Here is a 109,808-nt window from a genome sequence, read left to right as displayed (position 1 = left end):
TATAACTTAATTCAATGCATAAATATAACTAACAAGGTAAATAAACTACAATTATTTACATAAAGTCAGACAAATACCAACATATCTGGTGAGACACGAACACATGACCTTGAACTTGTTCATGGGACTTCAATCTTAATCTTAAAATTTTTATTGATATCAATATTTCCTATTCAAAATGTTAACAAGAGGGTTGAGATTGTAAATAAAACATTTTTAGGATAACTCTAAATATAATTTCTAGAGTATGATGAAGTGATCAAGTATAGTAACCTTTTTTTTTTGTTATTATTATTTTTATTACATGTGTTCTCATTTTATATTGAAGAAAAAATTAATCATATTTAGAGTAGGGATGAAATAATTAAACACCTAACAACAAGTGTAATTCTGAGATTTCGAATCCTAACAAGAATCCACAATAGAATAAACTAGTATAAAATTATTTTCTTGTGGATTGATTATAAAAAAAATAAATAAATAACAAAAAACACAAACCCTGTAATCGATGAACAATAAAGAGCTAGGGTTCGGGTGGAGATAAAACCGCATAATGCACAACTTCAGAAGAGAGCGACATTGAATGAAAAGTGGTAGCGCGTTTCAAAAAATTCTTACCTATATTAGGTTTGGTCAAGAGCAAGTGTACTATACTTGTCATGTAATTGGTCACTTTTTTTAAAATATACGTCAATCACAAATGAGTATATTACACTTACTATATAATTAGTTTAGATTGAACTATCCTCGATTTGAGTTAGAATTTTGGATGAGTTATTGTGAAACATCCACCAAATGTGATGAATGATGCAACATTTTCAGTAACAATTGATGCCTTTGCTCAACTATAAATATATATATGTATGTATATGTATAGCTAAGTGCAAAAAGAAGAAGAAGATTGCATGTGAAAACTATAATTAGGTTTTGTCAGCTCATTTGATTCACCAAAATAAGCAGCAGCAGCATAAATATGAAACCCCCATCACAATGCCGCTCCACTTTCCCATCAATCATTCCTCTCTTTCCCCTCCACCATCCCCCTCACTGCTTTTATATTTTTACTAGTGATTAAAGCACAATCCGTACCAACCCATATTTAAATTCTTGTAATATTGATTTAATTGAATAAAAAATAAATGGATAATTGTTTGTAACTAATACAATGAATTAACTTTAATTATGTATAAATAGAAATTTATTAATAAATCTAATTTGAAAAAATTATATTTGGATGAAACCAGTACAATTAAGGGTTTTTCAGGCACAATTTGGATACTCTCGAATTTTCTTAGGAAGTTTAGTTTACATTGGTCTAACTATATGCCATGTCATTAGTGCACGAATAGGAATAGAAATTGTCGCATCTATAAAAAAATCGACTATTTAGTGTTAATTAAATAGAATAGGAGTGTTCTATTTTTCTTTTTTTTTTTTTTAACAAACTTCTCTCAATTTTTTGATGGGGGTAAGAACAGTAAAATTATGTTTTCATTCATTTTTACATTTTTAAAATTTATTTGATGAGGGTAAATTAGTAACAACACATGTTTCTCTTATTATTTTCAAATCCAATTCTGAAATTTATATATATAATTGGAAATAAATATAGGAGAATATTTCTATATATATAGAGAAGAAGAAGAATTATTTTATTCTTTATAGCAAGCATTATTATTAATATGGTAAAGAAAGGTGGGTGAGGTTGGTTTGTGATTGTCTGTTTTGTGGGGCCACAAACGCCTCAATGATATTGATAGGCATCCTCCTCCTCCTCCTGATTGGGTGGTGTTGCTGCACCACCTCCACATCATCTGCTTTCTCTCTCTTCCCTTCTCTCTTGTTTCTCTCACTTCTACCTGCACAACCATCACACATACATACTCATATTAAATACATATTATGTCTTTATTTGGATTATCATGTAATTATGTACTCAACTATTTAATCCCAAATAGTTGAATTGAAAGTTTGGCAATTTTGTTAAATTGCTAGATTTTTGGGAGTGAATAATTGCACTCTTAGCATCAACAATTATTTAATTGACCAAAATACTCGACATTTTTGATAAAATTCAAAATATTTTAATCAATTCGTCCAGATAAAAACTTTGCATAGAATGAGATCATCTGGGACGACCAAATGATCTGGTAATAGTCTTATGATCTCTATGTAATTCGAAATCCCACTATTAGTAAAGTTGATATTCGATAGTGCGAATGCAAATCTTCTATCATTCTTTTATGTCACACCATCAACATATTTTTTCTTAAATTATAAATTAAATTATAATTTAAAAACAGATTACGTACAATATACGAATAATTGTGTCACAAAATTATATCTGCACCCACCCAATAGAACTGCATAAAAAGCTACTCAGCCAGTACAATATATTTACTTCTAAGCGTATCATCAGAATAATAAATCATTTTATAAAATCATAAAAATAATCACAATCATCAATGTACGAACCCAACAATTGATATCAGAGTTATGAACGGACAACATCAGAAAAGATTTGATTGGCGTATAAATAAGTGTCTGTACCAATCAACCTATTTGAGGGGAAACTGAAGACACCAGGCCCTGCTCTACTCATCATTAATTCACCTACCACCTTCTTTGCCAACTCCATAGTTCTAAGTTACATTTATGGAATAATAATGACATAAACAATTTTTTTTTTAAGTCTACGTATATTACAAATGAACCCCTTAATTTTATGATAATTACATTAACATCCTAAAATTTAGGTTTAGTATGAAAATTCTCTTAGTTTTTTGTAAGTTACATTGGTATTTCTTGAAATTATCTTTTACCGAACATTCAATCCGCAAAGGAGAATTGGTAATACACTTGTTCATAAAAACGTTTTTCAGCTTCTGGCTTAAAAAAAATACTTTTAAAATATTTGGGATACCAACTTTTACTTCTGAAACGGCTAAGAAAAACGCTTTTAAGCCAAAAGCTATAAGCACCTTGGGGTTGTATTTAGCTGTTTTGAATTTTTTGTAAATAAATTCAATTTTATTTTTTACTATTTTATCATTATTATAATAATCTTATTTTAATTTTACCGTTTTTAATTTATTTTTAGAATTATATATTTAAAGTTGATATAAGAGTTTTTAAATAATTTAAATTTGAACAATAATTAAATTTCATTTTCACATATATAATATTTTAATTTTTTTATATTTTATGTGCCATATCATCTAATTATATTATTTCGTTCACATATTATTATTTAATTAATTAATAAAATAATTACTTTTTGCAATCATGTAAGTTTAGTTTTTGTGTATGAATCAGTGTTTATATTACTTAGTGAGAGCATTATTAAATTAAAATTATTTTTTAATATTTTTTAAAAATATAAATATGGAATACTAATCAAAATAAAATTTATAATTTTTGTGAAAAAAAGAAATAATAAGCAGAAATATAGATCTTTTTGACACATAGGGACAAAACAGCCTTTCATCAATTAAGTTTATTTTAAAAGTGATTTTTCTCCAAACACTATCCAATTTAGCTTTTATTTGCTTTTCATTTTTTTATAAACAGTACCAATTTTTAATTATGCTACAATTTTCAAGTTTTTTCTGCAAAAATTACTTTTATAAAAATGAAAGTTTTTGCAAACACTCCCTTAAACTTCTGGGGAAGAAGTGCAAGGTCTATGAGGGGAATCCTTAAATACAAAAATTTGTAGGGTGTTTTTCATAAAATTGAGAAACTTTTGCATAATATTCCCTAATCTCATTGGATTAATATATATATTTATTTATTGCTTGATCCTTCTTACCTTCCATGATTTCTATTATGGTAAATCATAAGGATTTATTTGAAATTTATTATGATTATAAATATTTTTTATTATTTAAAAATTATAAATATTCATTGATAAATGATTGTAAGAGGTATTTGTTAGAGAGAAAGAGAGTAATTTAGCCTTGTTATTGACTTGCATGAAATAGTTGAGATAAACTCAATTACCTCTGCTGCTGCTGATTTTGGTTTCCCAGTAGAAGCAGGTGAATCTTCAGCTTCCGCCTCACTCTGCTGTACTGCTCTTTGTTCGGTAGAAGGACTGCGAGATGGACTAAGATCAGTGGGCGTGCTCTGAGTTCCGACATCTCTAGTCGTGCTCCGATTTTCCTCTGCAATCAAACAGATCATGAATTGCATTGAGGATTGAGACAAAGATTTATAGGCCTGATTCATTTGGAATGTTAGATATACAAATTTGAGACCTTGGATTGTGATTTTCACTTCGGTTTCATGTTCGATGATTGGAGACTTTGCCTGAAACTGCTGGAGCTGAGAATGGTAGATGAGTGGAGCAGACATAGTGATTCTGCTTTTCAGGCCGCGAAACGATCGCGCGCTGAGAGTTTTTGCTGATAAACACTCGAGTGGGACTTCCCCTGACAGGGGATTGCATATGTATTTCTCTGCATCGTTCCACTTTGAGTTGAGAGTTAAGCCGTCTGGCGATAAGTACTCCCATGTGTACAAAGTTTTTGCCTGTAATGCTGCAGATAAATTGTTCGAAGAAATTACAACAAGAACCCTTTATTCTACAAGCTTCTTTCTGTTTGAATTCTTACCTTTCAGGGCTGTGGTGAATGAATATTTTGAAGGGTCAATCTCCTCTGCATGAATTTTTGGAAGGAAAAATGTTATGATCAGGACTTGTGAGAATTTAATCAGAAGCATGTAGCGGGAATGTGTGTTTACCTCTAATTGTGTAGCCAGGAGAGGAAGCAGAGCTGGAGATGGTTATGTTTGATCTCAAAGACCTTTCATCCTCTCTGAAACTCTTCAAATTTGAGGCTGAAAATCTTCTTGAATTCGTGTTTCCTCGGCTGATTCGGGCTCTCAGAGCCCATTCTTTCAGGTCGAATTCCGGCTCATCGTGTCGACGAGAACCAAAAGAAGATTGCTTCTCTATGGCATTTGCCATGAACAAGTACGTATATACTTTCTTCAAGTTATTTTGCTTCACTTTTCCTCGCAACTCGGTACATCGTTTTATAGTTGTAAAAAATTTGAATTTGCCAAAAGTTACCTGAAAGCCTGCTTTTTGAAAATACCTTTTAACTCAGGGCCAAGAAATTCAAACTCAGTATGCTGTGTAATTCTTTCTTCATTAACTTTTTCTGCCGGCATACATTTAGGTGCTGGGCCATACTCCCATTGGCATATCTGGTGTGGGTATCAGAGGGGAAAATCTAAGCTTAAATCCCATTTTTAGTTAAAAAAATAGTGCAATCATTGAGAAGAATGGAGTGGTTTGGGGTATGATGGTGCAAAAATCATAGTCCTTTCTGAGAATACAGTGATGTTTAGTTTAAGGGCAGTGGTCCTATAGATGACCAGTTTTGTAATAACATTGACTCTTCCACTGGTGTGGGACATCATATGTTTGTTTCATTTCTTGATATGGGGGAGGGAAACATATATACTGCTGGATATGCAGTGTCCTGGTGTTTTGGGGCCTATGGTCCAGAGAAAAATTATTAAGTTTTTGATTGGTGGTATAGGACTATGGTTGGGTTCCAAGTACAACCCATCAAAATGAATACGAGCCGTTTATATTGGCCAACTTGACAATTGGCTAGTGGAGATTCACCCCTCAACAAGGATCTAATGTAGGAATGGGTGATTTTTTGATCTTTTATTACTACTGCCCCAATCCACACATCTCAACATAGATACTATAAATCTTGAGACTTTAGTTACACCCATGTCTCAATTATTAAATCTTTAGGTCTCGTGCACATCATAAGTTGGTCCTAGACGAGAAAGAAGTTGATACTTAATGTTGTCAAAATCACCGTAGGATGAAAGAAGTGATTTCATTCTTCCAAATTTTATCTGGGCGATAAGATAGATTCACCTGCCACAAAAACAACACCTGTCAGAAGGAGCCAGCTGGAGAGTTTCCAGGAAATCCTCCAACGATGAAGTTAAATCTTGGACATGAGGGAATTGCAAAATGAAGGGTTGGAGTAATCATAGTTGAGCTCTTAAAACTATGAATAATGGATGTTAATCTATGGTTGCATATGATTATGGAGGACCTCTCTGCTCAACCTTAATCATTATTCGTAGTTTAATATGGAATCACAATCATATACTTGAGTATTTGATAGTCAATATGCTCATCAATATTAATGCAAAACCAAAAGATTAAATCTATAAAATTAGACCTGTCAAACTCAGCAGGAGAAATATGCAACCACTTAGATCCTCATCAAATGCACTAATTATTCATTTTCTTCGGTAAAATGTATTACAAAGACATAACTTTGCACTAAGACGGGAATGAGTCAAGACAAACACTTTAAAAAGCATTATCTTGTGTAAGTAAAAAATAAAGAAGATATGGGAGAGGGTTTGTATTACAAGTTGGTGATAAGTAGCCATCAGTGTCAAGTTATTTTCAAGCTGGGGTTTTTGATAGGGAAAGAGAGTGGGGGGAGAGGGAGGAATATTTCCGTGCTGCATGTGCATATTGATGGTGGGGGTGGGAAAGTCATCATCACCATCGTCGCAATCACCACCCCACCTTAAAACCATCTCCACCATCAGCTTTTCTTTTCAATTTTGTGCTAAGTAGGTCTCATGTGGCAGAGGATAGGCCCAGTTGTTTTTGTGTCTCTTCTCTTTGCTTCATTTAAATATCCCCCCTGTTTATCTGTATTCATCTCCACTTTTAGTTCTTTTGTCTTATTTTTTAGATTCTAATAATCACATTGTTTCTGTGGGCAGGAATCAAAGGGGTAGATTTCGAACACAAGCAACTCAAATTTTGAACTTTGACTGTAGAAATCCTTAAAGTTGAATCTTAACTTGAGTTTGATGAAATTCCTGCTATCATTTCATACTTCATTTAATTGAAGTTTCATCTCCATTACTCTTTCTAATATATTTGCATGATGATATCAAATTTCACTTTCAACCTTTATCAGTTGCAATCTTTTATTACCAATTTTTCGGTATTTCACTTTATGTATATAAGCACAAACCATACGAGTAATGTAACATGTATGTGAAAAGCAATATAAAGAGCATCATCAATTTACAATAAATGATCTGAACTATGGCTTAATCATCATTTAGTGGAAGAAAAAACATGGAAGTTGATGCCACTGGCAAGAAAAGAAATCAAGAAACCATTGAACATTGAACAACCATGTCTATCCTAGAATCTGCATCTGTCCCCACAGCAGACCACTTAGCACCAAAACAGCGTACCTCTTGTTCCAAAGAACCAGCCCACTTTGTCAAGCTGCAATCACCCAAGCTTTTCTAGCTCGGGGATGCACCATATATGATTCAGTGCACCAACTCCAACCAATATGTGTATAAGACTTGTGAGACATTATTATTCATAATCCCCATAATCATTAATCAATAATATTCTATGGTACAACTCTCACTAGACAAAACCACGTAGAAAAAACACATGCGTGGATGTAAATGTATTAGCACCTCACTGTTTCGTCTAATCCGCTCAAAATATGCGAAAGTCCCCACTTGAATTCCTATTGCAGCTCACTGTAGCCAGAGCTAAACATAGATCCTCCATGAGATGTCACAATTAACAAATCTGCATTAGACACACCAACCTTCAGCCTAATGGAACTTGGTTGCATGAGAAGTAAAACACAAAGACTTCCACAGAAGCCACCTAGTTCCGCACTCCCATTTGTGAGCCAGCCCATGCAACAATACAGCTTGTTGGACAGTTGACTTGATCTTTCCGAGGACCCAGATTTCAGATTTCACCGACAACCATCCGGTCCTAGCCTTCATAATTCTGCAGCGGAAAATCCTGGGAAAAGTAAAAGCCATGTATTATTGAAGGAAGTCAATGGTTTATTGGAGTCTGAGGCGACATTGTTGCTGATATTCTAGTTGGTCTATCATGACTTACTTTTGTGTCCATACGCACATATATGTCATATCAGTTTGTTTGATCTCGACTTAATTAACTAAGGTTTGGGGAAACGTTTAAATGACTAAAGATCAAATTATTGTTAACACATAAACATCACACCAATATAGAGTTGGTTTCTATCTAAGCTACAAAGATACACATATTCCATCAGAGATGTAGATTAAAGACCATCATTTCCAGGCTAGATAGGGAGCATATGAATAATATCAAGTGTTTCTATGCTAATAAACTCCTTCTTATCTTGATCTACTTTAATGAAGGAAAACAGAGCAGTAAGTAGCAAAACAAACATGCACAATTACTTTGATAACATTTCTATTCGAGCGCTACTAAAGGGTTCATAATAAAAGGTAGCGTCCATCTACTGAAAACTAGCAGAGAAAACCAAACTGAAGTCTTGAATAAATGATGATAATAAGAAACAATAACAAGTTGGGGAAAACAGTAAGAAAAGGAAAAAATCAGTTAAAATTTTATAGACATTCAGAATAAAATATACAAACCCCCATTGTGTCAAACCTTGCTGATCAACCAAATATCAAATGAAAAATCCATAGACACGTCTAATATTTAACAGAACCCGCACACACATACATAAAAAGATGTTTAGTGTTTGTAATATTTAAACGATAATCACAATACTGAAATGCATGCGTAACCCATAAAATTCAGATACGCAATAACAGAAAAACTTATGGGGGAAAAATGGATACTTGCCTCGTACCCTTGTCCAAGTGTCAAGTGTCCAACAAGAGTAATCATGCATTTAGAAGAATCGAAAGCCCAGTGTTCTTTGACTGATAGGATGATTAGATACCTGCAATGGAAGACTAGAATACTCCAATAACCAAAAAGATATTAACATACTATGAAGTGGAAAACTAAAAGTCCAGAAACATGAAGTACACGCTAAACTAGAAGGATTAGCATTTTTCTGAATGTAAAGAACAAATTGGACAGAAAGAAAACTTACTTCTCCAATAAAAGTTTCGTGCATGAACCAATTTAAGTGGCAGAAGGTTTATCCAGTTCCAGAACAAAATATGGCCTATGGAAAAACAAACTTCTCTCTGTTACTGATTATGTGTTTATAAGCAAGAATAACACGACAACCAGAACTTTTGAGCAATAATATCCACTTATAAGTGGTAAAACAATCTATACTTTAGTACGACAGCTAGAGTTACTTCTTCCTAAAAGGAACAGAAAATGCTTCAGCACGCAACAAGCTTACCATTTTCAGAAGAGAAACATCATGCAAGATTAAGAAATTGCATAGGCAAACATATTCCCTGCAAGTAAAAAGCATAATACTTGTCAAAGAAAAAAAATATGGGACCAAAAACTACATCGTTTAGCTAGCTCCATTGCCAAGTTGAAGCTCAAGTACCACAAAATCAAGTTGGCAGTTGACTAATTCAACGTGAAGTATATTATAACAGAATATTACTAATAGTTATGGTAATGAACTAGCATTTATTCCATAAATAAAGCAGGACTATCATCTTTTCCAGGAGAACGAGAGGTGAAGCAAAATAAAAACCAACACCAGAATGTGATCTGTGGATATTGAAATACAAGGAACTACAAAATTCAATAGAGCAATTTATCACTTTGTATATACCAAGAAAACTTTTTACATATGAATGTTCATAAGTACCCAAGAAAAATAGCACCATAAAGTTCATAAACATCCATCACCTTCCATGATATCGACAAAGTTCTTTTTATACAACTATTATTAAAAGCTCCAATAGAATCTACAAATGGAAGAATCATCTGTTCTCCCCCTTCTTTAAAGCTTGCAAATGTACAACTTAGGATATGAAGAGAGACATACACTCATTATGCAATATGATTCTCCTGTCTCACGTAGAGTGAAGCAAAGAGGAATATGATTGGCGTACCTTGTCCAAGAATCAGTATAGCATTAGCAGACAAAGGCGTAATATCTTGGATCTTCTCACTGGTAAAAATTGCCCGTGTAACTACCAGGGGAAAAAAGGGTGGGAAAACTTAGTTTGAGTGCATAAAACACATAACTTTGGTTTCAACTTTTGACAGTTATAAAATAACTTCAGATCATTTAAGTAGACAAGTCAAAAGAAGCTGAGAAACATAAGCAAAGCTGTTTCTATGGTGGGCAATTTCGGTTGATCTTCATATGCATTGGCTATAAAGCAGCACAACTGAACAGTTTATAAAAGACCGTTGGGCAAACAGCAACATGGAAAACCAAGACTTTAGTATCCTACAAGCCATATTGCAATTAATTAATCCAACAAAAGGAGAAGAAACCAACAGCGAAAGTTGCAGCGTCAAAGCCAGCAAGCATGCGTGATGCATGTGGATTAGTATAACTATCAATACAATTTTCTCGTATAGTTATTCTTATAATCAGCAAGAAACACCAATCTCATACGTGATGGAGAATAAAGTAACATGATTAAGAATGGTCGGAACCTGAAGTTTGTATGAGCTTTTCCTTGGTATCTTTCTTTTCAGTTTTATCAAAGGAAGTATCCATGTTAGATACCGTCATAAGGTGCACAGTGTGACTTCCATCTGACATCCAAATAGTTTGTGTCGCTGCAAGGAAGAATGATCTTGGATGTTTCAGAAAGTAAATTGCCTAGGTGACTCATCAAAAATACACATGATATGGATTTGCGCATGATCATGGACTCATGAACTAAAATAATGTCAAGAGAAATCATAAAGTACACCTGTAGAAACATCATGAAAAACTGCCAGCTTCAGAACTTTCATGGTTTGACTTAACCTCTTCATGAGGCAAGGCTTATCGAATCCTTGGACAGAATAAGAAAAGCATAAAAGATGCACATCTCCAACAGAATCTAAGACCACAAAGTAGTTAGCAGATAATGCCTGGATAGAAATTGCCTTGATTGATCTCCCTGTCATATTCATTGATATGGAACTTCCCTCATCCTTATCCTCAAACTTCATAAAAAATGCACCTTGATCTCTCGAATCTTGTCTAAATATCACAGACCTCAACTTCACTGCAAGTTAAATGCACAATCAGCAGCTGTAGCAAATGGCAAAGTAAACATTCTCAGAGGCCTCAAAGATACATTAAACACTGCTAAAGAATGATGAAAAGAAGTCAATATTTCAAGGTCTGCAAAGCATATACTCACAGATTACATTTCGAGGTAAATGTTGATCATAATCTGCCATTCAGATTAAGTATTTACTTCCTATATTGTCCAAAAACATATATATAATTACACATGCAGATATCTATAATCTATATATATATATATATATGTGCTTTATAGTTGTCTAAGGTTTGATCAAACTAAATTATATCTTTGTGCTATCTTTATTTTAATTCATTTGTGTGCTGTAAATTTGCAGGGGGATAGATTAGCAATAACATTAATATGTTAACAAACCATCCATTTTAGTGCCTCACTTCGCTAAGCTCTGTCCTAACTGTTCTACCTATTCCCTAGGAGACCTTCAAACGTTCATAGAGCAACTAGAGCATAGAGCATTTACCAACTGAAACCCCTAACGTAATAACAACTGTAAACCATAAAACATCTTTGTCTCAGTTTCACAAGAATTAAACAATTTTATCCAGACAGCAAATTGCTCCTAGGAGTGGGGAGGCTGTATGCTGGGGTTTTACAACAAGCTGGAAGATCTCATGGAGAAAGTCCCTCATATCCCCAAGATGGAATCATGATGTCAAGGCAGAGAAGGCAGGTATGATATTAGAATGTCAAGAAAATACACTGTATCAGGTAAGCATCAACAGAATGCTAGATCTTGGCATTATGTCATTTCTCTGATGGCCTGAAAAGAGAAATCCATGTCTTCATGGTTCATCCAATCATATATGGTTAATTGGCTGGCAGAGACACATCGTGGAGCATAATAATCACACATCACGAGCTACTATTAAGAACATATGAATACGGGATATTCATATGAATGCAGGTTATCATGTCACGAATATTAATGAAAGCTATACACATAAAGGACTTCCATGAAAAGATTGAGAACAAATTCTAAGTGAAGAATTGATACAAAAGGAAACAAATTTAAACACATGACATAAGAGAACTCACAAACTCACCAGAATCAGAAAACTTTTCTGTCTTTTCACCCTTAGCTGGCAACAGATTCAGATCCCCATCTGTGCCTACGGTTCTACCTCCATTACCCTTCGCAGCATCAACTCCATTAGTAAGGCCATTTTTGGAATTGTATCTTTTACCACTATTCTTCTTCTCCTTTCTATGATTTCCTTTAACCAGCGGCTGCAGCGGGAAAACCCTAACCCCATTCTCCTCCCCAAGAATCAAAAATCCAAACAAAACCCTAATGCTAAACACCGGCAAACAACAATCAATCACCGCACACTTCATGAGCTTCAAAGCTTCTCCACCCCCCTCATCCCCAATCAATCTGAGAGCAAACACCCAAATCTTAGAATTCGAAACCGAGTACAACGAAAACACATTAATCCCCCCCGATAACTTCACCGAGACCCCATGATTGACTTTAAATACCATCCCAAACTTGGCTGGGTCAAACTCCAAGTCCCTGTGATTTGAAGCAACCCTGATCTTGACAAAACGGTCATCCCGCAAAATGAAGAAGCGTAGAAGGGTGGCGGAAGAGGGGCGGAGGAGAGGGGAGGAGGTAACAAAGACGGTGGTGGGAGGATTGTGGGTTGTCCGGAGGTGGAGGAAAGTGGAGGAAGAGGTGGGAGAGGGGACGAGGGATTTGGGTGGAGGGAAAGAGGGAAGAGGAAGAGAGAGAGGGGAAAAGGGAGTGTAGAGAGAGAAAGAAGAGTCGGAATGACGGAGGGCTAGAGAAGATGAGAGGGGGTCATAGAGAAAGGAGGAAATGTGTGGGGATGGGGTGTGGAGCGGCTTCGGAAGGCTGAGCTGACGGGCTTCGAATTCCGGTGGCGTTGATGACAATGACATAATAATAGGAATCGGAATCAAGAATTGGAAATAAGTATCGGAATCGGGATGGTGGTGGGGTGGCTGAAAAATCTTGAGCAGGAAACGGATATTTCGGCAGTTCTAGAGAGAGAGAGGGGGGTTTGTTTGAAATTTGAAGAAGAGAAGACAATGGTAGTCAGGAAAGTCTCCACAGCGGTAGTTGGAAGGAACTTGGAATGGAAGAAGTTGTTATTGTACTTTGTTGTGCTCTCTCTCTCTACAACATCTCCAATCAGAATTCGGACAAACTAGGTAGGAACTAGGAAGAAAGAAGCGTGCTTGTACATGAGATGAGACTCGGTCATGCGTTTCCACACTCTCCAGTTGCGGTTTTGCGCTGCTTGTCCTTTTCCCTATCATCTTATGCCACCTCTATGCTATTCTACAGAATCCAACTCTATGCAATTTCACTGCTATAGTACAAGAAAATTTTAAAAGATTAACAAAATTATATATATGGAGAAATAAGTTTAGTGAATTAATCTAAAAAATGTCTAAATTTCACTTCATGAGCATTTATTTCAAGGGAGAATTCTAGTCTGAAATTGATTCGGCCAAATCTGAATTAATTAATGGCAAGTGTAATACGTTTGTCTTGTGATTGATGTACAATTAAGGAAAAATGGTCAATTACATAGCAAGTGTATCACACTTGCTTTGTGATCGGTTTGGTTCGACCTAATTCAGATTCCGGCTAGAATTTTCCTTATTTCTAGAACTAGAAAATAAACATAATGTTTGGATTCATTTTTCGAGTGTTTTGTTGTGTTTTATGGAAATAAAAAGATAAAAATAAAGATGAATTTGGATTTAGAGATAATATGTATGTTTGGATTTATTTTTATAGATGAATTAAAATCATTTAAAACAAGTGTTGCATACTTAATATTGTATTTTGGAGGACAAAGAGTTATTGTTCATTGTCGAATCATGTCTCTTATATATGTGTGTGTGTGTGTGTGTTTGATGAAAAAATTCATACCATCGCCCTATAATATTCGAAATAAGCAAATTACCCCCTATAAAAAAAATAATAAATTACCTCTTTGTGTTTTTCAAAATTAAGCAAATTACCCCCCTCACGCGATTCGTGAAGTGCACGCATTTTTTGTTAATTTTTTATTTTTTTAAAATTATAAATTATAAAATTATATTTATAACATTATTTAAGAACCATAAAATTTAATTTGAATCTAAAGTTCAAATTTAATTAGTAGATTAATGGCCCAGATTTTATTTTAATTCAAATCACGGTCTGAATTTAAAATTATATTTTTAAAATATATTTACAAAACTTTTAAAAAAACATATATGTAATAAATAATATATAATTATAGTTATATATATGCACACACAGAGAGAAACAAAGAGAATGATGGCAACGACGACCATAAGCGTTGAAGGGGTGGTGGAGGTTCGAGCATTTTCCATCGGGGAGCGGTGATAGGGATGGGAGTGGCGGTGATTGGGAGGGGGGAGGTTTCAGGTAACGGGAATGAGGGGGAAGGGTTTTCGGGGTTGGCGTGGGTAAAGAGGGATGGGGGCGACGAAGGAGGGGGAGGGGGAGGGTTTCAGGCAACAGGGACGAGGGGATGGGGGAGGGTTTCAAGTGGCGTGGGCAACGACGAGGATGGGAGCGGCAGTCTTGGGGAAGGGGAGGGTTTCAGACGACCACGAGGGGTAAGTTTTTTTAATAAAGATATATATTATTATAAATAATATAAAATATATAATATAATATTATTATATATTTTTATATAAAAATAATATTTTATTATTAAAAAGTCAATTAAACTCGCAAGAAAGGAGCGTGTAATACACCACCTCTTTTGAGGGGGTAATTTACTCAATTTTGAACAACACATGAAACTAATTTGGTAAAGTATGTTACTCAATCGTTATAACAAAAAAAAAAAAAGTTACTTGATTTATATATTTTATCTAAATATTGTATATTTGAAGTATTTCATGTCTTATTTGGATCTTAAGTAGATTTTCGTAATTTGAATACACATAACATCCTGAGGATGAGAAGTTTGCCCATCTAATATCTTAAAAAGAATTCATAATAGGGGTAATTATACTCTCCTTAGTGTAATTATACGTAAATCTCCTATGGTTTAAGAAATTATGTTTGGCACCCTTGAGGTTTGCTTCTATCTAATAAATAAGTTTCTCAATTAATCAAATTCACCGAATTTGCCGATATTAACAAAAATTTAGAAAAATATATATTTACCTCAATTCAACTTATTACTGATTTATTACAAGTCAAATAAATATTTTTATGACAAAATTACCCTCATACATCTTCAAGTTTTAATGCATGTGATGAGGTATATTTTCACTGTTATAGGAATAGTTTAGTCGAGAAAAAATTATTTGACCTATAATAAATTAGTAATAAGTCAATCAATGATAAATATCAATTTTTATTAATATCAGCAAATTTGGTAAATATTGACTAACGAATGACTTATTTGTTAGACGAAAATAAATTTCAAAAGTACTAGATATAATTTTCTAAACTAGATGAGATATACATATAATTATATCAAAATTCAGAGGATGGAAGTATAATTATTCCTTAATAATATCTTATTACGCACCTAGATCAAATAATTAAACAGGCACATGTGCACGTGCAAAGAAAACATTATTTATTATTTATTTATTTTGATGTAAGAACATTTTGAGAAACGAGAAAACAAGACAACATTGCCCAACTCAAATCTTACAGCATCATTCTCCACAAATATATTCATATATGTTTGAATTTGTATTTTGAGTGTTTTATTTTGGCATTTTGAAAATAGAGATAAATAAGTTTATGTTGGAGAAGAATTGTATGTTTGGATTTGTATTTTGAGGTAATTTAAAATATTTTAAAATATGTGGTATAGATTTAATGTTGGGATTTGAAAGATAAAAATCATTATTTATTGTCAAATCATATCTTATTTATATATATTTTTATATATAAATATGTATACATATATATAATATAGTATTTTTTGGAGATAAAAAGTACTGTTCATTGTTAAATAATATCTCTTTTATATTATATATATAATTGTATATATATAAATTATATATATAGAAGGTTGAAAAAATAAAAAAACATACAGATAAGGTATAAAAGACATAAAAATAAATATAAGGTGTGCTTTATATTATCTTAAGATTTGCTAAAATACGAAACCAAACATAATGATTATATTTCATACTACTTTATGCGCACTACCTGCAAATAACAAATTAGTGGGGCCCGTATATAGTATTCCTTTTTTTTTTTTTTTTTTTAATTTTATCTTTTTTAGCTACTAACCATCATGACACAAATTACTCGACGCATATAATATTGATAGATGGACAAAATCAATATATAATTAAAATGAAGCTAGTGATGAATATAAGTGAAAATGAAAAATAAACGTAATAGTATATCGACGGTCAAAAAATAATGTAAATGTTTGAAATAAATAAATCATTATATTGATACAAATATTTAAAAATATAATTAATTCATATTTTAAAATTTCATATTACGGTGCCATAAATCGTTACGCTGCACACAAATTTTTTTTAAATAAAAAATATCTTTATGTTGATAAGATAGTTAAGTTATTTAAATTTTTTAATTTTGTATTAACTGATAAAATTAATTTTTTTAATATAATAAATTAATATACTTTTTTTTATTTATAATATATTTTAAAATATAAATAATTATTTATTAGACATGTGTAAAACAACGTGCTAATATTATGAAGTGATAGGGGCAAATAGTGGAGTACAACACGAGAGTCATGTAGTCCGGGCCCGATAACTTTTTTTAGACTCGTACGTCAGATCCTACAATTTTCACCTAATTAAGGGGCGTTTGTAATAATTATGTTTTTGGTGAAAATAAATTGTAAGAAAAAGTTATAAAAATTGTGAGCGTTTTATAATGAATAAAAAAAATTTGAAGTTTGAGTGATAAAAAAATAACTTAATACCCGTAATTTTATTAATAAATTGGTAGAGAATTGTTAGTAAATTTTAATTTAAATTTAATTTGAATAGCTTAGACGCGGAAATTAAAAGAAAAAAATATATTTTTTAATTTATTTTCAACAGAAAAAATGGCAAGTAGTTATTTTAATTTATCACATGCCCCATATACATAAAAGTTAATAGGGATAATTTCAGTTTTTATAGTCAAAGTATACTTCTTTTTTAACTTTAGTATTTCAATTTTTTAAGTCATCAAATTTGATACCCAAAATTTATGATTTTAACCTGTTTGAGTACCTTCCGTTAAATTGACCGTTAAAACATACGATCAATCCAATTTTTGAGGAAAAAACAAGAACAAAACACAAATTTACCTTAGTAGTATATCTTAATAAAATGAGAAAAATTATTTATTAGATTAATGCAAGTACGCTGTGCCACGACAGCTACTTTTATTTAACACATACATCTCACATGTCTAATAATTAAAATTATGTATTTTATTGGAAAAGACATAACGTGTATATATATATATATATTAAAATCCTGAATATATAATAAGATTTAAAATAAAAAAATTGGGGTTACACATTTGCATTTTAGGAAGAAAGTAAACCCAATTTGAACATTGGCTCCACAAGAAATAGTGCTCTATAAGTGTAAGGAGTAGTCCCTTTTGCCCAAAAAGGTAGAATGATTATTCATACACTCATCAAATCATTACCACTATTCGCAATTATTACACAACAAAACACTGCGTATCACTATCAACCACCAACCCACCCTGTCCCCTCTAATTGGTAAAATTGGGGAGCGTGGCGCCGGCTTCACAAGCCTTCGCCGCAGCTGTCGGCTCCACCGCCGGCGACGGCGGTACGGCTTCTCCCAGCAGCTCCTTTGGGAGGTCCGGTATTCCCTTCAAGTAGAAAGTGTAGAACAGCTTGAAAGGGAAGATGATCTGTTGGAGCTTCACCTGCCCGTACACCCCCTCGAATATGCCGGAACCACCTGTCACGGCCAGATACGTGTCCTCGTATGTCAGGTACGGTCCCTGCACAGCGATGTGGCCGTAGTCGCCGAAGTAGAAGCTGTAGATGGCCTCGTAGCGGTCTCCTTTCTTCTCCGGTTCGTTCTTTATGAGCACGCAGATTCCGGCGGTTATACCCGCCCGTTTCTTCAGGTCTCCTGTGTAAACCTGTAAAACGTATTTTTGAACTCCATAAATCGGCGATTTTTAGTGTACCACTGTGTTGAATTTTTTTTTTTTTTTTTTTTTTTTGGGGGGGGGGGGGGGGGAATGGTGATTTTGGTGTGGAAGAGTGTACCTTGTTGCTGAAGGGCACGAGATCGCCGAGGGAATTGACGGTCTTTTGGCTCAATCGAAGGTAAGCAGGGCTGCCGCGGTCTCTTTCGTTGATCTCATACACATTGAGTTGTTGAACTTTAGCTGAAACCCAAGAAATGAAACTTGTCAAATAAATACCAGAAAATGAAAAATACAGATGAATGAACAGGGCACACGATAGCTAGTGTAGTAATTATTACAGGATCTCGAATCTGATGGGTCGCTCTGGCTCCTGCAAGAGAAGGATCTTGTGGTGGCGGCGGAGGTGGTGGAAACTTTAAGGGGTTGTGGGAAGAGAGATGGGCGAAAAGAAAGGTGCTTGAGAGATACGGATACGGTGGCGTTGGTGGCAGTGGGCGGAGGTAGCTTAGTTGAAGAAGAAGAAGAGAAGGCGTGCTTGAGAATGGGAGAGGTGGATGAAGTAGCCATTTAATGTTGTTGAAACTCTTGCAATGGAATATGAATATGTGAGATATGGGGAGAAGAGGAGGAGGAGGATGTATTTATGAAGTAGGGAAGCGTGTGATGTGGAGATGAATGTGAAAAGTGTGGGTTTATTTTAATGGACGGTGAGGGAGAGGGAGAGGGAGGGAGAGAGGGAGGAGAGAGGGTCCGTCGACGCTGCTTCAGAGTGGAGAATTCAACTTTTGCAGAAAAGAGAGAAGAAATGGGAGAGTGTGTTTTACCGTTGACTACTATAATAATCTCTGCACCTCCTTCTTATTGCGCTTACCCAAACACACCAAACTTAATTAGTCCTTGTGTCACACACCCTCTTTCTCCCAATATATAAATAAATATTTTTTTTATTATTATAAATAAAAATATATATATCAACTTAAGATATTCTCGATAAATAAAAAATCGATGTATCGTTGTTAAAATGACATGGAGTCTATTTTTTTAAAGTAATAATTACAATTGATTTTTAAAATAAGTTAATTAAGAGTATAATTATTATATTTAAAGTGATTATGTCATTAGTCGTCTTTTATGAGTGTAGATGAGTTTTTCTTTCTTAAATATAGTGAAGATTAATTAGTCATGCCTGTTTAGTATCTATTAACTGATACTTCTGTGAGTGAGATTAACTTTTTAGTCATAATAAAAAATTTTAATTAATATTTTGATTACAATTAAAATTATGAAAATACTAATTAATTGTGATAAAAAATAAAAAAATTAAAATTAATTTGGTTGGGTTGTTATAAATGATATCTATTTACCATAATTTTTACAAAATAGAAATAATTAAGTATGTAGGTGCTTACAGTAGTAATGTGGGAAAGATGTGCACCGGCCAGCAGTCATCCACAAATATACATGCCTAATGCCCATATAAATGAGTGTTTTCCCTTCTCATCACAACACAACGCAAATATTTTATTGTAGTTTTATATTTAAGTTATCTTACTTTTTTTGTTTTTGTTTTTTTTATTATTATTTAACTTATAAGAAATACTTGTAAAAAAATTAAATGAAAAATCTAATAAAATATAATGGAATAGACTTGTTGTTAGATGAACCTTAAAATAAAGAAAATATTTGTAGTTTCTCAAATAATAAAGAGATGTTTGTAATTAGTCTAAATTATAGGGGAGGTGGTTGTAATTTACTCTTCTAGTTAAGAAAATATGAAATATTATAAACTTTACAGTGATCCAACAAACAAGTCGTTGTAGTATAGTGGTAAGTATTCCCGCCTGTCACGCGGGTGACCCGGGTTCGATCCCCGGCAACGGCGGACTTTCGTTTGTTTTTGCATTTTTGTTCTTTCAACTTTTCTAGATGGGCTTTAGCTGGGTTGATTTGATCTCCAATGTCTACGTAATTTTTTTTTTTGGGGGGGGGGGGGGGGTGGTCTCCATTTTTGCATTTTATTTTATTTATTTAGGTTAATTATGAAACTATTATAAACAATATTTAATTGTTTACTTTTAGTCTGTTCTGTTCTGAGTGTCGAGTCTAGCAATATCATAAGATAAGTAGGATAGTTTTCGTTTATTGGTGTTTTTATTTTTAGTTTTTAGTGGGAAATGTGCGTTTTTTTTATTTTGTATGGACTTTTGTGTAAAAATTTAAAGTATATTTGAATTGATTGATGGATTGAATTTTATGTTGTAATGGTGTCGGAGATTAATACAGTTTTTCATAGAATGAAAAATGATAGTTATATTTAGTACTGGTGGTATTATTTACTTAAAATAAACAAACAAGTCGTTGTAGTATAGTGGTGAGTATTCCCGCCTGTCACGCGGGTGACCCGGGTTCGATCCCCGGCAACGGCGTTGTTTTGATCTTTTCCTTTTTCCTTTTCAGTTTTATTGATTGGCTTGTGCTGGACATAACAAGGAAAAGGCACATCTACTAAATATTCAGATGATATAATTCATATGAACAGAGTGTACATGTGTTTTTTTTTTTTTTTTTTTTTTGGTATAAATTGAATTTTTATTAAACTAATAGATATAATTAGAATAAAAAACTGAGGGTCTGTGGTCAACAAAATATTTGCATTAGAAAATGGGTCTGTCCCATTAAGCACTAAGAAATACCATGCGACCACTCTTGATATTTTAAATATATTTTTCAAGGAACAGTCGATGAGTTGGGTTTTAAAAAATTTCTTCTTAAAGCTCCTGAATTCAACACTGGGTGTGTAAGTTAGTGCAAGTTTATCACAATTGTCATGTCCTACTCTATTTAATCCATGAATAATTGTGACTTATTATCTGGTGAAGTAATTTTTCGTATTATGACGGGATATTTATATTACTAATTTTTAATTTTTTTTTACAATAATACTTGCACAGAAAAAGAAGAGCAAAATTTGTTAATAACTAATGATATTTTATTATTTTGAAATAATAAATTGGAAAAGAAGAGTGCATGGAATCGTGAATCAACAAGTCGTTGTAGTATAGTGGTGAGTATTCCCGCCTGTCACGCGGGCGACCCGGGTTCGATCCCCGGCAACGGCGAAATTTTTTTCTGGTTTTCAATTTTTGTTCTTTCAACTATTTTACAGATGCATAAAAAAAATCGATTTTGCAGGTATGCTTGGGCTGAAGTGGATTTGCACACCAAAGTAAAAGGCCCATCTCCTAAAAATTATGATTGCATGATCATCATTAATCATCCGCAAAGGCCTATCACCTTTTCTTCTGTCCGAATGGCCTTCCCCTCCATTCCCAAGGGCCGGCCTGACTGCTTTGTGGCTCAATCATCTTGCCCACATGCCCTACTCTTCTTCAATTTATGTATCAATTACATTACAACAATACTTGTCAAACATCATTTAGTGCCCCTAAACATACATCCTAACCTAACACGTATGTTTGTCCATCTCATTTGCACCACAAATGATTGACATATTGGTCAAAATCGAACGTATGTCTGTGGAGAGAGCAACAATCTGTTTTCCCTTTTTGTAACAAAAAGAGATTGCAATTCTTGAGTGTTAATTAGTGACAAAACTAAGAAAATAGGAGGAGATAGAGTTGCTCACTTTTGCCTGTGAACAATGTAATTTGCCAAGGCAATCAATGGAGCAGCCTTTTCCTGATCAAACCCAACCAGTTGTTCTTGAGCCTCCTCGTTCAACTTCTCAGCATACTCCATTGATTTCTCAACGCCGATCAGCTTCGGATATGTCGCTTTGCCGGCCACCAAATCCTTCCCACAACTCTTCCCCAATTCTGCACTACTCTTGGTAACATCAAGAACATCATCCACCACCTGAAACATCAGCCCCGCACATCTCGAGTATCTTCTCAGCCTGTCAATCTCCTCCTCACACGCCCCGCCCAGAACCGCACCCGCTACGGCCGACGCCTCCACCGACGCGGCGGTCTTGTGAAGGTGAATGTACTCCAGCTGCTCCACTCCTATATCCAACTGCCCGTTCCCTCCACATTTCAGATCCGCAACCTGCCCGGCCACCACCCCCTCCGGCCCAATCAACCTCGCTAATTCACTTACGACGCGGACAATTTTGCCCGGGGCCAACCCTTTTGTATCCATCGCTATGTGCTCGAATGCGCGCGCAAGAAGGGCGTACCCAGCTATAACAGAAACGTGTTCCCCGAAAACCACGTGGTTCGAGGGCCGGCCCCTGCGGAGATCGTCGTTGTCCATACAGGGCAGGTCGTCGTGCATCAGCGACATGGCGTGGATCATTTCCAGGGCGCAGGCTGACGGCAAAGCCGTTGACTCATCTCCGCCGACCAGCTGACAGGCGGCGAGACAAACGATGGGGCAGATGCGTTTTCCTTGGGACAGGAGAGAATACCGCATCGCTTCGTGGAGTCTGACGGGGTCTCTGAGGGGAACTGCGGCGTCTAAGGCCCGATTGACGACGCCAATTTTCTCAAGCATATAGCCCTTGAAATCAAATTTACTTCCTGGGCTTTCTTCTTCTACTCTGATTTCTTGGCGTCGGCACTCATCAACAGTTGGATCATCAGAGGCGAAATCTGAGAAGGGAGAATTTGAAAGGAAGCGGCTTCCTGAACTGGGCAAGAAGAACGATATCAACGTCGGATTTAAATGATGAAGAAAGGTGGAAGGATTGGATCTGGGTTTGATTTTGTACAGAAAGTTAGTATTGGGAATCATTGGGAGTGAGGTGAGCGACGATTCTTGCAGTTAGCAGAAAAAAACTCAAAAAGGGTTTTGAATTACTATTACTCGCAGTAATCCAGATGTAGAACCTGCAAGAAATTTGTCCCTTTTAATTGCAATTTATTGTTCTTGTGGGCTGGGAACCTGAGATCTACCTTACTATAATCATTCAATCCAATCAACATATTGTGTTTATTCAAGAGTTGTTGCAATGGTGTAAGACTTTATTGCATTCACATGTACTATTCCAACATAAACTCTCTTCTCTATTCCAATTCCATTGTCTGCAAAACTTCTTCCGAACATCTCGTAGGAAAAGCCTGTTAAGCTATTTAGCAGTTAGCTTTTTGTTCTTCCTCTCTATAATTTGGGATAACTCAAGTATTACCAGAATAAAATCATGGTCAACGACTATTATTAAATATGATTAAATAAAATTGATGCAAAAAATTAATCTTTTCACCATAAAAAAATTATTTGTTACGTCTAAGAGCCATGGTGCAAAACTGGCTTTTAACCATAATAAATGTTTTAGCCACTTTCACAAAAATCACGAGCAATGATTATGTGATCGCGATCGATAACTATTTATTGCGACTATTTATTATTAATCATGACTAATTAACCATAGTTTAAAGACTATAATTCTTCTAGTGTACCAAGCATTTGGGTGTCCCATTAAAGTCCACATTAGTGATGGGCCTATGATTTAATCCTTATCTCCTACTATTACCAATCCAAAATGGAGATTGACCAATGTTGTTCAATTTTTTTTTGTAAAATATCTAAAATTTTAATTTTAAGCTAAACAATTAAGAAAATTAATTTATATTTTTAAAACATAAACATAATACAAAGAAAGTATTAAAATTTTATTTTAAATACTTATAATGGTAATTTAAATTTAAATACTATCTGCAGCAAATTATATTATTTGTTTGAATATATTTAAACTAAATAATAATTTAAATTAGTTAATAAGGTATAATTATTATAAATAATTAATATTTTTATTCATATAGATATTTAAATTAAAAAATTGAATTTTAGTATATTAATTTTTGTAATTGTGATATTAATTTAACTTTTTAATTTAAATCATAAATCTTTATAATGTTTTTATACTTTTTGTGTTTTGATTTTAGATAAAAATGTTTAAGATTATTTACTTTTTGGGAGACTAAAAATACAAAAAAATGCACAAAAAAAATCTCAAAATAATAAATAAATAAATACGAATGATTTTATATATCAAAAATGGTATTTTAGATATTTTTAGTTCAAAAAGGAGTTAACGTCAGTTAAAAATCAGTCCATTTTACAATAAGGACGGCGTAAAATTTACATTTCATTAGTTTTAACGGAAGACAGATTTCACGTAGAGCTTGTAAATCATGATATCTTTTTTTACTTATTTATAAAACACAAATACGATAGAGGCTAAAATACAATTTAACCTATTTTATAAGATATTAAAAGGGTCAGCAAACTAATTCAAAAACCTCTAAGCTAGACTCCGCCCTTCTTTTCTTTCATAAAAGTTGTTTTATTCTACTTTGATGTTGTATATTAATGTCCTAATAATGTGTACAACATGCATTATATTTTAATTTCATTATATAAAACAGACATATACTAATCCTAGGTTGGTTCCAAGCCACACGTGACAAAGTGTCCCACGCCACCCTTTTTGGGTCAATGACTTGTTAATTTGTCCATTTCCACCATTCTTGTTCAATGCCACAAAACTTCAACGTCGGTTATATTTGAATCAATAATATTTCAAATATCATATACTTTTTACATGTACTTTGTGTATAATTACTAATCTTAACAGTTGTCAAGAACTTGGATATGGTATGATGATCTGAAAAACCCAAGACCCAAAACTATTCTTAAACAAGTAAACTTTAACATTTGACGATCTGAAAACACGTTATTACGTAGGGGTTGGATCTATGACTATGAGTATACTCTGTTGTTGTTGTTGCTGTTGCTTCAGAATTACACACAGATATGTATCAGTTATCCCTATACGCAATGTAATTAGCAAGAGCTATCAACGGCGCCGCCTTGACGGGATCGAATCCCGCAAGCTGCTCCTGCGCTTCCCTGTTCAGTTCCTTAGCGAACTCCCTTGATTTCTCAAGCCCAATAAGCTTCGGGTATGTGGTTTTATCAGCCACCAAGTCTTTTCCGGCGGTCTTCCCGAGTTCTTTCGACGATTTTGTCACATCAAGAATGTCATCAACCACCTGAAACAACAGCCCGATGCACCTCGCGAACTTCCTTAACTTGGCAACAACTCCGTCGTCGGCGCCGCCCAGAATGGCCCCCATGACCACTGGTCCCTCCAGCAAAGCGGCGGTTTTGTGAACGTGAATGAACTCTAAATGCTCTAATCCAACTTCGGTCAATCCTTCTGAGGTAATATCAGCAACCTGCCCGGCCACCACTCCTTCAACCCCAACACACTTAGCCAATTCTCCGACGGCTCTCACAACCCTGTCCGGGGAAGCCCCTTTCGTGGCGGTGGCCACATGCTCAAACGCGAAAGCCAAGAGCGCATCGCCGGCCAAAACGGTCACATCCTCGCCGAAGACCTTGTGGTTTGTGGGCTTCCCCCTCCGCAAATCGTCGTCGTCCATGCAGGGCAAGTCGTCGTGCATAAGGGACATGGTGTGGATCATCTCGACGGCGCAGGCGGCCGGCATGGCGGTGGATTCTTGGCCGCCGACAAGCTCGCAGGATGCGATACACAACATGGGTCTGACTCTCTTGCCGCCGGCGAGAAGGGAGTATCTCATGGACTCGTGAATCTTGAGGGGCGTCCTCAGAAGGACTGCGTTCTCCAGGGCTTTGTTCACGGAGGCAGCCTTTTGAAGCATGTAGTTCTTGAAATTAAAGGTCTGATCAGCACTGCTGCTTTTGCTGTCTCCCTTGTGTTCTTTGGCGAGGACGGCTGAGATTGAAACCGAGGAAAAATCAAAGGTTTTTTGTCTGGGAATTGAGGAAAAGAAAGAAAGGTGCAGATGGTTCTTGAGTGGGTGAGGAAGAAGAAAGGGTGTGGATCTGCTGCTGTGAACATTGTTGATGGAGTTTGTGTAGGACCATGTTGTAATGGGGCTGATAAGGCTCATTCTTGCAAGAAAAACAAAAACTATGAATCACCAAGAACAAGGGATCAGGAGTTTGAGATCAATGGGGAAGTGAGCAAGAGAGATTGAGAGTGATTTAGAGTGGTTGGGTTCGCGATTCATGTGCAGAAGATTGGGGGAATTCAATTCTTTAATGTGTTTGAGATGTGCAGCAACAACCACTGGCAGATTTCCTTTCAATCCCATTGACATTTGGGCATTGGAATCTACAAATTTAATTACACTAAATTACATTCCCAATTTCATGCTATTATGCCTAGTCACCTAAATATTTTCATTCTATTATTTTTGTTAAATTTTGGTAAAAATATTTTATATAAATATCTCGTGAAATATATTACGCTGATACTTTCTCAGAAAAAATATTTATAATTTTATAAAAAACGAGAAATATTTATGCAATTAAATTTAAAAAGTCAGTATTTTTTTTCTCGGTAAGTTGGAGCTCTTCCCAACACGTTACGTACCCTTTAATTAATTCTAAGAGAATTCCTTTCTTTTATTTAGAAATATTTGGAGCATTTATGAATTTTCTATAAGAGTTTTGAATATTGACTATAAATAATTAATATCATTGTGATCAATACTTTGAAAGTCTTTGTTATGCAACTCCAATGCTATGTGTCAGCAGTTTATTATAATTTAAAGGTTGCAGTCCATCAATGCAGTCTTCAAATCTTATCCCCATTCTAATTAAAAAATAAATAAATATTTTCTTTGAATATTTCTCGGTCAGATTATGTGCATATTCATAAAATATTATTGTATACAAGTAAAATTTCATACTCAATAAAATGGTGATCAATGTAAAATAATATATTCAATTATTAATTATATTTTTATATTTATATGTCGAAATATACTAAATTAAGTTTAAGTGTAAATAGTAATTTTTAAATAATAATTTTATTGGGTTATAATTTATAATTTTTGAAGTTTTTAAAAATTAAGAAATTTTGAAACTTAAAAATAATTTAGTTTTTTTTTTTTTAAATATAAGGGGATAAAATAGAATTTGGGCATTTATTGATCAGTACATGACCCTTTGTTGTTAATATTTAGTGGCTGATGAAGTACAGTGTCAAAAGTTGAGATTTTGAAACTCGAAGTGTCGACTCCATAAAATGAGAAATCGAAAGTGAGAACGACCTATTTAGTGGGACCAAACTCTCATCACTCAGAGAAGTTTGAGGTTGGTACAATGAAATCTAATTTTTTATTCTCTGTGCATTTAAAAATTGTTTATGGAGAGTAAAATGCTCATTTACAATATTACAATAATTTAAATTATATTAAATCCTTTTAAATTATCTAAATATAGTCTCACCATCAACAGAGATCCGTACGCGTGTCATCTCGTAAATTTGGTTTATCAATTTATGTCCCACAACAAGATGCATCATCCTATTTAATATATTTTAAAACATAAATAATTAAAACAAGATGCAGAGACACGTTGCCTACAAAGACCGTCGCATGAACACTTCCTTTGCTAATATGATTCTAATGTTTTATTTTATGGATCCATTCCATATTATTATGTTTAAAACTTAATAATTTCATTTTAATTTCGAGTCTCCTGAAATATGTGTATATATACTTTCATTCTAATTTTTAATTTTTTAAAAAATATTTAATGTATTTAATCAATATTAAATATTTAAATATATTAAATAATATTAATAAATCATATTTATTATTTAAAAAAACAAAAAACTCTTACATTGTCCTTTCCACAAACTCCCGATTTTAAAGGGCACCGTAGCAAATTCCGGTCAGTGGCAGTCTCTTTCTACGACTAATATATTATATACACATTCAACAACTAACCTAACCAGCAAAATTGACTACAAACTAACAGTATGTATAAATAATTTTTTATATTTTAAAATATATAAATCAACACATCACGTCAAAAAAAAATAAAAAAAAAAATAAGTTAGTTGCCTTATCAGTTGAAAGGTATCTTTTGAATCATAAAAAATTAATACAACAGTAGATATGGGGCTTTACAAATTGCGGTCATCTCCCATTTTCTTTCTTTTTTTAGTAAGAACGAATTAATTAAAATAAATCAATTATAATTATTTTTATCGAATGCCAATATCTAACAAAAATTATCATAAATAATTATTTATTACATGTCTGCATTAACATTTATAAAACCACAAGCGGTCGTAAGGAAGTCGGGATTGGTAATTTTGTTTTTCATAATAAAAAAGGGCAGGAGTCGTTGAAAATTATATTATTAAAATATTTAAGCCGAAAAGTGAGGCTATGTAGTGACCATGTGTGTACTAACCGCTGGTGAATGTGAGAAAGAATGCAAGTAATGGAGTTCGAAGTCAGACAGATTCATGGAGAAGATGCACATATGTAAACTAATCAGACAGTGAATTTAATCAACTCTACTTCAGCTTAAAAAGGTTGTCCGTGGAAACAGGTCAAGAATTGTTACTATTGCATCCCTCTGGAGATGGCAAAAATTCTCCGACGTAAACGAAAAGGTGTGCTACTGAAAAGCAAGAACGATTCATAGCATCTCGGTTTCCTTGAGACTAGCTACTCTAGCGGTCTCCCTGTCCTGCTTAAATGTCCAGTACAAAGGAGTGTAGAACAGGCAACACAAACCAAACGGTACTACCATCATCGACAGAAGCCCTCTCGACAACGCGTACGCCTCCCTTGTCGACCCTAAAATTGGATCCACAGTCTTTGGGTTGTAACCGTAGACCTTTTCTGCAAGAATTCCCACAATGGGAGCAGCGAATGAGGAAAACGACACTTCAAAGGCGCGGTCAAATGCATAGATCATGGTGCGGTGTTTGGCAGGGACGACCTCAGCAAACATCGGGCCGTTTGTGGCTGTAGCGCACCAGCTGATGGTAAGACCCATCAGGAATAGCGTGGTAGCATATGTGTAGTAGCTGCTCACTTCCTGGGGAATAGCCTTGATAAGGAACAACGAGAATGGAATGCCCATAAAGGAACTGAACTGTGCGCACATAATCCGTCCTGAGTGGGGGTATTTGTGGGACATCCGATCTGCTATTACGCCGCCAAGAAACGATCCCAGAGCACATCCAGCAGCAAAGAGACCGACTAATGTTGCAGAACTGTTATGGTCGAAACCTGCGGATAAATAGTGAGAATCAAGACAACAAAGTTCAAAATTGAGTTTCATAAGTGTGACTGGCGGAGGTAAGCACTAGGACAGGTGTGCTCTTCAGAAGTCCTTGTCTTGCAAATATACAGCACCCGTATTCACGGGTCTAGAAATGTCAATTTGAGACATACCGTCTCTTTGCTCGATGTTGTAAGTCATAAAAAAGTTCAGATTATGGAACTTTGAGGAAAAACATACCTATTAGTTCGAACCACAAGGTGATGAAAACAATGGCTGTCCAGGGCACTGAACCAACAAGACCCTGTAAAACAATGAACTGAAATGTTGGCACTTTCATCACGGTTTTCATGGCTATCCATGACTCCGCCCATATTGTTGCAGATCTTGAGCTTTTACTGTCTATCAAATTCTCCCTAAAACAATAAGTCACTGAATTAACGAGTGCACGATTATTAGAGCTTGCACATAATCAACAATGCTAATGTTCATAACATAACTGGTACAGCCATACCTATCAGACATCTTGCTGGTATCATGAGAACTGCCAATTCTTCTAGGGTCGATAACAAACTGATAAACGAGGAACCCAATCAAACAACTCAAACCCCCCATCATCAGGAAGGCACATCGCCATCCAGGCATGCCCCAGAAAGTGTAACCAGCCATAACGGTAGCAATAGCTCCACCTCCTATACCACCCACCGTGCCAACAAGATTCAGGAAGCCAAATCCAGCACCTCTTACGCTGTCGCTATAGCTATCAGCAATGAAAGACTGAAGTGCAGGTATCACAATTGCCAATCCGAAGCCATTTATTGCTCTCCAGAATGCGGCTTGAAAGAAATACTTGCTCGCTCCAACGGCTGCCGTTGATAAGGCCCAGCAGAGAATGCCAATTGCAAGAACCATGGGGCGGTCATAATTGATAGCTAATACACCAGCCACCGGTGATGCCAGTCCTTGCACAAAGTTCCGTGTGAACGTGAGGTATCCGAGATCTGACGGCCCGGCAGCAAAAGCTTCACTGACTTCTTTGTAAACAGCCGGAAGGAGATTCTCATCAGCCCGCTCCATTATCGAAGCCATGTTGATGATAATTAAAGAGAGAGAAAACCCAAAAAACGTTCTCGTTCTGTAGTATATCAGCAGAAAATATCAGAAGAAAATTCTACAATGGAACTCTTGAAAAGCCACCAAATAGAATGAGGGAACTATCTTATGTAATGATCACAAATGTAAAAGGCACTGGCATAATTAATCTTTAGAAATCAAGATCTGAATATACTCCTCAGAACAAAAATCAGAAATGAATCAAGCAGTTGATGCATAACCAGCACTCTACACACTCAAATTAATGAACTTGGGACGTTCTTTGTTGCATAAGGTAAGATCGACTGGCACATTACACAAGAGGAAGAGTAATTTAGATAAAATACAGCATGACGTGCAACCACAACAGCTGCTCAAAACCAAATTGGTTGTAAGTCTGTGGCTGATATTTAATTCTCACTGTAGATTATAACTCCCTGTTAATAGCAATGCCATCCTGTTAACCAGCACTCTACACACTCATTGTGGTCAAGACCTGCAGATAACTTCCACGTGGCATAAGGTAAGACCTACTTTGCTTCTTTCATTCTGATATTAGAGCAGTACTTCAGACTTCTGATCTTCACTTCGACTTTGTCATATGCTTATTCAAATGTAAGCCCATGGATGCCACAGTGACATCAGACAGTCGCAATTCATTAGAAACAGAACAGTTTACCATACAATCTATTGTTTGTGAAACTAGAATCCACACTCAATGCAATAACTTTGATGATTTTGACCAAATGACTAATTTCCATTGGAGCCATGGAAATAGTTTGATCGGCAGAAGAGATGGAACATCCAACCAAGATTACCAAAAAAGGTTCATATTTGGTTCTAATCATGCTACTCGTATTCATATAACATGATCACCGATGTGTTGAAAGCATAGTTCTTGGCCATTTAAGTTAACAGTTATTGTTTCGAAAAAGCCAGAAGAGAAATAAATCAGCTTCAAGCTATACCTACTAAGGCCATAACTGCAGCAAATGCGCATAAATCCATCTTGACAACAAAGCATCTGTAAGTGATAATTTCGCAAAAGAATACCACAAAGCAAAGGTTACATACACCAGAAAAGCAAATAATTGGAGGATGTAAACGTATATCGCACGGAGAAAACTAACCCCTAAAAAATAGTTAATCAGTTCCGAAACCTCTATCTAGTACTATCTTAAAGACAGTAAATGAATCCCAAAACCTTAATCGTATCATGTTCTTGTCTTTTTTCCTCTGAAGTAGAGCACTCAACACAAGAACCTTTACTTGGAATCTTACACACAACTGATTCCCAAAATCTAGACAATTGGAAAGAGAAGTACTGGAACTTGCCACGAACGAAATCTTTGTAAGATTCTAACCATGCCCACCAACTTTTAACTACATATCATCAAAAATTTAAGACACCAGTAAACGGAAACATGTTCAACGCGTATCCAATCAAAACCAACAGCCATAACCAGCAAAAAACAGAACAAACAGAAACTCAACAACCCATCAACCAACAGAAAAAAGAATAAAAAAAGGACAATACAGGATAAAAAGCGAGGCCCGGCAATAAAGATAACATGGGTAGCATCGAAACCTCACCTCATGGTTACGAGATTTCTTGGTAGCAGATTGTTGGATCGAAAATACGCCGGCCCACGAAATCTTGGTGCTCTGAGGCTAAGTCCCATAAATGAATCAAGCAGTTGGAGTTCTGGGATTGCTCCCCGGAGGCGGATCTAAGAGGGCTGCTCCACCCATCAGGCAACGTGATGGTTTGTCCTGAGCATTGACCAAACCGAAATAGAATCTTCAAGCCAAAAATAATAACGTAGAAATACACGTGTAATAAAAATATATGTGACGGGTTTGCATTACTGATTAATCCGAGGAAAGGGACAAGACAGATTTAAATCCGGTGAATGTTTAACTATGTTATGATAATGTAGAGAGAGTGGCAGAGGAGGGAAGAGTATATTGTGGAATTATGGGGAGTTGGAAATCCGCAAAGGAAATTGTTGTTCTTGGTGGGATATGATTGGAGTGAAAAGATTGGATCTTTCTTGACGAAGTTGAAGTGGTAAAAGGGATTCTATTTTATTTCCTGGATTTTCCCCGTCTACTTGTCTACCCACCCCAAATTTTAGGTTGGTGGTTCTACGGAGGAGAGTGCGTTTGAATTTTTATCCTTCTATCTGTACTATACAAAAAATAAAGGTATTTTTTTTTCACAAATAACCGTTATAACATTGCAACACTAATTTTGTTATTATATCAACAATACATTTAAATTGATTTTCTTTTTCTTTATTGCTTTCTTTCTTTTTTTTTTTTTCCTTTTTAAAATATAATGTATCGATTTATATATTTTTTTTTCTTATTGATAATATATTTCAAAACGTAAAATATATTTACAATATGGACGTATAGGCAGCGTATCATAATGACTAGTGAAATTAAACAGACGTCCTAATATGATGGTGTTTGTCTCAATTTATTTAAAATATTATATAAATTATTGCATCTTATACTATGTTTTAAAACACGGAAATTTAATTTTATTCCAATCCGATAAGAGCTGTTGCTATTAGTCTCCTTTTATGGTACTTTCTCCATTCCTAAAGAAAAGTCTTAATTTTATTTTTTTGGCTCGTCATAATTATTATATGGTCTTGTTTATAAAAATCACGAATATAGCTTAAATAATAAGTCATAGACATATATTACAATAAATAAATACATGTAGAAAGTGTTTGCACTTCAATTAATCAATTTTGTAAATAAAAAGGTACCGCTTCAAAGTTATATGAAAAAAAGAAAGAAAAATTATATAACTGTGGGTTTTATATTACAGTAAAACCTCTATAAATTAATACTTTATAAATTAATAAACTCTCTAAAATAATAAAATCCTCCGGTCCCGACTTGGGCCTTTGTAAAAAATCATCAAATTCGATAAGATAATAAAATAATAATTTTTCAGAAAATTCCTTTATAAATATTAGGTCCCATTAAAACTCTAAATTAATAATTCATAAATATTACAATTATAAGTATTATGATAATTTACTAAAATATGAAATCTGTAATGCTTTACGTATTTGATCATTCATGGATGATTTTGCGATGCCTTTTAGATGAGAAGACATGGTTGGGTGTTATGAACTATTTTATTATCATATTGAGATTTATGTAGTATATGTTTCATTCATCATGCATGAATATATTTAATTGGTTATAATAGTTATTTAAGTGCAATGAATTAATATAAACATGTATATTTAAGTAATTCCAATGAATTGATACATGTGTCTATGAATATAATAGTTCATTGTTGCATGAATATAATCAATGAAACATATATGAATTTATTTATTTTCAATACATATGTACTAAATTTGCTGAATTTAAAAAGTCTCTCTTTTAATTAATAAAATATTAATTTATCGATAATTTAATATCTCTCTAAATTAATAAAATTTCATGGTCCCAAGGTTATTAATTTATAGAGGTTTTACTGTAGTTCATTTAATATGTCATGTAGTTCCAATTTTAAGGATCTGAATAAGCTGATTCGTATTCAAATTAACGAACATCATCCATTGTCGTCCAGCGGTTAGGATGTCTGGCTTTCACCCAGGAGACCCGGGTTCGATTCCCGGCAATGGAAATATACCTTTTTTTTTTTAAATGTTTGAAGAAAGTAATTATTTTAAATTTAAATAAGTTTTATTTTAAAGTTGTTAATATTGAATTTTTGTGTTCTCGCTCCTTTCTTATATAATATATTAACATAAGACATAGAATATGATTATTTGGAATTTAAATGTTTTATGTATTAAAAAAAATAAATCTTAATTTAATTTTTTCTCGGCTCTTAAAAGATGAATAGATCCTCCCTACGCGAATGGTATAACACATGCCCTATTTCTTTTTATTTTTATTTTTATTGTTTACTTATGTTATTATTTTGCAACCATTAAATCTTATTTAATACAAATTAATGGTTCATATTATATTCATAATAATCTCAAATTCAAATTAATGTTTCATATTTGGGTAATAAAAGTTAAGCAAAATTGCAAATAAGACAGGTATGGCCTAAGGCAATATTTTATTCACTATATATATATATTCTTTTTTCACAAGACTTTTTGACATTTTTTATAAACATAGGAGGGTTGTTGGTCACAATTTACCATAATAATAAATTTGGGATCAATTCCATGTGAAAATTCGACTGTTACATGAGAATTTTTTTTAGCCATATCACATCATATTGAACTAAATTAATTACACAATAAATGTGATATATTTATTATTTAATTTGATTATTTTTTTAAGATTATATATTAATTATACTATAAATATATTATATTTATCATATAATTAATTTAAATATGATACAATTCGATCCGACTAGAATTTCTCCGATTATTTGATTCAATTTTCAACTTCATTGACTAAGCAGGCTACCAATATATTTCCCACAATCCCATATATATATATGTTCCAAGTTGAGAGTTGGTTATTTAGGAGGGTAGCAGGTGCAGGAAACTGATGGGAGGAATGGACATTGTGGTTGGCGGGGTTTATGGTGGCAGGCAGCGGAATCAACTTGTGAATGGTAGGGGGAGACGATGGAGGCGCTTGCGACAGCCCTGTTCCGCCGACTCTCTGTATGGTGGTTTACTTGAATTTCTTCATTTATTCAATCTGCAGCTGTTTGTGTTTCGTTTCGTTTTCGGCTCTTTTATCGCCACTTGTTGCATCAACACTGCACTCTGCTGCTCTCCAGTCCAAACTCAAAGTTGCGGTGTGTCGTTCTTGTACGTTTTAATAAATTAGAAATGAACATTGGGTTATCAACATTCATCCGTTGTCGTCCAGCGGTTAGGATATCTGGCTTTCACCCAGGAGACCCGGGTTCGATTCCCGGCAACGGAATTATTTTCTTTTCTTTTCTATTTTAATTTTTGGAAGAAATCCACTATATTTTGAGTTATGGAGTTGGGCTGAAAATGGAGCGAGAATGATAGCAAAAGTTGGGCCGAAACCTCATTGGCCCAACTAACCCTACCCAAATTCTTCCTTTCTGTAGACACACAATATAATACCAACGTCCCACACTCACACGTGTGCACATAATTAATTTTTCTAGTTTTACAAAAAAATATTAAACATATTTTGTATTGATTAGATATAATAAAAACATTAAAAAATTAAAACTTGTACCAAGAAACACGATCAAGAAATTTTAATAAATCCATACTAAAATAATTTTCTTTCGAAAAGATAATTAAGGGTATCTTATCCTGAAAGACCTGAACATAGCTTATGATCCTCAGTGCATATTGGCTACATATCTTGTGATGAGATGTGGCTGTTATTCACCCCTAGTTTATTACCTGAATGGATCATATTGTGGATCATCTGGTGATGATTTTGGAACCCAGATGCCATGAATATTTACAGCTACTTGACTGATGATTGCCTGAAGCTCATTCGGGAAAGTATCAATGATGTTTGCTGTAGCTACTACTTCTCTGTTAAATTTCGTTGAACGTTTAGACTCACAAACTGTCATATCCCTTAACCACTGCCTCATCTGTTGAAAATTGTAATAAAGTTGAACTGAACTTTCATGAGAAACACTCTTAACTCATGCTCCTTCGGTGCCATGGAAAATGGGGGGGGGGGGGGGGAGGGGTGCTCAAAAGCTATTGTCGTATATTATTTATATAATACAATCTAATCACATTTAGTAAATGCTTTCTATAGCTCTTAAGTTTAATAATAAGTGATTAATATTAATAAATTCATTAGGAACAAAGGTGGCGATATTTTTATTTAAATCAAACTTACTCTAATTTAATGAGTTAATCGTATAACAAGTATAATATTTTAAATTTAGCTATATTTGATACAAACTATAATTTATTTGGGGAGATTAGGAAAACGTAAGAACTTATCTATGTAATTCATTAAGTGTTAGTTCTGGATTTCAGATGAGAGATGAATGCAGGTACCTAACTTAGGGTTTCTCCAGTTTTAATGAGAGAAAAGGGGAAATAGAAGGGGAAGGGAAAGTGAAAATGCCACGGGAGAAAAAGAATAATAACTTTATTTTAAATTATTTGTTATGATTGGAAGGAAAATAAATTTTAAATATTTTTCATTTTTTGGTAAAAAGAAAATAGATTGAGCACAAAAAACTATTTTTTATAATTTTAAGGGTAAATTACAACGACTTCCCCTGAGGTTCGGCATAATCATGAATACACACTCGTTATTTGAAAATTTACCAATATCCCTCTAATTTTAACGACTGTCTAACAATTAGCCCCATTCGTTAAGTTTTCATCCATTTTTTACGGTGAACTGATCAAAATGCTTGTGGATTAAAAATTAAAATTTTAGTTATTTTTTAATGAATTAAGTGGATATTTTTTTTTAATTTTTAAATTTTTTTCATCCATCCCGTTCAATTTTTTTTAAGTTTTTATTTTTTAAAAAAGTTACAGTAACGGTAAAGTTGACAATTTCTTACCCCCATTCAATGATTACATAATTTTATCAAATATCAGAGAAGTATTTATAATTTTTCAAACAATGAAAGGACATTCTTAATTATGTCAAACCTTAGGGGGAGGTTGTTGTAATTTATCCTAATTTTAATGATTAACCCTTTCTTTTTATTTTGTATTAGAAAATAAAGAAGTTAATATTATACTAAAATAATTTTTAGTATATAAAACATTTAAATCTTATTAATAATATTCATCAAACAATAACAAGAATATATTTTATTAATAAAAATATTCATCAAAATGAGTATTATTCATTTATTCTAAATCACTCAATTTAAATAAACTAAAAATTACTATTAATGCCATCAAATACAAAAATTAAATCCAAACATCAGCACCTTTTTTTGGTGATTTAGTTATTTTTTTTTCAAATAATATGTGTCGGATTATCAACAGAAATGAAAAAAGAATTGGCAAAAAAATATTTATATGTGTAATAGTAAATAAAAATAAAAAAAATATTTTTTTGTCCTTTTTACCTTATACATTCACTTTTCGACCCAATTTTAAATAAAAACAAAATTGAACATTTCATATATAACCGATTTAATTCTCCTCCATTTATTATCTTAATCAAACACCAAACATATTCTTATATACCAATTTTTATTTCACTTCTCTTATAATTTCACCCTTACAAAACAAACTCTTAGCTAAGTTGTTATAGGGCCTATAACAGGCTGACATTTTGAAGCTAGGAATAATTATATTTACACTCTGATTAATGGTTTATTTACATAGAGTATCCATATCTTTTATATAATAATAAAAATTACTCATGATTATAAAAAAAAAATATATGAGTAGTTTGTGCTATGATGTTGACGTTTCTAGAAGTGATGTGTAATTTTTCGATAAATACTAGTAATTTTTGAAACTAAAATTAATATTTTAGTGGATATAAATAAACATAAATAATTTGTATAAATAAACTATAGATCAAGGTATAATTATCATGTACATCTTAAAACACAAATATAATATTGTCATGATTTTGACATAATATTGACATGACGACATTTTTTAAAAATATATATAAGGTTTATGAAATTTAAAAAAAAAAAAAAATCTTAAATGTTCCACTTTCCTTGTCATTTCCTATACCGAAGAATATTAAACTCCGAAGAAGGGGAGCAGTCAAAGCTGCTAAGCCCGCGAGCTGGCCAATCGATAAATTTTGAGTCTATAGAGCAGGCGGCTGAAGCAGCTGGGGACTTGATTTTGGAATTCCTTTGTCCACTCCTGGCATCCGGCGACGTTTCTCCAGGTAATTTAGATCAATTTACATCAATTCTTTTGTTCTGTCGGATCAATGTGGTTTCTGAATTGATTAGTTTATGCAGACCGAGCAGATCAGAAGGTGGAGAGAAAGATGAATTGGGTTCAGCGCAAAATCTACCTCTACAACGTTACGTTTGGGCTCTACATGCTTGATTGGTGGGAAAGATTCCTCTTCAGTATCCTTCTATTTTTTTTTTATTATGTTTTCCATTTTGATTCTGTTACTGGTTTAAGTAATTGATTAGATGGTCACACGATTATGCTATCTGGGTTGTTGGATCTGTTAAAAGAATTGTTTGTATGTCCAGACCTAGTTTGGCAAGAGGAAATTGGGTCCTTAGAACTGGGATTTGCGGAAAGTTGACTCAGTTTGAATGGAATAATTTGTGATTCCAATTCTCAGGTCCGAGTGGTCTTTGTGGGTTTGGGAAACTTAACGTGAATAGATACTTTGGTGGTTGTGTTGATGTGGTTTGTTTGTTACAATGGGTTCCGGTATGCGTCGGAGTTCAGCAGAAGGTACGGAGTTTCTTTTCTCTTCTCTCTCTCTCTCTATATATATATATATTATATGTATATATTTTGTTGAGAGATCGAATTTAGTGGGATATTTTGCAGTTATGCAATGTTGTCTATAACATGATATTCTGTAATTTGCATTACCTGATGAAAGCATAAGGATTTTCAAGAATCAGTCAGCTTGATAGTGAGAATTGAGAGTTGATCGAACCATGGAATTTGTCCTTTTTCCTGGATTTGTTTGTGATCGGCTTATCTTTCCTTAGAAACTGTTGCTTTCTCATCCAAATGCAACCTCGGCTTACGACTCAGGTCGCTTCATTCACATTGAGCTATCTTCGCAAAATTCATGACAAGAAAATAGGTTTTGCAATAAGAGACCTGTATAAGAGGGACGGGCATTAGATTCTTTAGCTTTTGTCTTATTAGTTGTTGCTTTGTTTTGAAAAACAGTTAAAAGATACCTAGAAGAATACAAGACTGTGCATCATCAATTGCTTTGGTTACGTGTGGTAGAAGATGGTGGCTTTCATATAATTACGAAATATAAGTAACAGTTGAAAATATAACTGGTCATACCTCAGTTTCAACTAAACAAATGTTCCTTTTCATTCCTGATTTATTTTGAGTCATATTTTCTGATAAACGACCCAAGAACCGTTAGAAATGGGCCTAAAATCACATATCTGGAGAAGCCACAATGGATAAATTGCTTTTGCTTCTACATTTTTTCATCTGCATAAACCAAAATGCCTTTCCATCTGCTAGGACGCTGATCTGGACTTTCATTGTAGTCTTTGTTTGAATTGAAATTGGCAACTTTTTCTTGTTTAACACAGTTTTCTATTATCCTATAGCTGGAAGTTCTCCAACATCATAGATCATTTGGCTTTTTGTTCATTTTTCGCCATGAAGTCCATGAGTTGCTTATGGAGCTGCAAGTTCTGAAATTGTGATTTCTTCTTAGGTTTGGATATTAAAAAGCATTAAAAACATAGGTCATGAGCTGCATCAACACAAGGAATGCAGTTTGTTAGTTCTAAAAATTTCGACCAATAAAATTAACCATTCCTGTTAATGTCATGTCTTCAGTTCTAGTCAAATCCTTTCCAAAATTTGGTGATTTACTGAGTAAAGGATAACTTCCCTAATCTTCTGGACCGGGAGATTATCTAATCAATCATCAATATGAACTTCCAGTGTTGTTATGGTGCTGCTCATAATATTAGTGGAGGTAAATGAGCATATACGTGAGATGTATTCTCAGATTTGTACCCGGTACATTGTTGGCTGCTCAATTGAGTTTTCCTATGAGCTCCCCATTGTATGCATATTTATGTTCTGGTCCCCCATAAAATTTTGATTCATAGACTTAAGTTGATAGGATAGGAATATTATCCCAGGTTTTGGAAGACAACAAGGGTTTTCACCATTTTCGCTTTGATAGTTAATGTAGAAGTATTTTGGGCACTATGAAGATGCAATGAAAATGTCACATGCCTTTAACATAATATACATTTGAGGCTTAATTTGTGCAAGAAACAAAAACAAGGAAGTACAGTGTGGATATCCCTGTTTCTATATGATGCCTTTTACATAAAAAGTCGATGCTATTTGAGTCGCAAAGAGTGTAATTAGTGCTTCATCATGGACTCTGGAAATTCAGAGAATTTGGTTTCTCTGTGATCTATCACTAAGCAAGTTGATATTTTCCTTGGGGCTTGGTTGGCTAATGGCCATCATTTGAAACCAGTAGTACCTTTATCTTTTTTGTTTTTTGGTAGAAGCAGTACCTTTATCATGCAATTACGGTTTCATCATTTTTCTAACAACAGTTTGCAGCATTTTCATGTCAATCAGATTCCAGTTACCTTTGGATCTTGATTTAGCTATGAGCACCAATCTGTATACATAGTGTACATAGTACGATGATCACCCCTGATGTAACTGCAAGTTATTATGTCATCTTGCTTGAATGAGAGAGATGTTCAATGGATTTTGTACAGTCTTCCCCCACAGATATTATTCTTGCTAAATATCAGCAAAACCTCTCGAGAAGGCAAAACACTAGTATTTACTGTGAGGTGTTAGTAGATGTTAGTGCTGGTATAAATTGGCATTTTAACTCAGTTGATATGGATTTCATGGTTTTGTCATTTTTCTTAACGATGACACTTTTGAAAAAGATAATAGATGAATGTGTAGATACTTACTTCTATATAATTTTGTTGGAATATTGCATGGTGTTGCAAATGGTAACTTTAGTCACTTTATGAAATCTCCAAAGTGATGATTGTCACAGGCTTCAATTTGTATTTCATATTAACTATAATTTGTTGGTAGCTCGTATAATTAGAAATACTTCTTGTTTTCAGAACTTTAATATGCTCAAGAATAGTTTGATATGAAAAGAAGCTACTCTGGGATACTACTCCTATATGCCACTACTTTTTCATTCTTTCCCCCTTTTTCCATTTTATCCTATGTTTTCTCCATCAAGCATGTTTCTTTATTCCTTTTGCCTGACAGTTTTGCCCACAACTATCCATGCTCTTAGTAGTTATTGTAGATTTCACGCCTGTCTTATGATTAAATCCCTTTCACATCAATTTAAGCAAGCACTAATCACATCCTTTTTATCGTTGAGAACGTGCACATGCTAATCGTATGAAATGATTCAGGGCACTGTTCTTGATGAATTCCTCTGTTGCACTTGAAAGTTCAGGTTTCAGCATTATATCTTAACTAGAATATGTACTTTTCTGATTCTTTCCTTTGATGCCTTACAGGCTGTTAGAGTGAGACGTCATAGTGCTGGACCCTCGAAACCTGGCCATAGCCTGAACACTACGTGTGAGCTTGGTTATATCATTTCTTCTCCTTTTTTCTCCGGGGCAATGCCTTTTCTAGTTAATATGTAAGTTCATAGAAGCTTTGTGACATTCTACAGCAATCTCTTCAGTACAAATGCTACGTGCCTTTCTCTATTCTTTGTTCGACTGCAGAGCTCTTATGTTCTTGAACTAGTTCAATATGCATAGTGTGATTTGGATATGATGAATGCATTGCTTTGGCTTCAATAGATGAAAATTTTGAATCATTCAGATGATATTATAATTTTCTTGTGGAAATTATTATGAATTTTGTTAATTCTTCATATATTTCAATTGGTTTGTTAATTGGGGAACATATGTTCAATTTTCCTCCATGATTCAACTTGCTAGACTTTCCACCAAAGCTGTTTCAAATTATTGTCTGGTTGGAATTTTTTCATGTTGAGTGGAATTGCATTTGTAAGTCTATATTTCGAAAGCTTTGTGGAATTTATGGCATTCTAAGTATACTAATATTCAACTACCGAAGGTGGAATTTCAAATGGTCCGACTTAGGACTTTTCATTACGAGGTTATGGGTTTAATTCTATATGTACTATAGCTCGTGAATGAGTAAGGAGACTTTAGTTTGATTGCGTTGACAAGAGTTGTTATCGTCATTCAATTTAAATATCTCATCAATTCACATCTGATGCCATGTTATGATGTTGACTGTCCGGATTGAATTTTTTTAGTTTTAAGCTAAACAATAAATTATAAATTAATATATACATAATATTTTAATTTAAAATAAAAAACTGAATCCCATGTTCATTGTCTCTTCCGAAATTGGCCGAACCTTAGCCTACCACTAAAAATTTAAGGATAATTACACTCCCCTCCTCTAAAATTTGGTCTAATTACATGTAGACTCCTATGGTTTGGGAAATTACATTTAGCATTCCTGAAATTTACTTTCGTCAAATGAACAAGTCTCTTTATTAATTAAAATTTACTAAATTTACTGACATTAAAGTAGGGGAGTGTATTTGCCCCAAAAATTTAAACTCGAATGGAAGTGGAATTCCCGATTGAAAATACCGTGGACTCAAATTATAGAGAGTTTGAAAAGCAGAAAACAAGAGTAGAAATGGTAGAAATTGGTTTGGAAGTGAATGAAGATGAGGTTGGGGGCTGCTAAGTGGTATAAATTATTGTAATGTACGTTGATGGGTTTTAGATTTCCTCTAAAAGAAGGGATATGGCAATGGGGTATTGTGATTTTAGGTTGTAAGAGAGTGAGAGCGGGTCACGTGCAATCTGAAGTAGGTACGTGCCCAAAAGCGAGACACACCAACATTATTTTATTATTATTGCATTGGGACTATAATATATATATATTAATGCTCTGTATATAATATACATTAATATTAATGCATTGCATACTCCCTTAATGATGATGATGATTGTGGCTGATACGCATCTTCTATGTGCAGTCAAGATGTTGAACAAGAAGCCCTTTCAGGACTCTTTTCCACTCATTTCTATGTGTTCCAGATTGATATCAAATCATATGGAATGTGTTTGCGCCAGCTTTTCAAAATATTTTTTAATTTTTTTAAAAAATATTTTTCAAATAGGAGATATAAATAAATAACTAAAGTGATAAATAAAGCATTAAAAAGAGCTAAATTCCAAAATTATTTAGCTATATATTAGTGCAGGCTTTTGCCGACACTATGAACAAGAATTGTCTAATACTTAAGGCTACTGTGGCTACTCAGGTTAGAGGACTTTCCTTACTGTCTCATCTAAGCACTTCTATCATTCATGCTTCACGGGCTTTCATATGACAACTCCTACTAGTCAGTTCGTGAATTTAACAATCCACTTATCAAGCACCCACTAAAGTGCATAGATGTCTTACATCTGTCGTCGATGAAATACCACACTCATCATATGAATGCATCTTTGAGTACAAGTCTTTACAGAGCACTTCAATGTTCAATCTTGAGACTTCTCTACTTGGAATGTTTCAAATCAAACCTTCAAAAGTTTGTTTCATAGTCGCCACCAAATGCGCAACCCAATGATAACACGATAAAGATGGCTAGAGAATAAATTATATTCATAATATTTAACATTACATCGAACAAGATTGTTTATAGTAGATCACATGCAGTCAACTAATTTGCTTTTCTAATTACCTATGTGAATATATTTTACTCTATTATTGTAATCTTAATTCAAATTTATTGTTTTTGATTTTCACATATGAAGTTGATCATGGAGTTTTGTCTGAGAATTTTTTTTCTTCAAATACTATCCAAATTAATTGTTATAAATTTTTATTTTTTTTACAAATACTATCCACTCTTGAGTCTGCTACGAATTTCATTTTTCTATATAAAAGTCACTTTTTTAAAAGTAAATCTTTTTACTATCACTCCCTGAATATCAGAATCCCAATAAGGACAATTAAACAGGTGAAGTAATTTGGTTTTTACAATCCCTTGATTTTATCAGATCTTGTCCATCAATTTAAATTTTGATTAGTCATTTAATTTTAAAAATTTTGAAAAGTCATGATGGGTGTTATCTTATACGTGGGCTCACTAGCTTGTAAAAGTCCTCTTAGAAATTTTAGTTTAAATCGGATTCTACCACATTCAAATAAATTATATAAATAAGTGGATTATACTTATCATATAATTAATCAGACGACAGGTGCAATCAAATTCGACCCAAATTAAATTTTTTTGAACCCTAATTATGATCTTTGTTCATTCTTAATGTACTTTTCGGGCTAATGTAAAATCTTGATGTCCACATGCTCATGAATGGAGGAGGAAAATCTATACAGACAATTATTATTACCATAAACGATAAATCAAAATTAATCTATAATATGGTCTAATCAAAATTATTGTTGATTATATGAATAATTTCCGTTTTTTCCACTATATATAATATTAATTAATTTAATTTTTTTAAAAAATAAGCACAAAAAAGAGTGTTAAGTTGAAAAAGTACATGAAGGAGTGAGAAATTTTAGAAAACGTTGTCACTAAATATAATTAGGGATAATTACACTTTCTTCCTCTGGAATTTGGTGTAATTACATGTTGATTCTTTGTAGTTTGAAAAATTATATCTAGCTCTTCTTATGTTTACTTCCATCTAACAAATAAGTCCCCCCATTAGTCAAAATTAACTGAATTTGCTGATATTAATAAAATAATAGTTGTCTATATAGATGTGTATAGTGATAACTTATACACAATTTTTGTCACGAACAATTATATAGTGACAAGATAAAAATCGTTGATATTTAATATATATTTTAGTGATAACTTTAAAATTGTCACTATTATCATAATTTTTTTTGTAGTGGGTGGGGTCTATTTCTTATCCTCGATCTGGACTATGGATTAATCTGGGACATACATTATTAGGCTTATTGAAATAGTCCCCAACTAAAATTCTTAAACTTTAAGTTAGTTCCTTTAAACTATATTGGTGTTTTAGAGCTAGCCCTCGTAAATTCATAGTTACAAATTCATACATGTCTTATGAAAGCCCCAATATTTATACGAGTCTATGTGTAAAAGGGTGTTGGAATCCGCTTATAGCCAGCCCTTAGATGAATTCAAGATCAATGATTGTTGCGTCGAGTAGTCGAAGTCGGACCAACTGTTACTCGAACAAAAGGATGCAGACTCTTATCTTGTTTCGTAATTTTCAGCATTGTAAAGGGCAATTTTGGTCTTTATTATTTAAAATGAAGCCCATGACCTCTAATAACAACTTCATTTTATTTATAACTATACCCAGTGCTCCAGACACACCCTACCAGCTGAAATTAAGTGAGAAGCTACTGATCACTTTTTATTAAGTTGTTGCAGTGAGCTGAGGAGTTAAGGTTTAGGAAGGTGAAGAGGAGGAGCATGAGAAATTAAAGAGGTGGTCCAGTGAAGAAAACCCCAGAGATATTGTTGTGTACAACAACAATCAACTTTTTGAATGACCAAAGCTTAAAGCTTTAAGCTTTTGTTTATTTGTATGGGAAGTCAATTTGTACGTAGGATTTGGACATTCTGAGACAACAAAGAAACAACAAAAGAAGCAGACAAACAAACCGCAACACAACACTTTTTGCCTCTTTACCAAAAATTTATTTCTTTTTTAATTGTAATAATTACATTCTCCTCCTTTAAAATTTGGTATAATTATCCATAAATTTTCTGTAATTTGAAAAATTACATCTAGTACACATGAGGTTTGCTTCTATCTAACAAATACGTCTCTCCGTAAAGTCAAGATTTATTGAATTTGCTAATATCAAAAAGAAAATTTATATTTACCCCAATTGACTTATTACTGACTTATTGTATGTCAAATAAATCTTTTTAAGATCAAATTACCCTCATACATCTTCACGCGTTAATCTACACGAGGAGGTATATCTCCATCCTTATAAGGATAGTTTAGTTCGAAAAAAAATATTTGACCTGCAATAAGTCAATAGAAGGTAAATATTAATTTTTATTTAAATTTTTTTTGTTAATATAGTAAATTCAGTGAATATTAATCGACGGAGGGATTTATTTGTTAGACGAAAGCAAAACTTAGGGGTGCTAGATATAATTTTTCAAACCATAGGGAGTCTACGTATAATTACACCATATCTCAGGGGAGGGGAATGTAATTATCCCTTCTTAATTCAACGATTTATCATAAAATAACCACAAATTTTTTTGTTTTTTTCTTCAACTACTGTATCATTTAATTCATTCAAGTTTAAAAAGATAAATTACAATAGACTCCCATGTGATTTGACATAATTACAAATATTCCTTCTCTATTTGAAAAATTACAACTATCTCCTAAAATGAACGGTTGTCTAACAAATACGCAATCGTGATAGCCCAGTGTATAGGGTACTTGTTAGACGATCGTTAATCCCAAAGGGGGCTATTTGTAATTTTCAAACGAATGGAGCAGGGGAGCCTATTGTAATTTACCCAACTCAAAACTGATTCTAATCAATTAGAAAATTCAAACGAGACGAAGAAAAAGAAAATTATTCTAGGAGTAGACATAATAAACTTACATTTGTGGGACGCAAACCCACAACTTTTTTATTGTGAAGCATCAATTTTACCAATTAAGCAATATTTTTATTGACAATATGGCTCATGCCAATTCGTAACCAAAATGTTTGTGAATTTAAGTCTTATAAATGTAGATATACGTCTATTTCTATAATAATTTCTTGTTTATTTAATTTTTCTAAAAAATATTATTTAATTATGTATTCAATCAAGTGCATGTGAAGATGTGCATTAATGACAAGAATACCCTTGTGTGTTCAATTAAAACCTTATCTTAAAAAAATTTCATATTTCGTCCCCACTTTTGAAATTATAGATCTAAGAGTCTATCTCCAACATGGAAATATACAAAAAACGTGTTTCACACTAAAACCCCATTTCTGGAATTTTGTCAAATTTTGCAGGTCTGGAAACCCTCCACAAAAATCAAAATTAGGCGTGGATTCCTTTATTCAGCAATTTTTCCGTTTTTTCACAGTGTTAGATACAATTCACATCCTCTTTTATTTTTATTTTATTCAATATTAACTGAGAAAAAAAAAACACGAGTTTCTCGTATCCAAATGAGAGTGTGCATTATCATCTCACATCAAATAGAGATAAGAAATTTGACTAATATATGCTAGTCTAAAAGGTCTCTTGTTCTGAGCCAGCGTAACATAATTTTAAGAACAAACTCGTGAGGTTCAGATTAAAACAGACAATGCTTCATAAGGTACTCTGTTGAGATGGAAAAATTATGGATAATCATGGCGTAATTTTAATTTTTTCTAAATTATTTTCGAATCGAATTGTCATTAACGATTTTACAAAATAATTTGTTAATCAAAAGGGTGGTTGTCGGTGCGATTTTAACACTTATAACAAAAAATAAGATGTTTAAATTAAGAAACGTAAGAATATATATAGTTAAAACTCTTTAATTGACAAAAAAGTGATAAATTATCATAATAGTTAGAGTCAAATATATAAAATTAGATAGGTAAAAATCTTAAAATGAAAATATAGTTTATTTTTCTTTTTTTGCTTTGAAAAATAGAAAATCATTAGCGTTTTCTTAAAACAAAAGCCCAAATCTAAACTTTATAAAAATTGCCTTTGCAATGTGCAAATTGAGACTTATGTATTTTGGACTTATATAAATTGAATATTGAAATCTTTTAAGTAAATAATTAATTAAATCAATTATTTCATAATATATATTTAGCAGTTGGATCTTTTGCAATTATTTTTAGTACTAAACTAATCAATATGCGTGATGAGATTTTACTTTAAATTTAAAATTACATCAAGAAATTATAATAAATGATTCGACTCAGAATTTGGTTCGAAGTTTGAACAGCTTGAGCAATTTAAAGATTTTTTTAAAAATGCAGATTACATCATCGAGCAATAATTCTAACTTTTAGTCATACTCCACTAATATTACTGAACTGCGTTATTAGACTTTTAATAAAGTCCAATTAAAATTTCCTCACATTTTAAATATTTATCATCTCAGAAGACCTCGACTCGACCAAACTCTTAACGTATTCCAACGGACTAGTTGGATAATACAACAATAATTATTTATTCCATGAGTAGAAGATCTTTTGCCCTTGTATTTTATTTTTATAATTATATTTGAAGGCATAATTATGTGATTATTGCTTAATACAAGAAAAAGAAAGTCACTTTCCAAAATCATGCTAGACCACCTAATCACATGTTGAGGCTGAGGGCAGTGGATTGGAGGAGAAGAAGAGAGAAAAAGCAAGTAAAACATATATGTTTCCCACAAGTAGTGATCAAACTCCATAAAAAGGGATTAAGATGAGGATTAGGAGTGGGACAAAGACATAATTAAGGAATTAATTATGGTTGTTTGACTTTATGGATGCCTTAATAAACACATGCTTGACAGCTCTCTTCCCTTTCAACTTGTTTCCCAAACACTCCTCATTTCTTGATTTTTTTTTTTAATTTAAACATATTGCATCTTCTATTTTATTTATTTTTTTTATAAATAAAAGTGGCCGAATAGCTTTTGTATCCGTAGTTCTGAATATAGGAAATGAAATAGAAGATTCGATAGAATTTGAAATAGAAAACTCAATCTCAATGGTGGAAGGACGATCGGTGTCGCGACTTTTTATTCAAACGTCCTGCATCTTCTATTCTTGTCTTTTTTTATATACGCGGAGCATATATACCAAATGAAATAAAAGATTCGACAGAATTTAACATAAAAAATCCAATCCCGACCGTAGAAGGATGATCAGTGTAGTGACCTTTTCTGGGTGCGGTCATTTGACTTTAACAACATATTCAGTTTGAACTGTAATTATTTTTAAAGAGTAAATTTATTACGCTTAAAATTTCTCATGATAAGAAAAATGTTAAAATTCAAAATAAGTGTTGGAAATTTATTTAATATTTTTTTTCTAAAACTATGTGGTCTATGAGTCTATCTACAACAACATGTGTTGTCACCCTCAAACTCCAACTTGGTCAAGAATTTAACCATGGTTAGCATAACATGCAGATATAAGGTGGGCAATGTCTTGTTGTCAAGAACTTACGGCCTTGTTTGGATTCATTTGTTGTATTCCTTTAGTGGAAATAGTTTGAAGGGTTTTCTTTTAGGAGTATTTGAAAATGAATATATTTGATTTATTTACGTTAAATGCAAAATAAATTTTTATTTTGTATAGTTATACATAGATCTTTAAAATATATGCACTAAAATTTTAAAAAACAATTGCAAAATACTTTTTTTTTTTTTTAAAGAAAAAGTTCAAATGACAAATTATATATGTATACATGTTCATTTTTGAAAATTGAGTGTGACGTGTGCCAAATTCATTGGTGGGAATCTTTTAATATACTTCGATACTTCATTAGTGACACAATAATATGTGATTGAAATCTGTTTTTTATGAAAATTAATTAATATAATTAAATTAACTGTAATTCAGGATTTGGACTTCATAGCATATGTATGATAACGTGACACGTAACACTAAAATGAGACAGAAGATTCTTCACTTAGCACAATAATAATTGTGCAACATCAATTTTAATTACATTAATGTGGGAAAAAAAACCCTGAATTGTATGTGTTCATGTGAGCAAAAAAAATTAAGAATGTAATTTATTATCACACTCATTAATTAGGTTGTGAAATTGGGGTGGACTTATCTACTGTCCTAAATTTAGCAGTTCTTGCCTTAAAATTGTTGCACAAGACATCTAATTTTCACGAAGTAATAATTTCATTACTTTATTTTATTTTTTTTCTTTTCAGTTGTCAAAAGTTTGAAGTTAAGTGTGAAGACTCAAAAGGCAAACACTGAAGACTTTCGCGCACACACACACACACAGTTGTCGATCTCTGTTTCTCTCTCCCTCATAAACGCACACACACACACACACATACATACATACACACACTCTCTCTCTCTCTAGTTTTTTAAGCCGCCGACTCCGTGGACGGCAAGAGTCATTCTTCTAGCCGGCGGGACGACCCGGAGTTGTTTTCCGGAGAACCCATTTAAATTATCTTCGTAGATTTCTACATCTAATGCAACACCTGAGCATCCATCTCCGTGTAGCTAGATTTCAGCCCCCATGTAATGGTAACCTTAGAAATTTTAGTCAAACCCCAGAAGTTGTTGCTCTCTCCATTTCCACCGGCGACCCTGTTCAGTACACTTAGGAATTTCACTTATTTTGTCCTCTTGTCTCACCGGCGATCGAAATTTCTTTGGTTTTTGGCTGGTTGTTTTAGCTTTATTGTTGTTCTAGATTTGGGTACTGGTAAGAAACTGGTTGTTGGGTGCTAAGTATGAAAGACTGACAAATAGATACCCGAGCTTGATAAGCTAAAAGAAAATTCTAGAGAGCTGAATTTTCTTCAATATAAATGCCCACCTAAGATTTTTTTCTTTGTAGCAAACCCAAAAAACAAAGATCTCGCCGTTCCATATCTGCTGATTTTGGATAATCTTCCACCATGAATGATTCCACAGTTTCCGGTGATTCCTCTTCGGGTAATCAAGTAGCCCCTCCAAAAGCTGCCAAGAAGAAGAGAAATCTGCCCGGAATGCCAGGTAAAAAGGAAAATATTGATAGTTGCGCGTAGTGTTTGATCAAATAGCTCAAAGAGATGAAGTGTTTTATGATGGGATTTATTTATTTGGTATATATATTGTGTCAGATCCTGATGCTGAGGTGATTGCTTTATCACCGAAGACTTTGTTGGCAACGAACAGATTTGTGTGTGAAATCTGCAATAAGGGTTTTCAGAGGGACCAGAATTTGCAGCTTCATCGGAGAGGTCATAATTTACCCTGGAAGCTTAGACAGAAGTCAAGTAAAGATGTCAAGAAAAGGGTTTATGTTTGCCCAGAACCGAGCTGCGTTCACCACGACCCATCGCGGGCCTTGGGCGATTTGACGGGGATCAAGAAGCATTTCTGCAGAAAACACGGGGAGAAGAAGTGGAAATGCGATAAATGTTCCAAGAAGTATGCAGTTCAATCAGACTGGAAGGCGCATTCGAAGATTTGTGGAACCAGAGAGTACAAATGTGATTGTGGAACTCTGTTTTCGAGGTTCCAGCACTTTTGACCATTTTCTGTTTCTTGATTGGATTTTTTGTTGCTTAGTGGGGTTAATTTCTGATGTAATTGATGTGCAGGAGGGATAGTTTCATTACACACAGGGCTTTTTGTGATGCATTAGCAGAGGAAAGTGCAAAAACCCAGACTCTTGTTGCACCTACAAGTCCTGATGAGGATAAAAATGTTGAAGCTGCTGCATCACCACCACAATCGCCACCACCGCAGGCCTCTCCTGCACCGCCGTCGCGGGCCTCTCCTGCACCACCACCAGCACCGCCTTCACAGGCTCCAGCACCTCCAGTTCCTCCTTCAACTGCTGTGTTGTCCTCTGTTTTGCCTGTTCGGAGTCCAGGTACTTTGGATAAAACTTGGATTTTGGCAGTTAGAGATTTAGTTTTTGTACTATGTGTGGGGGCTCGGCAACAAACAAAAAAGGAAATTGTTTGTTGTTTCTCTGTCTCTAACCTTGGAGTCTAGTTGTTTTTTGTCTGTTACCAGCATTTGTTTTTATCTGCAAATAGTTTCAAGGCTAGCTGATCTGGGAGATTGAATGTGCAAGAACTATATATTTAATAAAGAACTAGAAGTTTCATGAAGAAGAACATCAGATACACTTTGAATTAAAAATTAAGATTCATTCAGCCCTCGGACGATCTTTATGGTAAAGGAAGAAGCTTTACGATCCAAAAGCTAAAAGGAAGAGCACAGTTGGATCAAGAAAGGGGACTCTAATTGATCTTCTTTTCATTTCCCACAAAGCATCTTTAATATTAAAACTTTGCGTTGCTTGTTTATTTAGTTGTCTTAATAAGTGAATCTTTAATTCTTGGTTCTTTCACGGATTGTATATTCACAGAGTTGCTAGAAAGCAGCAGCCCGAATCCCACGACGACACAGATTCCAGAGGAAACACCATCAGTAACGAACTTGACCGCAAGCTGCGGTGGCAGCGGCAGCAGCAGCAGCTCTAGCAGTAATGGAAGCTCAAGCAGTAATGTCTTTGCTAGCCTGTTCGCTTCATCGACATCTTCGGGAAGTCTTCATTCTCAAACGACTGGATTTACAAACTTGTTTGGAGCCATAGCTCGTCCCACCTGTACACCAGACGTACCACCATCTTCGTCTTCAGAACCCGTATCCCTTTGTCTTGCAATGAGTCAAGGGTCATCGATTTTTGGAACGGCAGGGCAAGAACGCAGGCAGTATGCTCCTGCCCCACAGCCTGCAATGTCTGCCACAGCATTGCTACAGAAGGCAGCTCAGATGGGCGCTGCTGCATCAAATGGTTCACTGCTGCGGGGACTTGGTATCGTGTCTTCTTCCTCATCCTCCACTGGTCCTCAGGAATGGAGTCAGCAGCGACTCGAGCCTGACGGTTTATCATTAGCCGCCGGTCTCGGTCTGGGACTGGCCTGTGATGGCGGGTCGGGCTTGAAGGAATTGATGTTGGGAACTCCATCCGTCTTCGGTCCTAAGCACCCTACCCTTGACCTGCTTGGGTTGGGGATGGCTGCTAGCGGTGGCTCGACTGACGGCCTATCAGCTCTGATGACTTCCATCAACGGCGGCCTTGACGTTTCCGCTGCACCACCCCCATTTGGTGGTGGTGAAGAATTTGGTAGCAAAGACATACGTAGAAGCTGGTGACTTGGGATAGCCATATTGCATTACATGTCCATATGGTTCTTTCGTTACAGAACTCGTCTTTTAGCAACATTTGTTAGCCCACACGTTGTTGCTCACAAACACACTAGTTGGTGGAGGCAGAGGAGCAGTTGAACCTCTTCAATGTTGTTGCCTGCCGCCTCTTGATGGAAATGGCCAGAGTCACAGGGCCAGTTTTTGGCCTTTTTCTAATATATTAAGTAATTAAAACTTTTAATATGTTCCTACCCCTTTATAAATTAATACACGCTTAGAACTCATTAATGTTGGAAACAGTCAACTTGATTATTTATGTGGAGAGTGGAACCAAATTTACTGTATATAAATTGCTTTGATTATGTAATAATATAAGATGATTTATGCGACCTTAGGTCTGAATTAAGGAATGGATTAGGAGTAAGAGATTTTTATCCGGTCCCATGTTGTAAGTTAAACCTCATAAAGTTGGGTAAGAATAATACGGAGTTAAAAATGTTTCGTTTTATGCATTAAATATGGTAGAGAAATATACTAGACGAGTTGACGTCTAAAGATTATGTATTTATTGCTAAAGACATCAACCATTGCTCTAATCTTGATCAAACGGATACAGAGATCAAATACATTATTGGATATAGAGTTAGGGACGTTCTACCATTTTGTTAGTGTTTAGGGGCATTTTAGTCATTTGACCGGTTTAATTATCACCCTTCCTTCATTATTTGATTCTATTATATATAAACACACCACGTCTATACAATCTTAAATCATTTTTATAAAAGAAAATTATGAATAACTCGTATAGCTGCAAACCTCTTGCATTTTTAAAAATATTGAAATTTAAATTATTTTAATTTAAAGGAATGGCAACGGACCCGACACGACTATTCCAGTTTTAATACATTAGTTTTGTAGTAATAATTACTAATGTGAGACACAAATCAGACAAGAAAAAGGGGAAAAAAAACATATAGTAAAGAAGTAGGAGTGTTAGGGAGGGCGGCAATCATTAAATATACATATAAGGTGCAGTTAGAGGAAATACGTCATTTGGACCCATAATTAAGTTAATGCCAGTAATTAGTACTTATCATTTTTATTAAAAAAAAAAAAAACAAAGTGAAGGCCTTTTGGCAAGAGAATTGAATGCACGAGGCTTTTGACCTTTTAATGAGAATCTTATGCAAATCTTTATTTTTTTTTATTTTATTTTTTAGTCGTAATTCTCGAGACACAAGTTTTCTTTTAGTTAATAAATGGAGTATACTCGATGCATGTGTAATTTAAATTTTTATTATGTATATTTAATCAAATAGGTAAAGAATAACTTATTATTTCTATTAAATATTTTTTAAATGAGGATCAATTAAACTACTGATAAAAAAATAAATTATTTTTAGTATAGATCGACAAAAAAAAAAAAGTGATTTCAATTCAATCAGATCATTGTTGGTCGATTTTTATTCCTTTCTTTTTTATGCTTTATTCTTTTATTTTTTTTTTCCAGAAATTTTATTGATTGGATCTGTAAATAGAATATTAGAATATATAACAACTATTGTCAACTTGATTTGTAAATAAAAAGTGCAAGAAACTGTTCGTCGTTTTAATTTCTTCAAATAAATTATTAATTAAATAGAGAGAAACATGTGCCTGAAGAATATGCCTTGTAAAGGAGGAATAACAGAAATTACATTATAATTTTTTTTTTTTTTTTTTTTACATTTAAAGTCCAGAGTTTGAAATACTTCTTCAAAGTGCTGTAGTCCATGATCTGTAAAGTGAATTTAGGGAAATTTCCTGTTAAAATAGAGCATAATAATTAATAATTATGTTATTGGTAAATAAATTATTTATGATTTATATGTATGTATTGTAAATCATAAATATTTTATATTATTTTTCTAATTTATAAGACTATTAACTTATGTATTGCATAATAAATAAATAGGGTAAATTACGACGGATTCTCCTAAGTTTTGTCAGAATTACAATTATTTCTTCGTTGTTCTAGAAATTACAAATATTCCTGAAATTAATAGCCGTCTAATAAATACCCTCTCGTGATAACCTATTCTAGAGGTATTTGTTGTATATTTATTTATTTTAGGGAGATATTTATAATTTTTCAAACAAAAGAGCATAATTGTAATTACAATAAATTTCAATAGAGCCTATTATAATTAACTATAAATAATATATATATAAAACACGTTGAGCCCAAAGGTTGAAACCCCAAACCCAACATTGCATAATTTGAAAGCGTGCTTATAAGGTACTTACATATTTCTGATCAATCACAACTTCAAAAAATCGAACCCACAAACCACAATCAACTTGATCAAAAATAATTCGTTCTTATCAATTGAGCCAACAAATATTGAGATGTGATATGATAGTAAGGAGTGAGGGGCTCGCTGAATACCACTCATAACTGTACTAACCCCAGCCAAAAGTGGCAAAAGAAGAACATATTTGTCCCCAAGGGTTATCCAATCATCCGAAAACCATAAGTAAGGCCCCCCCTTGTTCCAATCTATCAATAAACGGAGACATAACAAAATTGGACACCCATTATGAGGGCTTTACAGTTATGTAAGAAAACTAGTAGACACCCACTGTCCACCACTGCACACTATGGGGCACATAATTCTCATTTATTTTTTCTTTAAATATTAAATGCACCCATGTTAGGTACAAGAATGAATAAGGTGTTGGGGGGCTGGGGCAGAGTATCATTGGCAGGAGTCACACACTTGGATTCACTGTCTTGCTTCTTTCACTCTCACTATATATAGTTGAAAACCAGGCCCTTCATTCATAATCAATGCTACAAATCTTACGCATATTGATCCGGGTCGAGGTCTTCTTTGCTTGGAGTCGATGATCAATCGTGTCAGATTTACTTTGATCGGCAGAAAACGTAAAGTTTGTTAGGAATGTACGTTAGATTTGATGGAGTGAATCTTAACTAAAATTTTTATTGGGATAGAAGTTTGAAAAGTTGGATTTGGTGTCAATGATTAATGAATGGTCGGCAATTAGTATTTATAGGACGATATAGATCTTTTATTACACTTTTGTGTTATAAACTTGGTGTTTTACCAATGAGTGATTGACAAATCGGTGTGACATCATTGTATAATATGAAAGTGTGATAGAAGATCTTTTATTCTTATAGAGGTCTGTACACGAAAATGCATGTTCACTTGTTAGACGCTCAATGTTCACTAGTGATATTTCTGCTCAACCTAGATTGCATCATGCTAATCTAGCATGGGAAGTGGATAGATTAGTGTCACGCTTAAAGATTTTCATGGAGAATTTTTCGTTCACAACTCGTACATTTTTAATTTTCATGTGATTACGCCTTGACACATGTTAATTTCTGTATGGTTAGATTTCAGTTTTGACGATAATAAATTAATTAGAGGAACTTCGACGAGCTTACATAGTGCATACATAATTTTCTTTAAGTAGCTAAGTGTCGAATTTCCAGAGTTGCCACATGCACATTTTTGGTGAATTTATAAGCCATTTTAAATGATTTTGTGAAATATTAAAGAATATTTGAGAATTTATTTAGAAAATGAGATTGTAATATTCTGAAATAAACTCTTTCAATTTTAATTATATTAATTACTCAATTATCATTACCCACCTTTTATAAATTTTATTTTCTTATTCTATTCAAATGCTTTACGAATTTATTTTTAAAATAAATTTAATATTATATAAAATACAAAGGCTTATGAAATCTTTAAATAAGTTTGTCCAACAATCTCTAAGCGCATCCTTAGCTCACACATAGGGCTGAAAAATAATCAAATTATTCAATATTTGACCTAACATTGATTGGTAGAAGTTCGTTTGAACTTAATTCTTATCTTAACAAATCAAATTTGAATTTAATTTTTCGTTGGATAAATTTTCAAATGCGATTCAGATATCCAAAATAATAATATAATACATTTAAAAAACATCAAATTATTCAAGCTCAACTTCCGCTCGATTTAATTTAAGCTCCTTTAAGCGCTCAAACTCAAAATTTTAAATTCAATAATAATTAAGAAAAATTAGACAATAACATATTCGACTCAATTCAAACTTGTTTACAGTCCTACCAACACAAGTCCAAGGAAAATAATATAAAAAATGGATGTGCTTGGTTGGCCCAATTGAGGAGGACAAGCTTAATGAAGTCGGAGGAAGATGTCCATCAATGGACAATCCATATAAGGATGAAGCCCACAAAGAGATGGGCTTTTGTCTCTCCCTAACAGGAACAATATTTGTCTTTTGGGTTTGTGCTGAGCGCCTGAGCGGCATATTCGACGCTAAGGAACGTGAGGAATCTCCGAATACCAAACAAAAATACTCTTCTATAAGCTTTCCCACCTCCTCACATTTTAATCAAGAATTGTTTTTTTTTTGGTTGGTTTATATAGTATTGATTCTGGAGAAAGTTTATATTGGAAGTCGTACTGATAAGGAGGGCATAAGGCTCAGCGCTCCTCTCAATCAGCCGTTTCAGGTACCCTCTTCTTGTTCTAAAGTCTCTTTTGCAGATTTTATGAGCATATTGGTTTCGTTTATTGATCTTTTCGAGTGTTTTCACACTTGATGTTCTCCCTTTCTTTCGGTTCCTATTGTTATGCACTCGTCTTGTTTGTAGAAATGCTGGAAATAAAATTATCTGTGTTTAAGTAGTATGACTAACTAGATGCCTGCCAAATTGGCTGTTGTTTCAGGTTTGATTGCTCTGCTGGACGCTACATACTGAACTGAGAAGAAAATTGTGATCTTTGCAGTTTTTTTATATGAGCTTTCACAATGAGAACTTTACACTGAGTTTGTGTAGTTTGTGGGGATAAAATGCCATCTGGGCTGCTTTCGAACCTCAATGTTGCTTTTGGTTTTGGCTTCCCAAGGGCTGGAAGACTAAAACAATCTCAACCCCTTCATTTGATAGAAGCCCTTTTCTCTGGAAGAAGTCCCAGTGGTGTTATACCTGGTTCAGCAGGTGAAGTGTTGAGATATTCAAGCAAGAGGGGTGGTAGAAAAATTATGGCAGCTTCTGGTTCCATGGTTGCCTCTGGAGATCTTGTGGTGGATGCTTTAGTGTCTAGTTGTGGGAATGTATCAGGTTTTGTGAAGCCTGGTGGTGTTTTTTTCAGTGATAGGAGTTATAAAATATGTAGAAGAGCTAGGGTGAGTATGAGAAGTGGAGCGATGGAAAGCCATCATGGTCCTCATGGATGTCTTGTATTTGATTTTGAGCCGAGGTATAACAACTCCGGTCCTTTTCTCAGCAAAGGGCTGAGCAAAGATCCAGCTTTTTCATCTTCATGTTACTCTGATGGGGACCGGGTTTTGCCTGAAGTGTCAACTGATGGATCTTTGAGTGCTGAACAGCTTTCAAGTCTTGCAATTTCAGTGGAGCAGTATGTAACTTTAGATTCCTTGTTTTAAATTCTTCTACCAGAAGTTTGATTTGAGTCAAATTTATTCATATTTTTATATGTTTCTAGTTGTAATTTCTTAAAGCAAATTGGTTGCTTTGGCATGCGCATGGGTTAGGAGTTTATTTGATTACCTTTATACATAAGTTCTCCTTTAAAGTTAAAACTGTTCTACCCGCAGTTCTCCTTGACTCTTGATACTCTTATGTTGTATTTGGAAGACAGGATTATAAAATCTTAGCATGATGCTCATATTCTAAATTACTTAAATCGCCTATGCAGCCTGGGTTGAGGTTGTAATCCCAGCCGTAAAGTTCAATTACATGGATATGCTGAGAAATCTTTCATCTTTTTGTTGAGTTGGTTTAGCAACTACTACCCCGTGCTTAATGCTAGGACAGGTTCATGCAAAGGTTACATAAGAATGCAGAATTGCAATAGGTTTTGTGTGGCAAATATAAACTAAGCCAACTGTCTATGTTTCTATTTGGAAACTTATTTAATATTTCTCTGTGAACAATATCATGCTAAATATATTGATAAAACTCCACTTTTTTTTTTAGGAGGAGTCCGAACCATAGCATTCTAAAGCTACTTTCTGGAGCATGTTACTTGCCCCATCCAGCTAAAGAAGAAACAGGAGGAGAGGATGCTCATTTTATCTGTGCTGACGAGCAAGTAATTGGCGTTGCCGATGGAGTTGGTGGTTGGGCAGATGTTGGTGTTAATGCAGGCGAATATGCCCGTGAACTCATGTCTAATTCAGTCAAGGCGATTAGAGAAGTACCAGATGGTGATGTTGAGCCCTTACGGGTGTTGGAAAAAGCACATGCAGCAACTAAAGCCATGGGTTCCTCAACTGCCTGCATAATCGCCCTAAAAAACCAGGTGTTGTTTCTTTTCATATATACACATTCTTGAAAATCTTGGCCATATCTTAATCAGTAATACATTTACCTTGCACAATTGTTTCTTTGGTATGCTAATACTATTGTCCGCCTAAATATTTTTCATTGATTATAATCAGAATGCCAATCACCCCATTTGTTATGATATGGGTTATTTATGAACATAAAAACTATGGGAGAAACATGATTGGTTGATAAAAAAGTACCTTTTGTTTTATTTCCTTTGTTGTGTAAGATCATGGTGCAACTTTCTTAAATTGTCAGCATGTAATGCATGTGGCTTCAGAGCTTTTACTTCATTCCAGAATGCGATTCAAGGCTGATTTCTGCTACAGAGCATTATAGAAGATGCATGTGCTGCTTTATAGTGTTCTTCCCCTATCTTGCTTTCCTGGAATCATTAAATGTTGCTTTATTCTCCTCCCTGGTTGATGAAAATTAACACCAACTTTAAAGGGTTGAAGGAAGACGACCTTTCATGCTGAACTAAACAAACAAACAGGAGGGAAGTAGAAAGAATCTCCTTTCTAGATTTTGTATTGGAGACGGTTATCAAAATCTGTTTTTTTGATAAAAGAAATTGGCAATTTTTAGTTGGACAAAATTTGAATTAACTTTGCCTTCCAACTTTGGATAGTTTGATTTTGCATGTCCAACTACTAATTTGACCAGTGGATTGTTTGGTGATAATACACCTGCACCTGCTTTGCCACTCTAATTCCTGTACTTGAGCCGTCTTTGTTGCTATATAGATGTTTAGAGAGTGATTTGATTTTTCATGTATAAAACTTCCCCAGTGAGGAAGAAAATTCTTTTAGAGCATCATTATGATCTTTTCTTTTGGCAAATTTACGTCTGAAACATCTGAATTTTTTAATAAAACCTTAGTAAGTTAATATCTTATGAACTTCTGGAAGTCCTGTTCTGAGAATATTAGATCTTCTTTAAATCTTTATATGGTCATATGGCTGCTTCGGTGGCGAGTCATCTTGGTGAATATTGAATTTAAACTGATTGTCCATAAAACAGCAGATTTGGACTTTGCTGTAGTTTGGGCAGTTTATTAGCATTTTTCCTTTCCGACCTTTGGGACCGAATCTGCCCAATAAGCAACTGGTTTTAGCTTTCCTTAGCATATGCTTCTAACTCAGTTACAGTATCAAAATGAAGTTGAAATTTTGGATAAGTGAAGACAAGAAGAAAATAAGGAACTAAGTCGTTCGTCCATTCAGCCTACATCCATGAGACAAATGCCAAGGGTTGAACCATCCTTCAAGACTCTAGTTACAGTATCGCTTCTCTCTCTATGCATATATATAGATGCAATCAACATGTAAGAAGTACAATATGAAGAAATCCCCCATATCAACTTAAATAAAATCAAATATTATGCCACTCCAAGAATGGTGCAAATCTATTCCATTCTAATATCATTTTGATTCTCAAAAGAATTACATTAGCTTTCCAGAGCTTGTGTTTAACTTTTTGGATACTTATTGTATGAGAAGGTTTAGAAATTGCTTTCTCACAGTTTTGCCATTACTGAACAGGATCTTCATGCCATCAATCTTGGAGACAGCGGGTTTATCATTGTCAGAGATGGAAGCACAGTATTTGAATCGCCTGTTCAACAACATGGTTTCAATTTCACTTACCAACTTGAACGAGGCAATAGGGGTGATCTGCCAAGTTCTGGACAGGTAATTTGAAAGGCAGTTCACCGATAGTCAGTGCTGTTGTTAGGACTGCCCCATCATCATTGCTGGCTTTGCCATATATGCACCAACACCTCCTTTTGAAGTTGTAAACTATATAACTAATTAAAATAGTGCATCTTGTTGACCATCAAAGTATTCTTGATTCGTTTCTGCGGAATGTTTGATGGTGATCCGTTATAATTGTTGTCAGGTTTTCAAGATTTCAGTTGTACCTGGAGATGTAGTTGTTGCAGGAAGCGATGGCTTGTTTGACAACTTATATAGCAAAGAAGTAGCCGCTATTGTGGCTGATGCACTCAGAGAAGGTCTCAGCCCTGATGCAACAGCCGAGAAGATTGCTGCTTTTGCTCGTTTACGAGCTGTAGACAGGAAGCATCGGACTCCGTTTTCCACAGCAGCCCAAGAAGCTGGATTTTCATATTACGGGGGTAAACTTGATGATTTAACCGTTGTTGTCTCTTATGTTTCTGCTTCAGCAAATGCCTGAAAGCTTTGCCCCCTGAGGGTGCTTTCTTTTTGAATTTTCTTCCCCGATATGATGCTTAGGCATGATACGTGGCTATTTCACTGCTCCAATCGTCATTCCTTTTTCAGACGTCCTATGAGATCTGACAACAAAAAGTTTTCCTTATTAAATTACTTGTCTGCCTTCCCCTTTGCATTTAGTCTTTCCTGTGATGGAGAGTTGTGGGGATGGAGCGAGAAGAGGCATTTTCAGTCTTTGAACTCTAAATCAACATTAGACAGTTGGAACGGTACTATCTGCATGAAATGCACTGTTCTTACCTTCCCCGCTTTGTCATCCTAAGAGATCAGTGCATGCGCTGTAAGATCATTGATCCATTCATTGCATGTGCTGTAAGATCAAAGATCGATTCACGTAAAACGCTCGGAAGCGCAAACCCAGATACATACTCATCATAAGCTCGATCCCTTTCTGTTGAACATGGACATGAATTCCGAGCAGCACATTTCTAATTTCTTTTTAGGTTCTGATATCCTCCTCCTCAACACCCGCATGCTCATATATATGTTGTATTTAGTCGTAGTGTATGCTTTTATATTTTAAAGAGGCACACTGAAGAACTTGAGTAGAGAACTTTTCAGAGAATACTCACTTCAATCCAGCGACCACCACAAAGATTGCTGTAGTGGCTTTCTTATTACAAGATTGCAGCTATAGACTAAAGCATTTTATTCAAGCTATGTACATCCATGACGCAAAGGATTCGTATTAGCACGGGAGATGGAAAACTAAACAGTCCATCTCTTGTTTAAAATTGCTCTCCATTTTTTATCACCTTGATTTCGACCTTCTAGTTCAGTCTCACCCCATTCTTGCTCTTTTTCCTCTGTTCCACCTTCATGCTGTCTTTCCCATTGCCTGGCTGCTTCTTCCTCTCTTTGTGTCTCTTCTTGCCTTCTTCGCTCTTCCTCTGCTGCCCGTTCATCCTCACTCCTTCCACGTTGATGCTCTTCCTCTCTCTGCCTCCCTTCTTGCTCTTCCTCCCTCTGCCTGGCTGCCTCCTCCTCCTCTCTCTTTCTGGACGCCTCCTCTTCCTCCCTCTGCCTAGCTTCCTCTTCTTCTTCCCGCTGCCTTCTATCTTCTTCCTCCCGCCTAGCTGCCTCCTCTTCTCTCCTGGCTTCCTCCTGCTCCCTCCTAGCTGCCTCCTCTCTCTGCCTCGCCTCCTCTTCCCTTCTTTCAGCTGCTTCTTCTTCTTCTTCCTGCTGCCTTCTCTCTTCTTCCTCCCTTTTAGCTGCCTCTTCCTCCTCTCTCTTCCTGGCTTCCTCTTCTTGCCTTTCCTCCTCTTCCCTTCTCTCTTCTTCCTCCCTTTTAGCTGCCTCTTCCTCCTCTCTCTTCCTGGCTTCCTCTTCTTGCCTTGCCTGCTCTTCCCTTCTCTCTTCTTCCTCCCTTTTAGCTGCCTCCTCCTCTCGCCGTCTCCTCTCTTCTTCCTCCCTCTTGGCAGCTTCCTCCTCTCTCTTTCTGGCTTCCTCTTCTTGCCTTCTCCTTTCCTCTTCCTCTTCCTCTTCCCGCTTCCTCTTCTCTTCTTCCTGTCTCCTGGCCTCTTCTTCCTCCCTCTTCCTGGCTTCCTCTTCTTGTCTCCTCCTTTCCTCTTCCTGTTCCCGCTTTCTCTTCTCTTCTTCCTGTCTCCTAGCCTCTTCTTCCTCCCTCTTCCTTGCTTCCTCTTCCTCTCTCCTCCTCTCTTCCTCCCTCTTCCTCGCCTCTTCCTCTTCCCTTTCTCTCGCTTCCTGCCTTTCCCTCTCAATCTCTTCCTCCATGATTCTCAATTCCTCCTCAGCACAAGATATACAACCTAATATCACTGAGTCGTGTTGTTGAGCCAAAAGCTGATCCAGTGTAGTATTCGTAACGTTGAACGACATCGCTAGAACATCTTTATCTAAAGTTCGAAGCACCGAAGCCTGTCCTGCTAGAAACTGAGGATGATTCTTCTTTGTTGAAGTACTAAACCCCATGAAAACTAACGTTCCATTGTTGAAAGACATTTGAGCCATGGGGTGAAACCTCGGCACAACAAAGACGTCGCCTTCCTCAACCTCAAACCTCATGTTCCGGCACCCTGTTTCATTTGAAATACCAGAACACACCACGCGAACCATTCCCCGCCCCCACAGGACTACTGCTATCTCAGCAGCCCTCGGGTTCCAGTGCGGCCCCATCATCGATCCCTGCACATAGAAACAATTAGCTGTATAATTCAATAATATATAGACCGCTAGTAATTACTTCCAACTATTACAAGTAACTTACTGCTGTCAAGTTCACCATGAACAGGCCAACGTTTGAGCCCTTTAATGCAGACAACTTCTTCCTTGTTACAGTCGTGCTCCACCCGTTGCAGTTCTCGAAATCTTTATCCTCTTTGAAAAGGTTGAACAATCTTGCACTCTCCTTTCTCTTTTTCCTGTTCAATTCGAATATGTTGTAACTTCTGCTTGCGAGAAGGCCCCTTACAAATTCAACCTCCGTCTCCCATGCTGTTCTCTTGGTTGCCGGAACCCGGTGTATAATGGTTGGTTGCTGTGTTCCGTTGAATAGTTCATCTATCACTTCCTCGGGCACCTTGGAATCACACGTTCAAGTAATCTCCAGTTATGTTAAAGATCTCATATAACATACAGAACCTCAGAATTCATGAAACTTAGTACAAATGTGATCAATGGGACACCAACAGATTAGCTATGTACCTTGAAAGCTGCCTGCAGAACTTTCCTGTCGAAGCCAAGAACCATGTCCCGGATACTAGAATACGGTCCGTTAGCCTGTTCCTATACACAAATCACGTGTTTAAAACATACCCAGCATTTGTATAGCGTACGTTATTACTTAATTATTCGATGAAATAAAAGCATGGGAAGACAGAACATGCCCAAAATGATTGCACAGTGAGGCCATTGTCTGAATTGGCAAAGATGGCATGAATCCTGAGCTTCTGCCGCTCAGTCTCAGTTTCCAAGTTGCTCTGTATGAAGAAAACAGATCCCTGCGGGAGTCTGTAAACATCTCCTCGCCTTAAGTCTGCGTTCTTAAGGTCGTCTTCCTCTGTCCAGCTTAACCTGCCACTCCCTGCCCACACAACACATGCAAATCCAAATTATATCGGGAATATCAATCATCCCGATATAATATAAACAAGCCAACCGAATTCACACTACTACTCAAAACTAGATTAATCCGCTCGGTGGAACTCGAATTCAAAACCACGCACTTACCCTCCATTCATAGGTGAAAGTACCAAGCAAAAACCCTAGTTTAAACCACATGGCTTCAAAAACACACACACACACACACATTGAAAGCAAGACTTTAGAGAGACCATTACCTGTATGGACATAGAAGACCATATCTGCATGCAGAACAACTGGAAGGAAGAGAGAGTTGGGCTCCAAGGTGATGAAGTGAAGAAGATGTGAGCCACTGACATCATCCCTGACCCGAACAGCTGAGATCTGTCCATACTCAGTAGAAACCAGGGCCCGCCTCTCTTCCCTCTTCACCAGCGGGCCTGAAGCCTGAAACCCGCCGCCGCCGCCGCCCTCCCCCACACCACCCAAAATTACACTACTACTGATTGTTGCCCAAAAAATCGCACAGCAACACACCACCAATCTCAGGCTGCTTAAACTGCAGGACCTTTGCTTCAGCATTTTCATGATATAATATCGATCTCTGTCCGTACGCAATAAATATTCACACACTAACAGGTGAAAACCCACACAGTGAGGAGGATGAGGGTGTTGGAGGATTTTATTGAGATTTGTTTGGAGTTTGAAGAAGAGGGTGGGTGGCGACGTGGCTTCTGCATGGATGGGTTCGAGTGAGGAGGTGACACGAGGCCGCGTTTGCAGCTGCTTCATGCAGGAGGGGACAAAGGTACTGCTTTGTTGGGCCCTTATTGGGCCTAATATTTTTAGATGCGGATTAGAAAGCCCAACGAGATTGGGGATGGGAAAGTTTTTGTCTTTGGACATGAAAGTTTTTCTAAAATTTAATTCATTTTTTATCACTATTTTTTATAAATTTAGTATTAACTTATTATATTATATATACTTTATTAAATAATAAAATTTTACAAATAAATTATTTTAAATGATATTTATAAAAGTTATACACATAGAGTGTGCTGTAAATTACTTGTCACTATTACGCTTCGTCCCTTTTGTATATTCACTAAATTTTGATTCATTTTTGGGAGTTATAACTACAGACTCGTAACAAACTGAATTCTTTTTTCCAAACTCCATTTTATTTAACATATATACGCTTCATATATATATATTTCAAATAAAATAAATAATGTAATATTTATATATGTGGCATGTATATACTAAATAAATTGAAGATGCAATAAAGTTTAAAACAAAAGAATCAATCCAAATTTTAACTCTTGATATCAAGATCTTAGGATACACATATTTATGTGTATTATAAATTTATAACCATATACTTTATACTCCTTGTATAATTAAATTATTGCATTTTTTAACATGTTAAGAAGATTATATTATATATATGTAGGCAATAAATAATATAAGAGAAAGATGCGAAAGAGTATGGGCTCCCCAAGAAAAGGGAATCCCCCCTTCCTTACCAATTTGCTTTTGCTACATTTCTTTCCCTTCGTCTCCTTTTCTTGATTTCTTGCCATTGCTTAGACACAAAAAGGGTTCTTTATCCAAATGGAAAACGAAGGAATCAACCATTATGCCAATCATAGTGGTCACAATGGAAAGTCATCAATCAAAAGGGTGTTTTTGCAACGATGATATCACGTCGTATCAATCAACCCCGCCTCCTCAAAAAATACAAAGGCTATAAGTATTCTTAGAGAAAATTAATTAATATTTATACCACGTGATGTGCTTGAATTTGTTTATGTTGGATTGGTGAGATAAGTTTTTATACAGTTTAGATACGTCTGAATACCTCTTGGTACAAGACAGAAATCGGTAATAACTATAAGACTCCAGTTATAGTTCCTCGATGCCTAAATTAGAAAGATTGTAGAGGAAAAATATATGAAATCGTAAGAAATGTGTGAATAGCAAAAATTTGTACCTGACTCATGGAGTGATAATATTTATAAATTTTCATAATTATACAGTTTCACGCAAGCCACAAATTTAAAAATCTTCACCATAAATTCATACATACTCGAATAGAATTATGTTTATTCACGACCTTTCGGTGAGTTCCTCCACATCACAAAGAATAGCATATTAGTATATTTTTCAAACAATTACAAATAAATCTTAAAATAACCACAATTATGTATGTACATAATTGATTTCAATTCAAATATATAAAATAATTGTAATTGTTGGAAACTCAAAATCCAAAAATTTGGTAAGTGATGGGGGGCTCCACTGATGTTAGAGCCCCTGTAAACTATAGTTTTTAGGGCTTGCTTTTGGGAGTTGGGAGAAATGGATGGGACAAGTCTTTTTATGATTGATATTAATCAGAATCTCAACCCAACACCTTCTTCTCTTTTGTATGCTACAAGCTCTCTTTAATGCGTGTCTGTGTGTGTGTGTGTCCCCCCCATGTATTTTGAAACTTAGTTCCTAAGTACTTGACTTTTTCTATTCTCTCCCACCTATTTTATTTAATTTCTTTTAACCACGTTTAAGTAGAAAGTACATTTAAAACTTATATATGAGTGTGAATAAAAGATGAGTTAATAGATTTACGCGGATTTGACTTTATTAATGACGATGAGTATGTGATATTGTTCGATGTAAAATAAATATGAGGAACTGCAGGAACATTTAAACTTAAAAAATTTTATTTTTCCAACTCAGTTTTCTTTCGAAATAAGACATCTGATCATGACAGTGTACGCCACATTATTTTATGCCGTCTAATGGACTAAGACCCTTGTTAAGTCTCCCGTTTGGAGGGATTAAGACCCTTATTGGGAATATGTGGGCATGAGGTCGTACGTCCTACCTAATTAGTCCCTCATCCGGAGGGTTTATAATAGTGATTGTTCTTTCATTTTTAGGGCTTGTGACGGTGAATGCATGGTATAATGTCATATTGAATAGAGACTGCAGAGATTTTCTTCTCTCTATCAAAATGTCTTTTGAAAGACAAACTCGTGAGATTCCTATTAGAATCCAACTATACCTCGGTACATTGATTAAGTTTTTCAAAATCTTGCCTTGTTTGGTTTTGTTTATATTTTTAACTTTTAGTTTCTGAAACAGTGATGAGAATGTATATTTATACGTTTTCTCACTGAAAATGTGTTACTATCACTCATCTCATTACTTATATACATATATATATATATATATATTTACATATATGTAATATTTTTCAAACACAAGTTTTGTAGTTTTTTTCATAATATTTTGACATGACATCACTGACAATTCTAAATCAATAAAAAGTACATCCATTAATCTTACTTAAATAAAAAAATGTACTAGATTCAACACCACTAACAACAAAAAATCTAAACTATCATTTTCACCAAATTAAAAATAATATTTAATTTAACACTCCTGACAACATAAAACACAATCTCATCAACTCATTCAAATATATTTTCCTCTTCGTACAAAAATCTTTGTAAAATTTAAAATACATATTTTCCATACTATATATATATATAGTATTTTCTTGGTAATTTGGAAATAGTGGAGATGAAGAGCATGATATGTGCAGTATAAGAATATTATTACGTAACTCATAAATGAAAAGGTAGTTTGATTTTCTGAAAGATTCGGAAAGAAAGAAAGAAAAGATGCTTTGATCTGATCAGATGAGAGTGAGACAGAGACAGTACTGTCTGATAGATAGGAAAATTAACGTCCCTTTTAATTTTGCTTTCTCAATCACGACTTTGTTACTATCACTATCATCATCATCATCAGTACCCGATCTGCCGTCCAACAATGTTGTCCACTATACTGTCCAAATTTCATTTGACATCATAACTTAGAACCTTCGTATTTTGTTCTGCAAGACGCATATCATCTTTGCTTTATTCTTGCATAACAAACGGTCAATTAACAACCTACTCAACTTTTTTCATACTTTATTATTCATAACATCTCTTTTAATCTTGATCTGGGGTTAATAAAGAGGTTTTCCAGACAAAATCGTTGTCTTTGATTATTTGGTATAAGGTTGCAGTGAGGATTCTCGAACCCTAAAAGAGTAAGATACCAACAACGCTCCTTAGGTCTTAATTATAATTTTTCGATATTTAAGTTAAATTGGTTGATCCAAAAATAATCTTGTTGGGGGAAATAATATTTCTCATCATGTACTCGGGGCCTTTTTGCTTTTTACTTTATTGGTCACGTAGCTTCTAAAATTAACGTTTTGATCCCATGATACTTTTTTCGTTAGATATGAAAAATAACACGTGATAGTTAGATTAGAGCCTTTATATTTTTTGTCTCGTTGACTATGAGATTCTCATTTTTGATCTCATAACTTTAAAAAAGTGACAGTTTTTATCCAATAAAAAAGTAGCAGTTTTGGTTCCATATACTTAACGGCCATATGACATTTTTCATTAAATATCTAACAGAAATATGTCACAGAACAAGAAATGCTACTTTTTAAAATTACGAGATCAAAAGTGGTAATCCAGCATCGGGTGCACCAATCACATCAATATGACATGAGTAATTATACAAATCCTTTAGATTGAAATTGAATTAGGATAGTTTGGATATATAAGTGATAACTCAACGGATGTTGAATTCGATCCTGCAAAAGATATGCTAATCCTTGGAATGTCTAGTTATTTTCATGGATCATGAAAGGTGTGTCTGTTGTTTCATCGAATGATTTTGCTGCCCACATCAAACACAATGATATCAAATAAATGCGTCTAAAATTTAAAATTAATATTATCGTAATATATATATATATATATATATATATATATATTCACAGACAACTCACATTTTGTTTTACCAAATTCATTGATGATTTCATGTGAAATAGACCTCAATTTTATAACATTGTCATATTTTTTATTTACATATTCAAATTATCTTGACAAAAGTAATAAGAAAGCTAATTAATGAAAAGAATTTTGTTTTACATATCTGGAATTAATATTTTTGTATATTTATATTAGCTTATATGCATTTAGTTAATGATATCAACAAAAGAAATGACAAACAAATTAAATATTTTCATATTCAATTTAAATATAAGGCTCATTTGTTTATCTTATACTTCATTATTTGGGTTTTTTGTTTTTCTTTCTCCCCATATATGCACACATGCGGCTGACGACTCAAATCACTATCCTATTTTGTGGGGTATATCCGTTTTAGTTTCGTAGGAGTCTTACAGGTTTATTCTGATAAAACGCCTCACTAGGGAGAGGAGGCTTTAAGCTCATAAACTACTCAAACGTCGTTTGCAATCAATATGGAACCACGATCAGCATCATCAAATAGTGTGTCACCCGTCATTTTTTTCGAGATGATTTCTTTTATATGTTTTTTTTTAATCATAAAAGGCAAAAAGGACTGATAAATCCTTTTTTTTAGAAATACATGAAACTATTTTCCCAATACTATTTTATATGTTAGAAAATTTGATGAAATAATAAAACCTTTTTCAGAGATAAAAATGATATGGATACAGATTAAAGGAGACGGAATATTGAGGGAACATCTGTCTCCATAGCTGATGAGGAGTAAGCCCCAAGTTGAGCTATCCAAAGCATCGGATTGAATTTTTTATTCAAAATTCTATTGTATCTTCTATTTTAATTAATACATATTATGTATGCAAATTTTTTCTTAAATAAAAATAAATAATATAATTTTATGTATGTGGTGTGTATATATTAATTAAACTAATAGAAGATGTAACAAGCTTTTGGGATAAAAAATCTCATCCGTTCAAATATTGCTTAAGTGCTAAGGTTGAGACCAATTAAAAAAGTTGTGGGCTCGAATTTCATAAAGATGAACAAATGCATATTTTTATAGCAGTTTCTAATTTCTTAATTTCTTTTGAATGTATAGTCTTTGATTTGGAATATTTATCAGCGTATTTGATCAGTTTTTAAATTTGAATAGACTGGATAATGCAATAAACTACATCCCGTTTGCAAAAAAAAAAAAATGGATCCTAGTCGATTTAATGCACGTGCTAACTTATTTTGTCTTCCATATATTAATGAATATTATCATATTTAATTTATAAAAAAAAAGAAAATTAAAATGTATTTATTTGCCTCATCAATATGTTGATATAATCTTTTAATTGTTTTGATTTAAAATTTTCGTGTTTGTATATAAATAGGTATATATGGGATTCTGTGGAAGACTTTGTATATATGAACTTGATCACATGTGAAAAACTTCATATTCTTCTTGTAAAAATTATATATATATATATATATATATATATATAGAGAGAGAGAGAGAGAGAGAGAGAGAGAGAGAGATTTTCACATGTGGAGTGCACAAAGGTGTTGGGGATTAATTGATTAATGTTGGAAAGATAGCATTGGAATTGCTTTATTCTGTTCTCACTTGAATTCATTAAGATCATCTTCATAATTCACTTAATTATTAGGAATAATTATATTTACTCATTTGATTTATATTCTATTTACACAAATCAGTCATATCTTTTGTATAATTATAAAAACCGTTCTTGGTAGAAAAAACAGGAATGGCTTGTATAATTAACGATGTAGACGTTTCTAGTGTATGTGTAATTTTTTAAAAAATACGGGTAGTTTGTGTAAAAGATATTGACGTTTCTGGTGGGCGTACTTTGTGTAACTAAATTTTTCTTAAAAGTTATGAATCATTTGTATAAGTAAACTATAAATGAAGAAACGTTGATGTAATGAAGAAATGGTTAGAGAGAGGAGTGATGAATGAAGGTATAGAAATAAGGACAAATGTTTGATGGTAATGAAAAAGATAATGTTGATGAAGACATGAGTGCTTGTATTTAATAATTATAATAATTTGAAGCAAAAAGAGGTGATGAGAAACATCTTTATGAAAAAGGTGGTTAATGCTTTTGCACTAAATAAAGTGCAATGTGGAAAATAAATGGTTAAGGGATTTAGGTATTATAATGGCATTATTACAAACAGCACATATTCTTCATCAAAGTTTAGTTGCTTTTAGATCGGCTGTGAAGTGATATCTTCTTCCTCATTTATTTCATTGCTCATTAACTATTTGTTACTTCTCCTTCTAGAAGTTTAATTTAATTATATATGTTTGGATGGATTTGGAAATTTTCATGAAAGAAATTATCTGGATTTGCTATATATCTAAATTTTAATTAAAATACATTATTTTAAATTAAAAATACAATTACATAAATAAATGTGATGTTATACACTTTGTTCATGTAGAGGCTCAATTTTATACTGAGGCCTGACAGAATGCCCTCATCGCATGGAGTACATGAGAAAATAACCTTCAATCCATTATTAGCTTATAGAACCCAAGAAAGGATGGGTCCCGATTAAGGCCCACTAGCCCCATCAAGATGCAGGTCCTTTAAGCTCGTCTCGCTGCTAAGCGTATGCGGCTATGCGGTCCAACACCCCCCCCCCCCCCCCGGACACGACGAAAGGCTAATTATATGGCATAGAAAAGAGCCTCTGTCTGAAGGTACGAAAAGATTATTTTTAGTTCCCAACAACTCCTAAGGATGCAGGCCTTATCCTCTATGAGACCTACTTAGTCCAAGTCTCATCAGCTAGCTTGACTTCTTGAAGACCTCTGCCAACTGCCTTCGAATTTTGGGGAGACTCATCCGCAGTAACCACCGACCCGAATCTTGAGGAGGCACGTCTCGTCATCCGAGGGAGATCCAAAGTTGTAAAAGCCAACTTTCTCCCTCCAGTTTAGGGTAATGTTTTCTGGCATAAGCATACATATAAATTCATTATTCAAGCATTTTTTACCAACAACATTACTCTTTCATCTCTTAAGCAACTTTTACTATTATATTTTTCCTTGAGTTTCTCTCTCTACAATCATTTATTAACTTGATCGTTGGAGTGCTAACGTCTTTTTTATAGGTCCCCTTTTTTGGGCTTGCAAAGGATTCAGCCCAAAGACTTGGAATTAAAATATTTCACTAATGAGTAATTTTGCTCACATTAAGATGAAAAAAAAGTAAAAATATTATTGTGAAAGTAGACTAATACCTATATTAATTAGTGCCAAACTTACATATTAATGCATGTCTGCAAAGGCACTTTTTTAGGCCGTTCGCCCCTTTTTTAAGAATCACTTTTCTGGTCATTTTTGTCATCAACATATGAATTTTACAATTACAAGTCAAAATAAAATTTCAAAGGACTAATATTGTTACCGTACGTACTTACAACAATAAAATTATAATTTTTTTTAATTGATGGTATTTTCTACACATTAAGTGATTAATTACACAACAAGCTGTCTAATTATGCTTTATGATTAATTTACAATTTAAGATGAGTGGGGAATCACATAACAAAAGTAATGACATTGTATCATAATCAGTGCACAATTCATAAAAAATAATTAATTTATTTTGATCAAAACTTAATTAATTAAATAAAGAAATATTTAATTGGATCCAAGAAACCTTAATTTGAGTAAGAATTATCATTCCATAATTAATGGCATTAGTCCACATGCTGATATTGAAACATTATGATCAAATGAAGTGGACATAAAAGAGAGAGAAAGTTGACATTATATATATGCTATGTACCACAAAAGTGTCTGTAAGAAAAATAAAGACGATTGATCTCAACATGAACTGCACCAGAATACGAATATCCCATGAGCAAATTGCGAAAATTGTATCAGAATTCAGATGGCATGCACCTGAATACATGCATGAATGGATGCAGTCATTGCAGAGGCAAGTAGGTCAATAATTAGGGTTAGCCAACGGCCAAAAATTAAGGTCAATTCAAATTGGGTCCCAATTACGTTACGGGTCATTTCTTTTTAGAATATAACAATATAAGATCTGCTAAATAATAATAATTTTTAAAAAAAAAAACAGGATCGAGATGAACAAAAATAATACAAATTTAATCCTGTAATTATAGAGGGTAATGGAGCTTTCGATCATCTTCAGTTTTAAATTTGTAATTAATGACTATATATATATATATATATAAAAAAGAAAAGGTACATTTAGTCCAAATAGTGTCACTTGGGCAAAAAATGTTACACCAATAAAATGGTAAAATTATTTAAAAAATGCGAAAAAAAATTATGATAATGGGGTGATTTTAAAAGGTTTAAATATATAGGCAGCACCACTACCTCTTTTCACGTTGCTGCCAAATTTAAAAAAAAAATAAAATAAAATTAAGAAGCAGCCTACTTTGTGCAAAAAAATTAGCACCACCACGATTTTTTATCGCAGTGCTGCTTTGCACAGAAACAGCGACAATAGCCTGCTCGCATTGAATTTAGTATTTCTTGGACAGTAATATTTGGACAAAATGCACTATTTATTTATTTTTTTAATTATAGTCCTCAATTGCAAATTTAAAACGAGAGATGACCAAAAATGGCACCTTGTATACGTATAAGACCAGAATTGTATTTTTGTTGGACAATATTTTCTAACTTTGATTAATATAAAATGTTAAATTTAAATCATAACTAGTGTTGGATGGTAGAATGGCAATAAATTAATAACTTATTTAAAATAATAATTTTTTTTATCCCGACTTGGCAAGTTCGGCAATTAAGACCCTTATATAAATTTTATGGTCCCTTCAATATTTTAAATTATAATTCTATAAAATTACTAATATAACTAGGACAACTTAGCAGCAAAAAATCGCGAAGACTTGTTGCCACTATGAGTACAATGAACTTTGTTTTTTCACCTTTTTAAGGGGGATGCATTATATTTAATTAGTCACATTGTACATGAACATCATTCAATTAGTCAATACATCGTATAAATTTTATTTATGAAGAATATATCAGAAAAAATTTCTTTAAATTAATAAATTATTAATTTATTGATTAATTAATTCCTTTTTAATTAATAAAAAAATACGTGATTCCGATATATTAATTTATAGAGATTTTAATTATTGTAGTCTCTTTTAATACCTCTTTAAATTAATAAAAAAATTATGAAGTATCAATTGAGTTGCAGATTACATCACTTACATTTTTTTCTATCACGCGTCAGATGTTTTCAAACATATCCAATTTTTACGCCATTAAAAAGTGGGTGTTCATAGTAGTCTTCAATCAAAATCAAGGAGCTACGACTCTATATGCATTTATATAAGAAAATTTTGTAATTTGACTCTTATAAGTATGAAGAGTAATTCCGACTCATTTATTCTCAATGTACGAAACATTTAAAATTACAATACAAAAATTATCAAAATATTAACTTTTTAATTTAATGTATTAATTTACAATATAAGTAAATAATTTAATGTGGTCAAAATTAATTGGAGTAAATTTAGTCCATACATACTGTATGTTGGGATGGGACCCAAAGAAGTTTGATCTCTCGTGTAAGAATTTCATACCATACTGCCCTACCTATATATACCCAATTCCCCCAAAGATCAAAAGCCAACAGTCATTCCTCCTTTTCCTGATTTTCGCTTTGTATTCAACAAGAAATGAAAGTACCCTTTCCTCCAAACAACTCAAAACCATTCAATTTCACCATCACCACCACTCACACCACCACTTTTCCGGCCCCCTACGAGCCCAAATCTGTTCTTGACCTCCGCCGAAGCCCCAGCCCGGTTGCAGACAAGCCCGTTTCCACGGGTCCTCTTCCAGTACTGGAAGAAGCTGATCATGAACTGATCAACCAACATTTGGAAGGTTGGGATTCTTTGATGAGAGAGTTGGGTTTGCATGACGATTCTCCCCCTGATTCCAAGCCTGTTAATATTCCGTGTACCACTCTGCCGGAGTTGCCGCCGGTTACCAGCTCCTTTGATAATCAGTTTGTTTCGGCTGATTTCGGTCTTTTCTCCGATATTCCGCCCGCATATACCACTACTACACCTCTGAACCATAACTCCGACGCCATCAGCTCATTTGAGGGTCTCTCCGGCGACTTCAACGGCGGCGGAGCGGGCAACTGGAACGTGGGCTTCGACTACGTCGACGAGCTAATTCGACTGGCGGAGTGCTTCGAAACCAACTCGTTGCAACTCGGGCATGTGATATTGGCACGGCTCAATCAACGCCTTAGCTCTCCCACCGGAAAGCCCCTCCAACGGGCTGCCTTCTATTTCAAAGAAGCCCTTCAGTCCCTGCTCGCCGGCTCAACTCTGCCGGATCACCGGCCCGTAAGCTCTTCGGAGATCGTTCAAACCATTAAAGCCCAGAAGACCTTCTCAAGCATCTCCCCAGTCCCCATGTTCTCCAGCTTCACGGCTAACCAAGCCGTGCTTGAAGCCTTAGAAGGCTCGACGAATGTCCACATCATCGACTTCGACATAGGACTCGGCGACCAGTGGGCTTCCTTCATGAAGGAGCTCGCTGATAGAGCCGCCTCGCGTAGAGCGGCGGCGCCGGTGCTACGGATATCGGCTCTGGTTTCAGAAGAACACGAAAAAGAATCCAGGCTGATCAGAGAAAACTTGGCTCAGTTCGCAAGGGAGCTGAATATTAGGTTTCATATTGACTTTGTGTTGATACGAAGCTTTGAGTATCTCTCTTTTAAAGCGATTAAGTTCATCGACGGTGAAAAGGTGGCGGTTCTGATATCTCCAGCAATACTCCGCCGTGTGGGAACGGGGTTCTTGAGCGATCTCCGCCGCGTTTCGCCACGGGTGGTGGTGCTCGTTGATGTGGAAGGGCTGAAGGATTTTGGGACTTGGTCGCACCGGCAGGCTGTGATCGACGGGCTGGAGTTCTACTCCACTCTCTTGGAATCCTTGGAAGCAGCTAATTTTAACGGGGATGGTGATTGGATGAGGAGGATCGAGACGTTCGTGCTGTTTCCTAAAATCATGGAGGTGGTGAAGGCGGCGGGTCGGCAGAGGACGCCGTGGAGGGAGGCTCTGGCGGGGGCGGGGTTAAGACAGGTGGGGCTGAGCCAATTTGCAGAGTTTCAGGCAGAGTGTTTACTGAGGAGAGTACAAGTCCGAGGATTCCACGTTGTCAAACGACAGGCAGAGATGTCGCTTTGCTGGCACGACAGGCCAATTGTTGCCACGTCAGCCTGGAGATATTAGGAAAAGCATAATAACTGTGTCGCAATTTTGGACCTTTAAAGTCGTAATTGAGTTGGGGTTAGGAATTTTAGTGTACTTCCTCAACCCTTAATCCTCAAATCAATCTATAGTGTGTGTTCATGTTTAGCTGGAAATGAAGTATATTTTTCCACATTATTAGTACAACCTACGAGCCGGAGCTGGAGCCAATGCCGGTCGCAATAGCCCTACTGAAATAGAAAGCGAACCACAAACACTGATCATACAAGTCTCCCACCCCTCATGAAATATTAATGCCCAAAAAACAAGCCCTTCACAACAGTCCCACTGATCATCAAGTCTTCCACCCCTCACGAAATATTAATGCCCAAAAAACAAGCCCGTCACAACAGTCCCACCGGAATACCCTCCGGACAAGAAACTATAATCGATGACAATGTTAAGAATCTATGTTAAGTTGTTTATTCAATTGATCGATTTTATGAGAAGACACATGTTCTACTTGAACCATCCTCTTAGTAATACTTTGATAGTATTCGAGTTTAAGACCTCATACTTATAGAGAATCTCCTTAAATAAGGATACCTTAAAATGACTTCACAGATCCTTACCCACACAACTAATAGTGAAACCATATCTCAGTTCCAATCGAAATTGTACAGGGAAATTATTCTTAAAAGCAAAACTTTCATTAAGATCTGAATTTCTGAAGTTTCCATGTGTAAAGACAAATGAAGTTCAAAATTTATGCGGAAACCAAATGATTTGCCAGTATAGAGTGATCAAAGCTACAAATCTAATGTCTTGATTTTGAATTCCACTTATATGTAATGATTGATTACACGAAATAAGGTAAGACAACAAGAATACAACTGAAATGACAAACCATCTTCATCAACTTTTACACCAAAGAGACTTGACATAGGTTAATGCTACAGTGATATTAAGATGATTACATGGTACAGATTAGTAGGCACAAGAACATTCTTTACTTCGTCGAACCTAGAAATAAATTTCTAGAGGAACTCGTCAATTTTCCTGTCCGCAAGAAACATAATCTACTATCTAAGGTCTGTTCTAACAGTTACCTTCATCCACGCGAGATTGAACATGTTTAGCAGATTTGCTGTCTTCTAATTTAGATACAGCATCTGCGCCACACAACCTTGTTAGCTCTTCCTGTTACAGCAGCGAAAGTACTTGTTTCATCAGATGAAATGAAATGCAAAAGTGCACTTACAAAATCATGACAATTCAAAATAGAATTGGAACTACTGGTGTCCGTTTGCTCATCTTCAACCATGTTACGGTATACAGCCTAGTGGGCAGCAAAAAGGCCTCAAAGACTATGATTAGAAGACAATGGATGTCAAGAACAGGTCAAATTGATATACAGCCGTGTGAGAAGCAACAAGAGCGTGGTCATAAGGTGCTCAAGGACAAGCTTAAGCCAGTTTACACACCAGTTTGAGTTTGTGCCAAGCAGTTTTAACAAACAAATCAGTTCCCAAGAAAGGTAATGGATCACTGCCGAATTTAGACCATAGTAATATATGCACAAGCAGGAGAGAAGGGTGAAAATATACACGTCACAGATACACCCATAATGAGTGAGGGAGAGAGTCAGCAAGAGAGAATGTGTTTGCATGTATGTGTGTGAGAGAGAGAGAAAGAGAGAGAGAGAGAACCTTTATTGAGTTATTTTCAGATGTGAGTTTCTCACATTCCTCAGAGAGCCTCTGCAGTTCATCTCTGAGAGTGCGATTCTCATTACCCAATGTCTCCACCCTATGCTGTAGCTCTTCACACTCAGCCTGCAATGATTGGAGGAAAATATTACGTACGAGTTGAGATAATCAGATTATAATCGGTTAGGAACTAAAAAGTTGCAGTTCATTATAATACATTACATCAGACAAAACAAAGCATATATGACATATTTGCCATTTGTTTCAAACATCATGTAGAAAAGGACACAAATCATCTGATTATCCTTTAGAATCCCAAAACCAAGTCACAATGTGGAACCATCTCAGTAAACAAAAAGCCAATTACCGTCTGAATATCTGGGAACCAAATCAATTTAGGGGAAAAGGAACCAAATTAGCCCAAAAAAATTCAAAACACTATACCTGCTTGCGTAATCTTGACCTCCGAGCAGACTCCCGATTAGATTGCTTTCTTTTTTGCCTTTTCAATTCACGTTCATCCTGTAAACTCAAAATCCAAATTCCATTCAGCGTCAAATCAATTAATTACCCATTCATAGTCTTTTGCTTAATCGCTTTATTAAATTAAACTTTCTAAAAGGAGTGGGTGATTATTCGTTCTATAACATGTTAAACAGAGTGAATGAAAGTCGAACAACTTCATGAAATTGAACTACAAAGAGATATTAGTTAGATGAAGACAATGAAAAGCAAGTAACAAGTACAAAAAACTAAATTAAGGTAGACGTTAATCTGCAAGGGGCAAAAGTAGTGCATCCACAACAAATTAGAATTACAAATACTCGTCCATTGACCATTCAAATTACACCAACACTCTCTTTATGGTAATAAAATGTTCCCCATGTCAAGTCTTTGCTCAGTTGCTCCAGGCCAGGCATTGCTAAACCATTTGAAATCATAACCCTATCCCAGGGGATCCAACCATGCATCCTGATTTTAATCTGCCAAAACTTCACGGCAATTCAAGAATATCTATTTTTATAATGAACTGGAAAATCTTTTAGTGATGAACAACGCAACTCAGGTAGGCAACACAGTATCTTGGGAGACTTCTCCAATTAAGGCACCAGAGTAATTACATGGGCTATCTGCTTTTATTTTAAATGTTTAAAAAGTAAATCAGTTATCAATATAGGAAAGAAAACAGAGTTGAAGCTTCAGCATTCGCCGGAGACACCTCAAAAGGAGCAAAAACACAGAAAGAATAAATGAAGACATCAAATATAGTCGAGTAAGGTCACCGTAAAAAACTATAATTGTCTAGACAAAATGAACCAGACATAAGAAACAAGTTAGAGAAAGAGATCTTACTTGAATCCACTGGTCATTCATCACACCAGATGGAGCTACGCCCGGCGAAATACCAGGCGGACTTGGGCGCAATTTCATGGCCCCAGAACTAGCAGGAGATGCATTCCACAAATCCATGCCGATATTCAGATTAGTAGGGGGCATAGAAACTACGGGGTTGCCAGGTACCGGATTTTGGAAATTAACTGGAATAGCATTGTTCTGTGCGTTTGCCCCTGATATTTCAATGACAGAATCTCATCAATTGAGACTGAATAAAGACAAAACATGAATGCAATTTAAATCTTTACCATCAGCAAGCATCTGGTCAAAGCTTCCTTTCTTGGTTGCAGAAGGTTCCTGGAATATGAAATTAGATTTGCATCAATACATACTACCATACGTCTATACCAGATGCCAAAAGCAAATTTTACAATATTCATTGCACTCTTAAACACAGGAATAGAAGAAAAAAACTTATAAGTCTTACAAGCTGATAAAATGACCTGATTATTATCATCACTTGTATCTGATGATCCTTCACTCCCGCTTTCACCACTGCCAATGAGCAAATTTACAATCATAAGTTGCGACTTAAACAGCATAATTGTGGATTTTCAATCATCATGAATCACCAATGACAGAACAAATGTAAGAATAAAAATATTAGCAACTTTTGCATTAAATCTGTCTCAAATAACCTTTGTGTTCCAACATCATTTCCAGAGCCAGAAGTTGCTTTTCCACCATCTCCAGTCTTTCCTGAAGTTCCTTTGGTTTTTTTCTTTGAAGCACGGTCCTTTCCCTCAGCTGCTTTGCCTTCCAATTCTGCAGTTCCATGTACATTTGCTGGAGCCTGCAACGAAACCAGAAAAAAGAAGGAAACAGTAAGATCAATGATTACACATTCAGCTAAATAGTTACTGCCCAAACACAAAAATGTCTCTCTAATACCAGTGACTAAGCAGCATTTATATGAGTTGATTCAACAAGTAGATACCCAAAAAAGTTCGAAGATCTTCATTACCGTAATCATGTTAGGATGAGCATAGACTCCTCCAGGAGGATACAAAGCTGGATATGGAACTGGTGTCCCGTAAGGTGGCATTAGAGGATGCTGAAAAGTAGTTATACAATTCAGTATAAGATGTCAAGTCAGCAAGGACATCAAAATGCTCCTACAATGACCAAAAACAAATTATAGGTCTGAAAAATTCAACAATTTAGAATAATCACCTGGCCTCCCCACAAAAAGGGAGTAGGAGAAGCAACAGTTGAAGCAAAGAAAGGTGGAGTTGGTCCAGCACCATAAAAAGCCTGTGAAATAAGAGGCGCCTCTGGTAAATATTACTATAACAGGCAATAGATTAATATAGGAAATCAAAGAAACCATGACATACTTTACAACAAATGAAAACTGAGATAAGATAAAAAAAAAACCTGCATAGAGCTTGACCAGTCAGGATATGCAGGCGTAGTAGGTGTATTTGATGCTTCCTGTAAATTCAATCAAACAAAGGAAATAGATAAGTTTAAGATAATACAGAGAAAAGTTGCATATTAAATCAGGAAAGAACACATCTAACCGTTGTTTATTAGGAAATGAAGATAAAGAGGAAACAAGAACAGTACCTGCGTTGAGGATGCAGGCTTGGAAGACTTTGCAGGCGTGCCCTCTTCCCCAGCCCCCATTAGAGCAAAAGATTGCAGTCTCAATTGCCTACACTTATTCTAATTGTTTGGATAAGACCTGTGTTGTTAAAAAAGATAAGCACCTGATGATGTTGCGTGAAGCCAAGAACATGTCAGGAATTCATTTTAATTTAATGAGGAAAATGTTGTAATGGATATGAATGAACAGGAACTCTCTCATATCCGTATTAGTGCCTTGAAGAATGAGTAAGAATGATATGAGGCATCTAAAATTGGAATTATAAGATATATGCTCACATCCAAGCATTAATCAGAATTCATAGAGAAAGGTCAGTCGAGATTAAACCTTAAGCTCAGATTAAATGAATAACTAGAAAGTCACTTAGATGCTCTGTCTAGATATCCCACTTTCCTGCACTCATTTATTTTGATGCTCACATGTTAAGACACTGTTCAAGGCTACAAGCATCGCTACACTTCTAAAGAGGAGCAGAACCAGTGTCCACTACTCTCCAATACTTTTCGAATATATATATCCATATTTCAAAACGCATCCAAAAGATTAACCAAAAACAAATATTTAACAAAAACTTGCATCAACACTTTCTACAGATATGTTGTACATGTTGAACACTAGTAAAAGTACAGATTATGGGGTACAAAAATATAGAAAGTACCATTTCATAAATTTGATTATAGAAAAATTTATATCGTGATGTGTTTTTATCACATATTGATACTTTTGGTGTACATATAGTCCATAATTTTCTTCTCACCATACTATCTTTCTTTTCTAAGCACATTACCAATTACATCTTTACTCCAAAAAAATCTTTAATCTATATAAAATTATTTAGTTTTAGCTAATGCATTGACGCCTTATCTTATCTTATATGTTTTATATTTATCATATCCGTGTACATGCAATATAGGTTCTGCGTAATAAGTTACTCAAAGGAAAGGTAGTAAATAACATAGTAATGCAGCTAACGCTTTAAACAAAAAAAAAAAAAAAAAAAAAAGAGGAAAGAAAAACATAATATGAACTTTGGATAGAAAGAAAAGTTTCTCCTCACATCAACAACTATAAAGCCCTTGTCACCTAGAGATCGTGTTATGAACATGTATGGACACAGCGGGATGAATATGTCATGCCATACAAATTACAGACAAGGATGTTTCACTAACTAGTTATATATGAAGTATTGATATATAAATTAGTAAGTTTTCATTTTTTTCTCATCCCATGTTGATGATAATGTTGTAGTGCCATTTTGAATTGAATGCAATTCTCCTTTAAACCAGTCATTAGATAGAATGAAATATGAACATGCTGATAACAGTGATGATGAACAACTTAGACAATGGCTAACTAAGAAATATTTTCTATTGTTATAAACTAGAACATAGGTCCCAAGAGATGGAAATATTTGGCCATAAACATAGTTTCATTTCAAAACTGAGAATGTAAACTTTTTGAGTATGTAAAAGATATTCCTCAACACAAAGACATAAAACATTCGCTACCAAAGCCGCTTCTGCTCAACTATACTTCCTTGAATTCTTCAATCTTTTAACCAGTATTACTAAGCAAATACTGAACTTTGAATCTCATGCATGCTGGTAAATTTTTTAATTTAACTTTGATCCTCCGTGTTAAGACAATTCATAATACTAAATCAAAAGTCAGAAAGCCAAGGACAAGCATTCATCAAATAAAGGGTCGAAACCTAAAATGCCATCTTTTATCATGTACCAATCATCATCTCTTTCCCTTTCTGAGTACAGTATCATTTTCACCAATACTTGTCGACGCAGCCAATATCATTTCAGACCCTTCTCAGCCACTAAATTCTAGAATCTTCTCCGAGCCCTTAGGTTCCAAATTCCATCAAGAAAGCAGTCACTAAAGCTGCTTCTTATTATTACATGAGAAGGACAAGTAAATCTTGACATTTTTTCGAGCTTCCCAAATTTCTTCCACATACCAACAAATCTGACAGGTAATAGATTCTGCAGGTACATTCTAAAACTTGCAATAAATAAGCAACAACACACCACAAAACTACCAAACAGATGCTTTTAATTCTTGCCTGCATAACTGAATACCAATTATGATAAGAATATACATCCTATATATTCAAAATAAATCCATTTTCACCCTTTCCCGCTATCGTCTATGAGATTCAGACAAGAAGCGTCCAAGTACACCTCATAACTAAGTCATTCTTTCATACAATCAACCAAAAGCTTATTAATTTGCCAAGATTCCAAAATTGTGATGCCAAATTCAAACCAAGGTATCCCACTGTCATCCAACGACAACCCACAAACCGCCTTCCCTCAATAAATCAAAAGATCCAAAATTTAGCACAAGCAAACGGTAAAAACAAAATAACAACAAAAACATTCGGCTCGAAGGTTGTGTCTTGTCTTGTGTGAACATATATAGCTTTAAAAAAGGGGTCAGGAAAACAAGAGGAGAGAGAGAGAGAATAAGAAGAGAGAGAAAGAGAACTAGGACTGACCTGGTCTGAGAGAGTGAATGAGGTGGAACGAAAGGAGTCCAACTCGGATGGACGAGGTTTTGATTTCGATTTTGCTGTCAACAATACATACATACGTCTATATAACGCCAAAAACACCCGAATTCGCAATACTCCTTCCCTGAGATCCAACGGTTCCCAAATTCAGCTCCCCTTGTACTACAAACTTCGTACCACAACCCAAAAATCAGCGGTCCGAATTGAAGGGGAAAACTATAATATAAAAGTATCTAGACAGGATTACTGCTGTCTTTCTCTTTTCACCTACTCACCAATATATATATATATATATATATATATATTAAAAAAGAGAAAACCCTTTTATTCAAATTTTCAGGAAAACAAGAAAAAGGGAAAAGGGAAACAAGAATTACAGAAGCGAATTACTACAGTGGGTTAAAAAAAGTTTAACGAAGTTGAGGATGGAGAATCGGCGGCGAGGGGGGGGTGACACGTGAGGGCGGAGGAGGAAAACAGGTGGCTGGAGGTGAGTGGATGGGCGTGACGAGGAAACCGAGTGTTGTTTGGTGAGTCACGCTTTCTGAGCGGATAAGTTTGTTTAATTTGCGTTTGCCGCCGCCCACTCAAAATTCACCCCTAATTCACTACTTATTTAGATTTAAGCGCTAACTACACCCTCCTTTCTTCCTTCACATTTAATTCAATTATATATAAAATTTCATATATTTCAAAACATTATATCTAACATCTTAATATTTATTGTTGACTACCAAATAAATTAATTTATTAATTAAAATTCATCGAATTTGCTGATATTAATAAAAAAATTAAATAAAAATTTATATTTATTTCTATTGACTTATTACAAATTTATTGCAAGTCAAATAATTTTTTATTTACCAAAACGCCTTTATATGTGTGAAAATAAGCATAATCACCTGCATTAGCGTATCAAAATATATATAAGAATAGTCTGGTCAAAAAAATATTTATCTGCAATAAGACAATAATAAACCAAAGAATGGTAAATACGAATTTGTATTCAAATTTTTTTTGACTAATATTAATAAATTCAGTAGATATTGACTAACGAATGAATTTATTTATTAAACGGATCAAACATCAAAAAGGGCTTAAGTTTACATAATTTTTTAAATTACAAAAAAATTTATCGATAGATATTATTTTTTCGCTCCAACTTTAATCCTATTTTTAACTTTTGTCTTAAAACATTCGTCATATCCACTGTTAATTAACTTATAATTTTTTATACAATTTGTTTTCATTATAAAAGTAAAAGGTATTGTGAACTGGATTGAATTTTTTTATTGCAATTAATGTTGCGTATTATATTTTGTTTTATATATATACATACCACGTGTATAAATATTACGGCATTAATTTTATTTAAAAAAATTAATATTTTATACATATAATTTATATATGTAAAATGAAATAAACAATGAAACATGAAATGAAATAAAAATATCGAATCCAATTTGCGACTTTGCACTCAATCATATTATTGTAGAGATTTATAATGTAGATTAGTTGGAGTTCGAATTTTGGGATAGGAATAGGAGGAGTATTTACTATTTACTATTTACTATTTACTATTTACTTTTTACTGTTTACGTTAAATATATATAGATGAATTTTGGTGAGTTGAATAAGGGCGTGATTTAAAGATGAGTACCTTTTGACCAACCATCCATTATTATGAGCCTTCTTCATTCACTCATTTTATCAAACACCTCCGTCGCAGCATGAACCCTCCCATCACCTTCAATTTCCTTACCAGTAATGTCTCTTTTTTTTTTTGGCGCCACAAAATGAGGAGAAATCTCAGATGCATGCCTTCCGTCTTCCTTGCGCTCCGTGATGAAATCTATTTTATCAATAAATCGCAATATGTCCAACACCCCCTTCCTTTGAGATTCCAAGTCCCCCACTTGACGCCTCCGCTCAGTAACCATTCTCTTGCCACACTCACTCTTTATGCATCTTTCAATTCCTCAGTCGACGGGCTAGGAGAAGCCCACAACGATGTTGATCGTGAATTTGAGAGCGATGCTGAAGATGCAGTCACGGATCACAAAAGCGCAGGCGAGTTTTCGTCTCGTGACTTGGCTACCCTTATGGACATTTTGCCAACAGGTGGTACTCAGGACAAGAGCAAAAAGCTGGAGCAATGTGGAGTGAATGTGACGCCGGCACTAGTGGCCAATGTTCTTTCTGGAACACGGAATGATTGGGAAACGGCGTTCACCTTCTTTCTCTGGGCCGGCAAGCAGCCGGGTTACCAGCATTCACTACGTCAATATCATTCGATGATAGCGATTCTTGGCAAGTTTAGGAAGTTTGATACTGCGTGGTCTTTAATCGACGACATGAGAGCTGCATCTCTTGTTACTCCGCACACGCTTTTGATTATGATCAGGAGATACGCAGCCGTGCACGATGTTGCTAAGGCAATCAATACTTTTTATGGGCTCCGCCGTTTTAAGTTTGAGATAGGAATGGAGGAGTTCCAAGGCCTGCTTTCGGCTCTGTGCCGGTACAAGAATGTGAAAGACGCAGAGCATCTGCTATTCTGCAACAAAACTGTGTTTCCCCTGAACACGAAAAGCTTTAACATTATACTTAATGGATGGTGCAATGTGATTGGAGACTTGCGGGAGGGGAAGAGAATTTGGAGGGAGATGGAAGAGAGAGGGATTAGGCATGATGTTTATTCGTATGGAAGTATCATGTCTTGCCATTCGAAAGTAAATCATCTGAATATGGTGCTGAGATTGTATGAAGAAATGAAAGTTCTTGGTATTAAACCAGACAAGAAAGTCTACAATGCCGTGATTCATGCTCTGGCCAAAGGCAGGTTAGTGAAAGAAGCTTGGAATCTCATGAAAACAATGGATGAGGAAGGTTTTACCCCAGACGCCGTCACTTATAACTCGCTCATCATGCCTCTTTGTAAGTCGCGGCTGTTGGATGAAGCTAAACAAGTGTTTGATGAGATGACTGAGAGGGGTCTGCGACCCACAGTTCGGACTTACCATGCCTTCTTTCGTGTTTTAAGGACAGGGGAGGAAGTGTTTGAGCTTTTGCAGAGGATGCGAATGACTGGATGCCATCCAAGTCATGACACATATATAATGCTCATCCGGAAATTTTGCCGTTGGCGCCAGCTTGACAATGTCTTCAAACTGTGGACTGAGATGAGCAAAAATGGGCTCGACCCTGATCGGAGCTCGTACATTGTGCTGATACATGGTCTTTTTCTGAATGGAAGATTAGACGAGGCACACAAATACTACCTAGAAATGAAGGAAAAGCATTTGTTACCGGAGCCAAAAATAGATGCTATGCTTCAGGCTTGGGTGGCAGGCAAGACAGATGCAGGCTGGCATGTGATTGCGTCAAAAGACGATCAATTTAACAGTAGTGAGCTTGGAGAAAAGACCAGAGATAGATCGAAAAGAAATCACAGGGACATCAACTTTCGCCGGCAACCTGAATTAAGAAGTGTAACCAGGGAGCGAGGCTTTTCTTTCTGGGATCCATGAGCATTTACCTTAATAGGATGCGAGCAGGTGGATGACCTCTTGAACTGAGCCATTTAGTTAGATGCCTCCTTAAGTATCTGACGGTATTCCTGTTCTCTATCTAATGGTCGAGTAACTTAGTGTGGTGTTTATACGCTTCAATTTCTACTTGCAATCAATAAAATCTGGTTGAACTATTTTGCTTGAGTGCATCCAAGTATGTGTAAAGAAGAAACTGCTACAGCACTAGAAGTTTGATATGGTGGGAGTCAATGCAAAGCTTGTCGAATATTTGGCCACATCATCATTGACACTGGGATGAGACATGAAGGTAGTCTTGAGTGAGAACTTTGTTTTGGTTGATCATGATAGCATTTTCTAGAATAGACTGAAATGCCCTGTGCCATTTGTTCTCACCTTAGTTCTATGTGATTTAGGAGGATGCAAGATGTGTGGGAAGAAAATCACTTGCTTTACTACGGTGAAATATACACCATCAGAAATAAAAGTTATTGCAGGAGAAGACCAGAAAGCACCTCTGTATGTGACTGAAATAAGGAAGGACAGTACTCTTGATAAGGCCTTATTTTGAGCAAACTACCACGAAGAGGTCCTCAAAGAGGATGGTGATTCCTGATGACTTCCGAGTAATGGGACAAACTGAAGTTATACCAACAGAGGACCGCTGAGCAGAAGATTGACATGGATAACATAATGATGGTTGTTTGGAACTTGGCTGGGACAGTAATACTTCCTTGCTTATTCAGGTCTGGAACAAAACAAGCAAGAAAGAAGATAATTGAAGTCAAGAGCAAGCCAAATCATTGAGGGTGTATGTCAACAAGCTCCTTAACCTAAAAGGATTGACGGTGTGTCATACAAGTTCCTTAACCTAAAAGATTGACTATATTCCAAGATGGTTGGAGATAAGTTTCAGAAGCAGTGAAGTTCCCGGGATCGAAAGTGTGATTCACAAAGTTCTTTCTTTTTCTTTCAATCAGAGAGAGAGAGAGAGAGAGAGAGAGCACATAACATTCAAGAATTCTTCAGTTTCCTACTCTGCACACTGATGTAAGAAACGTTAGTCTTAATGTTTATTACTCTGCCTCCACTGGCCAAGAGGAAGTGGGGATGCAAGAATTTTCCACAAGCACGTCAAAACATAATCAGAGAAAAAAGTTCTAGAATTTGACTAAAAAGTGTCATTTTCTGCAAAAAATAAAGATGAAAAAAGGCATTCTATCACCTCAACAAGCACGCTTACCATGGAAGTCAACAGGGCGAAAGAACCGAATCACATCAGAAGCTTTATTTTCTTTATACTATGCTCTACACCTTGATTTATAACATCATGTACAACCTCTATGGTGAAAGAGTCTAAATTACCACAATCTTTAAACTGCTCATGCATTTTTTTTACTGGAACAACCAAAATTAAGCATAACTTCTGAGACTATACAGGAGAGAGAACCCCCTTACAGATCTTAGCTGTATGTAAAAAACTAAAGACAGCTTCCGAAACAATGCAAGAACTTGAGGCATACACTCCTCTGTCTTTTCTTGGTTTCCTTGGGTGTTTCCGTCAAGAAATCTGCCGGTGGAGACTCTTCAATCTCTTCTTTGCTTCCTGAATATCCAGCCTCGAACAAACCTGGTGGTGCATTGAGTGATGTATTTGTCGGTAGGCAGATGCTACGGAGGAAGCTCTCAAGAAACACAGTAATTTGCTGGAATTCTGGTCGATGTTCTGGATTCTCTGCCCAACAAGACTGTAGGAGGCGTGCAAGCGGTGCAGGAATGTCATCTACGCTGGGTCGTCGGTTCTAGAATTTAAGACATCGCATGCATCATCAAGAATGATGAGATGTTGATGGAGACTATGAAAATTCATTAACAGTTGTAAAGCAACAGGAAATGACAGTGAAAAATTCCCTTCAAGCTTGCCGAGTTCTTATGGTAGTTCGGGGATAGTTGAAAATTTACATGCAAATTTCATTTAACCTGACCCAATGGGATGAAGTTGGTCATTGCACTTTCTCTGGAAAATTTTGTGGTTTTGAAGAAGTGGTAAATTTTAGAAAAAGTTGAGATAAACAAGCAAAGAGAAGGTGTTTGCATGAGAGAAGTAGATATGCTGAACTGGGTGTGTGGTAAAATATAGAAAAAAGTTGGGAGGATGTTTTCAAACCACACCTGCTTGGCTGTTTCCAGCTTTTGCTTCTTTTAAAGATCCCGAAACTAGAGACTCAAATTGGGAACATTCTCAAATAACTACTTTTCAGCTAAAACCACTTAACTTTAGAGTTCACAAATACAACCTATCAAATCTTGACTAGAGTAAACAAACCATGTAGTTTTGTAATAAATCTGGTGCGGAATCAAGAAAACTATACTCCCTGATTAGTTCACATCATCTTAAATCCCAAAATTTGTATTCAACCTATAGAATTTCAAAGAATGTATCGGAATCCTCATTCTTTGATTAAAGGTTGATTGAAAACTTTTAACCACTCTTTAATGATATGATGCAGTTGCTATATAATGGTGGGGGTAAGGAAGCCATACCGTCGCTGCAGCATATGCCACCATTATGTTGTTCCTGCCCTTGAATGGAGTGCGGTTGGTGAGCAGCTCCCACAGAACCATAGAAAAACTATAGATATCGACTTTGTGATCATAATGCTTCTTTATGCCCAAATGAAGAGCTTCTACACTGAACAACTGATTCAGGGAGAAAAGGATAAAGTGAGGCTATACAGCAATGCAGATAGATGAAAATTTTGTGCAGATAAAATACCTCAGGAGCCATCCAACGGTACGTCCCAGCCTCAGTTGTCATGTCATCATCAGCCTCTTCTCTAGCCAACCCAAAGTCAGCTAACTTAATTTTCCTTTTATCTTCAGTAAGAAGTAGATTGCCTACATAATCAGTAGAAATATTTCCATCAGTAGTGGAAACCAAAGCAGCAGGAAAAGATGGGCCTTATCCAGATGGACTTCCGAGTAAAATTTTACAATGTAATAGCTAAACTGATAGGCTAGTATGCATAGCTCATCACCATAAAACAATTGAGGATGTTCATATATATGTGCCCAATGTGCAACGACCAGCAAATACTACTTAGATCATGGTCAACTAGGAAAATACCTCGCAAGTCATACTTCATCAAAAACAGAAAACACGTTGACAGTATGGATGGTTAATACCAGGGAAAGTATATACATGAAGAAAATACAAACAAATAAGCATGAATTTTACTTGGTTTTAGGTCGCGGTGGATGATTCTGTTTTGATGAAGATATTCCATCGCTCGGGAAATATCTAAAGCAAAACATATGGCAAGCTTCAAATCTGTGCAATTTGGACGAACACTCCACAAGAACTTTTGAAGGGTGCCACCTCTCATGAGCTCTGTGATTATCATCATTGTTGGTTCCACAGCGACGCCAATTAACTGTTCAAACAACAAGAAACAGATATTATACAAGTTTCACTGTCATAAAACAGTGCTAAAATGCATGACTATGAGAATCAGAAAGTAGTGTTGTTATTTCATCTTCATTATTATCCTTCTAGCCTTGATCATTATGGTTGTAGACTTTGCTAGACAACTCCTTGGCCACATTTTAGGTGGGCTAGTTTGAACTCATCATTTAAGTAATGGAAAGGCAAAAACATGTAAAGCGGCAGTACGTCAATGAAAGCAGCAACAATGCTCTAACTTTTTCACCATTCTAATAACCACAGAGAAAGAATTCACATCCACAGACAACGGTATAAAACAGAAAAAGTTAGCCTGTACCATTTGCAAGCACCTTTTATCTAGAAAAAAAACCATATTGGCAGAATAGATAATCAGTGTGTGGTTAAGCTATAGAGAGCAATGAATCATTGTTTACTGATCCACATAGCATAATATGAAATTTCTCCCTAATCTTGTGGTTTATATAGTCTTATCCCATCTTGCAGAACTACAATGGAAACCCGAACAAATAGACCTCTTTTTGTATAGAGAAATCAGACAATTGATTCCTTTAGACTTGAAACTTCTTTTCCCTACTATCCTCCAAAAATCGCCATACCCTTTTTCCTTGATCCTTCACCTACATTCAACTACATACATGATCATCTGCTCCCATACTTAAACTAAACTCTGCAATTAATGTCAGACAGGTTGTACACGACATGCTGGATCGAGCAATGAACCCTTTGCCAGATACTGACCTACCTGAAATCACGAACGCACTATTTCATAGGCTTATTTGAGCTTTGGGTTTTATATCCTGGGCCAAATAACTTTAATTTAAATATTCACCGTTCAGAAAATTAACACAGTATCATAGTAAACTACAATTAGTGAAACTAGAGATCAAATTGCTTTCTCAGCTTCTCCTAAATTCCATGTTATCCTGATATAGTACCAGAGTCAGATTTGAAATGAGAATACCGTCCTTCATTCCCTTCACTTTGGCACAAAACTACCAGTGTCGGATTGGAATGAGGTAGATTCAGTCAGTTTTAGGAACGATATGCATGTACTACAGAGTAAGGGCAAAAAAAGACAACAGCACATAGTTGTTTTATCTGGCTTTTTACTTATTCACAGCAGCATCCCTACATGTATTAGAGACCATGATAATAAATGAGTTATAGAGCTCAAAGTTATGAAAGTTAAATGTTCTAAGTAACTGAGACTAATTAGAAAATAAATGAAAATACCAGGAAATACGTACTTGATAGAACTAAGGGTAAAATGCACCAATGTACTCGGGCCTGATAGATGTAAATTTTTTAAATAGATTCAGTCCGCACCCTTATGTATGTATACATACCTTTACAATATTGTCATGATTTACTCTAGAAAGCATTGAGACCTCCCTAATGAATTTTTCCTGGAGTTCTGGACTCATAATTGCTGACATGTCTGCTTGTATCACCTTTATAGCCACAGGCATCGACCTGTACCTGCAAAGATCAAAGGAACAACATTTTTGAAATATTCTTGATAACAAATTCCACTCATACTTCTCTTAACCTGTTATTATGCTGCATGTGGTAGATCTAATAAAGAACATACAATGGTTCATTGATAAGATAATAGGCACTTTTTGCAAGTACATTATGATAGACGACGTGTTTAATATGGTTAACTTTCTGCCTTCTGTGGATTTCAAGAGAAGTATAGTAGAGCAGAGAGAACATTTCTCATGTGCTCTTTTCTCCACGCTATGTCATTGTAGGTTCGAATGTTTATTATGCCGAGGTTCATTACTCTATCAACTCAACAGCGATTAATGCCCCTTATCTTTTCTTGATTACATAGATCTTCCTTCCCACAATCCCGCATACAGATTTTGTAATAATATGCGGAAAAAGCTACCTAAAAAGTCAGCAATCCTAGACCTACAATCTCAAAGAATTTGCGAATTACTTGACCAAAGAATATACCAATTCTTTCAGGGCCTTCAGCAACTCAATAAGAACTTTAACAGTCGATAAAGAAATCACTAATGTACACACTTCTGTTCCTTCTATGAAACTCTCTTCTAAATGGCATCTATCAAATCCGCATCAAGTAAAGCCAGAAAGAGATAAATTTACGGCATGCGTTACAAACTTTATTCTTTCTTCTACGTCATCAAAAGCTTGTAATGCAACTAGTGCGTTTTCCTTTCGTCATCACTTCCGCATTTTAATGGCATCCAACTAACACTTCTTCCTTGGTTTCTCAGTCAGAACTTCATCTCTATCAAGAAATTAAATTTTGCTGAAAACAAGCATTGGAAAAATAACATGATGCTCAAATTTATGCAATTAAACAACTCAGATTCTTGCTACCGGAGTCGGGTAACAGAAAATTCTGGCCATCTATTAGCCAATTCCATCAGCCTAGTTTTTCTTATACTCTTTTGCAGCAACCATTTCTCTGATTTTGGATATCAGAAAGACAAATGACAATGGAATACAATGACTAACACTGCAATTAACAAAAGCAAGAATACACAGAACAGAGATTGACAGAATGGGGAAAAAGTTGACACTCAGAATGAAAAAAGAAAATAATTAATCCTTGCTGAAACCTTCCAACACCACAACAAAAACAAGAACTTAAAAACTACACAGAGAAACCGGGGGGGGGGGGGGGGGTCAACATTCCAAAAATCAAAACAACAAAGGAATTAAGTATAAAACAGTGACATGCATGGCAATTCAAGAACATTAAACTCAACATTATTCATGAAATGGAACAGTTAAAGTGGGTTTTGTGTAAGGAAAAAAAGAATCACTCACAGTCCTTCATACACAACAGAATAGGTCCCTTCACTGATCATTGGCCCGATAGCAAGCTCTCTTACATCTATCAACAGCTTCTTATCAAACTGTACAGAATCCCAGGCACCCAAATCATCATAAAAACTGGACAGAGAAAGTTCAGAGGGTTTATCCTGATCAGCCATCTTCGCCAATAAACCCACTTTGCATTAACAGAGAGAGAGAGAGAGAATTTTTGTTGGGGTGGGGGTGTGTTTGAATGAGACACAGCGATAGAAATAAGAGGGAAAATCTTTTAAGTTAAGAAAAATATTATTGAATTCTTGTAATCCCATCATCAGTTCTGCTGACGTCAACAACAAAGGCCTATGAAATTACTATCTGGGCCTACTGGTTTCACTTTGACTGTGTACAAATACGAGGATAACTGTAAGAAATTGTCTTCTCGTGTGAGGGTATTCTGGTCATTTAATATAAAAATATTGAAAATTTTGGCTTTTTTTTTTGGAGGGGCTAGAATAAGTTATTATTTATGTGGAAAAAATGAAATCTTGGACACCCAAAATTCTAAAAAAATCGAGTTCAAATCCTATCAATGTATTTGTCTCTATTTATATTATTATCATTGATGACTGATAAATACTGTAAATTATTGATAGTTGATGATTAATACTCGGATATGATTTTCTGTGTGCAAATTTAGTATCACAGCTATGAAGTTACTATCGTAAAAGTTTGTCGTTTGTAGGATTTTAATTCAAATTTCATCCCATTCATATCTGACTTTAGTATCAACTAAATTTGTATCCGATTATAAGTATATATATGTAACGGAATTTAAATTTAATTTTAAAGAGTTGGATGTAGTTAAGACCCGAATTCAATTGAAATAAATGAGTGTGAATAATTAAATATAGAGAGCGGAACAATATCTATTATTACTTTGATTATTAAAATCGTACTTCAAATGAATATATTTTTTTTAGTATATCTCATAAATTATTTCTTAAATTTGTGCATAGAATTGCTTTAGCATCTCATCTTCGTTTTTTGACCTTATCATCCTAAAAAGTTTAAATTTTATTTCATTCCTATCCCTCGAATAATTTTCCTGTGAAAAGTTGGACATGTATTTAAATAATGAAAAAAAAAATATTTTAAGTAATATAAATGCTAAATTAAAATGAAAATTTGGCTTTGATTATGAAATGGCTTTGATTAACAATTAAGTTATTTTTTAAGAAAATTAATTTTTTTTTTATATTTACCTAATTTAATTATTTGAAAATTATAATTTTGAAATTAGGTGTGAATGATATTTGTATATGAATAATTAATAATGTATTTTGTTTATATTTCATACACTATGTAATAAATAGCTAGTGATTATAACAATAACATTTAAAACAATAATTATGAAAAATCATATGAATTGATTCATTAATCAGTATTACACTCGCAACTTTTTTATTGCTCATTGAATCATGTCGCATAAGTTTATTCAGAAAATATTTATTATTCTAAAAATATTGAAAAATAAATAATTTTAAACAACTAAGAGTGTCGAGCTAGGCGGGTTTTTATCCAAAACGGGTCCAAGTTCGAGATTTTTTAAAATTAAATGGGGCGAGTCTCAAGTCCTTCCCAACCCTCCTTAAATCCGCACCGTTGTTCACCCTAATTTTAGATGATGATTAGGTTTTTTGTTACTAGTGATTACTAACACAATCCATGTTTATGCATAATTTTATTAGGTCTTAATATATATACTTTTGATATTTTATGATATATCTTTAAATAAAAATATTTTTAAAAAATTATAAGATATTATTACAAATACCACCATTGAAATCAATATCCGTCTAACAAATACTTCATGGCGACAACTCATTATAAAGCGTATTTGTTAAACGCTCGTTAATTTTAGAAACGTATTTGTAGTTTTTCGACAAGCCTCGAGATAGTTCGTCGTAATTTACTATATGATTTTAAAAAAAAAATACACTTTGAATAAATATTTTGGGTTCTAAGCCCAAATGATAATGTAAAATACTCAACTGGGCCAAGTTTTGCGGTTTTTAGTTTCGGCCTGAAAAGTCATAATTTAGGGCCTCTTAACCCGTAATGGGCCCATCTTTTCCTAAATAATTATTGGCTCATTCCCACATTACGTAATAAATGAATTTTTTTTAATTTCTGAACTAACTCAACATTTTATTTTATTTTTTTTGGAATTATCATTTCGAAACTTTTATTAGCAAAAAAAATAAGAAACTAGTTTCATTCAGTTAAATATATATTTATCATTCATATTACAGATAGAATTAACATCAGAAGAAATATGACTTTTTGTCGTGATTTGATTAAAAAAAAATCGTTTCTACAGGCGAGAACAAGACATTAGTCAAAACTAAAATTATGTCAAATATTAATTAATTATAGTTAAAAAAAATATAAAATGTGATAAATAACATTAATTTATAATATTGGGAAATAATTGAGGGTACGAGTTTGGGAGGTAGGCAATAGTATTAAGTAATACTATTTTAGTGATGGAAAGAGACAATTCTCAGTAATTAATGCCTGGAAATATAAGCAGTATAATTCAAAGATTTTATATATATATATTTGCAATGATATATATAATTATTAGTGTAAAAGTTTTCCCTAAATGTTGAAAAAACGCATTCAACTTTTGAAATCGCAGTAATTGTTTAATGCAGAGATAAGAAGCGTGCTGCAAATGTTGTCATCCAAGTTGGTGGGAATTGACAATAGGGCCCAAGCTTTACTTCTTACGCTAGTATTGTTGTCTCATTATAGTACGATTTTGGCAACGTTGTGCTGTTCAAAAATTTCACGTTTTTATGGTCGGATTCAACTAATTATCTAAAGTTGTATTTGAATTGAAATATTTGAATTTGAAATAGAGATTTTAAATGAGTTTATAGTTCAAATTTGAAATTTAAGTTGTATGATCATGTTCAATGACTATTATGACTATTTTGTTTTTAATTATGTCAATTGGCCGTGATTAAATACTGCATTTTTTATAGTGACATAAGTGTAACTATACTGCTTTTAGCACCCTGCAATATTGTAAATGTGTAAATTATGCACCTATAAAAAAAATAGCGATTTACCCCCCTATATTTTCTAAAATGCAGCAATTTACCTTCCTGTATTTTTTAAAATTAAGCAAATTTACTGCTCTAGATCGGGGGGAGATTGCTTTATTTTAAAAGATACAGGGAGGTAAATTAATGTTATTTTTTCATATGAGAATAATTTGCTCATTTGTAATATCACATGGGGTAAATTGCATCAAACCCTATAATTGAAGCGGATGGTTCTGGTGTCTTATAATTTTTTTGTTTGTTATTTTTATTTTTATTTTTATTTTAAACTTTATTTATTTATTTTATTTCTTCACTTCTCATGTTCAAGTAACTACTACTCCCCCACTTATTATCCCGTTCATCCATATTTTTCTTTATATATGAATTTTCTTTCATTCATTTATTCTCTCTATTTTATTTTACTTAATTGCATTTTGATAAAAACTATTAATTAAATAAAAATATTATTGTATCAAGTATGCATTTTCGACTAGTTTATAACGAGCAATGGATGTAGTATTCTGCATTTTCTGAATAAAAAATAAATAAGGGTCTAGAAAAATTGAACTTCTTATTTGATATATAACAGATAATTAAATTTTTTATATATCTATATGATGATAATTTAATGAATATATATATATATATACATATATATTTGTTCTACCAATATATATATGTCTTACTAATAATTTTGAACATAGGTAATTTTATGTACAAAATTATATTACTAAGTATCAATTATAATTTGATCGAGAAACACAGTACAGAAAATCTCGTAACTTAAAGAATATATTTAATAATAATATTACTATTGTCACTTGACGTTTTATTACTAATATGTCATTTATAAAGAAAATAGGGTTTATAGTCGACAAATTTTTCCGTATAATTCCTTTTTTTGTTTTGGTTTTTGAAACTCTTCTCTTTTGTAGTAAAATATACTTGGAAAATTAATTAAAAAATAAATTAATATGAGACCACGTTATTATCATCGATAGTAATCATAGTAGTTCATATGTAAAAGAAGCTCTTTTTTCTAACAAAACCTGCAGCCGCAGTTTATTTGTTACTACAAGTTAAAGCAAAGACATAGTGTGAATTCTCATGAAGTCAATCCCTCCCCCACATTCTTACATTATTAATTAATTATCCTATGACTATGTGATTAATCCTACTTTTAATACGAGTTTAATAATGTAATTTGGATACCATTTTAGTGTTAAAATTGACGAGTTCTGATTTCTCATTTTTAACTATATATATTTCTTACATATATACATACGAGACAAGTAGAATAATTAAAGACGAGAAGTAGAACAAACAACTATGATTATAACATTAGTCAAAAAAGCAAGTTACACTAGTGACAATTACTAATTACGTCTAATAATCACTACCTAGCTAGTAGTCAATATACACTAATTAAACACTTGAAAATAGTACCTAATTTAACTCGAAAAACAAAGAGAAAAATTAAGCAAAGATTAATTTACATGATGATTAGTCATTATCTACACATAGAAATGCCCCACCCCTACCCCCTAACCCTAGCAATTATCCACTAATACTTATTAATTACATATAGTAGAAAGTATTCCACTCTAATCCTTGAGCGTAATTCTCCTCCGCCTCCGGCACGTAAAACACATTTCCTAATCCCTCCATCCCGAATTCCCCGAGGAAAGGCGGGTCCATGGCCTCTATCGAGAAGGATGAACTCGGACTATTGCTCGAAACCCCATCCCATCGCTCTGACAGCCTGTGGATTTCCTTCTCCGCTTCCTGTAGTTGTTCTTTCAGCTTCAAAAGCTGCACATAGATATGTCCCAACTATCGTTAAGGTCAAACTTTAACACAATCATTCTTCATAAATTGTGTACTAAGGACAGACAAACACGTGAAATGTGTACGTATATGATGGATGGGAGAGTAAATCTAGAACATACACGTGGGGTGGGGGGTAAGGCCATCCTATGGGTGGGGGGGGGGGGGGTTGGAGCTTAAAGAACAAGGTACGGAGCATATAGTACAATTAGTTGCACTATTTTGGGGTGGCAGACTCCAATAGCTTGTCTATTTTTCCCATTGGTCTTCATTTTTTATGGAAATTATGCTTTTTCCCTGAGCCCAAGTGCATGCATCTCTAGAGGATGCATTCCTACAACTGCTACTACTGCCTACTCTTTCTTGACAAGCCCCTATGTGAATTGACAAATTTAGGCTTGGTTTCTTTGAGTAATTACAGCTAATTGTCATCTTGTGGGTAGATGGAGAGGATGGATGTGTTGCTCTATCTTATGTGTGTGTGAGTTGATGTAGGTGTAATGGGCTGATAAAAAAGTATGGAAATTTATGGGCGAGGGTATTGTATCTGTGTATATGTTAATGATATCAGAATATGTATTTATTTAAAAAATATGATTTCATGTGAGTGTTGAATCTCATCAAGAAAAACCCACAAAACATTTCATGTTTTTCAATGCTTGTATGTATAAGAGATATACGGGCATATACATACCTCAGTCTCCAGGCGGCATTTCTCCACTACAGCAGTTTCGTGCTCGGACTTGAGCTTGGAGTACTCTTCCTCCAGCTTCTTGCTCTTCCACCTGGCCCGCCGGTTCTGAAACCACACGGCCACCTGCCGGGGGTCCAGCCCTAGCTCCGCCGCAAGCCTGTCCTTCCTCTCCGACTCCAACTTGTGCTCGCTCCCGAAACTCCTCTCCAGCATATTCACCTGCTCCTCGCTCAGCTTCCTCTTCCTCATAACCCCATCACCGGCGCCGCCCCGATCGCCTTTGTTCTTCTTACGTCTCCGCCGTGGCTTCGAGTTCATCGCCGCCCCTGTTTGTACATGTGAAAATCATCATCATCATCATTACCAAAAACTCTGATGCATGCACATAAATCTATATCTATCACACTTTCTCTCTCTCCTCTCTCTCCTCTCTCTCTCTCTCTCTCTCTCTCTCTATATATATATATATATATATAGAAGTGCGTTTACTGACCTTGTTCTGGTACAAACTGGCTGTATATCCCATCTGGATAGTACTGAGAAATGAGTACCATTTGATCGTCAACTTCTTCAGGGTTCATTATTAATCTCTCTCTCTCTCTCTCTCTCTCTCAACTTTTTATGAGTTGAGTTGCAAGTTGGAGTGAATTAGGAAGAAAGCTGGTATGTTAGGAGGCGTTGGGGAGTGGGGGGGAAGCCTTTATTTATAAAGGTGTGATGATAGAGATGAGTCTTGGTCTTGTTCTCAATTTCAAGAATGCCACTCATCCAGATAATTACTGTGTGTTGTGTATGTGAGAGAGAGAAGAGAGAGAAAGACACACGCATGATACATACATGGATACACATGTATGTATAGGCATGATGAGATTAGGTTTTCTCAAATTGGGAAATTTGGAATTAAAATTAGAAGCAGGGGCGGGGGGGTGGGTGTGGGGGTGGGATGGCTTTTTGGTCTTGGTGTCTTGATTTGGTGAGACGTGATTGAATGAATGGGGTTCTGTTGGGGGGTGGGGGAGGGGGGGGGTTGAGGATGAAGTGAGGTTCACCTGGGTTTCTTGTGTGAACCAAACACTTATCTTTTTTGTCTGCATGATCCCGAGGAATAATAGCCGCAAATCACCGGCAACAAGGCCCCATTTGGTGGGCTCAGTATTGGATCAGATGGATGGTAACAAACTCATGTACTATTATGTTTTTATCTTGCAACCATGTGATGCATCAATCATTCTATTTTTTATTTTTTTTTGAAGTGTTCATTGTATATTTATATTAATATTTCAATAAATTAAACTACAGTTGGATTCAAGAATGTATTGATATACCACTAATAAAATAAAATAACTTATAATAAATTCACATAAAATTAGACAGATACTCACACGTCTAGTGAAACTCCAACCCATAACCCCAGTCACTTCATTTTCATCCACTATTAGAAGAAATTATATGATTATTAATCGTTCATGAAAAAATTAAATTTGTCGGCACAAAACATATTAATGTGATAAAATTATGCCTCGTATGGTTTCAATTTTAGTTTTCAGTTTGTTGGAAAAATAATAAAAGTGAAAACATGTCTATTACATATAAAAAATGTGTTGCTACCATTCCCTACCATTTCAGCCGAAAAGACTGAAATATAAAAAATTAAAAAGATGTAAAATTAAAATATTACTCTAAAAAATTAAAATGACAAAATATCAGATAATTTAAGATACGAGATAAAAAAATGCATTTAAACCATACTATTGATGATCATACTAATCTAACTCAGTATTGTCTGTTCTCAATTCGACTCATGTGTCTTGCAGCCATATCCCTAAATCTTTATTATTATTCTATATACTTATTCTCATTTATTAGATTAATGGAGTTTTATTTTATTTTAAAAATTATATTGAGAAATATATATATTATTATTATTATTTTGCATAAATCATCACTAATTATACAAACTACCCATGCCTTTTGAAAATTATACATACACCCACCAGAAACTTCGATGATATCATGTACGCAAACTACCCCTATTTTATTTTCAAAATTACACACACACACACATACATACCAGAAAGGCCAACTGCATCACACAAACTACAGATACTTTTTGGATGTCAATGGTGAATATTTATATACGTAATTACGCAGAAATGAATAACTGGTGTAAGTATGATTATCTTAAAATATTATGGAAATTCTAATCTCAATCAAGTCCTCCCATCTCTGAACTATTCTAATGGATGATGAAGTCAAGCCAAAAGGCTTATTAAAATGAAGAAAGGGATATAGTGATGTAAATAATTATACATGTATTGTCTGTTTTTTTAGGTGTATGACACATCTCTGTCAAAATACAGATTTCAACTGGGAACTGATAATGAGGTGTATAGAGTGTAGATGAAAGCAAGCTTCTGTATTAAAGTGGTCAATGTGCCCACACTTTTAATTGAAGTTAGGCAAAAGTAGAAAATTACGTACCAAGACAAAGAAAGTAAAGTTGTAGTCATTCATTCAAATAAACATTATTTTTTAGTCGCAATAAAAAATTATTATTTTATTAATTAGTACAGACGAAAAGATAATATTTATTACACTCATAAGAAACATCAATATTCTTTAAAGAAAATTACTTCTAGTTTTTGAAAAATTATCGACGCACCCTAAAAAACGTCAACAATTCTGCACAAACTCCCCTTGTTTTTACACAGTCATGTGTGGTTTCTGTAATAATTTATAATTTAATTATAACTGCTTATTAGAAAAAGGGGGTGATCCGGGTCGAAATCTACGCGACCTCCTTGGATTGATCTCCCAAGCGGTTCGAGGTCGCTCCTCCTCCAGACTAGTGATTGGGCCCTGAGAAAAGAAGCAGATCGTTAGGCTTGTTGGGGTGGCCCCCAGCTAAGGCCCTCCGATGCTTAAGTCAGCGTTTGGTTCTGAGGTCGAAATAGGGGGTCGCTTAGAAAAACAGCAAGCTGAAGCAACCCGAAAGTAAAATGTGGTCAAGACAACATACCATTAATGCACTGACTGGAGGTATTTATAGAGAGAAATTGAGGGTCTGTTGATCCAATGCGCGCGTTGGTAAACAATGCGCGGGTCATGCTGGTAAACTTGCAATTTTGAGTCCAATCAAAAATAAAATTGTCTTTTTATGATAAAATAGAATTTTACCCACATCAGGGGTGGGGGCATGCATATTGAAAAGTGAATTAAATGCTAAATAAAAATGTTATAGAAAGAAAAAATGGGAAAAGCGTGGTGGAGTTATCCACCAAAAAATGAGTGATGTGCAGCACATAAATCGGGGAGGAAGATGTGTGGGAATTGGGTTTCCTGATTGGGGGAGATAGATATTTAAGAAGGGTCGAGGGATCCGGGTCAATTCTGAGGGTGGGTGGGTACGTGTTTGTGTAAATAGGTCGGGTAATTGGGTCATCGGGATCCGAAACCAGAGCGCCTCGAAATGATTAAAGAAATGGTACGGTTGGCGTTGCCCTCTCTCTCTCTCCCTCTGGATTTGCACAATCAACTCGCTTTTGTTGTCCAATTAGGTGGTATTTTCCTCTTTCCATGCATTCCTTTTTTAAATATAATCCCCCCCCCCCCTCCCCACCCCACCTTCAATTTCAATTTTTACTTCATTTTTTTCCCTAAAATTTTATAACAATTAGGAAAATGATAATATAATATTTATTTACTGAAATAAATATATATTTGATGCAGGGACCATACACAAACATCCGTACGCGCAAAATCCTATCGTTCTTATTAGAAAAAATATGAGTTTTTACTATTATTAATTAACATGATTAATAATTATGACGAATATTAATTAACCATAACTTTGCAGCGACTATTAAATGTCATTTCTGTAAACAAGGTCAAAATACTTGCAATAATTAAAAACTATAACAAATATTTTGGGCATATATAGGCAATTAACTGTAATAAAAATCTAAATTTTTACATCGATTTTATCTAATTATGGACTCACAATGAGCATGCTTATAATTTGTAATTCGGTCACACTTGTAAATACCCACATTACATGATTCAAATATAACGTTTAGTACCTATACTAGTTTTTACAAGCTCATATATCTGTTTTACAGTCTTATCAACTTAAGCATGATAAGGTTATAATTGACGTTATTTTTATATATTTTTTGTTACAGATAACATAGATAAATTTAAAGATGTGTCGGAGTAATAAAAAACTCTCTTTAAACATTTAAAACATATCAAATCATTCTTAAATTCGGACATGTTTTCAATCTTCATCCAACATTGTAGTAACCTCCGTTACATGCAAGCTTAAATTATATATATTATATATATATATATATATTTGTAGAATATATTATTGTTTCTTTAATAGAAAAAGAAAAAGTGGAAGAGGACACGTAGCAGCGCATGCGTGGCTCGAGAAGGGTGAACAGTAGTTAGGGGGAAATAGAGTAAGATATGTGATTGGTCTGTGAGAGTTTTGAGGCACAACAGCAGTAACCTAAGCTATGACATCACATGCACACATACACACACACAATGAGACATAGGGGTACGAGACAAAGTAGGCTGAATCTAGACCATATAACCAACTCCTGATAGTGTGATTGGTATATAGAAACGGAATGGAAATGAGGTAAGTATTCTCAAATTCACTCTTATATTGTAATTGGTATGTTATAAATTTAAGAATATTTTACTATGTTCGGTTTCATTTTTAATTTATTTTAGTGTGTTTTGTGAAAATAAAAAAAAAAAGAAAAATAAAGATAAATAAGTATGTATTAGAGAAAGTGTGTATGTTTAGATTTGTTTTTGTATATAATATAAAATAAATATGGTATGTTTGATGTTGTTTAGTTGGAGACAAAAAGTATTGTTCATTGTCAAATCATGTCTCTTTTATATATATTTATATATATGTATGTGTATGTACAAAAAATTTTTAATTGTAAGGCCTATAATTAGTGTAAACTTATTTTAAAAAAAATAAATGAAGCATTGTTTCGAAATATCTCAAAATACCACCAAAACTTCCAAAATAAATCAAGGCAAACATTGTTCATATTTTGGCCCATCTCTAAAACAAAACACTATGCTTATTTCTATGGGAATTTTTATTCCTATAGATAAGAAATCAGTCATTTCCTCCACCAACCATGATATTAACTATTTTTAACGTCTAGGAAATGAAAGTTTTCCTTTCCACTTTTTTTTTTCCTTGTATTAATTTAAAATTCAATTTTTTATTATTATTAAATTTCAATACTTTTTGTATCTAGTATAAATAAATAATTATATATGCATGGTAAGAAAAAAAGTCATATTACTTTGATATTTAATTATTTTATTAATTCAAAAAAATTCTTTAATTGAGTAATGAATAAATAATGATAGATGCATTGATTAAATAAATAAGTCCATCTGATGGTTCGAATCACTTTTTTGTATGTTGGCAGAAAAATATTATCTGTATGTTTGACGAGTCAATAAAATGTATATATATTTAATAATATATGAGATAATTTATAAGGTGCTCATAACCTTTCATAATAAATTTTAAAAACACTATTCAACATACTCAATAAAATATGAATAAATATTTTTTAAAAAAATTACAAAAGAGCAAATTTGTCATAAAAATAATTTTATTTGATTACTAATCAATATTTTCTGATTATGAATTATGTTAATAAAATCAACTAAAGAATTAAGAAATGACAATTCTATTGCTTTTAAATTTATTTTGTATACAAAAAATGATATTTAAATGCGATTCCTTTCTCTTCTTTATTCCATTATTAAATATATTCCATTCACACTTAATTTTATTTATACATATACATACCAATCATGTCCTTACAATTGAAGAAGAAGACATGCCCATAAATATTCCCATCATTTCTAAATCATGATTATCTCAATTAATGTATTTTCTTTTTATTATTTTACAAGTATTAAATAAAAGATAATATTGGTACATTAAAATTAATACAAATATATTAATTTTCAACATTTATTTTTTACCTTGTCAGAATATGATTTTTAAAACTTATTCCGGACAAATAATTTGTGTAAAAATATTAGGCTAAATTCCACTTGACCCTCTGTATTTTGTTAAATTAACAAAATAAATTTCTTGTAATTTGAAAATATGCAAAAAATCCTCCCGTGTTTTGTGAACCCCTGCAAAAAAATCATTGTCGTTAGGATTTGACAGAGAGTTCACTCCACGTGCAAGTTCTGTGACTTGGGGACTATTTTGGAGTCCTTGCAGGATTTTTTGTTGCCATTATGACTAAAATGCCCTTATATGACTATATAATATGTTTAAGGTATTTTTGACTTATTTTTAATTTATTTTGAGTATTTCTTTTTTTATTTTCATCTCTCTAAAGAATTAAAGAGAATTCTTTTAAATATAGAAATATAGATATATAATTAGTTATAGAAATTATACAATTAAATTTTTTTAAATGTTATATAATTAAAAATATTAAATAAATTATATTTAAATTTATCACATTATAAAAATTATAAATTATTAATTTTATTTCAAATTTTTTAGCAATACCAAAAAAATAAAATTATATTTTTTGTACATAGTAATATACATTTTTAATTTTTATTTCTAAATATTTGAAAAATATATTTATATTACATATAAAATACCAAAACAATTAAAAAATTAAATTAAAAAGAATAATATACTAAATTTTATTTTTTAAATTTATATATGTATATGATACAAATCTTAAGCAATTATAATAATTATAATTTATATATTAATTTAAATTACTAATTATACTAAATATTTTATTAATTATATATTTTTTGTAAATGATATTTATATGTAATTATTATTTAAAACAAAAAAGAAATCTAATAATATATATGTGCATGAGGCCAAATAACTATAATTATCATTAAAATAATAATTAAAATATGATAATTAATTTATTTTAAAAAAAACCCAAGGGCGACGGCAACGGCATCGGCGCCACCCCCGCATGCCGTCGCCCTCTTTCCTTTTTCTGGGCAAATGGGGGTGGGAATGGGGAGAGGCGGCGGGGGTTGGGGTGGGGGGGACAGCGAGCGAGTGGGGTTAGTTTTTTTTTTTACAAAAAATTATATATATATATAATAATATTTTTTTATAATTTTTAGTTATTTATATATAATTAAAAATTATATGTAAAGAAAAAAACAGTTAGACGATGTAAAAATTTAATGCCATTACACTTTAGAATAAAAAAGAAAACGTGTGCCGAATTAGAAAAACACAGAAGAAAGAGGACGTTTTTCTCCACTAAACTATGGACATTTTAATTAGTATTTTACTATTTAATTTTTTTTATTTCAATTCAAAATAGCAACTATATGATTTTTACAAGTTACCACCTTACACCTTTTTAGAATGAATTTTTCCATGGAAAAATGATCGCTTGTGTAAGAATATTCTTTATTTCTAAAAAATTACTCATTAAATTTCATATTTTTTTGTAAGAACATGTAAATTAAATATGAGATTTTATAAAAAATTACATATGTTCGCAACATGTAATCATCTTATGGTGAAAAGTTCCTCCGGAAAGTGGTCTAGAGTAGTAATTTGCAATATTCGCTTAGTTGGCATGACAAATTGAAAAAAAAATCATAGTTTAAATATTTATTACCCTTATTCATAATTAGTAACATGTTTCAAATAATAATTAGGTGGTCACTAAATCATCATTATAATGATAATTTTACAATATATAATTCTTTTTTATTATAAAAATAATTAATAAATAAAAATTATTATCACTTAATATATATATATAATTAATAATAATTGAATGGGATGATTGTGAGCAAGTGAAGCGTGGAAGAGGGATAATATCCATTTGTCTCACTTCCTGAAATCGCTTTCTCCTTTTATTTGATGTGACGCAATTTCAGGGACTAAAGTTTTAAAATGTACTTTAATAATTTTTTCACTGTTTTATTCTGTCTCCGCAGTCACTTTCACATTTGCAAAAAGACACTTTTCTTTCCGACTTACATTCTACTCTTTTTTTTTTATTTTATTTTATTTTATATATACGATTCTACACAACATTTAGAAATTATATGAGAAAAATTACGATTTCATATAAGACGACACGTTTGATCAATTTGAAGTTTATTTTATAGCAAAGAAAAGTAACTAGTAAAAAGTGGCATATGTCGACTTTTATGGTCGGAAATTAACAAATTTGGTACGAAAATGTTCCAATTAATAGTCATGACATTTTTTCGATCAAATTGACAATTTCGAACAGTAAATATCAAATCGATAAAAAAATAGAATCCCTACACATACACTTAGATGACAAAAATATGAATGTTTCCAAATTCTATGTTTAAAAAAAAAAGAATGTGAATTTGAGAGGATATTTGAAGTGAAAAGGGAGGTAGAGTGGGATTGAGTGGATGGAAGTGGAAGTACGTGGATGGATTTGACTATCCACTCCAAGAAAATGAGAGGAGCAGACATGAAAGTTACCCCCCATCTTGTCTCTCCATCTAAAGCTTTTTTCTTGCAGAATTTTAGAAACTTTGGTGGGGTGGGGGGTGGGGTGGAGGGTAGGGGCACATCCATTTTGTGTTGCTAGATTTTTGTCACTATTTATTTATTTTTATTTGGAATAGGATATTTGTTGTGTTGTGTTGTGCTACATTTGTTGGGGGTGAAGTGTCAATAATTCTTGCTAGACGTTAATTTTCATTAATTAGATATATATATATACTTAGGCGAAAATGGGTTTTGATGAAATTTTGTGGTCACTTTTACAAAGATTTGGTCTAGTAGGTGAGGTTAATAATTGAGTTTAGAGGTGAAAATCATATTATTAATTTGATTGTGATGAATTAGACAAAGTTTCCTAGTATGGTAAAGCTTCATGGTTTGGTAATTTACTAAAGAGGTCAACATATATATTGTCTGAGAATTGTGATGGTCTTATCTTATCCTTAAACCTTTGATCATCAGTTTGTTGCTTTCATAACCATAACCATGCACAATTAATAGCTTGCTTGTATATATGATTGATGAGGATTAGAGAATCAAAAGGTAATTACCTTTATGTGCACAATAATTAGAGTGGAGGAGGTTTGCATCAACCATTTCTAACTAATTAGACATAATTATGACTATTAATCTGCTCTCCCTAATCCAAATTAAAAGTTTTATTCCTTAATTTGGAAAAACATGTTAAGGAAAACCCATGTTTTTATTTAGAAAAACATGTCAAGGAACCAACAATAATGCACTTACATCCTCAAATATGTATTTGCTTCAACAATCCATGCATGGATCAAACTTCTTGATCATCATGCCTTAATTTGCTTTATTGATTGTTGTGATGAGGCATCAGATTATTACCACGTAAGACGTGGTTCTTGACTTGAAACGTTTTGGAGTACATATGTTGTCAGGGTATCTGTGTTAGAAAATAGTATGCGTGAGAAAATATTTTCGAAATTTTTGCCCACAATTATCGTCAGACCTAATTGTGATTGGGAAATTAGGTCGTAACGATCTATGAAAAGCATATGTGCAATGCAATGGCTGCACTTTAGTTATTCGGATGGGAAAGTGTAATTTCTTATTTTTAGAGGAGGTATCAGTGTAACTAACTATATATATTTTTAAATTATACTTACGCCTCCTCTGAAAATTTATTGTTTACTCATCACCCTATTTCATCAGGATTCGAACAAAAGATGCTGACATTAGCAAAAAACTTACATAAATTTATAATTTTACACCTCATTTAATATTTCCATGTAATAATTCTGTACTTATAAGGAAAAAAATTTAATGGTGTTAATCTAACTCCAGATGTATAAATATATATATATATATATTATATTTACTCCTTTATAAGTAGAAAAATATACATGAAAATATTAAATGAAGAACAAAATTAAAAAATCTACATATGTATTTTTCTTTGCTAATATCAGAATTTTTCATCTAAATCATAATAGAAGTGAGTCAGATGTAAATAGAGAATTTTTGAAGAGTGTGTAAGTATAATTTCAAAACTTCCTTAAGAAAAAATACAATTTTACATTTTCAGAGAAAATCTAAGTATAATTAATTCAAATATATATTAATTAATTCATTTCTTGATTCTTGTCGTATACAAGGCATCATAACTACCTTAGAACGCAACATTCTAGTCGAAGCATCTTGTCTCAAAAATACAAAATTACCTTATTTAGTTCCGAATTATATCTACACGTAAAAAAGGCTAAGTAACGTTAATACATATGATCGATAATCCAACTAAGAAAAACTAATTATCATCAAATATACTTTCATAAACATTCGTCCAAATACTGACTAACTCAATACATCCAGTCCTAAATCACATTAAAAAAAATACAAATCAATTCAAATTTAATCCTAAATTTTAAAAAAAATGATTACCGAACTACTAATCCATAATATATAAACAAAAAAATTAGTGAAT

At 34.1% G+C, this 109,808-nt stretch overlaps 15 protein-coding genes and 5 non-coding genes across 29 annotated transcripts; 10 read left to right on the top strand and 10 right to left on the bottom strand.

The window, feature by feature from the left end:
• Positions 1–1,635: 1,635 nt before the first annotated feature.
• LOC105178351 (uncharacterized) lies at positions 1,636–5,380 on the bottom strand. Its single transcript, XM_020698966.2, has 5 exons — positions 4,747–5,380; positions 4,617–4,661; positions 4,260–4,541; positions 4,003–4,166; positions 1,636–1,859 (listed from the first exon to the last, which is right to left on the bottom strand). Exons 1-5 carry the CDS (start codon positions 4,970–4,972, stop codon positions 1,653–1,655), a joined length of 924 nt encoding a protein of 307 aa, XP_020554625.1. The 5' UTR covers positions 4,973–5,380; the 3' UTR covers positions 1,636–1,652.
• Positions 5,381–7,396: 2,016 nt separating this feature from the next.
• LOC105177956 (uncharacterized) lies at positions 7,397–13,258 on the bottom strand. 5 transcript variants are annotated; one of them, XM_088884811.1, is made up of 8 exons: positions 12,087–13,254; positions 10,702–11,001; positions 10,439–10,564; positions 9,883–9,963; positions 9,210–9,267; positions 8,693–9,023; positions 7,706–7,849; positions 7,397–7,624 (listed from the first exon to the last, which is right to left on the bottom strand). In XM_088884811.1, the coding sequence occupies exons 1-5, from the start codon at positions 12,943–12,945 to the stop codon at positions 9,239–9,241; spliced, it is 1,395 nt and encodes a 464-aa protein (XP_088740937.1). In that variant the 5' UTR covers positions 12,946–13,254; the 3' UTR covers positions 7,397–7,624; positions 7,706–7,849; positions 8,693–9,023; positions 9,210–9,238. The 5 variants fall into 5 exon arrangements, with proteins under 5 accessions (XP_088740937.1, XP_088740936.1, XP_088740935.1 ...); XM_088884810.1 differs by having other exon boundaries at positions 7,397–7,849; positions 8,693–8,805; positions 8,949–9,023; XM_088884809.1 differs by having other exon boundaries at positions 7,397–7,849; positions 8,693–8,792; positions 8,949–9,023; positions 12,087–13,253.
• Positions 13,259–17,598: 4,340 nt separating this feature from the next.
• Positions 17,599–18,860, bottom strand: LOC105177957 (allene oxide cyclase, chloroplastic-like). Its single transcript, XM_011101271.3, has 3 exons — positions 18,511–18,860; positions 18,291–18,412; positions 17,599–18,160 (listed from the first exon to the last, which is right to left on the bottom strand). Exons 1-3 carry the CDS (start codon positions 18,737–18,739, stop codon positions 17,759–17,761), a joined length of 753 nt encoding a protein of 250 aa, XP_011099573.2. The 5' UTR covers positions 18,740–18,860; the 3' UTR covers positions 17,599–17,758.
• A 1,122-nt stretch (positions 18,861–19,982) lies between these two features.
• Positions 19,983–20,054, top strand: TRNAD-GUC (transfer RNA aspartic acid (anticodon GUC)). Its single transcript has one exon. It is a non-coding gene; the product is annotated as a tRNA-Asp (tRNA).
• Positions 20,055–20,526: 472 nt separating this feature from the next.
• On the top strand, positions 20,527–20,598 carry TRNAD-GUC (transfer RNA aspartic acid (anticodon GUC)). Its single transcript has one exon. It is a non-coding gene; the product is annotated as a tRNA-Asp (tRNA).
• Positions 20,599–21,219: 621 nt separating this feature from the next.
• Positions 21,220–21,291, top strand: TRNAD-GUC (transfer RNA aspartic acid (anticodon GUC)). The gene has a single exon. It is a non-coding gene; the product is annotated as a tRNA-Asp (tRNA).
• A 247-nt stretch (positions 21,292–21,538) lies between these two features.
• On the bottom strand, positions 21,539–23,201 carry LOC105177958 (geranylfarnesyl diphosphate synthase, chloroplastic). Its single transcript, XM_011101272.3, has one exon. It carries the CDS (start codon positions 22,925–22,927, stop codon positions 21,815–21,817), a length of 1,113 nt encoding a protein of 370 aa, XP_011099574.1. The 5' UTR covers positions 22,928–23,201; the 3' UTR covers positions 21,539–21,814.
• A 1,622-nt stretch (positions 23,202–24,823) lies between these two features.
• On the bottom strand, positions 24,824–26,305 carry LOC105177959 (geranylgeranyl pyrophosphate synthase, chloroplastic). Its single transcript, XM_011101273.3, has one exon. It carries the CDS (start codon positions 26,071–26,073, stop codon positions 24,955–24,957), a length of 1,119 nt encoding a protein of 372 aa, XP_011099575.1. The 5' UTR covers positions 26,074–26,305; the 3' UTR covers positions 24,824–24,954.
• Positions 26,306–28,484: 2,179 nt separating this feature from the next.
• On the bottom strand, positions 28,485–32,409 carry LOC105177960 (uncharacterized). Its single transcript, XM_011101274.3, has 4 exons — positions 31,901–32,409; positions 29,730–30,350; positions 29,456–29,631; positions 28,485–29,223 (listed from the first exon to the last, which is right to left on the bottom strand). The coding sequence occupies exons 1-4, from the start codon at positions 31,987–31,989 to the stop codon at positions 28,625–28,627; spliced, it is 1,485 nt and encodes a 494-aa protein (XP_011099576.1). The 5' UTR covers positions 31,990–32,409; the 3' UTR covers positions 28,485–28,624.
• Positions 32,410–33,896: 1,487 nt separating this feature from the next.
• Positions 33,897–33,968, top strand: TRNAE-UUC (transfer RNA glutamic acid (anticodon UUC)). Its single transcript has one exon. It is a non-coding gene; the product is annotated as a tRNA-Glu (tRNA).
• Positions 33,969–35,173: 1,205 nt separating this feature from the next.
• On the top strand, positions 35,174–35,245 carry TRNAE-UUC (transfer RNA glutamic acid (anticodon UUC)). Its single transcript has one exon. It is a non-coding gene; the product is annotated as a tRNA-Glu (tRNA).
• Positions 35,246–37,989: 2,744 nt separating this feature from the next.
• Positions 37,990–41,788, top strand: LOC105177962 (uncharacterized). The gene is made up of 4 exons (XM_011101277.3): positions 37,990–38,155; positions 38,232–38,345; positions 38,616–38,688; positions 41,478–41,788. Exons 2-4 carry the CDS (start codon positions 38,261–38,263, stop codon positions 41,488–41,490), a joined length of 171 nt encoding a protein of 56 aa, XP_011099579.1. The 5' UTR covers positions 37,990–38,155; positions 38,232–38,260; the 3' UTR covers positions 41,491–41,788.
• An 8,152-nt stretch (positions 41,789–49,940) lies between these two features.
• Positions 49,941–53,103, top strand: IDD1 (C2H2-like zinc finger protein). The gene is made up of 4 exons (XM_011101278.3): positions 49,941–50,706; positions 50,814–51,210; positions 51,297–51,571; positions 52,076–53,103. Exons 1-4 carry the CDS (start codon positions 50,610–50,612, stop codon positions 52,864–52,866), a joined length of 1,560 nt encoding a protein of 519 aa, XP_011099580.1. The 5' UTR covers positions 49,941–50,609; the 3' UTR covers positions 52,867–53,103.
• A 4,069-nt stretch (positions 53,104–57,172) lies between these two features.
• LOC105177964 (Protein phosphatase 2C family protein) lies at positions 57,173–61,603 on the top strand. The gene is made up of 5 exons (XM_011101280.3): positions 57,173–57,397; positions 57,615–58,307; positions 58,889–59,213; positions 60,784–60,933; positions 61,142–61,603. Exons 2-5 carry the CDS (start codon positions 57,739–57,741, stop codon positions 61,436–61,438), a joined length of 1,341 nt encoding a protein of 446 aa, XP_011099582.2. The 5' UTR covers positions 57,173–57,397; positions 57,615–57,738; the 3' UTR covers positions 61,439–61,603.
• A 435-nt stretch (positions 61,604–62,038) lies between these two features.
• On the bottom strand, positions 62,039–65,259 carry LOC105178352 (uncharacterized). Of its 2 annotated transcripts, none has more exons than XM_020699137.2 (5): positions 64,797–65,259; positions 64,344–64,540; positions 64,162–64,242; positions 63,725–64,036; positions 62,039–63,642 (listed from the first exon to the last, which is right to left on the bottom strand). In XM_020699137.2, exons 1-5 carry the CDS (start codon positions 65,125–65,127, stop codon positions 62,206–62,208), a joined length of 2,358 nt encoding a protein of 785 aa, XP_020554796.2. In that variant the 5' UTR covers positions 65,128–65,259; the 3' UTR covers positions 62,039–62,205. The 2 variants fall into 2 exon arrangements, with proteins under 2 accessions (XP_020554796.2, XP_088740874.1); XM_088884748.1 differs by having other exon boundaries at positions 64,162–64,236.
• A 9,804-nt stretch (positions 65,260–75,063) lies between these two features.
• On the top strand, positions 75,064–76,829 carry LOC105177965 (scarecrow-like protein 15). The gene has a single exon (XM_011101281.3). It carries the CDS (start codon positions 75,102–75,104, stop codon positions 76,674–76,676), a length of 1,575 nt encoding a protein of 524 aa, XP_011099583.1. The 5' UTR covers positions 75,064–75,101; the 3' UTR covers positions 76,677–76,829.
• A 693-nt stretch (positions 76,830–77,522) lies between these two features.
• Positions 77,523–84,423, bottom strand: LOC105177966 (G-box-binding factor 1). Of its 5 annotated transcripts, none has more exons than XM_011101284.3 (12): positions 83,857–84,423; positions 81,308–81,450; positions 81,116–81,172; positions 80,912–80,992; positions 80,703–80,792; positions 80,377–80,531; positions 80,182–80,233; positions 79,987–80,035; positions 79,697–79,911; positions 78,788–78,865; positions 78,344–78,469; positions 77,523–77,834 (listed from the first exon to the last, which is right to left on the bottom strand). In XM_011101284.3, exons 2-12 carry the CDS (start codon positions 81,365–81,367, stop codon positions 77,733–77,735), a joined length of 1,065 nt encoding a protein of 354 aa, XP_011099586.1. In that variant the 5' UTR covers positions 81,368–81,450; positions 83,857–84,423; the 3' UTR covers positions 77,523–77,732. The 5 variants fall into 5 exon arrangements, with proteins under 5 accessions (XP_011099586.1, XP_011099585.1, XP_088740969.1 ...); XM_011101283.3 differs by having other exon boundaries at positions 81,308–81,425; positions 83,857–84,422; XM_088884843.1 differs by lacking the exon at positions 83,857–84,423 and adding an exon at positions 83,059–83,840 and having other exon boundaries at positions 81,308–81,425.
• A 1,067-nt stretch (positions 84,424–85,490) lies between these two features.
• On the top strand, positions 85,491–88,567 carry LOC105177967 (Tetratricopeptide repeat (TPR)-like superfamily protein). The gene is made up of 2 exons (XM_020699259.2): positions 85,491–87,711; positions 87,818–88,567. Exon 1 carries the CDS (start codon positions 85,602–85,604, stop codon positions 87,399–87,401), a length of 1,800 nt encoding a protein of 599 aa, XP_020554918.1. The 5' UTR covers positions 85,491–85,601; the 3' UTR covers positions 87,402–87,711; positions 87,818–88,567.
• A 99-nt stretch (positions 88,568–88,666) lies between these two features.
• LOC105177968 (Protein kinase superfamily protein) lies at positions 88,667–93,933 on the bottom strand. The gene is made up of 6 exons (XM_011101286.3): positions 93,673–93,933; positions 92,214–92,346; positions 90,640–90,835; positions 90,178–90,299; positions 89,946–90,101; positions 88,667–89,203 (listed from the first exon to the last, which is right to left on the bottom strand). Exons 1-6 carry the CDS (start codon positions 93,837–93,839, stop codon positions 88,883–88,885), a joined length of 1,095 nt encoding a protein of 364 aa, XP_011099588.1. The 5' UTR covers positions 93,840–93,933; the 3' UTR covers positions 88,667–88,882.
• A 4,155-nt stretch (positions 93,934–98,088) lies between these two features.
• Positions 98,089–99,987, bottom strand: LOC105177969 (homeobox-leucine zipper protein ATHB-40). Its single transcript, XM_011101287.3, has 3 exons — positions 99,788–99,987; positions 99,295–99,620; positions 98,089–98,585 (listed from the first exon to the last, which is right to left on the bottom strand). The coding sequence occupies exons 1-3, from the start codon at positions 99,873–99,875 to the stop codon at positions 98,352–98,354; spliced, it is 648 nt and encodes a 215-aa protein (XP_011099589.3). The 5' UTR covers positions 99,876–99,987; the 3' UTR covers positions 98,089–98,351.
• Positions 99,988–109,808: the final 9,821 nt, after the last annotated feature.

The sequence above is a fragment of the Sesamum indicum genome, linkage group LG9, assembly GCF_026168435.1.
Source record: "Sesamum indicum cultivar Baizhima isolate 11 linkage group LG9, ASM2616843v1, whole genome shotgun sequence".
In the NCBI taxonomy this organism is placed as follows: Eukaryota; Viridiplantae; Streptophyta; class Magnoliopsida; order Lamiales; family Pedaliaceae; genus Sesamum; species Sesamum indicum.
Note: the sequence above shows the minus strand (reverse complement) of the source record. Positions and strands in the feature narration are given on the sequence as shown.

Coding starts and splice junctions, on each gene's coding strand:
- LOC105177965 (XM_011101281.3), top strand. CDS start 75,102: ATGAAAGTACCCTTTCCTCCAAACAACTCAAAACCATTCAATTTCACC.
- LOC105177957 (XM_011101271.3), bottom strand. CDS start 18,739: ATGGCTACTTCATCCACCTCTCCCATTCTCAAGCACGCCTTCTCTTCT. Junction 18,413..18,510: donor CCCATCAGATTCGAGATCCT/GTAATAATTACT, acceptor CTTGGGTTTCAG/CTAAAGTTCAACAACTCAAT. Junction 18,161..18,290: donor TCGTGCCCTTCAGCAACAAG/GTACACTCTTCC, acceptor TACGTTTTACAG/GTTTACACAGGAGACCTGAA.
- LOC105177962 (XM_011101277.3), top strand. CDS start 38,261: ATGAATTGGGTTCAGCGCAAAATCTACCTCTACAACGTTACGTTTGGG. Junction 38,346..38,615: donor GTGGGAAAGATTCCTCTTCA/GTATCCTTCTAT, acceptor TAACGTGAATAG/ATACTTTGGTGGTTGTGTTG.
- LOC105177959 (XM_011101273.3), bottom strand. CDS start 26,073: ATGAGCCTTATCAGCCCCATTACAACATGGTCCTACACAAACTCCATC.
- LOC105178351 (XM_020698966.2), bottom strand. CDS start 4,972: ATGGCAAATGCCATAGAGAAGCAATCTTCTTTTGGTTCTCGTCGACAC. Junction 4,542..4,616: donor ATTCACCACAGCCCTGAAAG/GTAAGAATTCAA, acceptor ATTTATCTGCAG/CATTACAGGCAAAAACTTTG. Junction 1,860..4,002: donor CAAAATCAGCAGCAGCAGAG/GTAATTGAGTTT, acceptor ATGGTTGTGCAG/GTAGAAGTGAGAGAAACAAG.
- IDD1 (XM_011101278.3), top strand. CDS start 50,610: ATGAATGATTCCACAGTTTCCGGTGATTCCTCTTCGGGTAATCAAGTA. Junction 50,707..50,813: donor AAATCTGCCCGGAATGCCAG/GTAAAAAGGAAA, acceptor ATATTGTGTCAG/ATCCTGATGCTGAGGTGATT. Junction 51,211..51,296: donor TGTGGAACTCTGTTTTCGAG/GTTCCAGCACTT, acceptor ATTGATGTGCAG/GAGGGATAGTTTCATTACAC.
- LOC105177958 (XM_011101272.3), bottom strand. CDS start 22,927: ATGATTCCCAATACTAACTTTCTGTACAAAATCAAACCCAGATCCAAT.
- LOC105177969 (XM_011101287.3), bottom strand. CDS start 99,875: ATGAACCCTGAAGAAGTTGACGATCAAATGGTACTCATTTCTCAGTAC. Junction 99,621..99,787: donor CCAGTTTGTACCAGAACAAG/GTCAGTAAACGC, acceptor ATGTACAAACAG/GGGCGGCGATGAACTCGAAG. Junction 98,586..99,294: donor AATGCCGCCTGGAGACTGAG/GTATGTATATGC, acceptor ATCTATGTGCAG/CTTTTGAAGCTGAAAGAACA.
- LOC105178352 (XM_020699137.2), bottom strand. CDS start 65,127: ATGAAAATGCTGAAGCAAAGGTCCTGCAGTTTAAGCAGCCTGAGATTG. Junction 64,541..64,796: donor GGTCTTCTATGTCCATACAG/GTAATGGTCTCT, acceptor TTGTGTGGGCAG/GGAGTGGCAGGTTAAGCTGG. Junction 64,243..64,343: donor TCACTGTGCAATCATTTTGG/GCATGTTCTGTC, acceptor ATTTGTGTATAG/GAACAGGCTAACGGACCGTA.
- LOC105177956 (XM_020699210.2), bottom strand. CDS start 12,945: ATGTCATTGTCATCAACGCCACCGGAATTCGAAGCCCGTCAGCTCAGC. Junction 11,002..12,086: donor AGAAAAGTTTTCTGATTCTG/GTGAGTTTGTGA, acceptor TTTAACTTGCAG/TGAAGTTGAGGTCTGTGATA. Junction 9,268..9,882: donor TATACTGATTCTTGGACAAG/GTACGCCAATCA, acceptor TTTTACTTGCAG/GGAATATGTTTGCCTATGCA.
- LOC105177964 (XM_011101280.3), top strand. CDS start 57,739: ATGCCATCTGGGCTGCTTTCGAACCTCAATGTTGCTTTTGGTTTTGGC. Junction 58,308..58,888: donor CTTGCAATTTCAGTGGAGCA/GTATGTAACTTT, acceptor TTTTTTTTTTAG/GAGGAGTCCGAACCATAGCA. Junction 60,934..61,141: donor ATCTGCCAAGTTCTGGACAG/GTAATTTGAAAG, acceptor AATTGTTGTCAG/GTTTTCAAGATTTCAGTTGT.
- LOC105177960 (XM_011101274.3), bottom strand. CDS start 31,989: ATGGGACTTAGCCTCAGAGCACCAAGATTTCGTGGGCCGGCGTATTTT. Junction 29,632..29,729: donor ACCAGCAAGATGTCTGATAG/GTATGGCTGTAC, acceptor TTATTGTTTTAG/GGAGAATTTGATAGACAGTA. Junction 29,224..29,455: donor CTTGTGGTTCGAACTAATAG/GTATGTTTTTCC, acceptor ATTTATCCGCAG/GTTTCGACCATAACAGTTCT.
- LOC105177967 (XM_020699259.2), top strand. CDS start 85,602: ATGAACCCTCCCATCACCTTCAATTTCCTTACCAGTAATGTCTCTTTT.
- LOC105177968 (XM_011101286.3), bottom strand. CDS start 93,839: ATGGCTGATCAGGATAAACCCTCTGAACTTTCTCTGTCCAGTTTTTAT. Junction 90,836..92,213: donor ATCATGACAATATTGTAAAG/GTATGTATACAT, acceptor TTGTTTGAACAG/TTAATTGGCGTCGCTGTGGA. Junction 90,102..90,177: donor ACCGTTGGATGGCTCCTGAG/GTATTTTATCTG, acceptor TCCCTGAATCAG/TTGTTCAGTGTAGAAGCTCT.
- LOC105177966 (XM_011101284.3), bottom strand. CDS start 81,367: ATGGGGGCTGGGGAAGAGGGCACGCCTGCAAAGTCTTCCAAGCCTGCA. Junction 81,173..81,307: donor AGCCTGCATCCTCAACGCAG/GTACTGTTCTTG, acceptor TTGAATTTACAG/GAAGCATCAAATACACCTAC. Junction 80,993..81,115: donor ACTGGTCAAGCTCTATGCAG/GTTTTTTTTTTA, acceptor CTTATTTCACAG/GCTTTTTATGGTGCTGGACC.